Raw genomic sequence first — 113,129 nt, 5'->3', positions numbered from 1 at the left:
CCTTTGTGTATGATGAAAAATAGTTGAAGAACCCAAAAATCAAGCTTTAAGCAAAAGAGAGAATAATGCAGAAAAAAAAAACTCTTTATCATTAGACATAAGACCACAACAAAGGGTTTTCTGATACCGACTCAAAATTGTAATAGAAAACCATTTAAAGAGAAAAAACATTGATGATAGGCAAGTGAAAATCATATACTTCATTGAGAGCGTTTGAAATGACTTTAAAAAAAATGTTTATAAACAATTTTTTTTTTCACTTATAAACACTTGAGTTAATCCAAACCTCTTGCAAACATAGACTCACCTACATTGACTCGTACCTCGCATGACAAAGATTAGTAAAATAAAGGGGAATCAAAGGTAAACAAAAATTCAACCACATATTGGACCCGAACTAAAATCGTTTCTAAACTAGATCACAATGATCTCAAATTCACTAAAATTCTTCGATGTGTCTTGCAAAATTATTTGAATTGATCATAATCATGTAACTTGAATCAAGATTATTGTCTACCTAAGTATATGTATTTTTAAACATATTAATTTATTAAGTCATATGTAACTAAAAAAACAAAAATGACCTTTTTTAAATGAAAAAGTAGAAGATATATTTGTGAGGAAAAGCAAAGGCTTCAATGTCAAATAAAGTATTAATTTACGTTTCAAACGGCAAAATATACTTTTGATCCTTGAAACTTAGAGTTAGTGTCTATTTAAGTTTCATATTTTTAAAACTACATTTTAGTCTCCGAAATCTGGAAAATAGTTGGGAAATTGCCAAAAATAACTTAAAAAATGAGGGTTAAATGACTTTTGGGATAGTTTTTGAAAATAAAGAGTTTTAGGACAATTTAGGTGTGAATGTACAAAAATGTCCTTCATTAAATTTCTCTTTCCCTTTCCCTTCTCTTCCACGTAAAAACTTTCAGCTTTGGCTTTCCCTTCTCTTTCGCGTACAGTTGTTTCTCTTTCCTTTCTCTTTCGCGTAGAACACCTCAAGTAAAAAAAAATCACCTTTTGTTGGCTTTTGAAATTTCCCGCTCTATTCCTACACTCTGCTCTTCGAAGATACTTCGATCGTTCATCACTTGCCGTTCATTGGTCCTCCATTGCATTTCGTTGCTTCTCCTTTTCGAACCATTAAATCAACTTTGAGTCTTTTCTCTTATTTCAGTGAGTTTTATCTCTAACCTATTTTTAATTTATTTGCTGTAAATGTTTGGTTTAGGTATTTGTTGTGAGTTTCATCCATCTGGTTTAGGCTTTTTTGGAATCGACTTATTTGCTGGAAATTAGTTTAGTCAAAGTTTGGTTTAGGTTCTTAGAAAGTTAAATGGGTAGTGAAATGAATTGAAGTTAAATATAGTTGGCATTTTGCTTCTTTTTCTTGGGATCCCTTCTTTAAATCTGAATTGGCTACCTCTTAGAAGTGCAATTGAAGCTCTTTTATTTAGCAGTGAGTTTTTTTTATCTACATTGCTTTCTATCTATTGTGTATTATTGTCTTATATTGTGAGCAATTTCATGCCGCTATGGATCCTTCTCAAACCATTCTGGCTTTCACTTTGATCACTTTCACTTTAATCCATTTGGAGTGATTCTATGCATGTTTATATGCATTAGTTTGTATTGTTCTATGCATGTTTAGTTTGTATTAGCCCCTCATGGTTTATCTCGCACATATCTCGCACCTTCCAAACTTTCACTATTTATTTTAAAATCAAATTAGTACACCTCATAATCCATTTAGAGTGATTCTATGCACGTTTAGTAAGTCTCTTAGGCCTTCATGGTTTATCTCGCACACACCTTGCACACATCTCGCACACGTCTCACACATTCCAAACTTTCACTATTTATTTCGAAATGAAATTGGTACCCCTGCTAATCCATTTGGAGTGATTCTATTGATGTTTAGTAAGTCTCTTAGGCCCTCATGGTTTATCTCGCATGTATCTCGCACACATCTCGCACATTCCAAACTTTCACTATTTATTTCGAAATGAAACTGGTACCCCTGCTAATCCATTTGGAGTGATTCTATTGATGTTTAGTAAGTCTCTTAGGCCCTCATGGTTTATCTCGCATGTATCTCGCACGTATCTCGCACACATCTCGCACACATCTCGCACATTCCAAACTTTCACTATTTATTTCGAAATGAAATTGGTACCCCTGTTAATCCATTTGGAGTGATTCTATTGATGTTTGTTAAGTCTCTTAGGCCCTCGTGGTTTATCTCGCATGTATCTCGCACCTTCCAAACTTTCACTATTTATTTTAACTTTCACCATGCTGTTATGACATGTTTAGTCAGTCTCTTATGCAATTATTATTTCATTTGTTCTTTTTTGTTCAGGCTTCAATTATGACATCGACATCGACTGATGGACCCGCGTACAAGATTAATCCTTCCCATCCTTGGCCAGTTGTCATTGTCGACTCCATTCCACTACAACGAAATAATAGTGATTGTGGCGTATTCACCATTAAGTATTTTGAGTACACAGCTGCTGGTTTTGATTTAGATACATTATGTCAAGAAAACATGTCCTACTTTAGAAAACAATTGACATTTCAATTATGGACCAACACTCCTATGTATTGAACTTTGTTGCGAGATTTGTAGGAGTTGTATATCATGTATGTTGCAAAATATGTATCGATTCTTCTCTATAATGCACAAGTATAGATGCTATATAAATTAGAATAAACGTAGTTTATGAATGGTCAATTGATGACATTCAAATATCATATTTGTTTGCAAAACTACTTGTAGGTAAACAATCGCTTAATATTTTTTATGTTTATTAAGAAAATCGTTTAGACTTTACTAAACGATCGCTTAAAGATATATGCACGATCTTTTACATTAGTGTGATTACATATAAACGATCGCTTAATATATAAATTAAAGCAGTTGAGTAGCAAAGAATTAAAAAATATATAAATTAAAAAATTACAAACTAAACGAATAGTCGTGTGAAATATATAAACGATCATTTAATACAATTAAACGATCGTTTAGTTATTTTAAACGATCGTTTAGTTACGTTAAACGATCTTTTAGTTACATTAAACGATCGTTTAGTTACTTTAAACGATCGTTTAACGTAACTAAACGATCGTTTAGTTATATTTAAACGATCGTGAAACCAGTTTGTATATTAAACAAATTAAAATCTGTGTCAATACGTTTGTGTTCCTAAATGAATAAGCCAGTTGTTATTTTCGTCTTCTTCATCTATCTAGAAGCACATAAAGTAAGAATGTTTGGAGACATCATTAAGAAAACACATCCAGATAGATAAATAACAAACTAAAAGAAAAGTAACATTCATTAATTAGTGTAATAATTAGTACATTGGTAGAGAAATTTTTAAATTTGTATGCTGAACTTCTCGGTATATGAAATTGTATTGGTACACGTTAATCTGTTGTGACCTATTTCTTTACATCGACCACACTTATGCAATTTCGGAGCTTCACCAACACTTGAAATCCTTTTTTTCTTCGGTCGACCAACTCTTTTGACTACTTTCGGAGGTAAAACAATCATATGTAGATAGTCTTCGCTTGTCTTCCAAGCTGACTGATTTACAATTAGGTAGACGGCCTCCGCATATGCTGCCAACAAACATTCATTGGTGTAATAATTAGCACATAATCTATAAACATTTATATTGCGATCTCGTGCTGCAGCAATGGCACGTGAGCATGGTAGTTGCTCAGCTTGAAACTCCTTGCAAGTGCACTCTTGCAAACTAAATCTTTTACTTCAATTCATTTTTCACTACCCATTGAACTTTCTAAGAACCTAAACCAAACTTTGACTAAACTAATTTACAACAAATAATTCCATTCCAAAATAGCCTAAACCAGACATTTACGGATGAAACTCGCAACAAATACCTAAACCAAATATTTACAGCAAATAAATTAAAAATGGGTTAGAGATGAAACTCACCGAAATAAGAGAAAACGCTCAAAGTTGATTGAATGGTTTGAAAAGAAGGAGCGACGAAATGCACTAGAGGATCGACGAACGGCAAGAGACGAATGGTCGGAGTATCTTCGAACGACACTAGAGCAGAGCAAAGTATCGGAGCAGAGCGATTTTTTTTTTTTTACTTCAGGTGTTCTACACAAAAGAGAAGGGAAAAGGAAACAACTCTACGCGAAAGAGAAGGGAAAGCGAAAGCTGAAAGCTTTTACGTGGAAGAGAAGGGAAAGGGAAAGGGAAGGAGAAGGAGAAATTTAATGAAGGACATTTTTGTCCATTCACACATAAATTGTCCTAAAACTCTTTATTTTCAAAAACTATCCCAAAAGTCATTTAACCCTCCTTTTTTAAGCTATTTTTGGCAATTTCCCAAAATAGTTCTAAGTGACCCTTAAGCTAATTTGACCATTGGTGAACTAATGGAACTTCGAACTGGCAAATTTTAAACGGGTAGACAACTTTTCTAATTTTATATTATTTTCTAGATTACAATTTTCTCAATTTTTAATTTTTAGGGTTTTTTTTTGTTTGTTCTTTTTCTTTCACAACATCATCTTCAACGTTTTCTGTCTTCTCATGTTTTCAAATGCAAACCCCAGATCCCAAATTCCCTTCCCAACTTCTCAATCAAAATCCTTCAATCTCCCAAAAATCTCCACCTTCACTAATGGCATCTCTTCAAGACCCTCACGATTCCAATTCTGAGTTGATTTTGTTGAAATTTTTTTAGTTCATTTTGGTTTTTTTCTATCCATACGTAACATTCCTTATTAAAGCTTCATTCAAATTGAATGTCTCTCTCAAGAGCCCTTTTCAACAATAATATATGCGAGTATTTGTTTGAAAAAAACTACTTGCTCCAAAACGAAACTTGCGGACCTTCCAGATGGTAATCGGTTGAAATTTGTTATCTCGACTAGGGGTGAGCATGATAGACCAAAAAACTGAGCCGAATGACCAAACCGAAGTTGGTCGGTCGGGATCGGTTTTAGAAAGTATCGAATCGAGAATTTCCAAAAATATCTTTTTAAGTGTTAAACCGACCCGACTGACCGTTATTTATTGATGTCGAGGTCGGTTTGACACTTTACTAAACCAACTCCATTCGATCGATAATCATCCCTAATCTAACATGCCACGCTAAATTTTTATTAGTTTACCGACGGTTAAGTTTAATCTAGAGGCTATTTAGAATTATTTTCCGAACCTCGGAAACTAAAGTAAAATGGTAGCTTTAGAAACTTTGAAGACCGAAAAAACACTAACAACAAATATGAAATGGTCACACTTCTCTAATTCAAACTCTAGTTGGTAGGATTGAATATGACACTTTCATACAAATTAATAAAAGAGATAATCGTAAAATAATAAAATCAACTCATTAATACACACCAATTTACATGTTCAAGGCTATAGATTGAACAATCTAGTTTCATGTTTTTATATGTGTGTATATATATTTTAGGAAATTAATTTAGTGTCCATAATCTCAATTTTGGTCTTTCCTTTTTATTATTAAAATTTAGCATATTTTGTTTATAAATCATTCATAGGTAGCTGTTTAAAGTTCAATAATCGTAAAGATGAAGAATCAAACTATCCATCTTTGAAATGATTTTTGGTACTTTATTTAACAAAGTTTATACTTAAACTGATAGGAGATCAAAGTTTATATTTTTATGGTTGTTAAATCATAGGTTTCAAGAAAATTTATAGATGTTACGAGATCAATGACCAATCATGATATAGCATACCATACCCTCTACCAATAATGCCACAAATATCACAGTGGAGTGGTATTTTGTTGTTCACCTTCTTAGTAATAATTAATATGTTAACTTCTGTAAATCATCCCTTTTACATCGTGGAGATCAAGTCCTTAGCGACTTACTCTCCCGAACTTATTACCTTATGCAAGAAGGGCATTAGAAGAGCAATATACTTTTTCTTTTCTACTTTTTTCCTTTTTCTTTGAATGGTTTGTTTTGCTACAGTTTCTTGATATAAGGTTTTAGGTTGTTAGGGTGTGTTGTTTCACACATACATACAAGCACATAAAATAACGAATCAAATACATGAATGAATATATAATACGTTTGTTTGAATAAGTATAATCAAAACACATCAAATAAACCCAAACTGGTGGAAGTCTTAACTAAAATGAAAGAGAAACATATATAAAAAAAAATCTAAATATCCTTTATGGGATAGGAAAGAGTCACACACTCGTCAAAAAAAGTTCAAGTCAACTGACGCTTATAGGTACTTGAAGACGAAAAGAGAGTCATCTTATAAGCATAGAAAAATAATACAGCAATAAGAACATCGTTCAAAATAACATAAAGTACGAATTACACTCTGATCAAACAAAAAGGAGGAAGGAAAAAACAAGAAGTTTTGGGGGGAGAAAAAAAAAGGTCCCATTAATGGTCAATTCCAACCCAACTAATATTACCAAATAAAACTTCTAATGTTCACACCTTCCAAATAATATCTCATCTGTGTGATGCCCAACAAACAAATTAAATACCCACCTAAACATTTGAATTTCTTCTTCTTATTGATATATGAAGATGAAGAAACCTTGTTTTCATATCAACAAACTCCTAATTTCATTATTCCTCATCTTCTCATTACTTCTTGAAGCAGCAGTAGCTGCAGCAACCTGCTCCAATGGACCTTGCAAGGTTTTTGCTTTCTTTTCTCTCTCTTTATTTGGATTAATATTGATGACTTTTTTTCTCTATTAATTTATTTTACTTTTGTATTCTGTAATTAAGGTGGGAGATGAATGTTCTTCAAGTGAAGATTGTGGAGATGGATTGTACTGTTTTTCATGTATACCAACATTCTTTGGTGGCTCCAAATGTGTTAGATCTACTTATACCAATCAATTCAAACTTTTGGTATATATTATTTATCCAATTTTCTTTTCATCATTTTCTGTTTCTACTTTTGGATTTTCTTTATCGTTGCTCTTGGTATCTAGATAGCTATGTTCTAGGGATGTTCGTAGGGTGAGTCGAGAAGGAGTCGAGAGAGAGAGAAGGGATTGACAACTCTTCTTCCTGATCTCCCTCATCCTAGCTAGCTATTAGTATAGAGAATTACTTCTAGTTTATAAAATGAAAAATTCTTTTCTTCGGTATGAAAAGTATATTCATTTATTAAAGATAGAAATTCTCTAATTAATTTACTTAATTATAGAAAATAACTTTCTCGTCACCTTCATTATCGTTTAACTCTTTTTTTTTTCAACAACTCCTCTTGGTCTTAGGCAAAGAAAATGAAAACATACATCCTAATATTTATGAGGGACTTGCTAAAAAATTTCGAACGTTGTGTTTAGAGGTTTAGAATAGAAGATTTTTTTATAGAAAAGATTAATCATCGAAATAAATGGTCTTGGTAGTTCTCCAAAGCCCCCAACTTTGATAATCCAACATAAATTAGAACGGGCGCTCATAAAGATAATAACGAACTCTCTATCCATCTCCACCATATATAGTAGGATAGCAATCACTTTAGACAAATCTTTCCAATGACATTTTGATAATTGTAGATTTATTTCTTTTTTCACATTTTGATAACTTTTATTTATTTGTTTATATGCAGAATAATTCATTGCCATTTAATAAGTATGCATATCTATCAACCCACAATTCATTTGCTATTGAAGGAGAGCCCTCTCAAACAGGAGTTCCACGAGTAACTCTTAACAATCAAGAGGACACAATTTCTCAACAACTCAATGTAACGTTATAATTATTTCATTTTATTTTATATCCCAAAAAATCAAATCAATTTTTTTTTTTTTTTTATCACTCTATGTTTTCATGTTAATTCATATTTAATTTCCTAAATCGATATTGCAGAATGGGGTTAGAGCTTTCATGTTGGATACCTATGATTTTCTTGGAGATGTTTGGCTATGTCATTCCTTTGGAGGAAAATGCTACAATTACACTGCATTTGTACGTTCGTAAAAGTTAATTATTTATACCCTTCATTTAGTCGTTTGAAAACTTGTACTTAAAAATGAGTTCTAAATTTACTCGAATTTCTGTTCATAGGAACCAGCACTGAACACACTGAAGGAAATAGAGGCTTTTTTAGAAGCAAACACTGAAGAGATTGTCACGTTGATCTTAGAAGATTATGTTCAATCTCCCAATGGATTGACCAAGGTATTCACCAATGCGGGGCTAAAGAAATTCTGGTTTCCGATCACGAACATGCCAAAGAATGGTGAGGATTGGCCTCGAGTCTCTGACATGGTTGCTAACAACCAAAGGTTGCTTGTTTTCACATCAAATAACACAAAGGAAGCAGCAGAGGGAATAGCATATCAATGGAATTACATGGTTGAAAATCAGTGTAAGCTGAGCTAGTCCTTTTCATTCCTTCTTTAAATCGAAAAATTATTCAACGAGACTGATAATACCATTTTTGGACGCAAGAGAACAACAACAAAGTAATAACAAAGTTAAAGAGTGGTTTTCTTTTTTGCTTTTCGACAGATGGGAATGATGGAATGAAAGAAGGGAGTTGTTCAAACAGGGGAGAATCATCAAGACTTGATGACAAGGGAAAATCACTAATTTTAATGAACTATTTTCCAACAGTTCCATTGAAGATAGAAGCATGTGTGGATAATTCTAAGAATTTATTAGGCATGCTTCAAACCTGTCATGGAGCAGCTGGTAACAGATGGCCCAATTTTGTGGCTGTTGATTTCTACAAGGTTTGTATTTTTGCTACATATAACTCCAAAATAACTCACAAAATTCTTAGCTTCCCACGCTAAAACAAAACTCCCATAATATTAAAACTTAGGTAGATAGCAATTTATCAAGGCCCTACACTCATATTTACCACTAGGTCAATATTTTTATGATGGTTACAATATAGTTCATCTACGTATAGACTTCGATCGAAAATGTTAGATTATTATATTTGAAAATGCTTCCTTTTGTTTATTTACGTTGGCAGAGAAGTGATGGAGGAGGGGCATTTCAAGCTTTGGATACTTTGAATGGGAAGCTCTTGTGTGCTTCACAGGACATTCATTCCTGTGTGGGGTAAAGGATCTATCAACAATAATTATTATATGTTTGTAGCTTTTTGGAGTATATTTAAAAAAAATATATTTATTAAAAAATTTAATTCTCACTTAGGTCATGTTTACCCTAATGAAAACGTAATAGATCAACGAGCATAAAGAAAATGAGTTCTCGTTTGATTACTTTTGAAGTTATTTACGTGTGTTATGCGATTGTGTACTGATACATAGGTCCACATCCAAATATGTAACAAAATAACACAATTTGATTGATGAGTTGAAGATGCTCAATTTGATTACGCTTGAGAATTACATTATATCGTTATTGTTGCTGATATAATTATCGTTTCAACTATCATTATTAGTATCGTTATAAGTGAAAAATTTTCAATTTTAACATCTTTACTGTTACCATTATGGATACCGATATTGCTTGGCCCAGAGAGATAGAGGTAACAGTAATAATAATAATAGTAAATTTTAGAAATGTGATAATTTTAAGTATATGTGATAAAAAAAATAAACCAATCCAATTAGGTTTATGATTCAAGCTCCTTACTATTGATCCATAATGAAATTTCATAATGGTTACATCCATTTTTATTATGGTTTTGTAAAGATGACTTAATTTGTCAATAAAACTTCAAGTACAAATATCTTGGGCTAATATTCAAATTTTAATAGGTAATTACTAACAAATATATGAATGAATTTTGAATTTAGGCTCTTTTATCTTTTGATATTTTTAATTATTGCAATTGATGATGAATGTATTTGGAAATAATTAAGCTCACTCTTAATTCCAATGTTCAAAGCAAAAGTGAAATAAAAATTAGAAAAAATAAATAACAATCTCTTAATATATGTGAATAAAAACTAATGGGCTTGGACATGTGGGCCAAAGCCCACTATCACTTTGGTACTTATCAAACTAATATGGTTATCATTGGGCCTTTTGACTTCATACACCAACATAAGAAAAAGGGGGACTAAAAATATAAAACTAAACAGAATCAATCTTCATTTCATCTCAATTTATTTTTTCCAATGGACTTTTCATGAATATTTTTTACTTGTCTCTTTTCATCCAAATGAAGTATCTTTTCGAGAAAAGCTATAAAACGAAAGAGTTAAATGTCAAACATGCATTGTAAAAACTTTTAAATAACAACAGTGAAATAAACCAAGTTTAGTCGAAAGTACAAAAATGAACCAAGATCACATATGAATCAGAGAGATCTTGACATCGACATAAAAACATGGTTAAGAAAGATCGAAAAGAATAATAACTACTAATTACATCAACAAGCACACCAAAGTCAAGCATGCTAAATGAGTAAAGATAAAACAATAGATAATATTACTAGGTCACAAAGAAATATCAAGATGATTAGGTGCCGAATGAGAATTTTAAACTTGTTTATCGAAAGAATCTCATTCTTTTCTTGATCTTCATAATTTTACACTATACTTTCCAACAATAATTAGTAAGATGATAGATTATTGATGTGAATGTGACTGAAATAACACTAAAATAATAACTTTGTATAATTAACTTATAATATTTGACTTGGACACAAATCTTACTTTAGAAAAAACAAAACAAACAATAAAAGAAAAGAAAAGAAAAGAAGAGGCAATAGTTATAATATGGTTTGGTTTGTGTGTCAAAAGTAGGCTACACTTACGAATGAAAAATCATTATTTAAAAACAAAAATGAAAAAGTAAAAAATAAAAAAATAAAAATAAATAAAAAAAATGTTCCCTTCAAAATGAAAAGAAATAATTAAATTTTGCGGTGGCAATGGCCACCAAATTGTCTGATCTCCAACCCCACGAATCAAACATTAATACGATTTCTATTATGTATTATATGTTTATTCAAATCTTAAGATGGTTGTAAACGTTGTTTGATTCGATCTAATTTTTAATCGAACATGATGTTACGATCGAATGATTTAGGAGAGCTAATCAAAAGTAACTGTTACTGGCCAAAAAGATCGATTGTTATATGTAAATTGACTAATTTTAATTTCGTATATTCAATATAATTGGATCGACTAACAAGTATTTAAATATGTAAGTTAGCAAGAATTGCACACTGATATGGAGTTAAAAAGTGTAGAGATTTACTGTAGAACAGGATTGCTAGTTGAGAGTTCACTTAATTTCTTTGTCTGTTAAATATTTACAAGGTTAGGTTAATCAAATATTTCTTTTTTCGGGATTCTTTCTTAGATCTTTGAATGTTTTATATTTCTTTCCAAGACAACATTTTGCAAAATACATAGGTTTGATTCAATCAACTTCGCCCTTCGAGGTCAATTGGGAGATGATTTCCAATTCAACATTATTATTTGTTATTAATAGTTCATCTATGTGAGCTTTATGAGTTGGTTATGTATACTAAAATATATAGATTCAAAACTTTGGAATAATACATTTTTTTATTTCCATATTGAAGATCATCATCTTTGATTGGTCAAGATTAATTTAAGATCAATCATTGCTAATGACAAGATCAAACAGATAGATTATTTAAAAGAAAAAAAAAATAAAAAGAAGAAGAAAGAAAAACTAACAGTTGATATATTAATCTTCTTTTGCAATATAGTATTTTATCAATATATAAAAAAAAAATCACATAATCTACTTAATTTTAGGAGTTTAGAGATCTAATGAAATTCTTGAAACCCTAAAAAATAAAATGGAAGAAGTAATTAATTTTGGATCAATTCTCATTTATATTAAATTTGTACACATAAAACCGTAATTAGGGTCATGGTGATGTCACACCCAAGTGGATAATTAATCATTAAACAAATAATTTAATACCCAATTCCAAGATGATTAGAAACTCAAGAAGATATAAAAACAAACATTCAGTCAAAATATGCATTGGGTTTTCAACCCATAGATTTGTGAAATTAATTCTTTAGTATATCAATATATACCCTATATTCTTTTTTCTTTTTTTTCAAATACATTTTCCTCTCTCTAAAATGCATTTGAATTAAAAACTATATATTAAAATTAATATAAACATTGGCACATCCAAAGTGATTTGATTAGTGAGAGGCACATGTGAGAGTAGGTAGGTTTAGAGGTATCTAACACATGCTACCAATCTTAAGAACAATAATATTAAAACTAGAAAGAAATAATGATACACATTAAAGATATAATATTATATATAAGAGTATATATAGAGAGGTTAAAGTCCTGCATTAGTCCATATATTTTAAAGTATGTTTAATTTTATTTCACGTACTTACAATTTTCTAATTCATTCTCTCCACAAAATGTTAGTTTATTGTTTATTTAAAAAGTCTATCTATAACATTAACATATTCAATTTTTTTCTTGCATGAAAATTATTGTTTTCTTTTTTTATATCTATAAGTTGTTCGTGCACCTTAACTGATCTTACGGGACAATCGAATGTTGTTATTACTTAATCAATCTGGATAAAGAATAACGTTAAGAAATTCAAATTTTAAAATTTATTAAAAGTACGAAGATTAAAGTGACTAAATTGGTGTTTAATCTTTATTTTATAATTGTTAAGATCTTCGATATATCACTAAGAACCTACCAATATACTTTTTTTTTTTTTTTTTTGACAATTAGTAACATGCTTTCAAAGATACGTTGAGGGTGAAGAAGGTTTAATGGGCTCCATGTTATTGGGTGCACCACACATTCTATGTGCTTAATTAGATAATCTTAATATATACTTTAAAAGATTATATTAAAAAGAAAAAAACAACGGTTATTATTTTATGGTTGACTTAAATTGGGTGTGACTTTGTCTTCTTTGAAGTTAACAAAGATAACAAAGATTGCTTAATTAAAGAATCATATATATGTGTATTAACCAATGAGCTAACCACAAAAAGCATCTATATATTATTATTATTATTATTATTTTTGCAATGATTTTGTTTTCTTATTTATTCACAAAATTTTCACTTTTTTTTTTTAGAAAAATATTCTTTTACATTGTGTACTTTTTCTTAATTGAAATTATTAGTATAATTATTTTATTGATTTTGAGAAGAGAAAATATAATTTATTTTAAACTAACAATAAGAAATAATTTTAAGTAGAGTAGAAGGATGCAGATTATATGAACCCTACCTAATGTTTTAAACTTAAATTTTATGATTTAAATGACCTTTTATCTTGTAATTCAGACGTTCTTTTTTTATAATTATTTGTTTTTTTGTTCGAGTTTCTTTTTCTAAAATTAAGTAATTAAACAAAATCGAATATGTTTTCTAAATCAACATCAAGATTCGTTAACTACAAAAAGAAAATAGTTTTAGAAACTTTTATATATATATATATATATAAATTGGTACCAAATTCAAATAATTATTTGAGAAAGATGAAAATTACGGTAAATCTTGGCTGAACCCATCAAGAGAAGAATCCCCTGAGGAGAATCCCAACATAGTTATTCATTAAGAAAAACCCTAAAAATGTTAGGTATGGTTATTGTTAGGCTGGTCAATCTTGGCCAAGGGAGAGTCTGTGAAAAAGTTGGTTCAGTCACAAACCCTAATCAAATAAGGTATATTTGGTAGAGGGTCGACGAGTATAAATTAAACGTTAAGTAAGTTCTTCAACCATACTATCAAATACTTTTTTTTCTCTTTCAAACCTTTTGACTTAAGCATTGAAATGGTAGTAACTTACACAACACCAGTGTCGAGGTTTCTCTTTTGCTTGCAAGCAGAATCTCTACCCAAAATTACATATTTACATATCCAAGTACATTTTGCTTAGTCAAAATTTGGCATATTCGACAAAAAACTTGCTAATTAAGTCACTTTCATCTATTAACATAAGTATAGTTTAACTGACATAAAATATATAAAAAGATTAGAGGTTCAAATTCTCGTTTGATGATCCCTTGCATATTTGCAAGTTAAACTAGAAAATATTACTTTTTTCATTTTCCATAAAAAGATTTAAAAGCCTCAAATGGTTAAAACTAAGAAAAAGAAATTTCTTATAACTTAATTACATTTGTAAATTTTTTTTTTCAAGATGAAGATATGTTACTTAACAAAACTTTTTTTTTACTTACTTATTTTTTTTAAATACACTATTAATTATAAAATCAACCCAACTCTAAAAAAATAGATGCAAACAAATATACGTTATCATGCACAAGATCTAAATATATATAATTTTCTTAAAACTTTTTTTTTACAGTTTTACAAAATTGAGTTAAGATTTCAAAAACATATAAAAAAATAAAATAAAAGAGAAATCGTTAAAAATAGAACATTTGACAAACTATTTACACATTATAGAAAATTAAGTATAATGAATTTTATCTTTTACTAGTTTTGTTCCGGTATAAATAGTTTGTTAATTTTTTTTTAAATTAAACAAAAAGTAAAAATAAAAAATGTATCAATATATAACAACCTTAATCATTAAAGAACACAACACCACACTAACATTAATATTTTTTGTTTAGAATAATGTTTGTCAATTTGAAACCTACAAATTTTTGTAAATCAAAGGGCGCCCACTTTATATATATTATTTGTTTATAGGAGAAGGACCTCCCTCTCTCTTAGTTTGTTAAATATATTTGAGATATTCCCATGCATGCATGATTGTAATATACATATATATATATATATATATATATATATATATATATATGGATAATTTAGGACCATAAAGCAAAATTCCAGCATACATGCATTTACAACCCCATGTAAAAAAGATAAATTATATATGTATATATATACACATATCAAAGACCATAATTTGGTTTATTTTTATTTTTATATATAAAAAAAAGTCAACCCCTTCTTCATTTTGATTCACAAAAGCATACATATAAAAAAGGAAGATATTCAAGTATAAACTAAAGGTTGATTGGAGGAACCAAGATTCTCTAATATCCATATTAATTTCTTCAAATTTTTTTATAAAAATAAAATAAAATACTTTTTTTTTCTCCAAACAATAATTTTCAAACGATTTCGACCCTAACAATCATGTTTGGCATTACTCTTTTTCATACGTTATCCCATCTAACTTTCAAAAACGACATATTCGACAACATCAATGAAAGAAAAAACTATATATTAAAAAAAATTATTGCTACCCTGCATTATATAAACCCCGGATTCTTAGATGTGAAAAGTATTATTGAATTTCACACAAAAAGTTAAAAAAAGAAACTTTAATTATTCAACGTAACTGTAAATCATCATGAGTACTTAGTCCAATGATAAATACGTTACAGAGCATGACGACCTTAATAAAAGAGTTAATATTTTATACCAAGTTTTCATGACACTTGATTGTTGTAAGATAAGACGAGTTGTCTTATGAAGAAGAGAATAGCGAATAAAACTATATAACTAGATGTCTAATAAACTTGTATTGAACGTATGAAACATGCAAGAAAATTGTAGCAGACTTGTTGAATAATTTGTTAACGGTTTTTTTTTTTTTTTTTTTTTTTGGGATTAATGAGATTGAAGAAAGTGTGCATGGGTTGATCATAAAGAGGATATATAGAAAAGAGAAAAAGGGGATATATATTGGGGTGCTATCAAAATCGTAAGGAGTCGGAGTTAGGGTACACCCACGAGGGAAGTAACATGCAGATGGGGAAAGAAAGCATGATTTTGCATTTGTTGTTTGTATGAGAAAAAGAATAAGGGAAGAAAGAGCCCCACAAAAATAAATTTGATTTTGTTTTTTCTTCTTCCTTTTAATTAAAAAAGGCAAAATTTTGATCCTCATTGAGGGCAAGCAAACACCAGATCATCACATGGGTTTTGGTACTCTCTTTACAACAATATATATTTATATTTATATATATATATATATGAGGGTTATACCTAATGTTGGTTTTTTTAGAAAAAGAAAAGAAAAATAAAATCCAAAGAAAACTATGGGAATATAGAGAGAAAGCAAACAACAGCAAAGACAACCACTTGGGTTGGAGGCATCAACACAAATATGAAAATGGGGGACCTTTCACACATGGGGGTGGGAGGCTGCTGCTTCACTTCTTTGTGGAGCCAAAAACCCTCCTTTCAAAACTTTTTTCTCCCTTGAGAGAATCTTTTTTCCTTTCTTTCTTTTAATTTGTCAAAAAAGAAGGAAAAAAAAAGCTAGTTAATGGAATGTATTGTCGAGAGAAACGATCAATGATCTAAGTAACTTTGCTCATTGTACGATTACATATATCACAAGTGACACGAACAATGATCAAAACCGCAGAGAATACAGTAGTGGAAAGAATGGAGAACTATTGGGCTCCTTTATCTCCAAAACCTGAGGTTGCAAGAAAGCATGTATTTTCTTTTCTTTTTTTTTTTTTTTTTGAATAGAAACAATGTCCTTTAGGGGAAGACTACCCCAGGTAGCTTAACCCTGAACAGAGCGTCGATATTATTGATATAATAAAGAGGAACGGAGGATAGAGAGAAGCCTCAAGTTCTAAGTATAGAGAGCATTGAGATTCAATGCTATTGATACAGGAGAGTGTATAGACATTTAATTTTGATAGGATTTAAAGAACATGAGCGAATGAGACAACGACCAGATCACTATAAAAACTTTGGCTTCTTCGATGAATTTATAAAGACCTTAGAAATATCCACATAAATATTGTTTAGTAGACCACTTACTAGTTGTATGATTCAACCTCGAGATTCGCAAGTTAAGAATTGAGGAAATGTTCTCCAATCCAAGAGAGCTCTTCATTGGTTTAAGAATTTTGGTTCGATTCAACGACATGTTGTTTAGTTCCCTTAGTTTACCTAACTATAAGTCGACAATTGTCACATCGTTCATGAAGTTGTATATATGTCTCAACTTTTTAAAGTTATATATTTATGTACACATGTATATGCATACAAAGTTCATGAGGCGTAGAAGTCAGTTGTGTATAAATGAACGAAAAAGTGGTACATATCCATTGGATTTAGATCTCAGAATTGCGAAAGTATTACATTATTTATAATACTACATATTTTGTGTATATGAGATTTCGATTTTATAGAACATGTAATATATGTACATGCGTTGGGACACAATGAAGTCCCACTTCCTTATCTTCACTTTGATATGATATTTATTCTCATCATTACCTAAATCTACATAAATTTATTTTTGTGCCTGGATCTAATAATACTCATACTAACAAAGACGACCTTGTCTTTACTCGATATTTTATCGTACTTTACGATATGTAACATTCTCCCACCCAAAAGAATATTTCAAATCTTGTCTTCCCCATCTCTCTCTCTCTCTTTTTTCTATGCCATAATCTCTATGTCTATCTTCGTACAATTTTAACATTTTGTTTCAAACTAAAATGTTCTCTAAGCTTTTCTCTATATTTCTTTTCTCGTACTTTGTTTTAATTACATTGGTGGTTGCAATCTAATAAACCACCATATAATAACCTTCCAAAGATGGAAATTTATGACGTGGAATTTAACGAACCAATCTCGAGTGGACACATCAGCATCTTTAGTCCCATATTTGTGGTGACTATTTTTCATTTGATTTTTGTTGTTATTTTGCTAGAAGGATATAATTAGCTCTTTGAAATTATTGGTACTAAAGAGGGAGATGTTGAAGAATAAAAAACAAATTATTTGAAACATTAATATATATATATATATATATATATATATATATATATATATATATATATTATATTTGTATTAGGTGACTACTAAATAAATCAAGTAATCATTTTCATGTTGAAAATTAAGCCCTAATAATGAACCTATCCCACTTCAATTATGCATGGGAAGTATATATTTTTGTTACAAAAAAATATCAAATTTGAAAATATTTAATTCACTAAATACATGTATTTCTAATAAAAGTATATACCAACCTATAACGATATTATTTTGATGGAAAAAAAAATGAGATAATGGAGTTTTTAAAGAGAAAACTTATAAGATGTTGAATATTAGTAACAAACTCACAATTTCAATTAAATCGATAAATTATTAAACATTCCATTAGATGAAATATTATTGTTACGTGCAATTTATAAGTCTATATATACGAAATAGTAAGAAATCCACTTAAATTGAATATTATAATAGAAAAAAAAATTAAATGTAGGAAAATAAATAAAAAAATTATTTACAAAATATCATCATCTATCTATATGATGAACTGTGATAGATAACTGTCACAAATATATTGTGATATCTTTTACCATATTAGAAAAAAATTTCATGTAAAATAATTTTTCTATAAAATATCTATTTTATTCTAATTTTAGAAGCTTCATGGTTAGTCTTTTATTTTTAAGTTGTTTATTTTTATTTTATAGTTTTAACTAATTGATGACCAAAATGTTTATACCTCTAAAATAAAACAAACTTAAAAATATAGAAATTAAAATAACTAAAGAAGAAGTTCCTTGGATAAAAGCATGGTAGTATTTCGTTGTTAGATACTCTAATTTCAATTATGAAAATTGAGTTCTCAAACTTCATATCAACGTTAAAATTAGATGCTCAATCTTACATAATTATAAAAAATTTACATTCAATGATTCAATTTTTATCATTTAGAGGTCTAATTTCTACATTTTTTTTTAATTTAAGAGTCTAAAATTTTAATACTCATATAAGTTGAACGGTTTAAATCGTTACAACTTAATGTTTGAAATAATATAATAATAATTACTATCATATTCATGGATGAATTTTATAATTTGGTTGTTATTACAAGATATACTTTTAAAAATATCAAAATAAGCTAAACTTATTTATAAATATAATAAAATTTTACTTCGTGTCAATAATATATCATTTAAATGGACATGCATCCATCACGAATTTATTAAAATCTATCATATATATAAATTAAATTTTATATCTATAAATATTTTGAATAATTTTTCTATTTAAAACAATTTCTCCTTTTCGCCATTTATCTTACATTACAATTTTATGATGATTATATATCTATAATGTATGTGTATATATATATATATATATATATATATATATACATATGTGTGTGTATATATATAAAGAAAAGAAAAGAAAAGGGAAATTGAAGAAGAGAGGATGGAAGGACAAACACACGTGACCTTCATCTGCCACACTGCCACTGACAAACAGAAACTATTTCCCTCAAAAACCATTTATATAATATATATATATATATATATATATACATACATTTTGAAAGTTTCGAAAATTATCTTCTTTTTTTTTAAAGAGAAAATTACTTTTTCGATCTTTAAATTTAATTTCTTCGATCCATAAATACATTTGTCAAAATTAAATATGTCCAATCAATTTTAGTTGAGGTATATACACATTGTAGAAAGTGTATTTAATACTTATAGAAAATTTTAATCTAAAGATAGAATTTTGAAACTATTGAAAAAAAAAAGAAAAAAAGTATTCAAATACTCAAAAGGGTTTGTTTGAAAAGCTTGAATGTGATGAGTTCATAATAGGTTGTAATCTCAAACTCATTTGGATTGATGTTCTTAAAAGATATCACTTCTCTTTCTACCATTTTTGAACTCAAAGGCAATCTTTATCATCATTTTCATGTTCTTTATAATCGTAGTTATAGTATTCTCTATTACATTTCAGTCTTCCAAATTAAAGACTAAAATATTTTCTTTACACTTGACAAACAAGTCATTTTCCTAGATATAGCATTTAGAAAGTAATACCTAGATATATGCAATAAATATATATATATATATATATATATATATATATATATTATTTAAATTTCTAATATAATCCTTTTTATAAAATATTATTTCAAATGACAAAATTATTGAAAATGTTTACAAATATAACAAAATTTCAAAATCTATAAATGATAGATACATATCTATACTTTGATCTATTATGCTCTATTTGAAAACAACATTTCTTAATAAAAAAAATATAAGATAAGAAAATATAAAGTTGAGAAGGAATGAATTGTTTTGTAAAATTAAATTAAAACAAATAATAGAATTTGTTATAAATTATTTAAGTCGGACCAATTGAGGTAAGGATTTCAAATCACATACTTCATAGTTACTAGTACACTCGAATGCCAATTGAATCAAGCTCTTATTGACAGGTTAGAAAAATTTAAATGTAATATATTCCAGCATTTAAGACATATATACTCGATCAAAATATTAGAGATTGATATTAAATTACGAGTTTGATATGAATTTTAAAAATTGTGTCTATTGGATGATGAACTTTAAAACATTTAATTGGTCTTTCAACTTTCAACTTTTGTGTATTAATAGATCTTTGAACATTAAAAATATTTAAATAGATATCTGAATTTTCAATTTTTAAACATGATATATCATCGTTATTCAATTACAAAGAAATTAGCATATCAATTATATATAATTTTTATTTCAATTTATGTTTAATAATATATCGAATTTGTTTTAATTTCATGCATAGTGACCCATATATCATATATATACATATATATGAATTATCAAATTTTTAACTTTGAAATGGATATGGAAAGTAGCAAGTTAGGTTGACTTAAACAAACTCCATAAATAATCCTAAAGTCTTATTAAAGTTGAATTTAATAAAAATACCTTATTTCACCACACATTTGTTGCTTTGCTATACATTCTTAATCCTAAAGAAGTCTTATCTCATAAATGCTTTGCCTTTGTGCATGGGTTGCCTAAATGAGGATGTTTTTATGTCACACCCTCTTCAATTTAATAACACTTGTCCCCATTTTTATGTTTCATTATTAAATTTTATAACATGTCAAAGAGGTTCATAGAGTTTGGTTTAGGTCATTTTTCCCCCTTTCATTTACTAATATTCAATTTCATTCACATCTTTTTATCTAAAGTTTATTATTATCATTGGTTAATTATATTCGTGGGATCTTCATGTACCGCAATAAATAGTTTCTTATTTTGCAAACATTAAAGTTCATACGTATTATTCGGTGTTAGTTAGTTCACCGACTTTATTACTAGGTGTTAAATAACTCGACTCTACAATTTCATTCGTGTTTAATTACTTAAAGAAAAACTTCATCTTTTTCATTACATTTTTTTATACGTTTATCGAAAAATCATATTTATAACTATTCATGCATTCCTATATAAATTTACTAATTTCTAAGGGTAGAATTCATGATGTAATCAAGAAGAGGTTGGTTAGTTTTATCGTATTAAATTAAAGGGGTTGCATGTAGTTGAATTATTATCATAAATAAATGTCTAAGTTGGAATCTATCTGGCATTAGATGTTCATTATTAGTAATTACATTATAAGCCAACTAGAATGTCTATGTTTATCATATAATTAATCAATTTCATAATTTTAGGGAAAATTTTGGAAATTTGATTTTAGGTTTGGCTTTATTTGGTACCTTAGGTTCGTAAAAGGTTATACTTTTAGGCTTTGTGGGAAACAATTTTTGTTTTTCTATATTTAGTTATTAAATTTTTATAATTCATTTTAAAATTTAGTCTTCAATTTTCTTAAACAATTATTACACTTTTTATTTTTTGTCTTTTAAAATATATTTTGTTTCCATCTGGTCTCTAAGTTTGGAGATTTAAATTATTTTTAACTTGATACTTACTTTCAGTATTTAGTATTAAAATCTATTAATTAATTTAAAATAATAAAAGAAATGTAATTAAATAATACTCATACTTATTTTGAATTAATCTCTATTGTAATGCTCCAAATCCAAGATATGAATCTAAATTCGGTAACTAATGACTCGTTATTTTCTGCAACTCAACTACGTTATTTTTACTTGTCTTAAATGGGGATGGACAATGATAGACGAAAAATCAAGTCAAACGACCAAGACCGATTGAAAATCAAACGTTAGAAGGCAATTTTAAAAAGAAAAAAAAAACAATCGAGGTCGATTTTCTGAAAACTCAATTTAAAACCGACCAACATTTAAATTGAATCCAACTAATACACTCAAATAATGTATTTTACTTAAAATATAATATATATGATATATTTTTACTATAAAATATCAAAATATTTAAACCAAACCACGGGAATATTAAAGAAATAGAAAAATAATGAAAAAGGAAGAAAAAAATAGAATCAGGCCTAAACTCGACGGACTTGTTTAATTTTGGTTTTTAAATTTTATATCTCGAAAAGATTTAGTTTAATATCAATTTTCATTAAAATTAAAAACCGAACCGAAACAACTAATGCTCACCCTTAAATCCTATTAAGAATGAAATAAAGTTTAATGATAAAAAAAAAAAAAACAAAAATCCAAAAGATGAAAGATGAAAGAAAAATGGTTAAAAAGAAAGGGTAAGAAAGTAAATTTAAAGAAAAAGTGAAAAAAAAAAATAGGAGAGAGAGAGAGAGAAAGAAAGAAAAAGACAGGCGCACGTGGAGAGAGGAGGCACACGTGCACAATGATCAGTCATTCATACAATTGTGTGATAAGATGATAAGGACCTCTCTTTCTATTTCCCAATAAAACAACAATCCCTCTTTTCTTTTCTAACACCTTTTCTCTTTTTACCCTTCTCTTCTCTTCTCTTCTCTTCTCCCTTTTCTTTTTCCCTTTTTAATTCTTTTATTTTCATTTTATATATATATATATATATTATTTATCTATTTTATTATGTTCCCCCTATACCACAAGAAATAAATAAATCACGAAATTGATGTATTTTAATTACAAAAGTTGAGAGGATATATAGAGAAGTGTATTGGATTGAAAATATATGTATACTATATACTTGAAAGATTGGTTGATAAAGCAAAAATAATAAAAAAGAAAGATGAGGTATTATAAGTTTAGTATTTGAACTAATTTAAATATTTCAATTCTATTTAGAATAAATTCGTGAAGTTTTAAATAAATTTTATGAAAGGTAAATAATTTATTAGATGAAAATCGAAAATCTTAGGATTCATCAAATACTTTTAAATTTAATAAACTTATTAGAAGAAAATAGTTGAGAGGACCTCTATTTCTATTTCCCAATTAACTACAAACCCTCTTTTTCTAATGCCTTTTTCTTTTTACCCTTTATCTTCTTTTATTTATTTAATTGGAAAAAAAAAAACAATCAATTAATTATGGGTCCCCATAATACCACAATCATATTTCTATCTCCCCCATTTTTGTTTACTTTTCAAATATTTTAAATTTAGGGTTAGGACAAAAAAAAAATAGAATAGAGAACTGTAAAATTAATATATCTGAGATGTAGACCGATTTAATTTAGTTTGAGAAAAAAAATAGTAAATACTGTGATAAAGAATAAAAATGTTGATGGAATAATAAAAAGTGTAGCAAATGGTAATAACTATATATATATATATATATATTGTATATTTGAAATATTTTTAAAAATTATTGTATACATTGATGATTCATAAACATAAAATTGAAAGTTGAATAATTTATTAAACGTAAGTTTTTTAGAATTATAAAATACTTTTACATTTCATGAACTTATAAGAAGCAAACTTATAAGGTTGTTGCATATTAATAACCTATACAACGACTCATTGACACAAACATGACAAAAGATTTTGAAACCAATAGTAATAATTAGAAGAAAAAAATGTATGGATGTTGGTATGCTTTAATCAATTAAATTATGTTTAAAATGACAAACGACTACTCAAAAATTCAATTCCTATTAAAATAAAGAATTAATACATTTTGAAATGGTTTATTTCTTAACCTAAACTATAGATTTTAGGGTTAAACATATAATTATATATATAGTTATAGTAAAATATGATTAGGATTGCAAAAGTTATTAAAAGTGGTGTATTATTATTATTGCTCTAATGGATCTAAGTTTAGGTATCCTATCATGATTGAATTAATATTTGAAATTCACGGATATCAAGGAATAATAAATATAATGCTAATTAGTCTTCATTTTTTTTTTCTTTCTAAATCTTGACTTTACTTTTGTCCTTTTTCATTATAATTTTATTAGTGACTTTAAGCCTTAGATTTTATATTCTATAAACAAATTTAAAACCATTCACTATCCTTACTCTTAAACTTGTCAAGGGGTTGTTTTATAGGTTGATTCCATAAATTAAGGATAAGTAAAATTATTTTTAAAAAAAATTAAGATGTTTGGTAACTTTTCAAAATATATTTTTAAAAAATGAGGTTGGAAAATAATCTATTTTAAAGAAAATATTAGCCCTAACTAAACATGTGTATATTTAAACTTTAACGAGAAATTGTATCAAATGACAAAAAAAAAAAAAAAAAAAAAAAAAAACTCACAGCACCTCTTTTTTGCATATTGTAAATATAACAAATATAACAAGTAATTAGATATATGAGACGGCTATCGCATGACTATCCACTTTTAAATTTGCTATTTTTGTAATTTAGAAAATGTAGTGACATCATATTATAGTAATTTTATTTATTATTTTTGCAAACACCCAATTTTTAATCTCATTTTAAAGGAAATGTTAATTCTTGAAAAACATTTTTTTTTATAGATAATCCAAACAAACTTTAATATTTTAAAATTATACTCTACGACTCAATCTTACTATTTTTGCACAAAAATGGCAAGAAAATAAATACCGGGAAATGTCAAAAGAGCATGGGTAGATTTTATTTCACAGACGATATACTTGGTATAGTGTTGTGATAACACTAAAGATAGATGTGCTAATCTAGCTCTTGCAGCTTAACTCAGAATTACTCTTGATTTTATGTTTCTATTTGGCTATTTTGTAGGCTATGAATAAATCAAAAATAAGTTCGACTATTGATCACAAATTGGAGCTAAAATAGGTAAAAATTAAATAAAATCAAAATGCATCAATCGAAATAAAGAGAGAAAGAAGAGGTCTATTTTGACCTTCTACCTTAAACGACATTTGTAAAGCAGTAACCTTACAATATAGATACACACTTGATACACTAAAAAGTATCATATCAACAAAATAAAATAGATGAGTGACAATATCTTATTCTTAATTTGTAAGAAACAATCTTCCTTTCTTTTTTATATTTTAAATGTATCTTTTTGGACTTTTTTAAGTTCTTGATAGCTATTGTAATAGTTATCAACAATTTAATTTCTACTAATTCACTAGCATTAGTTCTATAAATAATAATATAGATTTCACTAATCTAATGAAAGTTATATTTTAAACAAAATTAATATTTGACTAAATCCACAAAATCGAACATTAAGTAATTCCATCAAAGCTACAAATTAAGAAGAATTTTCTTTTCAATCATTTGATTTCTCAAACGAAAACTTATTAAGTACAAGGTTATAAATTGTAAAAACTAAAACATGTATTCATGTTTAAGATAATTTGATAGAATTTAAGGTGAAATTTGACCAAAACAAAAGCCTCAAAATTGAACTCTTGACACTGTGAAAACCCAAACAAAACACACATCAAATCAAATGTTTTTATGATTTAATTGTAATCTAGATATTGAAAAACTAGAAAAATACTTTCGGTAAAACTGTTAAAAATATTTACAAATATTATAAAGTATTGAAATGTATCAATTCATCGTTGATAGAATCTGAAATTTTGATATATTTTATAATTATTTTTGTCCGTTTTGCTGTATTAAAAAAGAAAAACTACTTATTCAAGCAACACTAAACTTAGTCCATTTGGCCAAATGCATTTTATCATTAAAAAAAATCCTTCTTTTTTTGTCTAATTTTTATTTGGTCTCTAAATTTTAATATATTACATTATTAGTCTTTAAATTTTACAAAATATTGACTTATTTCAAAATTGAAAGTATATGAACTAAATCTTTACCAACTAATTAAATTTATCTAGTTCTTTAGAGAATAAAATAAAAAATGTTGTTTAACCACCGCAACAATTTTAGCTTCACATATATCAATTGACATTTTACAAAGAGAAATTGTCAAAAATAGAATATTTGACAAAATATCTACACTTTATAGAAGATAAAGTGTAATAAATTTAAGTTTTTAGCAGTTTTGTTCTATGGAGTGTAAATTGTTTGTCAGTTTTTTCTGTTTTTTAAAAAAATTTACAACAGATAATAGATTCACCTTATGATGTCAATTTCGAAAAAGAAAAATAAAAGGCCTCATTCTTCCAATAATTTTGTGAATTAACATAAAATTCACAAAAGATGTCGATTGCAAACCGCTATCAAAACCCTCTTAGACAACTATAAGTTAAATTAGTTTGAAAGAGAAAAAGAAACATTTATAAATTTTTTAAAAAAGTTGTTGTAATATTAGAGGAAATTAAATTAAACTTGGAGAAGTTTATAGTAAATGATAATAGAAACAAAAAGAATAAGACAAGAAATAGTAGAATTACTATTGAGAAGTACTGTTATGGATAGAAGGGAGCTATTGCAAAAATAGAAACATTTGAAATTTAACCACTTGTTTTTGTGCAATAAAATGTTGGATAATACCAAATAATTATTGCATAAATTAATGAAATTTTGCAATCAATCTATTTTATTGTTAGATGAAGCCAACTAGAATGCTCTCCATGCCCTCCTACAAAATATTAATATGCCAAATCTTCGTTGAAGCAAAATCAAACAATTTTTACTCTAATAAGAATTCATTATTATAAGTCTTTTGTACACCTATAAAATAGAAGATCGAACCTACTAAATTTTAGAGAGAAAGATTGTATCAATTATTATTGAGCTATATAGCTAAGTTCACTTTAATCGCTGAATCATCATAAGTTTGATAATCATTATCGTTTTAGAAGTTTCCTTTTCTTTTTTTTAGAAATATTATTAGTGACAAAATCGCTGAAGATATTTATAAATATAACAATATTTTAGAATCTATCGATAATAAATATGGATAAACTTCTTAGATTATGTATTTTTGCTATATAGCTAAGTTCACTTTTTTTTTTTCTTTTTAAGAGCTTAATTTGATTATTATGAGTTAGTTAATAGATAAGAAGGGTTGATGAAAAGGTTTTATTTATAAATTTGTTGATGTTGCATAAAATACAAGTAAGAATTTTGAGACAAATTTGTAAAGTTTGATTTATGAGGTTGAAATTAAAATATAAACTTTAAAATTTTCGTCTATTTATAACTCTCAATTGATTATTACAACTAATAAATTATAATAATTCGTACTCGAAAAAGATTCATACTATTATTTTAATTTTGATTATAATATTTTAAAACTTTAGACTCAAATATCAGATATCAATAGTATAAAATAACTTATTCCATTGATTGAGAAAGATTGGTAGCATAAAAAGGGGTTGGAAGCAAAAAGTACTAATAAAAGTAAGAATGAAATGAAGGAAAGAAAAGAATATGATTGGAATAATAGAAAAGATTAATCTTTACCCAAAATCAAGAAGAAAAAAAATCAAACTCTTAGAAAAGAATCTTTTAAACTTGAATACGAAATTGACCAAACATAGCTTGGGATTTCGAAAAACAATGGGAAATTTTTCTTTATTTGCATATATGAGAGTGGGAATATATACATATTTATTAAGTTTGGTTTAGATAACTATTTCATTTTTCTATCTATGGTTTCAAAAGCCGATTTGTATATTTCTTTAGATAGCAAATTGAATTAAATAATTTTTTTGTTTAGTTTAAAGTAAAGGGGTATCTTATACAAAACAAAAGATCAGATGATAGTTACAAATATAGTAATTAAATTTTGAAATAATTAAGAATACAACAATATTTTAAAAAAAATTGATATAGTAAGATCTGTCAAAGTCTGTCACTGATATACTATGTTGTAAATAAACTCTAAACTTCATAAGAGCATATTGATAAACCATAAGAATCAGAGTATCTTTGGATTGACTTAAGAAAAAAAAATGTTTTTTAAGAAACTCATTTCTGTTTAAATTGTTTTTTGTAAAAATTGTTTAAAAGACACTTAAAAACAATTTTGAGTGGCTTTCAAATATTCTGATTTTTTTCTTCAAAATAACTTATTTTTTGAATTAAATACTTGAAAATGTAATCCAACTACATCATTAATCTATTAATGATATATTTTTCTATATTTGCAATTCTTAAAAATGTTGTTATATATTTAATTATTATTCATAAAATTGCTATAATTACCTTTTTTTGGAAGAGATGAAATATAATATTTAGGGAAAGTTATCCTTTTAATATTCATGTTTTGAAGAATACGTGTGTTGGTCTCTAAAATTTAAAAAATTTATACCTTCTTAGTTCTTAGGTTAATAAAAATAGACTCATTTGGTCTTAGTTTAAAATGTACAATTTTAAAAAAATAAGTTTAGAAAGTCCCTCAAACAACTTTATACTTTTATTTTAAATAATTACATGACATTTTAAATAAGATGAATAATTTCTACAAATTAGAATTATTAAAAGCTAAAAAAAATATATATTTTTAAAATTCAAGAAGTAGTTTTAGCACTTTTGGTCCTTAGACACCAAACTGAAGTCGGCCGGCCAGAAAACGAGAGAAGCCGATCGGGGTCTGTTTCGAAAAGTTTCACATCGAGAATTTCCAAGAAAATATTTTGAAGAGCATGTTAAAAAACTAGTCGACCCTTACTCGTTAACGTCGATATGGATTTGACACTTTACTAAACTAACTATGATCCGTTTGAAATCAATTTTGTTAAGAAAATCGACTGTAATCGACCAAAACTAAACTTGGATGGGGACAAGGAATGCAAATTGGGGAAATTAATAATAATAATGGGTAAAGGTAAAACAATAAAAGAGGTGGGGTTGGAAAAAAGAGTTATTCTGTGTACACACGTGTGCATGTGCATGTGACAGAGAGAGAGAGAGAGAATGAAAGAGATGGGTTTGGTTTCAATTATTAAGAGAGAAAACAATAAAAGAAAAAGCAGAAAAGAACAAAAAAGAGGCCCTCGTGCAAGTCTGCTTCTTTCAATTTACATCACTTCTTTTCTTTTTTCTTTTCTATTGTGTTATATATCGAATTAATTAATGAAAGGCAGAGCCCCGCCACTGTCCAACCCGCATGTGTGCTTCTGCCTACACATTCATTCATTCATTCCTCTCCCCCTTCCCCTCTTCTTCTTCCTTTTGCCCCCTTTTCCTTTTCCCCATCAACTCCTCAACCTCTCTGATTTCCTTCTTCCAATATTCTGTAAGACCCCCTATCATAAATACGTATAGACGTAGAGGAAGGAAATCCAATATCCATATCGACAGCCCGGCCCAAGACAAGAATGAATAACGAATAGGCTGAGAGAAGGGGTGGGACCCACTAACAACAAAGAGGGGAATATTTAAGGAATGTTTAGGGATTGCTGAAGGCAGGTTTTATTTTGAGAGACGGCTGCTGTGGAGGCTGAAGGGAGACACCAGCATCTCTAATTGCTGGAATTCTGCTACTGTTTATTTTGTTGTTATTTTCTTTCCGTTAGCTCGCTCTTTGTTTGAGTTGTCTAAGCTTTCTTGTGAACTCATTCTCCCTTTATATAAATAAAGAATCCACAGAGTGCTGCCTCTGTTTCTTGTAGTTTGTTGGGTTTTTCTGAGTGCAGGTGAAGGTTCCTAACAAAGTGGTATCAGAGCCACAAACATCCTGGGAAAGACACGAGCAATGGCTCAAAAGGAGTGGGAAGATAGATTGAACATGAACGAAAAGGAAATAAGAGAGATGAAGGAAATGATGCTGAATCTACTTAAAAGCATGGAGAGTCTGACGGAGGAAGTTAAGGAAGGCAGTCGGGCGAAACTCAGGGAGGAATCAGGTGCCTCCGAGGGGTCCGTACTGAAAGGTAAAGAAAAAATAGGAGAGACAGAAACGACACCGGGCTTCGCCGTGGGGTCATCGGACCGAAGTAAGTATAAGAAACTAGAAATACCAATGTTCAATGGAGAAAACCCAGAAACGTGGATTTATCGAGCCGAACACTATTTCGATATCAATGAGTTGATGGATGAGGAGAAAGTGAAGGTAGCTGTAGTAAGTTTTGGGCCGGACGAGGTAAACTGGTTTCGTTGGAGTAACAATCGGAAAAAGGTGAAGACGTGGGAGAACCTCAAAAGAAGAATGTTTGAACATTTTAAGTCACCGGGAGAAGGAAGTCTAGGAGCGCGTCTCATACGAATTAAACAGGACGGCAGTTACAGCGATTATCTGAAGAAGTTTCTGGAGTACTCAGCCCCATTGCCGGAGATGGCAGAGAGCGTCCTCATCGACGCATTCGTCACCGGTCTGGAAACCAACCTGCAGGCGGAAGTGAAAAGCCGTCACCCAGTGACGTTAGAAGAGTGTATGCGGGAAGCCCAAATGGTAAGTGATCGGGATCTAGCCATTAATATAGCCCTAAATGATTGGAGAGGTAATGGGCCAAAGGTGGTGGGGGCCCAAGCCCACAAAGGAAAACAGATCCTAACAAACCTAGAAAATAAAGAAGGAAAAAAGGCCGATTTCGCGATGAAGCAGCTGACCTTGCCGATTAAGGGGAATTTTGTAAAAAAAGAACCACAGGCGCCGGTGAAGAGATTATCCGATAGCGAGTTCCGAGCAAGGCTAGACAAGGGGTTGTGCTTCCGTTGTAACGACAAATATTCGCCGGGTCATCGGTGTAAGGCTAAAACGAACCGGGAGTTGATGTTTTTTATCACGAATGAAGATGAAGAGCTTGGAACTGAAGAAGAGATGGAAGATGAGGTGACTGAAGAAGCAGAGCTGGGATCCTTGGTAATCAAAGGTGGGTCCGAAATATCACTTCGAACCATTCTGGGGTTCACGTCGAAGGGAACGATGAAAATACGAGGGACGATCTGTGATCGAGAGGTAATCATTCTTATCGACAGTGGGGCAACCCACAATTTCATCCATAGAGGGGTAGTGGAGGAATTAGCCTTACCGCTGGAAAGAAGAAATAAATTTGGAGTGACCATTGGCGATGGAACAGCCTTGGAAGGAAATGGGATTTGCAAAACCGTGGAGATCAAACTACCGGAATTAATAATAGTGGCAGACTTTTTGGTGATTGAATTAGGAGGAGTTGACGTGGTATTGGGAATGCAATGGCTGAGTACTACAGGATTTATGGAAATCCATTGGCCGTCAATGACAATGGTATTCATGGTAGGATCGTCGCAAGTAATATTAAAAGGTGATCCTTCACTAACCAAAGCAGAGTGTTCTTTGAAAACGATTTCCAAAACATGGGAAGAAGAGGATCAGGGATTTTTGATAGAGTTTCAGAAGATCGAGATTGAAGCCGGCTCGGAAGTGGAGAGTGAAAAAGAAGAGGAAGGAGAGGAATCCAATCTGCCTATGATCAGAAACCTGTTGGCAAAAAACAGAATTATATTTGAGCTGCCCAAGGGATTACCACCGAAGAGAGCAGTGGACCATCGAATACTAATTCAGGAAGGACAAAACCCAATCAATGTTCGGCCCTACAAATATGGATACATACAAAAAGGGGAGATAGAAAGATTGGTATCAGAAATGCTTCAAGCGGAAATTATCAGACCCAGCCGAAGCCCATACTCCAGCCCAGTTTTATTGGTTAAAAAAAAAGACGGAGGGTGGCGATTCTGTGTTGATTATCGCAAGCTGAATCAGGTTACTATCGCCGATAAATTTCCCATCCCCGTCATAGAAGAACTGTTAGATGAGCTCCACGGAGCGGAAGTCTTTTCAAAATTGGATCTACGCTCCGGTTATCATCAAATTCGGATGAAGGAGGAAGACATCGAAAAAACGGCTTTTCGCACCCATGAGGGACATTACGAGTTTTTGGTAATGCCATTCGGGTTGACCAATGCGCCAGCCACTTTTCAATCATTAATGAATCAGATTTTTCGGCCATTCTTGCGGAGATTCGTTCTGGTATTTTTTGACGACATACTAATTTACAGTAAGAATATTACAGATCATGAGAAACACCTGGGAGTAGTTTTTAATGTGATGAAGGACAATCAGTTATTTGCAAATGAGAAGAAGTGTGTGATCGGGCATTCAAGAATTAACTATCTGGGTCACTGGATATCAAAAAAAGGGGTAGAAGCCGATGGCGAGAAGGTGAAATCCATGGTTAATTGGCCTCAGCCCACTAGTGTATCGGAACTAAGAGGGTTCCTTGGGTTGACGGGATACTACCGGAGGTTCGTCAAAAATTATGGAAACATTGCTGCGCCGCTGACCAAATTACTACAGAAGAATGGGTTCCATTGGGGTGAAGACGCTACAGCAGCCTTTGATTCGTTAAAACAAGCGATGATATCAGTACCGGTTCTGGCCCTTCCAGATTTCTCGTTACCATTCATCATTGAAACTGATGCTTCAGGGACAGGTTTGGGGGCTGTTCTTTCTCAAAACCACAGACCGATAGCCTATTTTAGTCAGAAATTATCTCCTCGAGCCCAAGCAAAATCCATTTATGAAAGGGAGTTAATGGCGGTAGTGATGGCTGTACAGAAATGGCGCCATTACGTGCTTGGCAGAAAATTCACGATTATTTCAGATCAGAAGGCATTGAAATTTTTATTGGAGCAGAGGGAGGTGCAACCACAATTCCAAAAATGGTTAACAAAATTGTTGGGATATGATTTTGAAATTCTGTATCAACCCGGTTTACAAAATAAAGCGGCTGATGCCCTATCCCGAGTGAAGCTACCGGCCGAATTCCACTCTTTAATGGCTCACGGGCTGTTAGACATTGACATCGTAACAAGGGAAGTGGAAAAAGATGAGGAGTTGCAAGGTATCATTGAAATCTTGAAGGAAGACCCGGATGGCAAAGCCAACTACCAGTGGAAAGCGGGAAATTTATTTTACAAAGGAAGGTTAGTTTTATCCAGAAAATCCACCCTTATTCCATCACTACTACACACCTTCCATGACTCGGTATTAGGAGGTCATTCGGGATTTCTCCGAACATACAAGAGGATGAATGGAGAGATACACTGGATGGGCATGAAAAACGACGTTAAGAAGTACGTAGAGCAATGTGAAATCTGTCAAAGGAATAAAACCGAAGCGCTAACTCCAGCGGGATTGTTGCAGCCACTGCCGATACCCAATCTGATTCTTGAAGACTGGACGATGGATTTCATCGAGGGTTTACCTAAGGCTGGAGGTTATGACAGTATCATGGTTGTAGTGGACCGGTTGAGTAAGATGGCCCATTTCATTATCTTGAAACACCCTTTTTCAGCTAAACAAGTGGCAGAAAAATTTGTTGAGGAGATCATTAGTAAACACGGTATACCGAATTCAATAGTAACTGATCGGGATAAGGTTTTTTTAAGTCATTTTTGGAAAGAACTGTTTACTGCCATGGGGACATCTTTGAAAAGAAGTACGGCTTTCCACCCGCAGACCGACGGACAAACGGAAAGGGTAAACCGCTGTTTGGAGACCTACTTACGGTGCTTTTGTAACGAGCAACCCACGAAATGGCATAGATGTATCCCGTGGGCAGAGTTGTGGTATAATACCACTTTTCACGCATCGGCCAAAACAACACCATTCCAGATAGTATATGGCCGACCACCACCACCGCTGGTACGTTATGGAGACATAAAATCTAACAACAACAGTGTGGAACAGCTGCTGAAGGAGAGGGATCTGGTTATCAGCGCTTTGAAGGAAAATCTGATGATGGCACAAAATAGAATGAAAAAACAAGCGGATTTACACCGTAGAGAACTGAAATTCAAGGTAGGAGATGAGGTTTATCTGAAGTTGCGACCTTATAGGCAGCGATCATTGGCAAGAAAACGTTGTGAAAAATTAGCCCCAAAGTTCTATGGACCTTACCGGATTGTTGAGGAGATTGGGGAAGTAGCTTATCGTCTAAACCTCCCACCCGAGGCCATCATACACAATGTATTTCACGTATCGCAACTTAAATTGAAAATGGGAAATTCACACCAAGTGCAGCATATGCCACCCGCGTTGACCGAAGAATTTGAGTTACAAGTTGAACCTGAAGCAGTTTTGGGAATCCGTTGGAATACAGATATTGGAGCTAACGAATGGTTAATTAAGTGGAAGGGGTTATCGGACAGTGAAGCGACTTGGGAACCCGTTGGGGCAATGAACCAACAATACCCTTCTTTTCACCTTGAGGACAAGGTGAACTTTGAACCCACCGGTATTGTAAGACCCCCTATCATAAATACGTATAGACGTAGAGGAAGGAAATCCAATATCCATATCGACAGCCCGGCCCAAGACAAGAATGAATAACGAATAGGCTGAGAGAAGGGGTGGGACCCACTAACAACAAAGAGGGGAATATTTAAGGAATGTTTAGGGATTGCTGAAGGCAGGTTTTATTTTGAGAGACGGCTGCTGTGGAGGCTGAAGGGAGACACCAGCATCTCTAATTGCTGGAATTCTGCTACTGTTTATTTTGTTGTTATTTTCTTTCCGTTAGCTCGCTCTTTGTTTGAGTTGTCTAAGCTTTCTTGTGAACTCATTCTCCCTTTATATAAATAAAGAATCCACAGAGTGCTGCCTCTGTTTCTTGTAGTTTGTTGGGTTTTTCTGAGTGCAGGTGAAGGTTCCTAACATATTCATACATTTATTTATTTATTCTAAAATGCGCGTTCGAGGGATTCGCCCGTTATAATAGCCCTTATTCCACTCGACTTCGATCCAAGGTTGTTGCATAACCTAAGACCTTACATTGACAAAAGAAAAACTTTCACCCTACTTTTTATAAGATAAATGTCACATTTGTTTCTTGTCATAATTTTGAGATGTGAGATGAAACATCGTAAGCTTTAATAATATTATTTAACATGGTATCAAAACATGTGATTTGGGAGGGCGGTCAAGTCTTTTACATTTCAAGTTCACAAATGATCACAAAGAAAGTATTAGATGAAAAAAATGTATATATTAAATTTACCTTCACTCAACTTAGGAAATTCAATCAAATAAAACTAAGAGTATTGAACACAATGAGATAGTTTTTCTTTTCTTTTTGATTACTGTAAGCGTAATTAAATTAAGGTTACAAACTCCAAATTATCTCTTAGTCGTTAACATAAATTTTATGTCAGTTGAATAGAGTTCAGTTTTGCCAAAAAAAAAAAAAAAAGAAAAAGAAAAAACAACATCAATCTCGAGGAAACATGTTGAAAAGTAGAGTAAACAAAGAAATTATCTCACAACTCTTTATAAGGTATTTTATCTTAAAACAAAACATTAAATTTATCGATTATATCAATTATATGATATAACAAATTATTCAGACTTTCAAAACGAAAAACCATAGCATTTTTTTCGTATATTTAAACTATAAAGTATTTCAAGAAGAGTATCGATAAGATTATACGAGTCACATCGGGAACAACATCTATGAACCCCATCCCCATCTCTCTGTCTCTCTAACCCTAATTTTCATTTTTCTCTCTCTCTCCAAATAAGAGGTGTGATATATCTATTGGTAAGTGAACTTTATATGCAAGTTCCGTGCATTTCCTCTTTCATACTCTTCTATCATTCATCTATCTCCATCACTCTTTCTTTTTTATTTTTCATTTACATTATATATATATATATATATATACACACACTTCCTTTTATTTATTATTATTTTCTAAATTATTAACCTTTTATTTCTAATCAATCCATACATCATATCATGTCGGCAATGCCCCCTCTCAATTATATTATATATATCCCAAATTAAATCTACGTCCCGTATACGACTATATTTCAAAATATAGGAAAACATCATTGTTTATCTTGATCTGTCATAGATAGATTGTAATATGTAATTTCTATGTATATTACGAATAGATGTGATATTTTGCTGAACGTAATATATATTTTTAGAGTTTTTTGTTGTTTAAAATAATTTTGTTTTTTTTATATATTTTATTTTTTTTTCATAAGAAAATAAATACCTCTACCTATGAATTATATATCTATTTGTCACGCCTATTTCTTCTAATGTTATGTTATCTTTTGTTATGTTTTGTCCCCTCTATATTTACTCTCTTTTGCCTATTTCATGTCTACATCAATCTTTGCTATTTTAAACATTTTTCTAGAAAATATAAAAGTGTGTAATATTTATGAAATTTTGGAATTTTTATTCTCAATTTTATAAAATTTGCTTCCAAAAATTAACATTCAAAATTTTCGTTAAAATAAGAAGAAAACTGACGTGATATCTTTTACTATATCAAATTTGTAGGGTTTTATCAGTTTTAATTTAATGATAAAAACGATACTTAATTTTAATGTTTAGTGACATAATTGAAACTCCTAACTATAGAGTTTAAGGGAATTTTGTATAATTTAACATTCTTTTCCACATGTCTATATTAAAATAAAACTTAAATATTTCAATGATACATGTTTTATATCATTTATATATTATGAATACATTTTTATATATCACACACACGTCGTTGTCGTCTTCTTTTTTTCCTCATCTATATTGTGTCTACATTTGTTTTAGAATTGAATTTTGCTCTATTTAATAATAAGAGTTTTGTATTGATTGTGATGAGTTAATTTGTTAGGATATGATTTGGCAATATGTTAAACGACATTGATTTTTCTAAATTTAATACGATGTATAATTAGTTTGGTTAAACTTAAAACTCTTTTGAAGTCTTTGTTTGTTGGTCACCTCCTAATTAAAATAGTCGTCTCATGTGTTTTGGAGGCTACTTAATTAGCATCTATCGATCTTGTTAGGTTTGATAAAAGAAAATGTACTTTATTGTACGACAACTGAAATAACATAATCTTGTTCACCTTTTGAAAACGTTATGTGTTTAGTTTGTTCCAATATACCTTTCAATACTTTGTGATTCTTATAAAGCTAAATTAGCATTATTTATTTAAACAATTAATTTTGAATTAATTTATAATTACACTAAATTTATAAGTAAAAAAAAAATACTTTGTTAATGTATATTTGAGTTCTTAATTACATATATAGTATAGAAGGCCAAGAAAAGGAGCCAAATGCTTCCTATAAATTAAAAATTCTTGATGACTTAAAATTTTGTGTTATGGTTAAGTTTTTTTTTCTTTTGAGAAATTTTCTTGGATAGAAAAAATGTCAATTTATTTACGAAAGTATAAGCAAAAACAAAAATATTGATAGACATATATCAATTTCTAGCATTGATAATGATAACAGTCATTTCTATTATAGATAGACTGTGATAGATTTTGATAGACTTCTATCAATTGATATGTTGAGTTGTAGAAAATTTTACAATAATTTGTAGGTTGTTTGACTTTTTTTTTTTTAATTGAAAAGCCTACTTATTTATTTTATTTTTTACATTGTATAGATAATAACTTAACAAGCTACATTGTTGTCTATCATATCTTTGACAAATTAAATAATAATGAATACATAAATAAAAGAAACAAACACACAGTTATCATTATTTTGCTACAACAATTTCTATGATTAGGAACTATCTCTTTAGCCTTAATTAATGTCTCTCCATCCCTTTCAATATTCAAAATTCCAAAGTCTAAAAAGAATTGAATAATCATCATTTTTTTAAATATAAAATCCAAGATTTGTTTTCTTTTTAATTCCTAATTCCTTTTTAACATGTTCTTCATCAAATCCAAATTACTAATTAATAAAGAAAATCAATTAAAAAAAATCTAGTTGTGTTTAATTATGAGATTCAAATCTTTCATAAAATTATTTAAATTAAAAAAAACACACACACTTTTAAAATGTTTAAATTTCAATCTTTGAACGTAGTAATAGATATATGTATGTATACCCTCCCACATTTACAAAATTCAACATATGAATAGTCATTCTTGACTTCTTCGAAAACAACTTTAATTTGTTTTCCATCTTCATGTTGAATAGTTTTTCTTTCTTTTTTGGAAAGAAAAAAGTTAGAAAACTTACTTCTTAAAGAGAAAAGATGAAAAAGAGAGAGAGAAAAATATACAATAAAACAATAAAGTTGAGATATTGATAATCATGTCAAATCCTTTTCCAAGGGATCTCAATGGATCCACCCTTTTCTTCAAGTCACCATCAATTCCAAATTTTAGTGCCAGCTCAAGACAAGATAGTCGGCTTCTTCTTCGTAGGAGAAAAAAAAAAAGTTACGAATATATATTTATATATACGTCGAAACAAATTGGAACATGGCATGATTGCACCTATCTTTATACAACTAATTAATCAGTTGCTTGATGAAAACTTATCGTATCACAACCTTTCTTAAAAGAATTAGTTTTCCTTTTCTTATTTTTTACTATCCACGAGAAGGGATGGATGGATTTGATGCAACCCATAACGAAACATATATGGTTTTGTTTCTTTTCAAACCTAAACTCACATGGTCGATCTAATAAATTGTATAGTTGTGCACGACTTACCTTATGTATTATTGGTCGTCCCTACTTGTAGTTGATATGAGTTTGTCATATATTTCTAATAAATTAATAAAAAGATTGCATGATATATTCGTGTTCAAAGTTGATATGCATTGATTTTGACACAAATTTGAGAATAACCACGTTTTATTATTGTTTTTTTTATAATAATCATGAAAATTTTATAATTAGGCCTAACCAACAAAATCCTCTACACCCATGTCGGACAACGTTCCAACTCAATAAAAACACTCTATCCTCATAATGGAAAGAGTCAACCATACAAAAAAGAAGTTCTCCACAAACTATTGTAGGATGTACAGTAAGATTATAATAAGTTGAATTGTTCGTTCTAGAATTAATATATTTAATCAAGAAAGCCAAAGCCACTAGTCGAGATGTTAGAGTTTTAATTTTCATCGACATTTATAATCTCGAACGTGGAATTTCTTGTGAAAGTTAAAAACTAAAAATAAGTTTTAAAATAGAAATGAAAGGGATTGAAGATAAAAGAAAAATACAAAGGACAATATAAATGTGTCATTTTTTAAGGGCTACAAGGTATTGATTAGATTGATGAACATCATGTACACCAACTGTACGGAAATTGCCCCCACACACTTTCAATATACTACTTTCAATGGCCCTCCTTCCTCTTTCATTCATTTCACTGTTTCTTTCTTTCTCTCTTTTTCTTAACTATTTGATTTGTTTCGTTTCTAACGTTCATCGTCTTTGTCTAAGGAAAGTGTCGAGTGTTTTTCAAAATTTCGTCTTCCATGAAAGATCGTAAGAACAACTAACAAGACAATTATTTCAACTCTTTTTCGTAAGCTTCATTATTCATCATGACATGCATGCAACAAGATTTTCAAATACACGGTTTTATTATTAAAGCAAATCACATTGAATTATATGATTATCATTTCTAGTGTATGATCATCTAAATAGAGAATAGAATTCGAATTTACAAAGAAGAATAAAAGAATATATTACTTGGTAAAGAAAAAAAATTAGCTGAAAGGTTTGGTTGTTGGAACCACATATGATTTAGTGTAGATTCAAAGAGGATTCGAGCCCCCTCAACTTGTACCAGTATAGACTTAGGTTCAAACCTTCATCTTTATATTGTTTTTTAAAGATTATTTTTACTAAATTATAAAGCCACGTAGATAAAATTAATGGATCCATCACTAGTTGGAGGTATGTTTTGTTTTATAGAAGTGCACGAGAAACCTTATAATATTATATATTCGTTTTTAGGCTAGATTAAAATTTAGAAAGGAGAAATATATCATAAAATTATTTCTCAAATACATATTATTATGTGATTATAAAAATGAATATGAACACTCTATTCCGAATCTTATTATGATTTTTTGTTATCATACTCAACTCTTATATTAAGATTTATCCTATGAAGTTTGAGATTAGATTTTCAATTCATTATCTTATATATTAGGAAATGATCAAGTGAAAATAATTAATATCAAGACCATATTTTCTAAGCAATTGAAGGAAAAAAATCTCTTGTGCAGATATAAATTGCAAGACATATCTAATTCAGAATTACATTAATCTCCAATTCTGGATTCTATATCTATTAGATACCTTTCCTAAAAAGAAAAAAAAAAAGATTAATGGACTACAATAATTATATTTTTCTTTTTTAAATAGAAAAAATAAACAAATCTCTATCATTGGTTGATATGATTTTAGCTTAATTAATACCGAGTTTATATTATCAATCTTGAGGATAGAAGTTCGATATCTCATTTATCTATTTAATTTGTTAACTTTGCAAGAAAAAGAAAAACTCCGTGTCGTAATTTTTTTTAAAAAAAAAAAACAGAACATCTATATTAATTAAATATAGGATGCACTTTTATATATATAAAAAAAATAACCCTAGGATGTTTTCTTTTTAAGAATATAGGATGTATCATTTGTATTAAAAAATTTAAAATATCACTATGGTCTCTACAATACTTCAAAATTTATATTTTAATTTTCCAGTTATAATCCTTCGATTATCAATAAATCTTAAAGTTAGTTTCTACTTACTATAGTTATTATTGATGATTAAAAAACCTTTTTATTATCTATTAGTGTTTTTACTATAAATTCTGATAACATATTTTCATATATCATATTGAAATTGAACGAAAATTTAAAAAAATATATAAAAATCAAAATAGTATTTAATTTTTTTTAAAAAAAATAAGATGCATTTTTAATTCCATAAGCAAGTGAGTAAGTTGAAAGGGAGATCCACTTTTGGCCAACCTTTTTGACCATCATTGTGGCATCAAGATCAAGGTTTTGCCCTATGATTAAGTACTAAAGTGTTTTTTAGTAACCCAATGTGTAATTTGAATGTTTTTTAATCCATATTATAATAATACACCTCTCATTTTTTTCCCTAAAATAATTATCAATTTAACCCTCACAAAATTCGACACATCATCATCTCAACGTTATATTATTTTTCGATACAAATTCCTAACATGTTATTGGTGTACATTAATCAACTCTATACCTAGACCTACGTGAAAATTTTATTTTAATTAAAGTGTAGCAGACCTAATATATTTTAATTTGTAAATAGACGATTTAAGTAATCATCGTTTTATAGGTCGACGGTTTAATCCCACCTCTATACTTATTTAAGATTTTTAAAAATATTTGTTTCAAACGTAATAGAATTAATCGATTGATTAGTTTTAAAAGAGAAGTACATAAGTAAAATAGTATATACAGTAAGTTTGATATATGACACGTTAGAAAATAATGTTAGTGAAAATTAAACATATTCATACAACGTTGTCATAGATATATATTATTTTACCAAAACCCACTTATAATCTACCTTTTCAAATTTAAAATTGACATTTACCAAACACTCATCTCACCTTCCATTACAACTTATTTCTCTGAAAGCATGATTGTCATCAATTATTCTAAAAGCTATCGTAATTTCAAACTAAGTTTTTAGTTCCACATGCAGATGTACGTAATTATGAATTACTGTTGTTTGTTAAAAAGTATTTTCACTAAAAAAAATTATTATAAAACAAACTAAACTTCAACCATCATGGATTGGTCTAGTGGTAAAAAGAAAAGGAGACAAAGTCTCAATAAATTGCTGAGAGATCATAGTCGGTTCAATCTATTTTGACCACCTCTACTTGGAAATTAATTACATACAAATCCTCATGACATGATCCAAACATTGTAGAGTCAAGCGAGTTGTTTTGTAAGATTAGTTGAAGTGTACGTAAGTTGATCTGAATACTCACGTACAGATATAAAAATAAATAAATAAATAAACAAACGACTTTATAATATATAAAATGACATATATGTTCAAATTAAAGAGGAAGGAAAGGGGGAGTTATGTCTTAGTTACAAAGTTATAGTTAGAATGGAACCATAAAGTTAAAAACTCTTTTTGAAAAATATTCACTCACATGGGGGTTTAGGGTAAAAAAATAGAGATTGTCTTTTAGTGGGTGATGTAAATTCCATAAGCAGAGGTTTTATGTGTGTGTTTGTTTTGTGTTCATAGTCATGTGAAGGACTGGAAATTTCAATGCCTTTTTTTTTTTTTTTCTTTCTTTCTTTCTTCTTTTCTTTTTTTTTAATCTTGAAATTGAATATTGTTTAAATTCAAATTCTTTTTGTAAAGAAAAATGGTCAAATAAGGTGCTTTGCATGTGCTCTTTCTTCCACACATCCTTTCTTAACTGTCATTCTTTTACCAATACAAATACAATATACCCCTACTCTCCTCATCCCTATTCCCTTTTTACCTTTTATGCTATATCCAAATCTAACTCTCTTTTTTCTCTTTCATAAATTATAATACTTTTTCGATTGAGGTTCGAGATTCAAATCTTCGTGTTTTAATGTGTTGTATGACCAAAAATATTTACTTCAATTCTCATTACCTTTAAAATATGTTAGAACGTACCGATTTTACTTTAAAAAGATAGTTCGGTACATGCATCTTGAGATACATTTTACTTTATGTATCCTATCAAATTGTCTAATCGTAGTTTCTAATGTATCTGGTGAATTCTTCTTACTTTTTTTTTTTTTTTAATTATACGTTTTAGATTTTTTTGTGTGTATCAGATAGAAAGTGTCAAGTATGTCTCTTTTATTTTTGGATATTCCACTCAAATAATAATAAGGAGAATGATACATGTAGAAAATTTTACTTACTGAAATATCATAGATTTTCTCTTGTTGTATACTTTTGAATTGTGTTGATATGTTCTTTTCAAGATATATGAGTTTTTTTTTTTCTTTTCTTTTTACTTGTGAAGTGAGATCGGCTATTGACTTTTGAGAGGTAATTAGAGCATCATCTACTAGCAAATTGGGTAGATTAAGAATTTGCTAAATTTAATATAAGTTGTGAAAACTCCAAACGTAACAAAAAATTTCAACCCTACCTTTTTCTTTCAATTCAATAATAATCTTCTATCGTCAAATTTCCATATCATACATATATACATATATATTCCAATTCTAATTACACCAGAATGTGTCAAGACAAGTTCATTTTTGGTCTCAACCTACATATTCTACTTTTTTTTTCAGTCAAATAATAATAACAACAATAATTGTAAGCATACCAGTAGAAATTTATCTGTATGATCTGAAATATTGGTTTGCTCCTTTCAAGCTATATGACATTTTTTTTCAACTATGGAGTGAGTTCAAACTATTGATCTTCGACAGGAGAGTGCCTCGTCTACTATATATAGATGGTATAGGCTTTGAATTTGTTAATCTTATTAGCTACACAAACCAAATACAAGTTTGTAAAACTAATTTTAAAAACTTAACCAACATGAACTTTTCAAACCTAATTTTTTTTTTCATTCAACAATTATGAGGTGAAAGATTAAACTTTTATTGAACTGTACCTACGTTAACCTTAAAGTTAGTAAACTGTAATGAAAATTACAAACCGAACCAACGAGATTACCTTTTTCGAAATATAACACTGAATAAAGAATAAATAAATGAAGGGTCCCTTGGAATTAAAATCTTGGAGCTTGGTAGGGTGGTGGAAAGACTCTTGTCTCTATCTAATTTTTATTATTTATTATTTTAATTTTAATTTCCTTAGGTGGAGAATTAAAAAATGGTGTGGTGGATTAGAATTATCATGCATAAAAAAAATGAAATTATTTTCATATATGGTAAAAAGACTTAAATGGACGGTAGAGAATTTAATAAATTTTACTATATTGGTAAATAGCTTCAATTTTGGATAATTATAATGGCGGGCAATTTTATGAATAATTAATTAATTAAGTATATAACAACATTTTAAAAAAAATTGCAGATATAGTCAAGTCAATTAATGTTAAACTTTTATTGCTAATAAACTCTTATGATTTATTAGCGAAAGATCAATATTTGCGACATAGTCCATCAGTAATAGACTCATATCGTTGATAGATTTTGATATATTTTGTTATATTTGTAAATTTTTAAAATATTGTTATAATATTTAATTATTTTGAATCTAGCTAGCTTCTATATTTTGAACTGTTCCTTCAAAAAAAATTTTTTGTTGTATTTGAAAATATCATATAGGTTAAAGGGAAATTTGCATGAATAACACAAAAATTGGGCACAAAATACCCATTGAACCGATTTATGAAAACAAATTAAATGCCAAATAGCATTATGTTGACATCACTAGGAAGGGAAGTTACAAATTTGTGCTTTCTTTTTTCTCTAGTGTGATTTCCTTTTCTTATCAGATTCCAACGTGATTTCCTTCTTTTTCTCCGACGAATTTCCACCCAACGAGCAAGGTTCTATTCCATGGTTTCGATGATTGTCATTTGTTCTACTCCTTAGCATGATCTAGCCCAAATTGGTGACCTTCCTCTATTCCATACCCAAATATGGTCGAAATCAGCGACCTCCTTTATTCCATACTTAGATCTAGCAAAAATTGACGGCCCTCCTCCATTCCATTCTCCGGGAGACGGAGACCAAGACAGACTTTATTGTGTTTAATGGTATTTCCAAATAGATCATCATGAAGAAAGAGATTGAGAGACGAGACAATAGTATTTGATAAAAAAAAATGAGAGAAAGATGAGTTTCTTCCACGTTCACAAGTTTATTTTGGTAATTTCATCCAAACTTAACGTCAGGAAACAGTCATATGATATTTTCCTAAAATTCAAATCACATTGTCCAAAAAATGAGTCATCTATACAAATCTCCCAAAACCAAACCTATTTTAGTTCCAAAAGGTTTATTTTTTTCTTTAACTTTAACAAAGTTCCAAAAGGTTAAAACAACTAAACAAGTAACAAAAACAACTTTCCCTTTTTTTCTCCATAGCCATTGAATTTTACAGCCCACATAGATTAAAGTGCCAATTCAAGCACCAAACTCCTTTTAGTTCCAAAAGGTTAAAACAAGTAAACAACAACAAATACTTCCATTTTTTCTCCATAGCCATTGAATTTTACAGCCTACTCTTTCCTTCTAAGCATTTGTAGGGTCCCCTTCCCTCGTAGGGATCTTTATTTTCAAACAAAATAAAAAATGAAAAAAACTTCCTCTGTTCTCTCTCTCTCCCTCTCCCTCTCCCTCTCACTCTCTCTCCTCCCACACGCGGTGGTTCAGAGGTCTATATATATGACACTCACTTGCTTTTGGGTACCCATAAATCCAACCAAAACCTCCATACATTAAAGAGAAAGCTCCATTTCTTTCTCTTTCTTCAGACCTTCATTCCAGCTTCAATGGCGTTAGCCATGGTGATTCTTGCTCTGTTTTTACTCCTCCTTTTTTGCTCTGCTTTACTCCGATGGAATGAAGTTCGATACAGCAAAAAAGGGTTGCCTCCCGGTACAATGGGATGGCCTATTTTTGGTGAAACCACTGAGTTTCTTAAACAAGGTCCAAATTTTATGAAATCTCAAAGAGCAAGGTACTAATTAATTTCACTCTGTTTTTCTTTTCTTTTTCTTTTTTCTGGTTTTTTGAGTTTTTGGATTTGTTTTAATCATTGCTTTGGTTCTTTTTTTTTTTTCACAAAAGGTATGGGAGCATTTTCAAGTCGCATATTTTGGGGTGTCCTACGATTGTTTCTATGGATCCAGAAGTGAATCGATATGTTTTAATGAATGAATCAAAAGGGCTTGTTCCTGGTTACCCTCAATCCATGCTTGATATACTCGGAAAATGCAATATCGCCGCCGTACACGGCAGCGCTCATAAGCTTATGAGAGGTGCTCTGCTTGCTATTGTTAGTCCCACCATGATTAAAGATCGTCTTCTTCCTAAACTTGATGAGTTTATGCGATCCCATTTGAGTAATTGGGATAATCAAATCATTGATATACAAGAAAAAACCAAAGAGGTGAACTTTTATTTTTGTAAAAAATTTGCTAATTTCACTCTCTTTACACTCAATTCTTACCCTTCTCTGTTTTTTTTTTTTTTCTTCTTTCTTTCTCTTCAGATGGCTCTCCGGTCATCTATGAAGCAGATTGCCGGATTCGAATCCGGTCCGTTATCGGAATCTTTCACCCCCGAGTTCTTTAAGTTAGTCCTCGGCACTCTCTCGCTCCCTATCGATCTTCCCGGCACGAATTACCGCCGAGGAATTCAGGTAAAACTCTAGTTCTAACATGGCATCAGAGCATGTTATCTCTGGTTTAGTTGAATTTCAACAGTAAACAAGTGGTTTTCTTTGTGATTTTTCAGGCGAGGAAGAACATTATAAAACTATTGGAACAGCTGATTAAAGAGAGAAGAGATTCAAAGATTCAAAAAAATGACATGCTTGGTTATTTTATGAGTGAAGAAAACAAATATAAACTAAATGATGAAGAGATTATTGATCAAATCATTACTGTTTTGTATTCTGGCTATGAAACTGTTTCAACAACTTCAATGATGGCTGTAAAGTTCCTCCATGATCATCCCAAAGTTCTTCAGCAACTAAGAGTGAGTATTAAAACAAGAAATAAAGAAAGATTTACAACTTTTTTGCGTTGGAAATTTGAAAAAGCTATTGGGGTTTTTTATTTATTTATTTTTATTGATTTCTAAGTTGGAGATTCGAAATTTTCAGGAAGAACATTTAGCAATAAGAGAGAAGAAGAAAAATCCTGAGGACCCCATTGATTGGGATGATCTTAAAGCAATGAAATTCACTCGTGCGGTATGATTTTTATGTTTTTACTGTTGTTTTTTTTAATAGTTCTTTGATGGGTTTTTCTTAAAAAATCATAAAGATTCTAACTTTACACTGTTTTTTCCTTTAGGTGATATTTGAAACATCAAGGTTGGCTACTATTGTTAATGGGGTTTTGAGGAAAACTACAAAAGATATGGAATTAAATGGTGAGTTTATGACTACTTTATTGTATAAAAATTAAGAATAAAATTTGGGGTTTTCTTATCAACTTGTATTAGATTAGAAAAAACATCACTTTTAAGACATCATTATGTCCAAAATTGTGTGTTTTTTTTAACAAATACCCTTACACATCCTTCCTTATTTAAAAAATGTCTATATTTTCAAAAGTTGCAATATTGATCTAATCAGATTATTAAAATTTTGACGGGTGTTAGAATGAGTGAAAAATCAAGAAGGAAACGAAAATGGAATCTTGTAACGAAAAGCCGGTAGAAAAGAGAGTTTTAATTGAAAACTGTTATAATACAATGAGTTTAATATTACAAATCTAACTTAAAATGTTGGATCTAAAACTTATTTCATTATGTTTAACCAAACAACATAAAAGTTTAGTTTAGGTATAAGATTGCAAAGTTTTGAAAGTACCAAACAAGTTTTTGTTTTTGAGTTATTTAGGGGCTCAAGATCTTGTTTTTGCAGTTACCAAAATTCATCTCCCTTTTCTTCACTTTGGTCCACTTTTTCTTTCTCTCTCTGTTCTGTTTTTTTCTTTTTCTTTTGTGGGTCAGACTTAGATAAGGCTCATAAAGAATGACAGATCTTCTTCACTTCTTTCATTACAACAATGTGCTGAGATCAAACCAAAAAGTTGGCAAAAAAATAAAAAAAGTTTCAATCTTTAACCTTTTTTCTCTTCTTCTTCTTTGCTTTTTTATAGGCTTTCTAATTCCAAAAGGATGGAGGATTTATGTGTATACAAGAGAGATAAACTATGACCCTTTTCTTTATTCTGAACCATTCACCTTCAACCCTTGGAGATGGCTGGTGGGTCTCTCTCTCTCTCTCTCTCTCTCTCTCTCTAACCCTTTTTTCTCTCTCTTACCCTTTATTGTAAAGTGACCATTTTGCCCTTGTTTAAATTTTTCAGGACAACAACTTAGAGTCCAATAATTACTTCTTCATCTTTGGTGGTGGAACTAGACTTTGTCCTGGCAAAGAATTGGGAATTACTGAGATTTCTACTTTTTTACATTACTTTGTAACTAAATACAGGTAACTCTCTCTTTCTATTTATTTAATGTGCTTAAGGGCAATACTTAATTGCATCTTGACATCATGAGATGTATAAAGATAGATAGATCTTACCCAAGATGGACTTAAGTAGTGTCTTTTGGAATAGAAACTGAGATCAAAGATTGAAACTTTTTCTGTTTTTGTTTTGTTTTGCAGATGGGAAGAAGTTGGAGGAGATAAGCTCTTGAAATTTCCAAGAGTGGAAGCACCGAGTGGGTTCCACATTAGGGTTTCATCTTACTGACTGAATTAAACTAATAATATTTATTAAAAGAAAAAAAAAGAAAAAAAAAATGTAAGAGTAGTGTGAAGAATTTGATGTACAGTTGGAGATATGATGGTATTATAGGTACTGTCAATGTTAGAGAAATATATGGGAGAGAATGTACAATAACATTCTAACACATTGACCTTTAGGGACAAAAGGAATGAAATTGAATTTTCAACTCTTTTTCTTCCCTTTAAAGAACTTTACCTTTCCAACCTTTCAATTTGGGCTTTTAGCTCAACAAATCCAACCTACACCCACTCAAAAGCCTACTGCTATTGCTCTTTATTGTATCGAATTTCTACCAAACTTGAGCTATAGATGGATCAACTTAAGCATTAGAAGGTCTGTGGTATATAATATATGAATAACAACCCTATTGATGTGTACATGATCATTGTACTTGCTTGCTCAATAATAAGATAACGCACATTACAACTATTATTGGAGACCTTTAGAAAGTGATGGAGAAAGGAATGATTAAATGATAAGAAAACATTCTCAAGGTTTAAACATGTTTGACAATGATCATACGGTATACGGTGCTCTTCCCTAGCATTGCTATGCACTCAATTCAAAGACCAAGAGGATATTAACATCAAGTGCTTATCTTGTTGCATCAATGTTTTTCTTACAAAGTTCAAATTATTTTTAGAAATCAAACTTGCCTCTTAAAAGGTCTAAAAATAAGTGATACCAACAAACATTTGTCCGTTTTCTTGTCGATATAATCAGCATAAATATTTCAAGGATCTATTTAAATTGATTTTTTTGGTTTTTTATTTCTCATGCATGTGTTTACATTTCTTTCGATTCCAATTCAATTAATCCTAAAAAAAATACATGCATGCATGCATAATATTAAGAATTTACAAATTTACAAATCATTCTCTATAGTTGGCATTTGAAAAACATTGTGTTAAGACTTCCCTACAATTGAACGAAGCTAGCAAATAATAAAGTTGAAACACAATCGATAGATAAACAGAATTTGAGCAGTGAAAACCTCTTTCAGTACAATCGGATGACTAGTAAGAGATGATAATCGTTGTCGAGCTAAATTCACATTAACCACCATTTTTCCAAACTTCTCTTAAATCATGAAATAGCAATCGACATTGAAAAAGCTAATCAAAACACAGTAGATTTGTACATGTGATTAAAAAATTGATCTTATAGTTAATATATTCTTAAACTAGGCATTTGTTAATTCCACCAACTACAGATTATACCAAACACAAAAATATAAGAAAGAACTAATTTGTATAACTCATTTCTCTGCATAAACCAGATATAAATTACACCACTCTGAAGTTGTCAATCCAAAGCTTAGGAAACTAAGACTTAAAAAATTTGCAAGCAATGTTTTGCCTTAATATGTCTAACGAACTCGACTTTTATGGAGAAGATGGCTCAATTTAAAAAAATAAGCTCTCCATTGAAGAGGAAATAAGGATAACCAACCAGAAACATCTAATTGTAGGGATGGAGAGGGAAAGACTTCTTGTACTGTTGTACATTCACTGGAAATCTTGATCTTTCTCTTGACAAAAATCTGAACATCCTAAAGACGAACAAAAATGATATATATTTTGAAAGAAAGCCTTCCTCAATATTAAACAAAAATTTGCTACTTCTGTAGAAGTGTTCCCAAACAAGAATATTTTAAGTGGAGGATCAAAAAGTAATACTGCATAACTTAGAAGCATAAAAGAAAATATAAGATAAAAGAAATTTTTTTACTGGTTGGGAGCTGGTTCTTCTTCTACCTTGGGACGTTTCGCGTTAGGCTCTTCGGAATCCGTATGGCTGAGAGCTCCATTTACTGCCTCTGCACCAAGTAGAGAGATGTGTTTACTAGTGATTTGACGACCTGCTCTGAGCTTGGGGCCCCAATGTCTTTCAGGATTTGGAAGGAAGCGTGCAATTTTCTTTGCTTGTGCCTTGCTAAGAGATGCTACAGCTCTAGCAAAATTAGCCTGCCAAGAAGAATATTAGAATCGGCAAAAGTACATCAGCCACAGGCTGTTCAGTTTTTGGTACATTTCTTAAGGGTAACTCAAAATTTAGCTCATGGAAATAATGATATGTTTGACAGAGGAAAACAAAGGACAAAAACATTGCAACTGAACCAACAGTTGGAACTACAAAATGGAACTTACTTCAAGAACTGGTTCCTTGGCAAGAATGATACTTCCTGGCTGATCTTCTGGTTGAGCTTTAACTGGGTGGTTTTTTACCTACATAAAAAAGGATCTATGAAATCACGATATACAAGCAAGACTAAGGACTGAGGACTAACAAAGCTCTACAGTTCCACGTGGGGTAACAAGGCTATAATATACAAAGTATAAATAAAGAGGTTATTTGACCCACTAACTTCTTAAATTGACGTAAACAATTCAATTTCAATTATACTATTGAAATTTGCATATTTATTGAGTAGTTCTATCTTTCCGTACTTTTCTACTTTTCACATTTATCGAGGAACTCAATCTTACAACTCTAAACCCCAAACACAAACTTATTAACACTAACATATTAACTCCACTCAATGGCCTATTTGGCCCCCATAAAGTCATTCAATCAAGTAAATAATGAAATTTTTTATTCAGACTGCCTTACCCAGCAACGCATTATATCCCAAATAACATCCATGGGAGCATCTGATTTCAGACCTAATGGATTCACATGGGTGCCCGATATGCGATATCCTGCATTAATCACTGCCGAACGGAAATTTACAGCTGAAGGAGATGTGCACTTCAATGTTGCACAGAGGTTGTGTAGACTCAAAAATAAAGGAACGTCATTCAGCTCCTGCACAGGATAAATTCATCTAAGTCAATAAATGCAACGTGCAAAGAAAAAGACTCTCAGCATTCAGCACATAACAGACAGATGAATAAGAGTGTACTTGACATGACTCTTCACCATGGGATGCCAGTGAACTATTCACATGTTGTACTTAATTCTTCACAAGTTAGAAAATAAACCAATCTGGGAATTATTCCCATGTACTACCTAATTTATAAAGTGGAAAGAAATATATATATCTATATTCACTTTTCTTTTGAAAGCACAAAATTATTGAACCTTTTTCTTAAAGGCTACATCACAATATTATGTATTTGGTTTTTTTTGTACAACTATGAGGACGGGGATTGAACCTTCGACCTCCAAGGAGGAAAGTTATGTCAATTAGAACTACTTTTGAGTTACAATCACATTAGCTATTGAACCCTTTTTTACACTATGGTTGAGATGAAAAGATCTCAGAATAAATCCCTTGGGAAGGCTGGCCAATGGAGTACCAGGGAATTGGAGATGACTCCAGAATGAAATATGCCGAGTTATCTTGAATATTGCAACATACATACTTTATCTTTATAACTTTCACAATTCTTATGGAGAAAAGAATTTTCCGATTGGCCAGAAAGATAACTATCCTCGAAACTACACTTAATCTTCTAAAGATATCTATGAGTTCATCTTCTGGTTCGTAATTTGATTTTCAACAATTGGAAGGTCCTTATTTATTAGTCTTTCTTGGGGAGAGCCAAAAAAATCTTCTGGTTTCTAATTTATCATAATGAATTTTCTGATTAGCCAAACTGACTACAATTTCAAACTTTTTGTTTCATTTTTTCTATTAGGGAAATTAGGTAATGGCCAAAATTACAAAGTAGTCCTGACAAGAATAACCAACAGCATGATTCCAATGGCCTAATATCATACTAACAGTTCAATATGGAGCTGTAATGCCAGACACAAATAAAACGCACCTCTGAAATTGTTGTCAATACAGCAGATATACGATCATATGCAGGATAAGAGTCCTTCATAGACTTCACATCTGCTAGCATGGAAGTAACCCATTCTTGATCATGGATAGGAGCAGACCAGATAGGCCCACCCATGTTGAATTTCTTCCCGCAATCACTGCACTCTTGAGCAACAGAAGGACCAAAACCAGGTAAATACCTGACGCTGTTGTTCTGAAAGAAAAAGAATAGGGGGCACATCAAGAAAGAAACCATACAAATTCACATTATAGAGAAATAAATTACTACTTCAAACTAGAATTAACTTCCAACCAGAAGTAAACATATCATATAAAGAGCATAGAAGCATCAGTAGATATTGTGGTACAGGATCAATAGGCAACATTGGCAACATATTTTTTTCTTTCCTTCAAGGAGAAACTAAGTGTTACATATCGAGGAAGAAAAGGGATAATAAGAAATCCATCCTAGTACACGGAAAAGAAGCAAGCCTTCAGTCTGCTTAGATAAAGGCGAGGAAGACGTGGGCAAGTTGGTGCATTTTAATAAGTCCCTTTGTGCTCATAGTTCAGAACTTTGGAATAATTTCTTATCACCAAAAGTTAAGGCCTATTATAGTAATTTACTTTCTGTGTTCTCCACTTTTGGCTGTCTGTTCCCTTTTCGTGGGATGTTTGTTTTAATCTCGTTCAAATCAATAAAAACTAGTTGTTTAAACAGGAGGGGGGGAAGAGAATGTATAAATAAGCAGGAAAAACTGACACCAGTTGGAGAAATTACATGGGACAGTAAAAATAAACTCAATTATGCAATTAACCAGCTATAATGTATACCTTGGAGACACTTCTGCCAATCTGCTGGAGATGGAAAGAATCACAACCAGTGCACTGATAAACATATGAGAGCTTAAGGGGAGTATTTTTCATTGCACTTGCAGAACTGCAATAAATTATTTTACAATCTTTATACAAATATTTATAACACAAAAAAAGTAGTATAATATAGCTAAGCTAACCATTAAATTCAAAGGCCAAGGCAACTCACGTATAAACACGAACAAAAACCCGGACATAGAAGTCCATCTGAACAGATAGCACTGGAACAATATACCTCTTGTATCTATTAGCATGGCTCTACAAAGAATTTAGAACAAAAGTAATGCATAAGAGGCCACTTCTGCTCGTTAGTGAGACCAAAAATTTGAAGTATGTTATCTTTCAGTTAAAGAGGCACTATATGACCCTGCGTGTGTGTTAAGATAAGAATGATCTTGTACAGCAAGTTTAAACCAATAAGGAAAAAACAGAAAGGCGGTAAAATAACTCATCAAGAAAACCTTTGGAACACAAAGGAGATAGGTATACCTCAATGCAGGCAAGGAGGATTCTTAAAGCCATTTCGTGGCAATATTTCCCTCTCAAAGGATAGGAGCCATATCTGAATCAATCAGAGCAATTTTTAGGGCACATAATCTATGGGAACATTAAAAAAATGATAGCTGGGGATTGCAAAAAACTTTACTTTGAGTAGCAAACTTCTCCATTTCCCCCACAAAGCACTGCCATATCAGTTGCTGTACACATCAGCATGCCACCATCTACGACTGATTGAACAGCAGAGTCCAAGAAAATAGAAGGTGAACCATAAGGATCCAAATCAACCTGAAACAATTCAGTTGCAAAAAACTTTCAATTGTGTATTAACATCAGTACTCATACCATATGGTATACATCATCATCATCATCATCATCATCATCATCATCTCATCATTATTATTGTTATTGTTGTTGTTGTTGTTATATGGTTATTGTTACTATTGAAGAGAAACATTCAATTAGAATTTCAATGGTGAAATTACAAAAGGCCAACAAGCGGCTATTCATGATTATTCACGTGGTTACAAATCTAAACTATAACAAGGAAAAAGAAAATGCATCTCAATGGTTAATTCCCTATATGTAATTTCAGAAGAGCCAACTAACCTACATATCTGAATTAGTGTGTGCATACCATATCAAATTCTTTTGGGTGAGTGAGCATATAAACACGAGCATCAGTAAGATGTGATTCCACTTTTGTACATGCTACTGAACCATTAAACTTGATGTTTCTCTGACAAGCTTCGACAGATGCTGTTTAAAGGGAAAAAAAACTTATCATTAACAGATTCAGTTAGTTATTGATAACTGAAAAGGAACAATTAAATAGCAAATCAATGTAGATAAGACCTTATTGTAAGATTAGTAAAATGTATAACTTCTCTTTCAAAGGTTCCATTAGCAGTCCATTAATACATGTCTCCAGAAGATGAATACATAAGTATATATAGATAAAAGGGGAAAGAATTATCAACACAAACTTCCTCTGCTTGTACAAGGCAAAGCTGCCTTTAATATTACAGTGTCAACCAAAGGTGGTGTTCCTGGTTCCACTTATTAAATACCTTCTAAAAGTGGAGCATGTAATGATCAGTGACCACTTTGAGCTCTTTGTGGTCATACGAAGTGAGTGCATAGATTTTATCCATTGACAATTCTTATAAACTTCAAACTTGTTGCAAGATTCTTTTTTCCTTCTTTATTTTCTTTTAGACAATAAAAGTTTTATTCCACAAAAAGAAAAAAGAAGATAAGATATCCCTCACCCATAAGTTGACCATTATTTAAGATAGTTATTTACATTACTAACCAAATTGTCACCCCTCCCCCTCTTGAAGAATGGCCAAGTTAACATATTAGCGAAAGAGATTTTTCTTCTTCTTCTTTCTTTCTTTTTTTTTTTTTTTTTTTTTTTTTTTTTTTTTTTTTTTTTTTTTTTTTTTGTTATGAGGCAGAAGAGAACTTTTTGGTAGAACCAATAATTAAAAAGTTACCTTTATCATTGTCTAGCGCCACAACTTGACCAACTCCCTCTACTTCACGAGCATATCTTAAGGCTCTTAGCCCAGAAGCTGACAAGGCCTTCAAATTCAAACAGGAATTAGTCAGTTAGTGAATGGATAAACATATCACCATAACTCATACCAAACATCCCAAAAGAGAAGAAAACACCAACAAAATTTTAGAAGCACAGTATAACATCGGAGTCATGAAACCCCATGACAATATGTTGAACTAAATTCTAATATGTTAGAACAAGGACACATTCAATAATGAACATGGGATGTACACTCTATTAAGAACAACTTCATCTAATATAATTGTATATTTGACAAATCTACATAAATTTCACATAGACTTCAAGCCTCTTGGTCTATCCACTGTTAATAAATTGTTACAGAACTTCATGTGGACCATCCCTAGAAGGTTGTAAGAATACTGACTCACAAGGGCGTACTTATATTATCATAAGAGAATTAAACAAGCAAACCACCACTTCAAGAATGTGGACACTCTCCACTCTGTGATACACTCACCACAGTATATTACACAAAAACATAACATAAACCCAAACAAACAAGAAAACATAAAATATAAACAGCAACCAACACACACCCCAAAGGTGGTTGCCATCAAAACAAACTTATTTACAATTGGGGGTGTCACAAAGGTCCTTCCCAGTAGCAGTATCAGTTCAGAATTCTGGTTGCCTTTGTAGGGGGAAAGACAGATTATAGAATATAAGACTCTACAACTCAAGGTGGTTAATAAACCAGGCATGGACGTATTCCTAATTTGAAATGTATAAACTTTAGACTTTATTGGAAGATAAACTAAGAATTAACTTTGTACATCACATAATAAAACGCCAATGAGATTAAAACAACCTCAAGAACTCTAATTGGCTTGGGACCTCTTTGTTCTTTTCCCTCCACGATCTCTTTTTGTTCTTCTGACAACATTGGACTTCCGCATTCAGTTGATGGTTTTTCATGAGCATCACAATCTGTATGGCACTTTTCTTCATTTGTTGCAGATCCATTAAATGCTTCTTCCGTAGCAGTTTCAGAACCATTATTTTCAGAAAGCTTCTGCCCTGATTTTGATCTTTTTGATAGTTTTGCTTCATGCTCCTGTTTGCGTTTTGCTATAAATGACCTAAGGACAGCAATGGATATATCTCTGTTGTTAACCTGAGCATTACAGAGGCAAGATTCGACCATGAGGAAAACTTGAAGCCAGTATGGACCCAAAAAACCCCAAAAAAATGAAAATCCAACAACCAATAATTCTATGATTATATTAGAAATTAAAAAAAAAGTAGGTAATAATTCCCAGATACTCTTAATAACCAACGGGACTCTACTTGGACTTCAAACAAATTATGTAGTAAAAGAAGTGCAGTGAGAAGAAGATGATAGATTGCCATCATGATGTGTATAATACATGGAAAAATATCTTTAATTTAGCATACGGCATTATACTTTGCTGACCTGAATAAATTACGTATCTTATTTCCTCCATCAAATATCAATCATTTAAATATGCTAGCATGCCCTGATTTTGATCTTCTTCCCCATGAAGCTTAAGTTGGGTTTTAAATATTTCCCCTATCAACAACTTACGCGTAGCTTCATATGCTGGAAACAATCATATGCAAATCCATCGTAACTTTTGACTGACCAATTAATTTTTAACTAAGAACAATGCCTAAACTCCAAAACCCCCAGAAAATCCATTATTCAAATAAACAAGGCACCTGGGTCTTATTGAAAAAGACTTCATTTTTCGCGTGCATAAGAATCTCAGCCTCTCCCTCCTTGATGATGGTGAATTCGCTAAGATCTGTCGTCATTACTGCAATCCTCACATGCAAAAAAAGAAGAAAATTTTGAAAGAAAAAAAAAAAGCAGATTCTGGGATTCTTCCTTCTTCTGCTCCTTGGCTTGTTTCAAGGGTCAAAGCAGAATCCACAACCCTAAAAAATCTCAATGCCTCCGAATCTTCAGCTCCCAATACTTCGTAAAGCTTGAACAAACAGAGCAAACAGTTGAATAAAACCAACCACTAAGTAGTAACCAACCCTTAATGAATTGTAATACAGCGGAACCCTATTGCCACTCAATAGCTGCAGCAGCAGCAGCTTCACAATCGAAAGCTCCCTTAAATTCTGTGCACGATTCAAGACAAAAGTAAAATAAAATAAAATAAAATAAAAATTCGATCTTTTTTGGCTTAAACCCTAATCTCCAATCCACGGCTTGAGGCTGAGGTTTTTGCGCCAACTTATAATTTTTAAGTTTTCTATAAAAATACTTCATAGCTCCTCAATTTTTTTATTAAATTATAGGTTTTACATTTAAAATTTATTTAAGGATGTTTAAACCTTGAATCTTGATAATAGATATTCAATCACATTGCATGACTATACGTTATTTGATGAAAAAATAGTTCAAGTTTTATATTCAATATACACGATAATTTGAAGGTTAAAAGTCTTACAATAAGACAAAATATATTCGTTTTGACCTTTGGACATGATATCATATATTCATTCCAATGTTATTTTCATTCAATTATGTCTATTTTTTGTAGGATCATTCGGTATTTCTTTACTTTTTATCAATGGATTACGTAATTAGTTTATTATGACATTATTATCAACGTTATAGTATACTTCCATTAAACTACTCATTTTTTTTCTTGCAATCTATATGTATCGATACAAAATTTTTTGATGAAAATGAAACTTTCCTTGAAAACTTGTTGAGTTAAAAGAAGTAAAAAATGATGTAATAAACTTATTTTACTTCATAAGAATCAGAAGAATTGTACAAAAAAAAACTACTTTAATGGCCCAAAACCACAAATAATCCAATCTTTTAAAAAATGTCAAATTACTCCTTCTAATGTCATGACTTCGCAATGTCATTCCTTTCTTTCTCTCCCTCTCTTTTTTCTTCCATTGTGCATCACCTTCTTCTCCTTTGTGTGTCTTCTTTTTCTTATTTGACACAAAAAGTTCACACGAGCAACTCCAACTTCAGCGAGGATGAGCAAGAGAAAGAAGAGTGGTTTTTTTAGTGAAGGAAGAAAGAGAAAGAGGGAGAACGAGAGAGAGAGAGTGAGAAATATATAGATCGGAGTATACTTGTATATGAGTGAGAAAAAAGAAGAGAAAGAGTGAGAGAGAAAGCGATAACAAGACCGAGAGCAAGGACGAGATGCTTTTTCACTTACGCGCTTACCCGAATTTGACACCAACAAAGGGCCCTTTGACATTTTTTATCCAATTTTTAGGTTATTTATGTACAAATTTTCCATAAAAATTCAATATCAGTATCCTTACGTAATCTCAAATTCATTCATTTAAGAAAGATTTTACATCTATCACAATTATTCCATCGTATAATTCATATCTTTATGATAACAAATCTTTGTCCAATTAAAGGTTTAGCAACTATACCTAAAACCACATATTCTATAACCATATTTTATCTAGCACACTTTATATTAACATTTTTTAACGCTATTAAATCGTAAAAAAAGATGTCATCATTATTAGTTGAAACTATGAAATTATGTATGCATCTTCAAATATTGGTTTTACTTTTTAGTTCCTTTTTACTTTTTTACCAAATTAGTACCATTATATGTTGAACCTAACCAACTAAGTTTATATTGTTTTGAATCTAAATGGGAAAGTTACTCAAATAAAACAAAGATCTAAAAGGGATATTTTTGTTTGGTATTCCCTTAAAATTCCTAACATAAAGTACTTGATTGCTTATTAATGGGACGGTCACATTGGAATGATAAGCATTTTGAATACTTTTCGATTCAAACTATATCATTTACTTGTCTGTTTTTATTGTTCCATTCATTTCCTAAAGTATATTATTCATTTCTATGCATCAACTTTATACCAACCCTATTATATATATATAAATAATAACAATTTTGAAAATTTATGAGGGAAAATTGTTAAAATATGAATTATCCAACAAATTAGGAAGAGCAGTAATCAATATTTCGAAGGAAGTCCATCTATATGTTTGATCATCTTCAAACTAAATTGATGTTAGTCAATGTTAGTCGATGTATGTATGCATGTATAACAAGCTTGAGACACACAAAATTTGTAGTTGTGTGATTAACAAAGGAGAAATCTTAGATTGCTTTTTTACGATGTAGATTCCGCAAAGAGTGTGTAAAATATTGAATTTCATTACCATAACATGAAGATCTATTCAAAAGGGTGTAGAGAATGAGGGAATCGGTCTATGCTGAAAGGGAATGAATGTCAACCTCAAGGACTATAGAGATGGCTTCATCGAAGATCATATAGACTCAAGAACTTCAATATAATCCATGAAAGATTGGATCTTCTTCAAAAACATCAAAGTTTCGCCATTGAAATCACACACCACAACTCATAAAACCACACATCACTATTTTTTTTCAAATGATGCTTGAATTTACTTTGAAGGAACCCCCAAGAAAGGGAGATACCCATATAACAGAAGAAAAAGAAGGATTCTAGTTTATCTACCCACAAACAAAAGGTTGATTTGTTACAGAAAGATTCTACCATGGAAATGGTTTTCCAATCGATTGGATCTTATTAAGTTAAAAGTGGTTACAAAATGGCTAAATCAGTTATTCTAGCTAGCTCATTCATCCTCCCTCTAACATGTGGAACATTGTAGTCTTTAGCCATTCTACAAAATTAATATATATATATACATACATATATATAAGCAAAGACTACCAACTTGCTAAATCTCGCAAGTGGGAAGCGTATTAAAATATGCTCTCCATATATATATATATGTCATCAAGATTGTGAAACCAATATTTATGTTATGTGATATTGTAATGGAAGCAAATCCTCAATTGATCTTTTTGGACTTCAGTCGACTCCTTTTTTTATCAGCATTATACTGCTTACTTCTCTTACTTTATACAATAAACACGATACTTACACTTATTAAATTTTCAATTTACCACCCCAAAATTGTTTGGTGTTTGATTCAATTATATTCTCTATATCAAATGGTTATTTCTCTGGTTTTCTTTGTATGAAAAACACACCCTATATTATGACCTACACACATCTTTTCAAAAGAACCTTACCAAAAACAAATAACAAAGGGTCACTCACTACCACTCATATTATTTCAAATGATCCCCAAAAATTCTCTCACTTTACCTATATATATAAATGAATATATCTTACTACAAACAAAAAGAAAAGGTTGTTTCTCTATTCAACACACAATTGAAAGGCCAGGTGTTAGGTAGGCTAAGTAATGGACTTTTGGCCTTTTTGTTAAGAATATTTAATGTGCACCAATTGACATAATTAGTACCCTAAGAACTAGAACTTTCTTTTGTGCATATAAAATAAGGTTCTTTAATTTCTTGAAAAAGAAAGAATCTTGAGGGAATGTGTATCAAAACCAAATAACATATGTATATATATATACATATATAACATTTGGTGAAATTCTATTGGATTGAAAGCTGTTTTCATTGAAACATCAACAACCCACTTTGCCTATTTTGTGGTTGAATTCAAACTAATTAAAGATGGATTTGTGCTGTCATTTACCTTTCCTTTTTCCTTTTTTAATGACACCCATAAAGTACAATCATTTAAATTTAGTGACTTTATTAGCAAAATTAAGCTCACATTAATTTCAAGAGAGAATGTAATGTCTCTCCCCTTTTCAATTATGTGGGAATGTGTGAATGAATTTGCATTTATATTTGTTTGTGGCTTCCCTTGAAAATTTGGGTATAAGATTCTATATGATTTTGCAATCCAATTGATAGTACATACCTTAACCCTTTTTTTTCCTTCCTAAGCATAGAAGGAGACGGATGTTATTGTGACGAGACAAATTTACATTAAAACTATTATTATGACAAAATTTCTCTCGTATGATATTGAATTTATCTAAAAATATTACTTAATATAGGAATTTATTTTCAACATCATTCATATACTAACACAAAATATAAGAAAAATAGCAAAGTCATACACATTTATGATATATTTTTTAACGTGTTAAATTGCACAATAGACTTGAAAAATTAAACTTAGATCAAACATATATAAGTTATAGTACCTCTCTTGATATATATTTAAGTGATCTTCCATGTGTGGATAATATAAGGATTTTCCTTAGGATGATGTGTCTTTACTTACACCATCATAATCATTTTCTTTATACTAATTTAAAATTAACTGAAGTGTGATATATATATAGATAGATTTAGAAAACACACAAGGAACCTACACACATGTTAGATTCTAATTGGAGGATAAAAAAGGATAGATAGATAATATAATACATATTGTATAGACTAGCTAGGGAAAGGAGAAGAATGACAAATTTGTATTATATTAAAACTGCTCTTAATTAAAACTATATATGAAATGGCATCACACCAATAATAAAAGAAGTGAGTGGTGATGAGATCATAATTATTAAACAGATATGGAAAGGCATAATCAATGGAAGGGATTGGATATTATGAATTGGATATATATAAATAGAAGTTGAATGCAAGAAGAAGACACATATGAATAAAAATGGATGGAAAAGAAGAGCAAGAATGGAGGAAGGGACCTTGGACTGTTGAGGAAGACAAGTTGTTGTGTGAATATGTGAAGGTTCATGGGGAAGGAAGATGGAGTTCTGTTGCCAAAGGTTCAGGTAAAACTTTATTTTTCTTTTTTCGTTTCATCCGACCTTTCAACTTTTAGGAAAGAAGAAGATCGTGTCAATTAGTAATGTGTTGAATTTAAGTTGTTCACGTTTTTGGTGTTTTCCGATTATGATTTGAACCAAATGCATTTTTTTATTTTCCTTTTGTTTGGTTTGGTTTGGAATTTTATCTTATAACGTTTTGGTTGTTTGTGTTAAATTAGGAGATTTTTGTTTTATATCGTTACAATTTGTCTTAATTAGTTGAACTATATGCAATTATAATGGAGTACTAGATTGAGAAGTATAATAAAGTTGTCTTATATGCATACCGTAATCTATATGCTTAGATTAGGTGAAATTTACATATAATATTGTAAAGTAATTTGTCTTTTGTCGTTATTTTTACAGGATTGAATAGGACGGGAAAAAGTTGTAGATTGAGATGGGTGAATTATCTTAGACCAGGTCTTAAGAGAGGTCATCTCACTCCTCAAGAGGAAGGCATTATCATCGAACTTCATGCTCTCTGGGGTAACAAGTAAAGTATCTCTCTCCGTACCTATCTCAAATTTCTTAAATAATCATTTAGTTTTCTTTTAAAAAATTAGGTAATTTATAAACATTACTTCCAATTACAAGTTTCACAACTTAGCTTATGTAAGAACTAGTTTTTGTATTTGAATTTCACGTTTCTCAAAAAAAATATAAAATCTATACATCAGTAAAGAAAACTAGAAACAAAAAACAAAATCGTTCAAAAACAAGATCTATACGTTGACAATATTTGGTCGATTGATTTTTAAATATCCTTTGCAGATGGTCAACCATAGCAAAATATTTACCAGGAAGAACCGACAACGAAATAAAAAACTATTGGAGAACTCATTTTAAGAAGATGAAGCCAAGAAGGAAGTCTCAAATTATTGTCCCAAAAACAGACAACAAAACATTGCCACCAATTAGTAGATGTGAAGAACATGTGATGGAGCTCATGAAACCATATGACAGTGATGACTTAGGCATGGTTTTTACAGATCCAACAGCCATGGAAGATCATGAGCAAACCTACTACTTGTCAAAGGTGTATCAAGATTTAACAAATTGGACGGTGGAGTCGGTCGCCGTCGCAGCTGTGGTGGCGGAGCAGGAGGAGGAGAGTTTATGGGATGGCCTTTGGGAGGTTCCAGAGAATGATATCATGTGAGAAAGTATTGTTGGGAGAATAATAAAATTGTTTGAAATGTGTTTTTTGCAAAAAAAGAAGAATGGCCCATGCAGGTCTCGAACCTGCGACCTTCGCGTTATTAGCACGACGCTCTAACCAACTGAGCTAATAGGCCATTTGGTAACAAAAAATCTATTTGTTATAAATATTCCTTTCAAGTTTTTACAAAATTCTCTCCAGTTGGTTGGAAAATATTACCTATTCTACGTTAAAAATAGCAATGAGAGAAAAAAATTTAACTTCCTTTGCTAAATTTTTCGATGTATACGTTCCTTTCATGTCTTTTCTTTTTTCTTTTTTAATTAGTCATATTCTCATTTTACGATAAAATCTTTTGACAATTCTCATTTTTTTTTCTCACAACCTCTCCTACTTTTTTGTACCTCAAATAAAGAAATAGTAAATCGAAATTCAAAATAGTTTGTACACCATTTTTAACAAATACATATTTTCTCATACAGTAACTAACATTTTCAAGTTATAGATACTTATACTTCGTGCATTTTCTTTTTATTAGAGTGTCAGAAAAGTCTTTCAAATGAAAATAAAAATCATTAGAGAAATGGTCTATTATGGATATAAACATAAACACAACATAGTGTACATGTTTGCTATTAAGAATATGGCTGGGTTATTATTAACCCTGACCTGAGAAATGGTCAATGTGACCACATAAGTGTTTGATGATACAGATCAAGTACACGATGGCCAAATGCTCATCAGATCCTAAAAGAGTAAAATAAACAAGTTCATCATCACATACAATTATATATACCACCTACATTTAATCCTTTCAATGTTTCTACCCTGATGCAGAAGAACGAAAGATTAATACAGACTTGACAGAATATATATGAAGACTGCTATACACTTTGTTGTCTTCTTCCTCTTTTTTTTTTTCGTTTTTTCTCTTTCTCATTTCTTTCAATCGCTGGTTTCACCTTCTTCAAATTCACAATGGCCATCAAGTCGAGACTCCCTGCATGCAAAAAGTGAGGATGAAGACATACATTCTTGATTGCAAATATAAACTAGGATATACATGGAAGTGCAAAACCTCAAACGTCCACAAAGACGTGCTAAAGCATCTGATCCCGTCCTGGATGCGACATCTTCTATTTCAGAAGCATTCTGCAAGTTAACGGTGTCAGCAAGCCTGAACTCACAAAGCTCCTTCAAGGAACAAGCATCTGTTAGGACAGCTGAATGTCCACCACCAGCTGCTAGTTTTCGCACTTCCCCTACACACCTGAAACTTATCAAATTTTGTAAATATATGTATACACCATTATGAACCCGAAAATACAATATGCCGAACAACCGAATACGCACCAGTCAACAGGAGATGGATACCAAGCATATGTAGACTTCTCGTTAGCTGCCTGACCATAGCTATTGTAACCCCATCCATGGATTCTTCCGTCCTTTGTTGAAACAAGAGTGTGCGAATGTCCACAAGCAACGTGTTGCACACCATCTGAGACAACCACTACAGGTAGATTTCGAAGAAACGTCTCGGAGTCACCCACAATACATGAAAAAAACCCTGTCTGGGGCCCAACACCTAATTGTCCTACTTGACCGCCACCCCATGCGTATAAAGACCCACCTTGAGTAATGGCACAAGTGTGTACTCCGCCACAAGCAATATCCTTCACACATATTCCCTCAAGAGCAACAACTCTCCTCGGTATCAACTCTTTGTCTGCAGACTGAAGCGAACAATGACCAAGTTGACCCATACTACCTAGTCCCCATGTATAGCTGTAAGGTACAAAGAAAAAGTTTCAAACCGAGCTTTTGTGGAGGCAAAACTATAATTAATCATGCATGTCTTATCTAATAAGAACTCGATGACGCCCATCCCGACCTACAAGTAGTTAAATAGGCGTTGTAGTTCCTCGACAAAGAGTGTTTGGTAGCTTAATTCCTTTCCTTATCTCTTAACTCTCAATCAGAATTTTCTTTTGTAAACTAACTCGCACAACAGAATTGCATGCATGAAACTCCAGGCCTGCAAACTTTCGTACTCCCAAGTAAAAAATCCAATGACGCCATAAATTGAGATTACAAGTCTATGATGTACGAAAGAAAACAAAAGAGTTCAGAGAAAGTATATGTAAATGGCAGACACTCATGTAAGCATTAACACAAAATTTGAAACACAGTAAAATTTTATATAAGAGCAAGAACTTCACATGATGGTCAAGCAATGGAAGGGGTGTCGGCTACATAAAGTGGAGATCATCCAAGTTAATCTCCCTTATATAGAAATCCTATTAAAAGATCCCAAACCTTGAGATCGATGTGTTCTGTGGATAACCACAGACCACAAACTTAAATATAAAAACTTATTTTCCAGTTATATTTAGTCCTTTGGATCACTTACACCTCGCCGTTTTCAGATATAGCTGCAGAATGGTACTCCCCACATGACATCTTAGTAATCTTTACAAGCTCAGGGGCCTCATCAAGGAACTTTGCATAAGCATTTATAATGCGAGCTCCTTGTAGACCTTCGGAAGTAACACCCCTGCCTAGCTGACCATACTCATTGTAGCCTGGTCAACCAGAATAGGGATCATATTATTATTGAGGTGGCAGGAAACTAGATAAAAACTTAAGGTTCTCTCCAACTTCCAACTCAGTAAGGATAGATTCCCAACATACTAGCGAAATGTATATGAAATCAATTTCACTAAAAAAATTCTTCAACTCAGAAAGCAATTTCAATAAAACTTTCAACTACTAATATGAATGGATTAAATAAATCTAGATGAACTCACCCCAAGCTTGCAATTGGCCATCATCAGACAATGCCACCACATGAACTGCCCCACAGGACACTTGACGAATAATCTACACCAAATAGACGATCCTTAGGTACTTGCTTTAAGGACTAATAATTGCAGTTCTTATTCTATTGCCTCATAAATTTATATCACGTTAACATAATCACCTAATAGATTTTAACATGTCAATATATAAGTTAATTCAAAATTAAATTCTATATCAGCCAGATACCGCTCTATTTTCTCACAATACTCTCTTGAATGAACTAATTGAAGCGAAGGATCTAAGGATAGTGTAAAAATTTATGGAAAAAATAAGGTAGTCTTTGCAAGAGTCAGACCTCTAAGTGAAGTCCCCCTTGACATGAAGGGGGGTTAAAATGATGGATTCCCAAGTCACCTCTCACATAGAGGGAGATGCAAAAATGTATCGGGATAGTAACGACCAACGTGGGATCTTGTGACAGACTAAATACATTGTATTTTTAATTCTATGCACATCATGGCAGCATCAGAAAGGGAGTAGAAAAAGGAGAAGCGGAAAAGAATAAAAAAAAAAGTTATATGAAGCAATAACAATTTCATTGATAGGATGAAATTAGGAAAGGATGTGTCAATAAGATTACAAAAAGATCTTCCATAGAGCAACAAGAGAAATTAAATTTTAAACCATAATAACAGACGGAGACCAATTTACACTAAGGGTGAGCCATATTGGTAACGAAAAAAGTAAAGAAAAAATATAGTATTTTTAAAAACTTTTAATAGATAAAAGATAGAATTATAACATGCACCAACTACATGATTGAAATATACCGTTTGTGGTGTGAAGGCTCCCCAAAATAAGCGTGGAGAATTGGATCCCTGTGATAAGAGAGGAGCAGCTGAAAATGAAGAGAAGTTTGAAAAAGAACATCAACATTTAAAATAAATATATTAAAACCTGATTTTGTCCCCAAATCCAGAGTCGACTAGTTGAAAGGGTGCCATCGTTCTCACGAGGTGCAGCAATAGCAGCAGTACAACGTGCTCCACAGGAAACAGACTTCACAAACTCGCCCTGCAATTGATTCACTTTCTTTGGAAGTTTGCTCTTTTCCTCTGTTCCATCACCCAGTTGGCCAAAATCGTTTGCACCTGATCATTTCATTAGATAAAGACTGAATGTCAAAATTGATGCTTTCATCGAGATCAAATTTAAATTGCAATGTAATTTTCTTCAGCACGTGGACATGCACTGCAGGGGAAAAGGAAAACACAAAGATTCTTCAAATAGAAGGTTCATTCATACAAAGAAGTGTGGGACAGTCTCCCATGGCCCCAATACACAAGTCCTACACCATTCTCATCTAATATTACAACAATTTATTGATCTGAAACTTTAACAGCAGATGAATCACAGTCAAAGGTAACGCAATTAATCAAACTCGAGAAGCAACAAACACTAACTGATACCATCTAAATTATGATCCATATGCCATTGTTTCAATTTTATGAATGGTCCGAGCCTGAGGATTACTAAGATTTCCAGAAAACTGATTGAGAGGGGGTATTCAAACATAGATCTCATTTCATTTTTTTTCTGAGACCATGATACACATCTGAATTACAAAAATCAATTAGATTAATTCTCTTTATAAACAAAAAAATAATAATAATAATAACTTTTTTCTAAGCAATTATGGGAATGGAAACTATACTGTGAAGGTTATCCTCTAAAACAATTTCTACGTTTTCGAACCCATTTCAACAGGAATCCAAAAAACATGGAAAAGAAGCCAAATTTTGAGCTTTAAATGAAGAACAAACTCGTTTCAAAACATCTCAAAATAACAAAAAATCAGGCTATCAGAAACATAGAGCAAGAATAAGGCCAAACCCCAAGTAAAAAGTGACCCATCAGAAGCCACAGCTGCCGTATGTTCACGACCACAAGCAATATCCAACCAGCGAGAATTAATTTCGCCTGGGCATCCAAAAAGATCAGGATGGAGTTGCCTGGGAACCCTTAATTGATGATCCTTCCCCTTTCGACCCGTTTGACCCGATTGGTTATAACCCCAAACATAAATCGCACTCTTTCTTGGCAAGCTTACGTTCTGGGTCATCCCAAAAATATCGTCAATGTCCATTTCTTGCCCCTAAAAATTTCCACCAAATAAAAGCTTCCCTTGTAATTTCTAGAACTCAAATTCAATCGATCGAGCAAAAAATGAAAAAAAGAAGAAAAAAAAGATTCAGAAATACTTAATTGCAATGGAAAAGGGAGAATCAATACCGTAAGGTTGATGGATTCAGATAGTGAAAAGACGATGGGAAAATTGAAAGAAAAAGGGAGTACCCGAGGAAAAGAATCAGCGAAGAAAGTTTTTGAAATGGAAAGAAAGATGCAAGAAAAGGAAACAAATGGCTGCAAGAAGACACAGCCATCGCCGTTTTCTGTTGTTCCGCGAAAGTTGGAGATGGGCCGAGCTGCTAATGGGCCTGGCCCATATCTTTACCCTCTCTTTCAGGCCTCTTGAAGATGAATCTTAGGAGGATTTTTTTGGAATTATTTATTAAAACATAGGAAAAATTTAAATTTCATCCCAAATAAATATTAACAAAATCCCTGGTAGATATTAACAAAACATTATCTATATCTATACATACTCATTAAATTATATATATATATATATATTAAAATCGATTGTTTTACGATATAATATAAATGTTAATGTACACTCATGTCGGTATGAGATTCTAATGATGTACGAAAATATCAATCGTGATAGATTAATACCAAGAGTACAATACAACAATGTGGAAGATGCATCTACTAAAAACCCAAATTTCCTACGACTTGGCAAGCAGAGATATGCTCAATTAATTGTGACATCCAGTCATTGGATTTTTAACTAAAAACTGGATATATGAATGAGATTTAGGTTTCCATGAAATCTATCTGTAATCTCTATTACGTAGGGATATATCCGAGCTTCATTTTGACTTAAAGGATTTGATCACGTATTTGGTTTAAATGCCCTTAATTCCATATCTTGATGTAATAGAAGTAATATTCATATATTGCAAATCTTGTTTTATTTTCTTTTTTTAAAAAACTAAAATATTAGTATTTTTTAGAAAGAAAGAAAAGGAAAGAAAAGGTCTTTTTGGTCATTTAGCTTAGTTGTATTGTGAGAGTAAGGAGGGTAGTTTTGTAATTCTAAGTAGAATATTTTTCAATTACTTTCCATCCACCGCGAAAGGAAGAAGCTTTTGTATCTCTGAAGCTTCCAGGCAGGGCTCTCGAATCAAGCCTTCCTTAATTCTCATCTCTATCCGTTGCATGAAAGGTAAGACGAATTAGGTTACAGAAACATCTTTAATTTGATAATTTCTTGTTAAACTTCATCTTTGGTCTTTCTAATCTGTCTGGAATTCACCATTTTCTGCTTGATTCCTCCCCCATTTCAAGCAAAAGCGAGTATTTCTCCTTTTCTGTTATGACTTCTGCAGCGAACGCGCAAAAAAACGCTTCAAAATCTCATTTTTCTGGTTCCATTTCCTTCAATGGAAAATGGGGTTTTTCTTCTTTTGAACATTTATGGAACCGGTTCTGTTTGAGAGCTATTAGTTTTCGTGTTTATGGGTTTTTAGATCTGTGTTTGCTTATAGAATTTGACTTTGAAGGAATCCGAAAATAGAAATTTGGGATCGCGCCTTTGTGATAAATTTTCGTTCACTGCTATTTGGCGAAGCTTGATTGAGAAGTTTGTCAGTAAAATATAGCCTTTCTGATTGATGAACACATCACCTTTTGGAGTTTGATTGTACTTTATATATCGAAGTTTCATTGTTAAACTGTCATACTTATTGATTCATCATCCATTTCCTCATACGTCTGTGACCTGAAATTTTAGAATGGTTTTTGACTTGGGTTGGTTGCTTCTTGCTTGTAGGTTTTCTATAACCATGAATTGGATACAAAGGAAGATCTACCTTTATAATGTCACATTTGGGTTGTACATGTTGGATTGGTGGGAGCGTATCCTCTTCAGTATGCTCTCTATCCTAAGGGATATTTGATCTGTTTTATCATTTGCAAGCATACGTAGTACCGTGTTTCAGATTTAAAGTTATGCTGACAATATCTTGTCGAGCCAAATAATTACTGATATTTACTGTTTCTTTTGTTGACATTAAGATTTAATATTGATTTTTCATTATTCGAGTTATGTCCTGCAGTCCTGCTGTGAGGATGATGGATATATGGCTAATGTCGTCTAATTTTTAATCAGGCTTGTTAGGTGTGTCTGTGTCTTATGTTAACTGGATTTAGGCTTTGTCTAGTTAGATGTTGAATTTCATTGGTTCAATAATTGCTGCGAGAATGGATTTAGTTTGTGAAATTCTTCCTTTTCTTTTTCTTACTATTGACCTCTTGAATTATTCGCATATTATTGTAGATACAATGGTGGTTGTGCTGATGTGGTTCATGTTTTACAATGGGTCACGATATGTGAATGATATGTGCAAGAGGTATTGTATTTATTTTTACTCTACCATTTCCTTTTCACAATCGGAAAATAAAACATTTATTACAATTTTGATTGCTCATGTTATAGTAGACATTTGATAATCCTACCACCAAAGAAATTATGGTACCTCTATTTTCATGTGACCTTAGTCCACAAAAGAAAAACAGCGGTTACATATTTGTTCTTCTTTCTGATTTAATAATGACTTTTTAGACCATTAATTTATAAGAATGGAACATACAAGGGGAGAATCTAACTCCAAGGGAATCAAAATAACACAACAGCTCGAAGTAAAGTAATTGAGAGATGAGGAGAGGATAGTTAGAGAGCTCTCTGGAGGGGAAGCTCCAAGAGTGGAATAGCAAAACAATGTCACCCCAAATCTTATAGGGTTCATTTCCTTCATTTATCCTATAATGATCTCCTGTTTATTTGTAACCAACCTTCTGAATAAATAGCCTTATAGTTTCTGAATATTTATGTTTGGCCAATCCAACACAAGTAAAAGAACTTCATGTTGGAGCAAAATAATACTATAACTGTTGTTCGTTTTTTAGTTGGGAACGTCCTCAAAGAAAAGAAGGGAAAAAATGATTTTTTAGTTATCTCAATCTCCTCTCTTATTGAAAAGGATATTTAGTCTTAGGATGTATTTAGGATTGTTTATCAAGTAATGACTTTTGGAATGGATGGAAAATTATTTGGATGCTTGGATCTATACTCTGCAATGGTTTCTTTCATGGCACTTTAAGGTGCTTTTATATATTTATATATATTTGGATACGAGATGGGTATATTCAGAAGAACAAAGTAGAACAGCCTAAGGGCAAGGGACGAGAGGGCCCTTCTCTAGAAAGACTAATAAATTAGGGCCTTCCAATTGTTAAAATTTGTAGGAAAGGCTATAATTGCAGAAGTGTTTGGAGTAGTTGGTACTCCACAAAGAAACTGTGTGTTGAACCACAGTCCAAAAAGAATCAAAAGAATTATATTTATCTTAAAAGATTCTACTACTTCTCTCATTCCAAATGCACTGCAAGAGGGATTGAGTAGCACATCTCCACAGAATGTTGCCCTTCGGACGAAAAACTTTGCTATTGAGCCCTTCAAGCATCCAACTATCAATCTTGCTAGGAAGACAAAAATCGAGAGTGAAAATTCTGAACAACATAGACCAGCCTTTCAGAACAAAGTCACAAAGGAATAAGTGGTTCAAGGTCTCCTTGTTTCTAAAACTAAGGCAGCACATACGAGGGCTCAGAGCAGTGTACTAAAACTTTCTTTGGAGCTTTTCATCGAAAAATTATAGAAAGGCTATTACGAAAGTGTTTGGTTAGGTGCTTAAATTTTTTTTAAAACGAGAAAATTTTTAAATGACCATTGCCAAAGGCACTCTCAAGGATGGCCTTCATCACATATTGCTCCAATTATCGTTTGTCATTCTTACAAAATGCTCTTGAGGCTATCATTTATTATGCTTTTACTTGTGCAAATCTTTGTCTCCTCTAAGTCTCAAACAGTGACTGAGTGACAGTATGGTCAATGGCAACACGAAACCTATTTTATGTTTTAAATCATAGGTTAATCAAGAACGTGATTTTCATACAATCAAAATTCATTTCTATGTTTCGGAATGATCTTAAACATGACAAAAATAATTTTAGCCATTTCAAAAATCATTCCCAAACTTTCAACACACTGTAGATATGAATTATTTCTCAGTTTTTCTTTATCGTTTTCATATGCAGCTGTTGTAATTGATTACTGTTTTGTTTTTGTTATCTAATGCCATACCAACCAGATTGCACTGTTAACCTTTTCTTTCTTATATATCTTCCTTCCATCACATGCTTCTTAGGTATCTGTGGCAAGCCAAGGTGTAGGAGAAGTCCAAGGCTGTCATTAATTTGGATGCAATTTTGCATGCTTATCAATCTTGTAAAGAGATGTCATGTGCTTTGTGTACGGTGTAGTTTTCCCTTTTTGCTTTTAGATAAGCTTCTCTGTTTCTTGAATTTATAGAACAAACTTTGTATTACACACTTGAGATCTGTTTTGAAACTGATTTTCGTATTCGAATGAAATGCTCTGATGAGTTATTAGAGTGTAATCGTTGTTATACTTGGTGAATCTAATGTGGTCAGATTTGAGTAAATACGATGTTTTTCTTGTATTTGCTGTATTTGTTAGATTTGTCACTATGACTTATCTAAATCAGAATTAGACGGTGAAGCCAAAACAAAATGATTTGCTCTCTTGTATTTGAATAAAAGGCAGATGCAAATACTAAATCAAGGCAGATGGATAGATGCCAAGTGATTACTTTGTGAAATAGAAACTTTTCAAGTGGAAACCAACTTAAGCATCTAAAACTATTATAGTATTAGATTCTGAATTTTAACGACAATTCTTTGGATGATGTTCTGATCAATGAAATAAGAAAGTGAGCTCCAAAAGCCAACATTATTAGTTTTACAAGCTATTTCACACACCCACTCATTCAAATTTACGAACAATTGATTGGTTGAAGTTACAAAAATTGTCCACGAATGTGGAAGAAATACACGAGTTTTGAAGTTAAAGTTCTAGCATGCGTTAAGGAACAACTTCAAAGATTCATTTAATGGTTTATGTTTTAGCATACATTGAGGAGTAATTTCAATCTGGTTAGATATTCCTAGGACAGTTAATTGAAAAACAACTTCAAGTTCTTTAATCACATTAAGCAATTACTTATTGTTCATGTTCCCAAACAACTTCGAATTCCTTGATTAGAGATTTATTGGACGGATAAATTTCTAGCATGCGTTGAACATAAATCAGAGATTCATTAGAAAGTTAACTTATAGTTCTAATATACTTTTGAGAAACAACTTCAAGTTTCTTATTCAGAGATTTAAAAGTTATTTAAACCTTGGGGGAATTTTAAAAGGGTTGAAATTGATTCTTTGTTTATAAATTATCTTCAAACAACTAAAATAGTGTATATATTAGTACCAAAAAATACCAATCAGAAATGTAAGATAGTAATGTATTAACCATCAATGGTTCATGGTTTGAAACTCATGAGTACAACCAAGAAAATATGGTATCTAATGTGGCACATATGGTTTCTCATATTAAAATAAAGTCCCGTTTAATCATCACCCCAGATAATAATAATAAATAAATAAACTACATCCATCTATGTAGTTTAAAACCAAACACTTGGAAATGAATGACCCCGACTCACTCATAATCTCAAGAAAGACCTAGGAAACCATCACTTGCTTAATCTCAATGCTACATAAAAGCAGAAAGCAAATTCAGGTTTTTTGGTTTTTTTACCATCGTTAATGTCACAGATATGCCTTCTAAGTTCAAAGATATTGAGAATGAAAATACCAAAAACTCAACCTGGCAGGCAAAAGAGTGGTCCATATATTACATCGAAAGCAAAAACAAAAACAAATCAAGAGAACATGAAAATTAATTAAGTTAAAGCAAGACAGAAGACAACATAGCTCAACTAACATGCAAATGTGTTAGCAACCAAGAGGTCTAACATTTGAACTCACTACCCATTGAACTAACAAAAATCAAATAAATAAATAAACCAAACACACAACATTTACAAATAAACCCTTGGACTTCATGCGGATGACAAAACATGGTTTTCTTTTTATGTACTCTCAAACACAACCGATTCACTTTACTAAGGACTGTTGGTGAAGGATTAGCTTCCCAGAATTGGATTAGAGAAAAATCAATTTATAATTATAGCGAAAATAAATTCTTAGCCATCTATTTCTTTCAGAAGAAGAAGAGATGATTAAAGGTGAGCATATTTCACTTCCAGAAAGAGAAAAGAAAGAAAACAGGTAGATACACCAAACATGGAATGGAAAGGTTTTTCAATCATTCACAACACCTATTTTTCTTCCCCTATAAGATGATATTTTGGTGAAACATCAGTTTTGACTGTATAACTTAGAAATAATCTTTGAAAATGAGGAAAATAGAGAAAGAGAGAGAGAGAGAGAGAGGAAACAGATGGATCCAACCTTGGTTATACTTTCATTCATAATATTTACTATGGTTGAAAAATCTTATCCTGCAATATTCACAAATGACCCTGTTTCTGTTGGTGGTTATGCCCAAGGTGCTGCAGCTGGCTTCGTCCGCGACACGCACATCAAGTCGTTTCATCGAATGCCATTGCCTAAGACATTAAAACAGTGGTATGAAGTAAAAATAAATGAAACCCATCCAAACATGTTAGTATGAAATAAAAGTAAATGAAACCCATCCAAACATGTTAGGCTGTTTCCTTTCCAGTTTACAAATCACATAATCAAATATTGTGAATCAAGCTCATCAGTAGAATCAGTACTCAGACTCAGAAAACAAATGCTACATCGGCAGAATTTGACCATATTTAACTCCTTAGGGGATTTTAGGATCTGAACTTTTTGTTTAACAAACAAATCAAATTAACAATTATTTTGGCTACAGGTTAGCCAATAAGGCCTTAAACACCAATTTTTTGAAGAATGATTAAGCTCTAATCTTTATCTTTAAGTGCTAGGGGCCAACATAAGCCTGCCTAGGCTGGAGAGGTTCAGAATTCCTCAGTGTTAAGGGGACGAAGATTTTCATCCTCTAAACCCGCGGGTGATCATTATATCAATGGCTATTGGAACTCAAAGAGACGACTATGGTTTTCCTAACCACTGGTTGTTATGACAAGTAAAAAGAAGTTTCTCCATAAACTAATCATTTACTTCAACTTTTAATTTGGTTCCCATTGTAGAAAAAAGAATTGAGACGTAAACAATGACAAAACTCATGCCAAAACAATTGAATAAACCCAAATTTATCCTCAACAAACAGCTGAATATTATTCAATACATCTTAGTAATTGTGAAAAAGAATACCAAACGAATAACTAATATGTAGATAAAAAAATCTATATCAGAAAAGAAAAATACATCTCCGCATGCCAAAAAAAAAAGATTGAAAGAATATGACAGACCCGTTTGAGGACAAAGAACCCCAATAAACAACTGATGAGGGTTTTTTAGACAATGGTTTTTCATCCGAATTAAAAACTTTCCACATTTTACAAATCAGTTCAGATTCAGTTGAAAATCATATTCACGGTAAGAACTATCTCTACACTGTAAAACATTTTTAAAAAAGACAAATTGTATAAACCTGTTCATGGTATTCAACATTCCAGTAGTTTTCTAACTGTCATATATCATAGCCAAGTGACCGACATAAATTTCATACTGCATGGATCATAAGTAAATAAACGGTTGCATAACAATTTACAGAAGATTATTCTCTCTGCACCAAATTTAATCACAGGCAAAGCCCTTCTCCTTGTTGAGTAAAACTACCAGTTGTACATGCAATCAAGACTAATGCTGGTACTACTTTAGTTAACCGACAAACTTAAAAGCTAATTCCACCTGTAATTTGATTTGGAATCACTAGAATACCATCAAGAAGGAATGATTTTATACCATGCAAGATAAGCGTAGAAGAGCCTCTAAGGGTCATGTTTCATCTAAAGGTCGTTTCCCAAAGATTCCCCGGTGAAGGAGATGGGGAAGGAACATTAGTATATTATACCAAAAATTACCAATGCACTACCCTACCAACTGAATATCCAAAATGGTGCAGTGCATCATTTATTCGTTTAATTATATAAAACTTCAAATATTGTCACATGAACTGTGTCATCTTATTTTAAAATGCATAAATATTGATATCAAAATGTGATCAACCATTCCCCAAAGGACACCGTTGGCAAAGGCAAGCAGTCTCTTGACAACACCTACACCCAGAGGTCACACGTTTGAACCTTCAGACAGATAAGTCCTTCCCCAGGGGCGAGCCACTCAATATCAGGTTTTCAATCAAAACAAAAAATGAGATCAGACTTACCCCATTCAAAGGAGGGATGATATGTACTCTTAAAATTATTATATTTTAGAAATTTTAGGATACAAGGTATTCTATTTCTAACATAATAACTTAATCTAACAGCTCTAGACATGTAAATGGATCGTACTAAACCATCCATGTTATTCCAAAAGTGATTTTAGACTCTTTTAGAGGTGCTCTTCATGGGTAGTTAGGCTAGAACACAACGTATAGGGTCGCTCTGATATAGTGATTGAATAAAGCTTACATGACACAATTGAGGAAAGGAACCATACCTTGCCACAAACTGGACAGTTATCACTTCTCTCCATCCACTCATAGATACATCCAAGGTGAAAATGATGAGAGCATTTTGTCACTATCTTGGGATTCTCCGAAGTATATTCTGCAAGGGAAAAGAACATTAAATGAGCAAAATGAAAATTTGGCATGTCAAAAAATGTTGCCGAGCAGTGACTTTTTGGTCACCCAGAAGCTCAACAAACAAGAATATCAAGGGCCAAACCAGAACCAAATATGAAGCTAAAATAAATAAATCAACCTTCAAGACACGTTGGACAGACATCCTCGTCTTCAGAGGATGTATATGCATATCCAAGTCCAGAGGTAGATTTAGTTGAAGGGAACTTTAGAGATGATTTGCCAAGATTTTCTTTAGATTCCTCAAGACAAGCAGACCCGTTCCATTTGCCTGCTGAGCCCAAAGAATCTGAATCTGTATCAACTTCACTTCTTAAAGGTTCTGACTCTTCATGTAAATGGCTTGACCCCTTCTCTCGCCTAGAAATTAACCCATCCCGCTGCAAGCGGATGTATCTGGGGTCAGCATCATAAGGCAATGGCCTTGGAGGTGAGCGGTACATTTCAGATAAAGAGTTATCTGTCGATGCTGTCGAATTCATAGATGTTGCCCCTTGAATTGATGAGGAGACAGAATGTACTTCTCCTCTTCGAAAAATCAATGTGTACTAGAGGAAGTAAGTGGAAAAATAGATTAATATAGATATCTTGAAAATAAAGTCACAAACTACAGCTAAACACTTCTAATGCTTGAAACAAATTACACATGTTTTTCCATAAATGTATTACGATCAATAGCGGGTTATGGGTTATATATATTTACCCATGCTAATGTGCACTATAAAAGCAAAAAAAAAAAATATCGGTAGAAAATATGGAAAGACAAATTAAAACAAACAACAGAATAATATGACATATACAAGTAGCATTAAGATTCAAGAAATTTCCTTCTTAATATTTGTAATTCCAAATTTTAATCATCAATTTTTCATGAAAAATAAATTTTCTTAACTGTAAACTTTAATACTAGGTAAATGTCAAATCCACGTAAAGTAAAACCAATAACAGAAATTTTTTTCTTCAACTTTTGGGACAAAGTATGGGAGTATAGTACTCAAAATCTTTGGTTTCTATCTTTCAATTTTTTCTTTGAATTTTCACCAATATTATCATCAAAAAAATCATTCTCAGTGTATGTACTCATAACTACTTCTATGTTCCTCCTTGATAGTGACATATGGCAAAATAACATAATTGCAACGAAAAGAGGGCTTACAGCATTTAAGAAGCTTTGAATGAAGCAACTAAGACAGGTGCAATTCCTATAGACTGAACTATTAGGATTAACATAGTCTTCAAAATCCTCCACGCTCAAACAACAGCAGACAGCACCCATTGTGCCAAACTTCTACCAATCTTTTTATTGTTCTCAATTACCAACCCAGCAGATTCCCAAGTCAACAGATACACCAATTTAGGTGTTCAATTGCATTCAAATGGAGAGATATTGGCCAGTGATTATGCAGGAAAACGGAGATGAGAGTACATAAGCTCGCAGAAGTGCTATTGCCTCCACGAACCAGTACCCTCTCTCTTCAAGTTGAATAAACTGGATTTTTTAAACAGTGCTTTTCACCTGTAAAATTAGCAGCCTCTATTCAGTAAGGTTAATGAAATGAGGATCCGAAGGAATTATCCTCAAATTAACTGTGATGAATGCTAATGTCATCACCTAGAACACAAGTCAAATGACAGTTCTTACTAAATCATATATTAAGCCAACAACCACCATTATTTAAAGGTACAAAAATCTGTCGGCAGCAATCGAGCAATCCAAAACCACAACAATCACAACAATAAAAGAAAAAATTATTGAAACAGCAAAAAATTAATCAAATGCTATAGTATTTGGTCAAAATAACCCACCCATCTCACCAAATTGACCTTTTCTTTTTCTGGGTCACCTCTGAAAACAAGGATTCTTTCCTTATATGATGAGGGAACAAGATACCATCAAAACATCAATACCAAACCAAGCTGATCATCATCGTCGAGAACATACACGACTCATCCAATGTACCCATTGAAGAATAAGGAATACAACCATACAGAACAATAAAAAGGAAACAAACTATTCAAATTATACGACAACCCCATGAGAAAAAAACTCAACAAAAAGACGATCGGACAAGAAATACGCATAAATCATGAAAAGAATCAGAAACCCAATAAAGAACAAAAAATGGGGCGATCATCAAAAGGGGTCCACGGGAACATAGAGAATAGTTGGAAAGAGGGAAGTACCTTGAGAGAAGAGTAAAGTGGAGGGAGAAGAGACGAGAAGACCGAAAGAGAATATGATCTTCGGTGGTGGGTGAAGGACAGAGAAACCTGGAAGTCGGGAATTGGGAGAAATAAGAATATGTGGAAATTATATACATGCGCCTTTTTGGTAAAAATCACGTATATAGATAATTGGGATTTCAAGCTAAATCGAGATTGCGCATTTTAAGGAGGGGAATTTTGGATTGGAAAATTGAAGGCGATGATGAATTGAAAGCTGTGAATTCAACAAGAATAAAGCTTCCCTCTCTCTCTCTCTCTCAATATCGAGATTTCTTCTTCGACTCTCTCGCTCGCTGCTAGCTGCCGGTGACCCCTTTGCTCGTTAGGTGGATAAAATGCTCTAATTTAATCTCCACTCTCCCCCAAGTACTGTTGCAAATTTGTACTCATCTCGATGAGATAATTGATTAAAGGACTTGATCTCAATTCTCCAAAGTCCAAATGGTTTTTTCATACTTTTTCAAATGAAATAATCTATTTTAGTAATTTCACTTCAAAAAAAAAATTATTTACAAAATAGTTTTAATATTTTGTAAAAATACTTCAAAAGCAAATTTCATTTTCTTCCAATTTTCAGTCATTCATTTTGTGGATTTTAATTTAAATTATTCAAGCAAATCCAAATACTAATTGAACCAAACTTTTGTTACTAACAAATTTAAACATATACGAGAAGTATTGGAGGAAGATTGAATTTTAGAATGAGGAATTTGACAATTTGACAATCTATATAATTTTACCGTAAAGCCAATACTTTTGTGCATAGAAATCTTACTATGTTTGAAAATAAGCTATTGTTATTTTTTTCCTTTATAAATATAATTAAAATCAATCTCATGATTCATGAATTTTTTTTCCTTTTATACTTTATGCATATAAATTGGGCATTAAAAGTGAAGGAAATGGAAAAACAAAATTGCACAAATAGTAATTTAAAAAATACAAATACAAACAAAATTTACATTTTTAAAATTAGACATTTTTTTGATTGTTTTTCTATGCGACTTTTAGCTCCAATTTTGTCTTCATACTTTGTCTATATGATTGTTTGTTTTCATTTTCTCACTTCTTATATTTTATAAAAATCGGTGGATTTAGCATGGCTAGAAGTTATTCAACCCTATACTCTAAATTCATATCAATTTTAGATGTTAGTCTAGTGGTAAAATTATCTCATGATCTTCTCTAGACTCAGGTTCAAGCCTCACTCTTCGTCTATTTGTATAAAATTGGATAGATATTTTTAGTTTTAAAAATATTTACACCCAACAAAATCATCAAAAACAAAATTTATTATACTTAATTTTTCTCCAAATTTTATATTTAATAAAAAACTAAATATTAGTGAAAAATCTCTATGTATGTATTCACAATAAAAGAATAGGGAAAACGATTTTTTTTATTAAAATAAATCATATTTTATCTCTAGAATCTCAAATCAAATTTATTAAATTAAAAAGATTCTATCAAATATTTTATAAATACTTCTAGTTTTTTCTATCAAATATTACGAATTAAATAAAATAAAAAAATCACCCCAATCTTTTTTCATTTAAAAAAGAATTTTTTTTTTCTTTCAAAGAACATATATATTTATTTGAGAATCTCAAAATCATTTGTTTGAAGATAAATGAGTTGATATTAGAAAATCTATTCAAATTTTTTTATCATTTGATGCAATTCTTATTTAAAAAAAAAAAAAAGTAAGATTTACTATATGATTCACCAAACAAACAAATCACATTCTATTACTTTTTCAGAATCAAGCATAAAAGAACAAAAAAAAAAAAGAAGAATTATCCTGTTGTACAAAATGATTTTAAATCTAAATTAATTTATAGATAGTTGTGGAAACTTTTGAGTTCATTAGGTATCTTCTCTCTCTTTTTTGTTATATGTTTCCACTTTTTGGCTTTAATTTTGTGAACCATTTTATTAATTTCTTTTAAGAATTGTTAATATTATGTTTTTGTCTTATTATTTAAGATCCTAATTCTTTTTGCCTCTTTCTTCTTTTTTTTTTTTAATTGGAAGACTAAAAGTAGCCAATTATCTGCCTTGATTTTTTTTATTTCTTTTAAATATAAAAAAACAATGGTTATTAAGTATAAAACTTTTATTTCCACGTATGACATATTTCATTTTAAAGGATATAAAAGTATACTAAAATGCTCACTTATGCAAACAAAAACTTAGCTCAATTGATATTCGAGTGTAATAGTAATCACAATCGAACTTTGTGATTCGAATCCCCTTATCCCCATTTGCTGTATTAAAAAAGGTTCGTTGTTTACAAATATAGTAAAAATAGCACAAGAGAAACTTTCATTTTGTCATTTTACTTTATTTTTAAAATATATCTAATATTTTTTATTTTAAAATAATTTATCTATATATCTTTTTTGAATAAATGTATTATAGTACAATGTAGAATTAAAGACATTTCTGTCAATCTTTATCCATGCACGGATAGATATTTATCGATATCTATCTTGGGTCTAATATAATCTATCTTGTGTATATCTTAGAGTATGAAATTTTTTTCACTTTTTGCTATATTTAAAAAATTATCCCAACAACAGTATGAATAATTAGAAAATAATTCGTTCAATTATTCAACATTAAACAACAAAAACTAAACTCATCGTATCCATATCCCAACAACATCGATAATAATCATCAAACCATCCAAATCACAATACCAACCCTTTTATGCCAATCTCAAAGAATACAAGAAAAAAAACGTGCAATTGCAATTTGTAGGATCTACCCTAAGCATGTTTAAAGAATTGCAAATTCCACAAAATCTATAGTAGACTCTTATTAATGATATAGTCTATTACGGATAGATGAATTCGCAGACTTGGATTTAAATTTTTGTATATTTGCAAATTCTTTAATATTGTGATATATTTTGCGATTGCTGACTTATTCTAAAGGTTAATTTTGGGTTTAAACTTAAAATATTTCAAGGAGAAGTTTTCTTCTGAGGTGAGGAGATATTAGAAAGGTTAGGTATTGGCTCGCCGCCGATCACCGCCACATGAGGTGGCGGCTGAGGGTGGTGGTGCAGCCTCTGTGGAGGCAGAACAAAATAATGTGGCCTCCTCAAAGGCTTTATGGGCGGTATTGGAAACTTGTCTAGTTTTTCACTTGTGTTTGGAGTTTCATTTGGTGCATATTTTTCATCATTCGCTTTTGGTGGGAATATTGGGAACTTAGGGAGAGGTGGAAGAGGAGGGAGTGGTGGCAATGGAGGCAGTGGAGGTAATGGAGGCAATGGAAGAAGTCCAGGAAGCAGTGGGAGAGGAGGAAGGTTATCGTAAATCCGAGGAGCGTTCGGAACGGTCGGGTTTTGGATAGGTGAAGGCAAATTCGGAGAGTCGAAGGGTGGGGGTGGGGGGAGTTGGATTATTTCTTTCATGTCATCAAATGTGTTGGGATTTTGTGGCTTTTGGTTACAAAGGTTTGGTTGTTTTAGAGGCTTGAAAGTGAAGAAGCCAGCTGAGAATGTGTGTGTGTTTTGTTTTTTTGACTTCAGTTGAAGAGAAGATGATTTTGCTGTTGCAGCTACATCACAATATGGTTCACTACTCTTAATTGATTCCACATAACATTCCTCAATCTTCTCCACATGTTTGCTCACTAAAACTGGCAGATTCACCTTGAATTCCCCTCTTTTGTCCGTCTTTACTTCTTCTCTAAAACTCGGTTTTCGTCCTCTGTTTCCACATTCGACAGCAACCGTTGCACCTAGATAGTATAAACCCAACTGTTACGAAATCGACAAACAGAAGTAAACAATAAATAAAATTTGATACGTTGAGGGTAAAAGACTATCGGGTATATATATATATGTATGTAGATTCCTTCCAAACTCGTCACCTCAAACCTTAACTCATTGGTCGGGCAACGTGTTTAAGACAACCTTCACCTCATACCTTAAAGATAACAAATTTAAGACATTACAACAATGTAAAAGTACCTGAAATGAAGTGACTGGTCTTGGAAAACTTCTCCTGAAAGCACGTGTCGCAGAAGACGGTACCGATGATGACAGCCGACGGCAGCTTCCTGTGGTGCCTGGCCTCCGAAAGATCAAAGAAACTAAAGTTGAGAAGAAGTAATATGAGAAGCCAAATCATTTTTTTTATTCCAGATCCAACTGTTTTTTCCTTTATTTTTTCAGCTTTGAGGTAAAGAAAATGAGAAAGGAATGGAAATTTATAGCATAAAGAAAAACCCCCCACAAAGCCTCATAATGTGTTTCATGAAAAAACTAGTGAACTGCTAACCAAAACAGCAGTCAATGTATTCTCATTTTCTCACCAACCAAAAAAGAAAATTATTCCAATTAAGTTAGAGAGAATTAAGGTTGGAATATGATATTTGAGAGAGAATTTGTAATTTGGGTATTAATTTTTTTATTTATTGTGTTTTTCATGGTTGCATTTAATTTTAAGTTTGGTTATTTATTGGTGTGGAAATAGGCAAATTGAGGGCAGTTGGGTCAGTGTTAGTTCACGAGATGGAGCACAAAAGAGCACTTCAACTTTGAACAAAACAGCAAAAAAAAAAAAAAAAAAAAAAAAGTCCACTTTTTTTTTTCTTCCATTCATCCTTGTTATAGTATTAATTCCCATCGATATATCTATATTTTTCATATCTTCGTGGACTCAACGTCAATATAAGAGATGAATAGATGATATTTACATTATATTGTAAAAAAATCACGAAACACGTTAAATAAGCAACAAAATATCGTCAAATGTCTGTAAAATATAAATGAGACACTAGTGGCAACTTCATTTTCCATCGTTTCACGTCGCAATAAACCCGTAGCAACACCGGTAAGTATGAAGATCAAAGATTCTATTCGAACGAGGGATTGAGTAGGTTTCTTTTCTTTTTATCTTCTCTTTTGTATTTTTTAAAAAAGTTAACACACAGTCTAACATGTTAGGACGTACAAACTCTTCTAACAAAATATTAGTTCGGTTTAAATTCTATTTGGTTTCATTGAAATTTCATCTCAAATGTTATGAAATTAGTGTATGTTTAAATATCTATTTGGTTTACTCCATTTCTTATATATTATGAAGTTAGCGTATTTGAATATATAAGTAGTGACGATTTGATCTTTTACTTGTATTATTGGAGTTCTTCTTCTTTTTGAATGGATAGAAGAATGCCAAAGAGGGAAGACAACCATATATATCTTTAATTAACTCGATAACAATATTTTATCTCATGACTTGTGAAACAAATAATTATAAAGAGGCGAGTATGATATCAAAGTTGAACACAAATTTGTCAAATAACTTTCTTTTTTCAACTGTAATGTGCATAATTTATCAAATATATTGTTAAGAAAAACTCCAAGGATTGAAAAAAAAACATTACAAAACTATATATAGTACTTTTTAAAAACTTTTGATTTATTGATTAATGATACACAAAATTGTGGAGATTAATATTGGTTAAAATCTCATATAATTTAATGTTTTAAAAGCATAACAAAAACGAAAAGAATGAATTGTTGTAAAAGAGGAAGAAACAATAGTGTAAGATTGAGAAAGCCATCTCACTCTCAAAATAAAAATAGTGCATTAGTCTCAAAGCCAACTTTGTTTGTTTTCATACTTTTCTTCTTCAAAATTATGCATAAAAATACAACTTAAATGGGTTTAGTAAAAAAAAATAAAAAATAATAATAATAATTTAAGAATGTTAAATCTTGAAGTTATTAATTCAAACACACACAACCAACGAGAACTTAGTTACCCTGACATCTATATACAAGAGAGCCAACAATCAAGAGGTTTCAAGTTCAAATTCTACCACCTTCGATTTATACTAAAAAATAGATACAAGAGGTTTCAAGTACAATACAACTCATTGTAATATAATAACTTATCTCTCATAACAAGCACCATTCGTTCAAAAGATAGACTCTAAATTGTAAATTTTGGATGGATGTTTGTGAATAATTTTAAAATCGTAAATTTATTTTTTGTTAAGTTGTATAAAGTTATTTTTAAACACAACTTAAATTACTTGATCTTGTTATTATTTTTTTTTATAGAAGCTCCAAATTAATCTAATATTAAAACCAACACTTTTAAATACACTTTTTTATGAAGGATTAAAACGAATTAAGAGTGCTGACAAACAAATAATTGGTTAAAATTAATATTATTTTTTTTAAATATAACAAAATTAACCAAAATTTAATTTAATATTAAAATCAACGCTTTTAATTACAATTTTTATGTTATCAAATTTGGTTTGGACTTTTCAAAGACTAAAACGTATTAAAAGTGCCGTAGAAAACAATTGATTAGAATCAATGTTATTTTTAAATATAACAAAATCAACTAAAATTTAATCTAATATTAAAATCAACACTTTTAATTACACTCTTTCTTTACGTTATTAATTTTGGCTTTAACTTGGTTTCGATTAAAATGTGTTCTGAGTGTTATGAAAATAGTTGGTTAGAATTAGTTATTTTTAGATATAACAAAATGAACTAAAATATTTATACACATGACAACAAAAAAAATATATATTAACAGACTATTATCATCTAACAATAATAGATATGGATTAACATTATGCAATGATTTATTACTACCTAACTATTAATTTTTGTTATATTTGTAAATTTTGTTAAAATTAGTTTCGTCATTTATAATAATTTTGCTTAAAGATTACTTTCAAATATGTATTTAATTAAAAAAATTATTTTAAATGGTAAATTTTTAAAATTAATTACAAGATATAGCAAAATATCACGCGGGTGTCTATTGGTATATTATGATTAATATTTGATTAAATTATAATTAACTTATCATGTAGGTTTGTGTTGATTGAGCTTTAAAATTTGAATTAAGTAAAACAAAAAGAAAAAGAAAAGAAAGCATAAGTAAGTGCAAAAACACGTCGATAGAATATTTTGATTTTACCTTTTTTCAATCCACCGCCTCAGCACACCTTTTTCTCACACTTCTTTCATTTGTTTTGGACATTTTTTGTTAATTGTAAACCCCCCTCCACTCTTTTATTCACTCACAAAACCCCTCTCTTTTATTACTATTTATAATTAAACCACACCCCTCCTTTCTTTTTCTTTCCTTCTTCTTTCCTTCTTCTACTTCTTCTTCTTCTTTCTTCTTCTTCTTCTCCAAGTTTTTTCACTTCTGATCGTTCTGGCCTCCGGCGCCACCGCTCATGGCGGAAGAAAGTTTCGTCAAGCTCTTAGACACAATCTTCCTTGACGATTCCAGCACCACCGTCAATACCAAGAAACCTTTCTCCTCCTCCGATCTTCTTCAGCTTCTTCGTTCCGATGATTCTTCTGTCAAACTCGGCCTTCGTCAATTCTATTCGATTCTCGAAGTCGGACTTCGGGACCTTGGTGACGGTAACTTTGCTTTTCAATCATGGACCGATCCTCAGATCCAAGCTGTGTGTTCAATTGCTTATGCAATTGCTTCTGCTTCTCGATCCCTGACTGGTATGTTAATGCTTTGCTTTACTTCAGAGTTTTCAACACTGAGAAATGTGTTTTTTCTATCCTTTTGATTTCTTTTGGACGCGTTTTATTTCTCATTTCTGAACTTTTTTTTACGTGCTTCATGTTATTAAACGTAATGTCTTGAATGTTTTGATCCGTTGAGGACTGGCAACTCTCAGTTGGAATGGAATTTAAGTGTTTCTAACTCTAAACAATTTTTTTTTAAGAAATGAATTTACGAATGTGTAAATTGTGCAAGTGTTTTGCTTCTTTATGAGCTTCAAATTTACTAAAATTGAATTTCGGCTTTGCTTCTTGATTCTTGGACTTTCTTCTTCTTCTTCTTCTTCAACATTTCATTATTTTCTCGGGAAATGGATTTCGGTTGGTGATATGGTGGTATTCAATTGATGCATGTTGTCTTTGGTGCATTTGCCTCGACAGTGGATCAAGCTGAAGCTATAGTTGTTGCGGTTATTAAAAAATCACTCGAGTTCGTTTTCTGTTACTTGGAGAAATCAGAGTTTAAGTGCGATGACTTTAGTATTCAGGTTTGTTGCTTCTTGGTAGTTTCTAAATTATGTGGGAGGATCATTGGTTTCTTTTACGTCACCTCATAAAAGTGTTATGTGGGAGACCTAATTCTTTCTCTGTGGAAGTAAATCTTGAGCCATGTTTGTTTGTGCTTAGATGTATTGTCAAATCGTATCTGCTTCGTATTTGTAGCCTTCACTATTCTATAGAAGTTATTTACTTTATCTCATTTCACTTCATTTTCCTTTACTACATTTCTTGTGTGCCATATTTTCATTTCATATCCTATTGACAGAAATTTGTTACGTATTCTCGCGTTGAACCGAGTCAGGATATTAGAATGTTCTTCTCAATGTCATATTTCTTAGTCTTGATGAAGCTTGTTATTTATTTATTATTATTGTTATTATTAGGTCAAATCATAGGCTTTGTTTTGGTTTCTGTGCCTATTTAGTCTTGAACTTCTTAAAGTAGGTAGTGAGATTTAAATTAGGCTTATTTTTAGTCCCTACCAGTAAATACTAGTTGTCGAAATGTTTGTGTTACTCCATTAGATAAAATATGGAGAAGGTGTTCTTATACGGCGTCCGGTTGGATGCATTACAAACGAATGGTTAGGTACAAGCTAAGAAGCATAGAAACTGACACCCAACACGAATACAACACAACACTGACGTAGGGACACGTCAATTTACAAAAAAGTAGGACACGTTCTTGAGGGTGAAGTGTGTTAGTATGGAGAAATTTTGTGAAAGTTGGGCAGAATAGTTACTTTTAATCGGCTCAAAATGCCCTTCTAAATGGGCTGCCGATAGTGGGTCTTGTTGCATTAATTTGTTTAAAACAATTTGTGCATATTGAGTGTCCTTGGTGTGTCTTGGCATGTTGGAAAGCAGGAAAATAATAATAAAACAATAGACATGCCAAGTGCCGTGTCAGAGACTTGTTGGTGTCCAACACCAACACTTCGCCAGTTTTGAAGTTTTGGTGCTTTATAGGATACAAGAATTAGTTGTGGGGTTAGACAACTCGGTTGGACGGGTTAGAATTAAGTCTCAGTGTAATCGCATCAAACTCACTGCCAGTTTACTATCTCATGAAAAGTTTTATCTGATTGGATTAACCTTAGACAGTTGACAACAAGAACTAAAAAGGAATATACTTCAAAGTTTCGAGATATAATTTAAACTTTTTAATTTTCAGGTAATTTTCTTTTATATGAGTTTGCTTTAATTAGGCACCAGCACACAATGTTCGAAGTACAATAACGAAATTTACTATTTGTCATCATCACCATCATTATATTTTTTTTAACATACAAGCTCTCTACTCATATGGACGAGAAACTTAAAAAGAAAGATATTGGTCCTGCAATTATCTAAAGATTTCTTTTTTATTGAAAGGTCGAAAGTAATGTCTTTACCATACAGTCCGTATTTGTCTTAATATTTGTATTATGGGTAGAATGTGTTTTATTTTATCTTATTCAGCTGACCTTTCTGGGGTATGGGAGGAAAAAACCATCTGTATTTGGAGGATTTAAGTTCTATCGATCATAGGATTTCTAAGCAATGTTGATAGAGATCTCAATGGATATGTGGGTGTTGGTGTTTATTTTGAGTAAAAGCATTTGAACGGTGGAAGTTGGCACAAATGATTTGATTTAATTAATGGAACAAAAGCACTCACTTTAATAACCAAGTGCCCAAACACCCCCTAAATGCATCCATGATCCATTAATATGAAATTATATCAACGCAAAATTACAAAAATCAGAAAATGAATTTTACAGAAGAATTAAAGAAAGAGGGGACAATGAAAATAAAAAGAGAGAGAGAGTGAGAGAGAGAGTGAGAGAGAGAGAATATAGATATAAAGAGAAAGGGAACAAATGAGAGGGGAAAATTTATATTAGAAAAATATACTTTGATAGCTATGTTTGAGGTATAAATAGGAGCTAGTCTTACCTTCAAAAAGTTGGTTGATGTACGTCGGCAATGAGCCTGTGACTTGAGAACTCAAAACAGGAAAATGGTATCAAGTTTGAGATGACATAGTAATAACTGAACTTTATTTTTATTTTTTCTAATATCAATTTCTTGCCCATCACAATCAACATTTTGTTGATATTTTCATGGCATTGTTCACATATATTATTAACCATGTTGATTTATGGAGGTTTACTTCATATTCATTATGAGCATTAATTTTATGATTAATGTTACCAATCAGCAAATTTCTCCTTTTCAGTGTTGTTTTTTGATGTTCTCATTATTTCTTGATATTTCAACTTACATGTGTGTGTGTATATATATTTGTACTATATCAAGTACCCTTTGGCATCTTCTGCAGAATACTATGTTAATGATTCTGGAGACGATTTTGGTTGATGGGATGGATAAAGTATCAGATTGTGCACAGCATTGCACCAAGAAAGATCTTATAGACTTGTTAAAATCTTTTGGTGGAGACTTTGATGCTACCATTGAGTTCAATAATACCGCTGAATGTGGTTTTACAGGTGCCTGTTAAAAATTTAATGACTTAATTTGAAATACCTTTTGTATTAGTATTATTTTTTCCTCTATAAAGTTGCATTTTTTTTTATTGTATTGTTTTAGGAGTTTGTTGCTCCAGAGAAGAAAAACAGGTAGGTAGGCTTTTAATGACAATAGCTGCTGAATGCGAGCAAGCTGATCATCTGACCTCTGAACCTGGATTTAGTGAACCGACATTCTTCGAAAATATGAACAAGTTGATTTTCCTTTGCCAACATTGGGCAGTGACCCATTTGGCATGCATTCAACATTTGATTTTGATCTGCAAAGAATTGGTAGTACTCCCAGATGCACTTGATGAGAAGACAGGAAGTACAAGTTTTCGGAAGAGACTGTCATGTAGTTTGAGGATATTAAAGCTTCTTACTGACCTCTCGAAGAAATTTCCATATATTGAATATGATGATAAACTGATGCAGGCATTTGCGTTGCTTGCCAACTCATTGCCTTGTTTGTTTGGTCTATGTTTTGAGTTTGCAAATAGTCATGCTACAGGCGAGAGTAGTTTCGAGAACACCATTTTGTTACTCTTGGAAGAATTTTTGGAGCTAGTTCAGGTTGTATTTCGCAACAGCTACATCTGTGTGAACATCCAAACATGTATAGTGGCTTCTATATTGGATAATTTGAGTTCTTCAGTTTGGCGCTATGATGCATCTACTGCAAACCTGAAGCCTCCCCTGGTTTACTTTCCTCGAGGTGTAATGGTTATAATTAAACTCATTCAAGATCTTAAGGGGCATAAATATCATGCTTTCAGTTTTAAAGATCTTGAAATGCATCAGATGAGCACTCTAGCTGAATTATCAGTGGACTTACCTAAATGCCATGCTCCTTTGGAGACTGTTCCTTTGCATAAGAATTATACAGTAGAAGAAATTTTGAGAATGATATTTCCTCCGTCAAGACAGTGGATGGATGATTTGATGCATCTCCTCTTCTTTCTTTATTCTGAAGGAATGAGATTAAGACCAAAAATAGAGCGATCATTATCCAGTATGAAGAGCAGTAGTACGGTTGAACAAGAAGCTGCTGTATGTCATGAAGATGAAGCACTATTTGGGGACCTCTTCTCTGAGAGTGGCCGCTCTGTTGGATCTGTAGATGGATATGATTTGCAACATCTTGCCGTCAACTCTACCTCTAGCTTTTGCAATCTGCTTCTCCAAGCTGCTAAAGAACTATTGAGCTTTATCAAGCTATGTATCTTCTCTCCTGAATGGAATGCATCCGTTTTTGATGATGGTTGCAACAAACTTAATCAGAACCATATTGATATATTACTTTCCTTACTAAACTGTGAGGGATGCTGTTCTGATGACAAGTCTTCTGCTAGTTGTCTACCTGCACACGATGAGAGGAAATCTGGCCACATCCATGAAATTTGTTACAGGTTATTGCATGGTCTTCTCACAAGACATGCATTGCCAGATTCGCTTGAAGAGTACCTTGTGAAGAAAATTTTGAATGCTGAAAATGGAAACTCTGTTTACAATGATCAGACCCTAAGCTTACTGGCTCACACCCTCTTCCGTAGAACTGGTGTTGCAGGGACGCAGTTGAGGACCCAAATATACAGGCAATTTGTGGAATTTATCATTGAGAAGTCCAAAACTATTTCCTTAAAATATTCCAGCCTCCAGGAATTTATGGGGACTCTTCCCTCAGTCTTTCACATTGAAATTCTTCTGGTGGCATTTCACTTATTTTCTGAAGGAGAAAAGAGAGAAATTTCGAGCTTAATTTTTTCTTCTATTAGGGCGATTGATGCTCCATCAACGTTTTCTAACTGTACGGAATTGTCAATGTGGGGTTTATTGGTTTCGAGGTTGATTGTAGTACTTCGACACATTATTTTTCACCCTCATACATGTTCCTCTTCATTGCTTTTTGATTTTCGGTCCAAGTTGAGGGATGCTCCTGCATTTTCTTCTCATTTGCCTTACACAGTGAATGATCATTTATCATCTTGGGGAGCAAGTGTTGCTAAGAGTATAATTGGTTCATCCATGGAATCCAAGCCCTTCCTAAATAGCTTGATCAACCAGTTGATTGATATTTCTTCATTTCCTGCTTCACTACGCCAGCATGATTTAACAATAGAATGTCCATGGTTCAATCCCAGTGATATCTTTTCGACATTCTCATGGATTTTGGGGTTCTGGAATGGTAAACAAGCTGTTACGGTTGAAGACCTCATCATTGAAAGATACATTTTTGTTCTCTGCTGGGATTTTCCTTCCACGAATGCTTTATCACATGGAGGCCCATTATGGAGTGACCTAGACGCACTCGACATTTCGAAGACCGCATGCTTCTTTTACTTCAGTTATTTACTTCTAGATCATGGTGGTGTTATTGACGAACACATGAAATTTCCTCAAGTTGTGATTGGTTTGCTTCGGCGTTTGCATGGTGGGAGTGTCCTGGAGGACTTCAAAGCGTTGGGCTGGAATTTTTTAAGAAATGGAACATGGCTATCGCTGATTCTTTCCTTCCTCGGTGTTGGGATATCGAGATACTGCAGTAAGAATAAGATTCCTACAGTGGGTTCCTTCTTGACAGATACCACAGTTACTGATAGTGAGCAGGCCAATTTTGCTGAAAGCTTAATTTCCTCGGTGATTATTGATAGCCAAGTTCCAATTTTGATCAGGGAGTTGTCATCTGTATTGAGCATGTATTTACGAGTTTATCAGAAAGCTTATGTTGCCACTCTTAGTAGTAGTAATGATCATGCTACTGAGTTTTCCCCTCTCTTGCTCTTTAAACATTCGAAATTTGATAGATGTGTCCAGAACAAGACCCTTGAGAACTATGGGACAACATCTTGCTTATTGGAATCTGTTTTTAACCTCATGTCTAGGTTGGACGAAATAGTAGACAAAAGAACTCTTGGGTTCTCATCAAGGGTTTGTTGGGAATCAATGTTTCATGGTTTTCCCTCTCATTTAGAAACTTCCAGTGGAATTCTACTTTCTTGTGTCCTTAGCACAGGAAGGATTATTTCTGTTTTAGCTGGGCTGCTGAGAATAGTAGATGTTAAACGTAGTGTCATTTTGGAGACTGAGGTAACTCGTGGGATTCTTGATGCAGTAATGACTGTAAAATTTGACAAGACCTTTGAAAGTGTTCATGGCCTATGTGAAGGTATATATCAAAGTTTAAATGCAGAATTGGATGGATGTTCTTATGGGGTTCTGTTTTTGTTGAAACAGCTTGAGGAGTATTTAAGACACATTAATATGAGGGGGGTGAGTGATAGCACTATTCATGAATTGGTAATTGTTAAGGCTATAGATATAATGGACAGCCTCCGGAAAGATGTTTCAAAGTCTTCTGTTTTCCAATTCTATCTTGGTGCTGAAGATGTGCCGGAGCAGGTAAGAGAGCTTTATGCATTTCAACATGGTAATTTGTTGGTTCTTCTAGACTCCTTAGACAATTGTTGCTCCGAACTAGTTAACTTGAAGGTTCTTGGTTTCTTTGTGGACCTCTTGTCTGGAGAGCCATGCCCTAAACTTAAACAGGAAGTACAGAATAAATTCCTTTACATGGATTTGCTTAGCCTATCAAAATGGTTGGAGAAGAGGATTTTTGGTTTAGTGGCCGAAGATTCAAGCGGAGTAAATGTGAAAGGATCTTCTATTTCTCTTAGAGAATCATCCATGAATTTTGTATTTTGTCTCATTTCGTCTCCCTCAGAACCTCTGGCACATCAATTGCAGAGTCACATTTTTGAGGCTGCACTAGTATCACTTGACATGGCTTTTTTGCGATTTGATATCAGTGTTTCCAAGTCCTATTTCCATTTTGTTGTTCAGCTATTGAAAGGGGACAAATCAATGAAATTACTTTTGGAGAGGATTCTCGTATTGATGGAGAAATTGGCTAACGATGAGCGTCTGCTTCCAGGGCTGAAGTACCTCTTCAATTTTCTGGAAATGATTTTGATTGAGAGTGGATCTGGTAAAAATGTTTTTGAGAGAACCTCTGGGAAGCCCCTGTCGAGGTATGCGCCTGAAGTTGGACCTCTTTCTTCTAAGTCGGTGGGGCCTAGGAAAAATTCGGAGACATTGGTTCTTTCTTCTAATCAAGAAGAGGGTCCTGCATCTTTTGACTGTGATGCAACTTCTGCTGAGGAAGATGAGGATGATGGAACTTCCGACGGTGAGGTAGCTAGTCTAGACAAGGATGAGGAGGAGGACTCAAACAGTGAAAGGGCACTTGCTTCAAAAGTCTGCACATTTACATCCAGCGGTAGCAATTTCATGGAACAGCACTGGTACTTTTGTTATACATGTGACCTGACTGTCTCGAAGGGATGTTGTTCTGTGTGTGCAAAAGTCTGTCATCGTGGTCATCGTGTTGTTTATTCCCGGTCTAGTCGCTTCTTTTGTGACTGTGGTGCTGGGGGTGTTAGGGGCAGCAGTTGCCAGTGTTTGAAGCCTCGCAAGTTTACTGGACATGGCAGTGCCCCTGTACGTGGTGCCAGTAACTTCCAGTGCTTTTTACCTTTCTCTGAGGAAGGTGATCAACTCCCTGAAAGTGAATCCGATCTGGAAGACGATGTATCAGTTACAGACACAGATAAGTGTCTCAGACCCTCTGTTCCTATGGAGCTTCTAGATGGTGTTTCTGTTTTACTTGAGGAACTGAATGTTGAAGGAAGGATGCTCGAGCTTTGCTCGTGTTTATTGCCTACAATAACTAACCAAAGGGACCCGGACCTATCGAAAGACAAGAAAATTATTTTGGGTAAAGACAAAGTGCTATCGTATGGGCTTGATCTCTTGCAATTGAAAAAGGCATATAAAGGTGGGTCTTTGGACCTTAAGATTAAGGCAGAATATGCAAATGCCAAGGAGCTCAAATCACATCTAGCCAGTGGATCCCTTATGAAATCTTTGCTTAGTGTCAGCATCAGAGGTCGTCTTGCTGTTGGTGAAGGTGATAAAGTGTCTATTTTTGATGTCAGGCAGTTAATAGAACAGGCCACAGTTGCACCCATGACGGCTGACAAGACTAACGTTAAGCCTCTCTCCAAAAACGTTGTTCGTTTTGAAATTGTGCATCTTGCTTTTAATCCCACAGTGGAGAACTATCTTGCTGTGGCAGGCTATGAAGATTGCCAAGTCCTGACTTTGAACCACCGTGGTGAAGTTGTTGACCGTCTTGCTATTGAACTAGCTCTGCAAGGTGCTCATATTAAACGAATGGAATGGGTTCCAGGATCTCAAGTACAATTAATGGTGGTTACAAACAGGTTTGTCAAAATATATGATCTATCGCTGGATAATATCAGTCCAATGCACTACTTCACGTTGCCAGATGATATGGTAGTAGATGCTACACTGTTCATAGCTTCGCAGGGCAAGATGTTTCTCATTGTTCTTTCAGAAAATGGAAGGATATTCAGACTTGAGTTGTCAGTGCTGGGAAATATTGGAGCTACACCCTTGAAGGAGATCATTCACATTCAGGGCAGGGAAATGAGTGCAAAGGGATTATCATTGTACTTCTCTTCATGTTACAAATTATTATTTCTTGCATATGCAGATGGCACCACATTGGTTGGTCAGTTAAGCCCTGATGCAACAAAATTGACTGAGATATCGTTTATATATGAAGAGGAACAGGATAAGAAGCTCCGGCCTGCTGGATTACACCGTTGGAAGGAGCTGTTTGCTGGCAGTGGCTTATTTGTTTGCTTTTCAAGTGTCAAATCGAATTCGGCTTTGGCTGTATCTATGGGGGCTCATGAGATTTATGCTCAAAACTTGAGACATGCGGGGGGTTCATCTTTGCCATTAGTTGGCATAACTGCATATAAGCCTTTATCCAAAAATAAAATACATTGTCTTGTACTTCACGATGATGGTAGCCTTCAAATATACACACACACTGCTGTTGGAGTGGATGCCAGTGCAAACGCAACTGCAGAAAAAATCAAGAAGTTGGGTTCTGGCATTCTCAATAACAAGGTTTATGCCAGTACAAATCCAGAATTCGCACTTGATTTTTTTGAGAAGACTGTTTGTATCACCGCAGATGTGAGATTAGGTGGCGACACCATTCGAAATGGTGATTCCGAAGGAGCCAAACAGAGTTTAGCATCCGAGGATGGTTTTCTTGAGAGTCCCAGTTCTTCAGGTTTCAAGGTATTATTGTTTCATGTTCACCTTGCACATAATTATGCATTCCAATGCTTACTTGGTTATTTTAAACTTTGATTGATATAACATTGAGTATCATGATGTGTCTTTTTCTGTTGCTGTGGTATCTTATTATTTGAAGTGGCTAAATAGTTCTCTAAAAAAAAAAAAGAAGTGGCTAAATAGTCAAATGACTTTTAACCTAAATACCCATGGTTGATTTAAGAAACCCCTTCAATTCAACCTAGCCAACCCAAAGCTGCATAATGACACAACTGTCTCAGCAACGAAAAGGGAAGCACTTTTGATAGATTGTTTCGAACATATTATCTTTCTTGCTATGACTTCGTGCAATTGTACATCTTTCTATAGCTCATAGTTTATCCTCTCTTCTGACCAATTGGAGAAGTCTTTTGTAACTCCCTTGGTTTCAGGGTAATTGCCCTTTTGTAAATTTATCACATCAATACAATTTGTTTCTTATTAGAAAACAAAAGTAATTTGGTAATTTTTGTATCTGATTGAAGCCTGGTCTAACTACAGACTGTTCTTTCCCTGCTCAGATCACTGTCTCTAATTCCAACCCCGATATTGTTATGGTTGGATTCCGCATCCATGTTGGTAATACGTCTGCAAACCATATACCTTCAGAGATAACTATTTTCCAGAGAGTCATAAAATTAGACGAGGGCATGCGATCATGGTATGATATACCATTTACTGTAGCTGAGTCTCTTCTTGCTGATGAAGAATTCTCTGTAACTGTTGGGCCAGCATTCAATGGTACTGCACTTCCTAGGATAGACTCTCTTGAAGTGTATGGTCGAGCAAAAGATGAATTTGGTTGGAAAGAAAAATTGGATGCTGTTCTTGACATGGAGGCACGTGCAATTGGTTCCAACTCCTTACTTGCCAGATCTGGAAAAAAGAGGCGATCCATTCAATGTGCTCCTATTCAGCAGCAGGTCTTAGCAGATGGTCTGAAGGTCATGTCCAGCTATTATTTGCTTTGTAGACCACAAGGATGCCCAAAACTTGATGATGTGAATCAGGAGCTGACTAAATTGAAGTGCAAGCAATTATTGGAAACAATATACGAAAGTGATCGTGAGCCCTTGTTGCAGTCTGCTGCTTGTCGTGTCCTGCAAGCCATCTTCCCGAAAAAAGAGATATACTACCAAGTAATCATTTAATTTGTGTGGTTTTAATCTGTATTGTGATAAATTCTTTTGAACTTACTCTTGAAATTTCTCCCCTCGTAATTAGGTGAAGGACACCATGCGTCTGACTGGTGTGGTGAAATCAACATCAGTGCTTTCCACTAGGCTTGGAGTTGGAGGTGTTGCAGGAGGGTGGATTATTGAAGAATTTACTTCACAAATGCGTGCAGTTTCTAAGATTGCCCTGCATCGTAGATCTAATTTGGCTTGTTTTCTGGAAAGAAATGGTATTTGTACTTTTTTTTAACCTGGTTCAAGTTTTTTGATAATTGTTAAAATTTTAGGTATCAGAATTTTTTTAAACATTTCATGTGAATAGTCAGCCAAAATGGATTGTGAAGTGTGATGGATTACATTAGAGATTGTTGTTATCTGATTAAAATCAAAGGAAAGTAGATGGGTATAATATTTATGTGCATTGTTAAATTGTTCTTTAGGCCGTTAATTAGATAATCGAGTAGATGATTGTCATGTATATTTTTTCTGGTCGCCTGATGGTTAGAATCACTAATGTAGGTTCTCAAGTGGTGGATGGACTCATGCAAATTCTGTGGGGAATTTTGGACTTGGAGCAGCCAAACACTCAGACATTGAACAACATTGTTATTTCTTCTGTTGAACTTATATATTGCTATGCTGAGTGTCTGGCATTGCATGGCCCAGACACCGGCAGGCACTCTGTTGCACCTGCTGTTGTGTTATTTAAGAAACTTCTGTTTTCCTCCAGCGAGGCTGTTCAGGCGTCAAGCAGGTTTTATCTTGTCAATTTTATTTTTATTCTGAAATTTTATTCTAATGTATTTACCTAAGATTCTATTCTTCCCTTTTCTTTTCAGCTTGGCTATATCTTCAAGGTTGCTTCAGGTTCCATTTCCAAAGCAAACAATGTTGGCTACTGATGATGGTGCTGATATTCCATTATCTGCACCTGTATCCACTGAAACACCTGGCACCAATCCCCAGGTTGTGATTGAAGAAGATGCTATCGCTTCTTCTGTTCAATATTGTTGTGATGGTTGCTCCAAGGTTCCTATACTGAGGCGACGATGGCATTGCACAATTTGCCCTGATTTTGATTTATGTGAGTCATGTTATGAGGTACTTGATGCCGACAGGCTTCCTTCCCCTCATTCTAGAGATCATCCTATGACTGCCATCCCAATTGAAGTGGAATCGCTAGGAGATGGAAATGAATATCACTTTGCGACAGAAGATATCAACGATTCAAGCTTAACATCAGTAAGATCAGATATTAGTGTGAAGAATCCAGCATCATCAATTCATGTCTTGGAGCCAGCTGATTCTGGGGATTTTTCTGCCTCAGTGACTGATCCAGTTTCAATATCAGCTTCTAAACAAACCGTTAATTCCTTGCTTCTCTCTGAGCTCCTTGAACAGTTAAAAGGATGGATGGAGACAACTTCTGGTGTTCAGGCTGTTCCTGTTATGCAGCTTTTCTACAGATTATCATCCACTATGGGCGGACCTTTTATGAACAGTTTGAAATCTGAAAACTTGAACTTGGAAAGACTAATTAAATGGTTTTTGGATGAGATTAATCTCAACAAACCCTTTGAAGCAAAGACCCGTACCTCTTTTGGGGAAGTTGCAATCCTTGTTTTCATGTTCTTCACTTTGATGCTAAGAAACTGGCACCAACCTGGTAGCGATGGTCCAGGTGCCAAATCTAGTACTGCCGCAGATACGCATGACAAGAATTCAACCCAGGTTGCACCATCTACTTCATTGACTGCACAATCTTCCATGGATGATCAAGGAAAAAATGATTTTACCTCACAACTACTTCGTGCTTGTAGCTCTATTAGGCAGCAATCTTTTGTAAATTATCTTATGGATGTGCTGCAGCAGCTAGTGCATGTCTTCAAGTCATCCACAATTGATTATGACAGTGGACATGGTTTTAATAATGGGTCTGGATGTGGAGCTCTGCTAACAGTTCGTAAGGATCTCCCTGCTGGAAATTTCTCTCCATTTTTTTCAGATTCTTATGCAAAAGCACACCGGACAGATCTTTTTATTGACTATCACAGGCTCTTGTTAGAAAATGCTTTTCGTCTTGTTTATACATTGGTTCGACCAGAAAAATATGACAAGACATTGGAGAAGGAGAAGGTTTATAAGATTTATAGCAGCAAGGATTTGAAGTTGGATGCCTATCAAGATGTTCTTTGCAGCTATATCAACAATCCTAATACTAGCTTTGTAAGAAGATATGCGAGAAGGCTTTTCCTCCACATTTGTGGTAGCAAAAGTCACTACTACAGTATTCGGGACTCTTGGCAGTTTTCGACTGAAGTAAAGAAACTTTTCAAATATGTAAACAAGGTTGGTGGTTTTCAAAATCCTATGTCTTACGAGAGAAGCGTAAAGATAGTGAAATGCTTAACAACTATGGCTGAAGTAGCTGCTGCAAGGCCTCGAAATTGGCAGAAATATTGTTTACGACATGGGGATGTACTGCCATTTTTGCTGAATGGAATTTTCTATTTTGGAGAAGAGTCTGTTATTCAGACTCTCAAACTGTTGAATCTCGCCTTCTATACTGGCAAGGACATTGGGCATTCTGTACAGAAATCTGAAGCAGGAGATACTGGGACAAGTACAAATAAATCTGGTACACAAACTGTGGATATAAGAAAGAAAAAAAAGGGTGAAGATGGAAGTGATTCTGCGTTGGAGAAGTCCTATTTGGATATGGAGACCATGGTGAATATCTTTATTGATAAGGGTAGCAATGTCTTGAGCCATTTCATTGATTGTTTTCTTCTTGAGTGGAATTCAAGCTCTGTTCGAGCAGAGGCCAAAGGTGTTGTTTGTGGTATTTGGCATCACGGAAAGCAGACATTTAAAGAAACTCTATTGATGGCTCTCTTGCAAAAGGTTAAAAATCTGCCTATGTATGGTCTGAACATCGCTGAATATACAGAACTGGTCACATGGTTGCTGGGAAAAGTTCCTGATGTTGGTTCTAAGCAGCAGAGTTCTGAACTTCTGGACCGATGCTTGACCTCTGATGTAATTCGATCAATTTATCAAACACTTCACTCACAGAATGAGCTGTTAGCTAATCATCCAAATTCACGCATATATAATACTTTAAGTGGTTTAGTTGAGTTTGATGGTTACTATCTAGAGAGTGAACCTTGCGCAGCTTGCAGTTCTCCTGAGGTGCCTTACAGCAGAATGAAACTCGAGTCTCTTAAATCTGAAACAAAATTCACTGACAACCGCATCATTGTCAAATGTACAGGGAGTTACACAATTCAAACTGTTATAATGAATGTTCATGATGCTCGGAAGTCCAAATCTGTGAAAGTTTTGAACCTATACTACAATAATCGGCCTGTAGCAGACTTATCGGAGTTGAAAAATAATTGGTCTTTGTGGAAGCGTGCGAAAAGTTGTCATCTTGCATTCAATCAGACAGAACTGAAAGTAGAGTTTCCCATTCCAATCACTGCATGTAATTTCATGATCGAGCTGGATTCTTTCTACGAAAATCTTCAAGCTTTGTCCCTTGAACCTTTGCAATGCCCTCGATGCAGTCGTCCAGTCACTGATAAGCATGGAATATGCAGTAATTGCCATGAAAATGCATATCAATGTAGGCAATGTCGGAACATAAATTATGAGAACCTGGATTCATTTCTATGCAACGAGTGTGGATACAGCAAGTACGGAAGATTTGAATTTAATTTTATGGCAAAGCCAAGTTTTACATTTGATAATATGGAGAACGATGAAGATATGAAGAGAGGTCTTACTGCAATAGAGTCTGAATCAGAAAATGCTCACAGGAGATATCAGCAACTCTTGGGCTACAAGAAACCCCTGCTAAAAATTGTTTCAAGCATTGGTGAGAATGAAATGGACTCACAACAGAAGGATTCTGTTCAGCAAATGATGGTCTCACTTCCAGGACCATCTTGCAAGATTAATCGTAAAATTGCTCTCCTTGGGGTTTTATATGGTGAAAAATGCAAAGCAGCCTTTGATTCTGTCAGTAAAAGCGTCCAGACGCTTCAAGGTCTTCGTCGGGTTTTAATGACGTATTTGCACCAGAAACATACTGATGATGGATTTCCGGCTTCAAGATTCGTGATTTCTAGATCTCCTAATAACTGCTATGGTTGTGCGACTACATTTGTCACTCAATGTCTTGAGATATTGCAAGTATTATCAAAGCATCAGAGTTCGAAGAAGCAACTTGTTAGCCTGGGTATATTATCTGAGCTGTTTGAGAATAATATTCATCAAGGGCCCAAAACTGCAAGAATACAAGCTAGGGCAGTTCTTTGTTCTTTCTCAGAGGGTGATGTAAATGCTGTGAGTGGGCTAAATAATCTAATCCAAAAGAAAGTCATGTACTGCCTTGAACATCATCGTTCTATGGACATTGCACTGGCTACTCGAGAAGAGTTATCCCTGCTCTCGGAAGTTTGTTCTTTAGCCGATGAGTTCTGGGAAGCTAGATTGCGAGTTGTTTTCCAGCTGTTATTTTCATCCATTAAGTCGGGCGCCAAACATCCAGCGATTGCTGAGCACATCATTCATCCATGTCTGAGAATCATATCTCAAGCCTGTACTCCTCCTAAATCTGAAACTGTAGACAAGGAGCAGAGGACGGGAAAATTGACATCTGTTTCACAAAATAAGGATGAAAACACTACAAATATATCTGGATCTTTCAGTGGACCTGTTAGTGGGAATAAGTCCGCACCTGAATCACTTGAACATAATTGGGATTCTTCTCATAGGACTCAGGATATTCAATTGCTGAGTTATGCAGAGTGGGAAAAAGGAGCGTCATATCTTGACTTTGTTAGAAGGCAGTACAAGGTGTCTCAGGTGTTCAAAGGTACAGTGCAAAGATCCCGAACACAAAAAGGCGATTATTTGTCCCTGAAGTATGCACTTAAGTGGAAGCGGTTTGTATGTAGAAATGCTAAAAGTGATTTGTCAGCTTTTGAGCTGGGTTCATGGGTTACAGAACTTGTGCTATGTGCCTGTTCTCAGTCTATAAGATCGGAGATGTGTATGCTGATAAGTTTGCTTTGTTCTCAAAGTTCATCAAGACGATTTCGACTATTGGATTTACTGGTGTCTCTGTTGCCAGCGACGCTTTCTGCTGGTGAGAGTGCTGCTGAGTATTTTGAATTACTTTTCAAGATGGTAGATTCAGAGGACGCACGCTTGTTTTTGACTGTTCGAGGATGCTTACGTACAATTTGCCAATTAATTTCCCAAGAAGTGAGCAATGTTGAGTCTCTAGAGAGAAGCCTCCATATTGATATTTCACAGGGATTTATTCTTCACAAGCTTATAGAGCTCCTTGGGAAATTCTTAGAGATCCCTAACATCAGATCAAGGTATAGCTTTTTCCTTAGGCAGCTGTTTTTTAGACTATTATTGTTTAAGCTCATATAATTTGATCTTATTGTTAGATTCATGCGGGATAATCTACTCTCTGAAGTTCTTGAGGCTCTCATTGTGATCCGTGGTTTGGTAGTACAGAAAACAAAATTGATTAGCGATTGTAATCGGCTTTTGAAAGATCTCTTGGACAGCCTTCTGCTGGAAAGCAATGAGAACAAGAGGCAATTTATTCGAGCCTGCATTTGTGGCTTGCAAAACCATGGAGAGGAAAGGAAAGGGCGGACTTGTTTGGTATGATTAATCTTGAAAACTGGTGGATCAATTATGGGCAACTCCCTCCTAGTTTGTTCTGGTCTAGAAATAAAATGAAAACATTAGCATCTTCTCTAATTTATGCCGTATATACTCTAATAAAATATTCAGATATCACTTTCTAAACATATGCCCTTGCTCTTTTTCGTTCATCTATTTTTCTTTAGACATTGAAGATTGGCAGCTTACTTTGAAATATTATGTGCAGTTTATTCTGGAGCAGCTCTGCAATCTGATCTCTCCCTCAAAACCAGAGCCAGTGTACCTCTTGGTTCTAAACAAGGCACACACACAAGAAGAATTTATTAGAGGATCCATGACAAAGAATCCTTACTCCAGTGCTGAGATTGGTCCATTAATGCGCGATGTCAAAAATAAAATTTGTCACCAATTGGATTTACTTAGTTTTCTTGAAGATGATTACGGCATGGAGTTGCTAGTTGCAGGAAATATAATTTCTCTTGATCTGAGCATAGCACTAGTCTATGAGCAAGTGTGGAAGAAGTCTAACCAGTCTTCAAATGCCATATCTAATACTGCAATAATATCTACCACTGCTGCAAGAGACTCTCCTCCTATGACAGTGACTTATCGGCTTCAGGTGTGTTTAAATAATTCATGTCCAGTCTTTTTGGATAATGCTCAGGTGTCTTATTTTCTTGCTATGGAATCCCTACATTTGAGTTTTATGTTGAAGAGTTCATGAAATATGAGATAGAGAAATTTGTAGGTGAGATTTTTAGTAATACCACTAATTTTCTTGGGGATTCGATATTATATCCAGGGGCTAGATGGTGAAGCAACGGAGCCTATGATTAAGGAATTGGAAGAGGACAGAGAGGAATCGCAAGATCCAGAATTGGAATTTGCTATAGCAGGTGCAGTTCGTGAGTATGGAGGACTGGAAATTTTATTGGGCATGATCCAGGTTTGTAGAGGAGACCTTTAATCATCGCTTTATTTTGTTTTCATACCTTGTTCATTGAGTCTTCTAGTTTTAGAACAAGTGGTGGGGCGTCTTTTGTTTTAAAAAATATATTTACTGTAGTTCAGTACTTTTGCAATCTAACTCTGTCAGTAAATCACATATAATATAATATTTCAGCTGTGTTAGTTTTTCATAAATCATCTAATAGAAACCTAGTCCAACCCTTCTTCTTTCTTTGTTCTAAAGACAACAATTTACTAAATGCCCAAGTGAACAACTTTTTGAAGGTATATATTTGTGGGTTGCGGATGCAACTACTTTCAAGGTTGATCAAGATTTTGGTCAAACATTTACCTTAAAATTAACAAGGGGTCAAATTAATTTCTTCACTTGGAATATTAAAATAAAACGTTGGAATCCAATGGAATTGGATGTTCCATGTCAATTTCTTTTGTCAACTGTATGCCCACTTCTATATCATCTAATTGGAGTTATGGACAGTTTTTGGATTTAAAGTCTATCGAACCATTTTTCTTGGTCTTAATGTAACTTCTTTATTTGAACCAGCGCATATGGGATAATTTCAAGTCCAACCAAGAGCAGTTGGTTGCAGTTCTTAATCTTCTTATGCATTGTTGCAAAATAAGAGAGAACAGGCGTGCTTTATTAAGGCTAGGAGCTCTCGGATTACTTCTAGAAACAGCAAGGCGTGCCTTCTCTGTGGATGCCATGGAGTCAGCTGAAGGCATTCTCTTGATTGTGGAGAGCCTAACAATTGAAGCGAATGAAAGCGAAAGTATTAGCATTGGACAAAGTGCTCTTACCGTCACCAGTGAACAAACTGGTACTGGTGAACAGGCCAAAAAAATTGTCCTCATGTTTCTGGAGAGATTATCTCATCCTTTTGGTTTTAAGAAATCAAACAAACAGCAGAGGAACACTGAAATGGTTGCTAGAATCTTGCCTTACTTGACCTATGGTGAACCTGCTGCCATGGATGCACTCATCCAACATTTCACTCCATATCTCAATGATTGGGATGAGTTTGACCGATTACAGAAACAGCATGAAGACAATCCCGAGGATAAGAGCTTATCTGAGCAAGCTGCCAAGCAGAGATTTACAGTGGAAAATTTCGTTAGAGTCTCAGAGTCACTGAAGACAAGTTCATGTGGGGAGAGACTGAAGGACATTATTTTGGAAAAGGGCATTACTGGCCTTGCAATTAAGCATCTGAGGGATACTTTTGCTGTTGCAGGACAGACCGGTTTCAGATCTAGTGTAGAATGGGGATTTGCCTTGAAACGTCCTTCTATACCCCTTATATTGTCTATGCTAAGGGGTCTATCAATGGGGCATTTGGCTACACAGAGATGCATTGATGAAGGAAGGATCTTACCTGTGCTTCATGCTCTGGAAAGAGTCCCGGGAGAAAATGAGATTGGGGCAAGGGCTGAAAACTTGTTAGATACCCTCTCCAATAAGGAGGGAAATGGAGATGGATTCTTGGAGGATAAAGTGCGAATGTTAAGGCATGCCACAAGGGATGAAATGAGGCGACTTGCATTGAAGAACAGAGAAGATATGTTACAGGTGCTGTCTCATTTAACAATTGTTGGCCTAGTATTTTCTAATGCTTGTATTTTCGTACAGTATTTGGTTAGCTTTAGGATTCTTTCTGCTAGAAATCACCTACAAATCAATTTCAAAATGAATTTCCTTTTTGCAATAGAATTTGAATCAGGACTCCATTTATTTTCGCAATAGAAATATCACTGGAATGCCACAGCAAGCAATTTTTTTTTCAACACTTATCATAAAAATATCACGAACATTAAAAATATGAATTGGTAGCATGTTTTGGAGTGGGAAGTCCATGCAACACGAAATTTGCTATAGCTTGTCATTATTTGGAAGTGTGGTTGGGTAGGATTGATGTATAATAAGAACTTTTAAGGTGATTATTTCTGCTTTTTTGTGATATAAATTTATTAATTCCGTTGATTCTGATTTTAGAACTCAGTGGAGTAATTCATTTTTGGGGATAATGCAGAGACTAGGAATGCGACAGGTGGCTTCAGATGGTGGTGAACGGATCATCGTCTCTAGACCAGCTCTTGAAGGATTGGAAGATGTAGAGGAAGAGGAAGATGGGTTGGCATGCATGGTGTGCAGAGAGGGGTATAGTTTGAGGCCTACTGACTTGCTGGGTGTATATTCATACAGCAAGAGGGTTAACCTTGGTGTTGGGACTTCAGGAAGTAGTCGTGGTGAGTGTGTTTATACAACCGTGAGTTATTTCAATATCATTCATTATCAGTGCCATCAAGAGGCCAAAAGAACAGATGCTGGTTTGAAAATCCCGAAGAAAGAATGGGAAGGAGCAACACTCAGGAACAACGAATCCCTTTGCAATTCCCTGTTCCCTGTCAGAGGTCCATCCGTCCCATTAGCACAGTATATTCGATATGTTGACCAGCATTGGGACAACCTAAATGCCCTTGGTCGTGCTGATGGAAACAGACTTCGGCTTTTGACATATGATATTGTTCTGGTATGGTTCTTGCCTGTTGTCTCAGTTTTGTGAATTGTTTTTTTTTTCTTTTTAATTCGCTTGGAAAGTTTTTCCTTTCCTTTATTACCTTCTATCTGCCTTCTAATGGTTTGCTGTATCTGTTTTTCCTTTGTTTTTTATCATGTAGATGTTGGCTCGATTTGCTACCGGAGCATCATTCAGCGCTGAAAGCAGGGGTGGTGGTAGAGAAAGTAATTCCCGATTCCTTCCTTTCATGATTCAAATGGCTCGTCACCTCCTGGATCAAGGAAGCCCATCTCAACGTTCTACAATGGCTAAATCTGTTTCGACCTACTTGTCCTCGTCCACTGCAGATTCACGATCATTCTCTCCAGGGTTGCAACCTCCAGCCGCAACTGAGGAGACTGTCCAGTTCATGATGGTAAACTCGCTTCTTTCCGAGTCATATGAATCCTGGTTGCTGCATCGCCGTTCATTCCTACAGCGTGGGATATTCCATGCATACATGCAACACACTCATAGCAGGTCGACCAGCCGTTCATCGTCGAGTTCAACTTCTAAAGTGGAATCAGGAAGTAGTAGCTCAAACACAGAAGTAGAAGACGCTAATGATTTACTGAATACCATTAGGCCAATGCTCGTCTACACTGGCCTGATTCAGCAACTGCAACATTTCTTCAAGGTAAAGAAACCGGCAGCATCTTCCTCAAAGGAAGGAACATCGACATCTGCCACCGCAACAACAGGGACTGGAGAGGAAAGCGAGAGCCAAAGTCTAGAGAGTTGGGAAGTAGTAATGAAAGAGCGACTTAATAACGTAAGGGAAATGGTGGGATTCTCGAAGGAGTTGCTAACATGGCTGGAGGAAATGAACTCTGCCACTGATCTGCAGGAAGCATTTGACGTAATCGGAGTTTTAGCTGATGTACTATCTGGCGGAATTAGCCGCTGTGAAGACTTTGTAAATGCTGCAATCAACACCGGAAAAGGCTAACGATACCAAACCAACTAGGGGGGGTGTTCTGGAGCTGAGGTTGAGCTTTTTCGCTACATGACAATGGGGAATATGGTATTTTTTATCTTTATAGCATTTATGGACTTCTCCTTTGGAATATGAATCTTCATATACATTCAGCTCCCTTATAATCAAATATATGCCTATATTTTTTACCCCCAAATATTTCTGGTGTGTTGTTGTGCCCAAATTTTGATACTAAAATCTTTAGGTTCCTCCACATTTTGCTAAATTGGAAGGGTCAATGTGTCAATTAAGGGGTGTGTTTTTCATCATTTACTATTGTAGAGAGCAATTGAGTAGTAACTTCTCTTAAAATATCATTTTCGTCACTATATTTTTTTCTTCCATAAGAGTTATAATATTATTATTTAGGCTTGGTCACTATATTTTTTTTTTTTTCCATAATAGTGTTAATATTATTAATTAGGCTTTACACATATAATTTTTGTTAATTTTTGGTTTCTATACAAAGGAGGCTAAAATGAAATAAACAAGTAGTATTTAATACATTTCGATAAAATCTGAAGTTTAAAATTGAAAAACTTAAAATGACATTTTAGAGTCTTGAGATTTGAGTCTGGATCATTAAGGAGAGTGGTTTATTATTTTCAAATGTTTTGGTTGTCAAGGTAAATCTGAGATGATTTATCATTGAGAATAGAAATAGAACTAAATTATCCAAAATCTTTTCGTATCTAATTTACTTGAGCACTCATCCAAAATAGCCCGACAGAGCACATGCTAGCATGGAGTCGATTCAAGTTATAAGATATTTATATAACAAAAACACTGTATCACTCACCGAGTAACTAAGTTACCAGGGGAGTTACTAGGGAAAAATGGACAACAGCGCTTGGATATAACATTGTTTTTTCTTTTCCTTCCAGATTGGCGAAGGCCAAAAGGAAAGCATTTAAAAAAATTTCGATGGGGAAGCATTTAAAACCATTTGATTCACACTGCGGTAGCAATTCTACTCAATTGCACTTGTTGTTCCTCAATTCTACTCACTGCACTTGAAAGATCCATGCTAGCAAGAGACATGTTAGTAGCTTTCCCAAGTCGTCTTTGCTTTATCCTCAATATCGCCTGTGAAACTTCGCTAATTAGAGGACGTTTTCTCGGTACGTTATGCAAGCATCTATGACCGATCTCGGCTAGCTTCCTTGCTTCTTCAAGACTATATTCTCCAGCTAGTTGTTTGTCAATTATTTCATCAATCCCATCGGCGCTCATTCCAGCCTGAGAATGTACTTCGAAAATCATGAAACTGTATACACTTCAAGGTTAACATTTGTGTATATGGAGGAAAAAAACTCACAAGATTAATATAGTCCACTAAATTTTGGTGTGGATGAATGGCAGTGATTAGTTCAAAAATGATTATGCCAAAACTATAGATGTCGCTCTTCATTGTAAACTTATTTGTGGCCATGTATACCGGGTCTATGTAGCCGTATGTACCTTTCAGACCTGAATTCCGGCCATCAAAAACTTCTTCCTTTGATAGACCAAAATCAGCAACCTATAACATGTGCATATAAATTATGAGTAACAAATGGCGACCGATATTCAAGAATGATGACCAAAGTCACATATAATATAATTATGCATTATGTCACGAGAGACCAAAGTTATTCTTTAGTTTAGATGCTGTATTGGTCTCTAAGATTTCATTCTTTTACATGGTATCTTCTGTTTTTAACCTCCCATGTAACGTTCCTATGGAGGTATATCAAAGGACCTAACATATTATAAGATAGACTAACTATTTCCTTTATTGTTAATTAGGTTTGAGATGGAACCGTATGTTATCTAATATAGTATCGGGTTCATAAAGCTCAAATGAACATTCGGTCCAATAAAAAAAAGTTGAGATCTGATGAACTTTAAAAGAGGTAGTAAGATACTATGGACATGTTGAGAATTCCCTTGATTTCACATTCTCTATGAGATAGACTACTCCTCTCCACTGATTGTCAATTCAATTAATTTTGAGATTGATTGACATATTATCTAAATGAAGTAATTCTTATTGGGCAGAGTTGTTAGGATGGTATGGTATCTAATCGCTCCTTTTGTCTAATGCTCATAAATTTTTCTCCAATTTTTGCTGATGTAGGGAGAGGCATTTAGTCTTACAAATGGTCTCTAGTTTTCTTTAAATTATTCGCATTACTTGAATGGGATATCAAACCACAGGAAACGCTATCTAGAACCTTACCTTAGCTCTCAACGTATGATCTAACAATATATTGGCAGACTTCAAATCACGATGTATGACGGGAGGAACAGCCTGTTCCAAAAATATAAATGAATCATCTTACAAAGCACTTGTACCAATAAAGGAGGAAAAAAAGAGAGTTAGAATACCCCTTCATGAAGGTACTCGACTCCATGAGAGATATCAAGAGCAATCTGAATCCTCTCATCCCAACTCAAGACACGATTTTCTGAATCTGAATGCACGTATAAATGAAAACAAGTCAATAAGATTTTCCATCATTCTATAAATGCTAACATGTACTCCACATTCACCGGAAGAGATTGAACTTTCCAGAAAATCTGCAAAATGATAAGAAGACATTTCTTTCATTTATCAATAGGCTTTGAACTTACTGTAAAGCAGGTTGTCCAAACTTCCATTACTCATGAACTCATAAATTAGCATGTGGCTTCCTTTATCAATGCAGTACCCCAACAAATTCACTAGATTACGATGATGCAATCTTCCTAGTAGACTTACCTGCAGCAAACCAAAAAATGGATATTAGTTTAAAGTGTTCCCTGACATAAATGGTGTTCGGAAACAAATTACAAATGAAGGTGGCAAATGGTTAATAACTTTACTTCATTCTGAATTTCTCCTCCATTTGCTGAGAATTAATTCTAAAAGATTTCCTTGACACAACTATATTACAGGAATATTCTAGATACCTATGTCTTTCATATCCATAGTGGCCAAACAATTTATGAGCCACTCGACTAATTTCACAAGATAATCAGCTTTAACTCTAAAGTATTTCGGTTTAGGAACTCATTCTCCTAAGTTCAATCATTTTTACAAAAAAGTGATTCTTGTATGCCTTATTAGAGAAGCTCCTCTAGCCCGTCCTTTGAGGAGAAAAAAGTTATAAAAAAGACATATTAGCAGAAATAATCCATCCTACATTGAAACGTTAGATTGGTAGGAAAGACAATGGAATAACTACCAGTAGAAGACTGAAAATGAAATGTGGCTAATATCCTCACCTCTGTCTGAAATTCTTTTTCACCCTGTTTGGAATCTGAAGCGAGCACCTTAACAGCTAGAACTGCTCCATTGGGCATCTCTGCTTTATATACTGGACCATAAGATCCTTGTCCCAAAAGAGTAGTGAAGTTCTCTGTAGCCTTCTGAATATCCCTGAAAAGTAAGGGTAAACAAATAATTTCAGCATAAAACAACCTCCATATTGTGGAAACTTATTTTTGAGAGATTCCATATTGTGCATACTTGTAAGGGTACTTGAGAACACCGGATGCAGAAGCAACTATATCTTTGTGGTGATGATTCCTCCAAAGGGACCAAGAATCTTTATGGAGCTTTTCAGATCCCCGAAAAGCAATGGAACCAGAAAGAGATGCACTAAGTTCAGTACTTGCATCCAATCCATTTGTTCGAATCTGAATAGTTCCTAGACTACGCTCATTTGTACTTCGTCGAAGATATGCATTCTTTCTATACCATCTTATGACATAAAATACCAGGATAGCAATCAAAATACCAAGTGCCAAACCAACAGAGATGCCAATGATAACTAGATCAGCTCGTTGACTCATCCTTTAACCTCTTAATAAATTCAATCAGAGAAAACATCTTGCACAATGATAACAAGGCAAACTGATCAGCAACCTGCAAAATATGTATGTAAAAGGAAAATGAGAATGAAACATCCAAGTTCAATATTAAAGAAGGATGATGAAATCCGTGAACAGTAAAACATCAGCAAGCTTTTCATGATTTCATTACACACATTGTCCCAAGTTCTATCCCCATTCTATGCTTCATGAAATCCGTATAAAATCAACCATTTCATTTCATAAAATCTCTATATCTTTCATCAAATGTCAACGAATTGCACTGGAAGAAGTCGATACTCGCTAATTTAGTACACCACAAAGAAATTTCATGGAAGAATATGAACATTTGGGGGTGAATTCCGAGAGTATCACAAAAGATCAGTTAACGTTTACTTATCCATTCATTCGCACAATTGGGTAGTCCTAAAAACTCCAAATGAATTATACAAACAAAGAAAAACAACCGTTTGATTGAACACAGGAAGCATCTAAACCATGAACCGTGAATCAAATAGCACTACACCATAGTTCCAGCAAAATTGATCGGTCACCGATCATAATAACAAAGCAAAAGTCTAGAAATCAAGTTAAAACCAAATTCCCATCGACCAAAACTTACAAAACTTGAGAAAAGGGGCGAAAATGAACGAAGTAGATGAAATTAAGCAAAACCCAGGAAAAATATGAACTCCTCTGGCCAGCACTGATGAAAGAACAACGATCGACGACAGATTTTCTTGCTTGTAATGGTTGATTTCCAACTGGGTCAAGGCTAAATAGGACCAAAGAAGACCCAGTCTATAGAGAATGTAACTGCAAGCGAAGCAAGTTGCAAAAAGAAAACGGAGGCGAAATGGGATGTTAGAGAATTCGTATTTGGTGGGAAGATAACCCAAATCCAATTGGTTCAATATTATTTTTTGACACAATGTTTTTTGATCAGCCGTCATCACTCTCGTCTTTTTCTCACATTGTTCATTCCTATTTGCTTCCCCTTCAATAAATCAAATCACTTGGGACTTTTTCTTAAGCCAAATGCTTGGATTTGGAACCTACAGTGAAAGTTCGTGTATTAATATGTATTGTAGGCCATGTTTACCAACCAATCAATGATAATTTAAAAATATGTCTTAAGTTCACAGAAGCCTTTGATTTAATTCGGTTTTAAAAATTAATCTTATGGGTTAGGGCCACCATTATTCTTACCCTTAAAAGAAAATTTGGTTATAACACTCAATGGACAAATTCAATTACATTTGCGATCACAATCCATTACAATTGATCTATCAATGAAATTTCATTACAATTACATAAATTTTCTTTACGAATTGAACTCTAGTTCCTTTAATTCTCCATTTATGGTTTAAAAACCATTTTTTTTTAATAAACTAAACATATTTTAAATAGTTAAGAAGTACCAACAAGAGCTTGAAAACCAAGATGTCTGTAGTTTGAATTTCTTATCCCAATTTATACTAAAAGAAAAGTAATTAAGAAGTTGATGTTAAGATCTTTAAACCTTATATATTATCAAGTTAGAGAGGAAATGAATATTGCATTCAATGTCATACTTTCATATTACAATTGAGGTTACCTTATAGTAAAAAAAATACAAGATCTAACATAAAATAAATAATGTATTTGACATTCTAATACATTATGAAATATTCGAATACTTCTAATATCCTATTGAGAAAGTTGAAACTATTCTACTACAAGCTTAAGGCTCCGTCAGCATTTAGCATATTAAGCCATTTGGGCAAGGGAATCATTATAGATGCAACCATCCCCAATTATTGTGATCAAAGACATAATTTTTGTATATGATTTTGTGAAGGCTTGGTAAGGGAAAGAATCAGTAGGTTATGAAATTAATGTTCTTTTAGTCATAAGAGATAGAAACTCCTTGAGCCAAAACAATCCCTATTCATTACATTTGCTTCAAAATCATCTATTGAAACCTCAAAAATCTTAGTTTACTACTTTTTGTGATTATTAGGATGTAATTTTTCTTAAATATACAACATTTTACGGTATTCTATGTTTAATCTCTATTCTATTTTTTTCCTTTTCATTTGATGTTGTTGTTGGACCAGGTCTACGACAAGGTATTGGAGTCATCAAGTCATCGCTGTCATGTGTCTTTTTACCATATATAATTATATTTTTTCCATAAATAATAATGTAAAATGTGGGTTTTTCCTAATTTACTCTAACAAATTATTTTCGTAACTTTTCTTTTACCAAACTTAAATCTTGAATACTAATCCTGTCAAATAAGAAGCTGAATCAATTATTTCAATTATTTTTATTTTTTATATATTTTTAAATATACACTCGACTAATTTAAAATTACATTCTCCAAAGAAAATATTTTCATCCAATTTAAAATTTAAATTGCGAATTAAACTGTA

General features: G+C 32.7%; 10 protein-coding genes and 1 non-coding gene across 14 annotated transcripts; 5 read left to right on the top strand and 6 right to left on the bottom strand.

Annotated features, from left to right (window-relative positions):
- Positions 1-6,507: 6,507 nt before the first annotated feature.
- On the top strand, positions 6,508-9,367 carry LOC103498544 (PI-PLC X domain-containing protein At5g67130). Its single transcript, XM_008461174.3, has 7 exons — positions 6,508-6,693; positions 6,787-6,912; positions 7,622-7,759; positions 7,882-7,980; positions 8,080-8,383; positions 8,527-8,750; positions 8,999-9,367. Exons 1-7 carry the CDS (start codon positions 6,574-6,576, stop codon positions 9,089-9,091), a joined length of 1,104 nt encoding a protein of 367 aa, XP_008459396.1. The 5' UTR covers positions 6,508-6,573; the 3' UTR covers positions 9,092-9,367.
- A 35,658-nt stretch (positions 9,368-45,025) lies between these two features.
- LOC103498545 (cytochrome P450 85A-like) lies at positions 45,026-48,373 on the top strand. Its single transcript, XM_008461175.3, has 9 exons — positions 45,026-45,416; positions 45,527-45,848; positions 45,951-46,100; positions 46,196-46,438; positions 46,566-46,655; positions 46,759-46,837; positions 47,572-47,678; positions 47,782-47,906; positions 48,084-48,373. The coding sequence occupies exons 1-9, from the start codon at positions 45,229-45,231 to the stop codon at positions 48,169-48,171; spliced, it is 1,392 nt and encodes a 463-aa protein (XP_008459397.1). The 5' UTR covers positions 45,026-45,228; the 3' UTR covers positions 48,172-48,373.
- A 1,387-nt stretch (positions 48,374-49,760) lies between these two features.
- On the bottom strand, positions 49,761-57,129 carry LOC103498546 (probable tRNA (guanine(26)-N(2))-dimethyltransferase 2). Of its 2 annotated transcripts, none has more exons than XM_008461176.3 (12): positions 56,619-57,129; positions 55,747-56,052; positions 54,853-54,940; positions 53,991-54,112; positions 53,502-53,641; positions 53,345-53,417; positions 53,025-53,113; positions 52,814-52,919; positions 51,981-52,193; positions 50,821-51,015; positions 50,358-50,435; positions 49,761-50,174 (listed from the first exon to the last, which is right to left on the bottom strand). In XM_008461176.3, the coding sequence occupies exons 1-12, from the start codon at positions 56,712-56,714 to the stop codon at positions 49,935-49,937; spliced, it is 1,746 nt and encodes a 581-aa protein (XP_008459398.2). In that variant the 5' UTR covers positions 56,715-57,129; the 3' UTR covers positions 49,761-49,934. The 2 variants fall into 2 exon arrangements, with proteins under 2 accessions (XP_008459398.2, XP_050946155.1); XM_051090198.1 differs by having other exon boundaries at positions 55,747-56,017.
- A 4,325-nt stretch (positions 57,130-61,454) lies between these two features.
- On the top strand, positions 61,455-62,910 carry LOC103498747 (transcription factor MYB114-like; the record flags this gene model as incomplete). The annotated part of the gene is made up of 3 exons (XM_008461483.3): positions 61,455-61,584; positions 61,987-62,116; positions 62,395-62,910. Coding segments are annotated over 3 exons (648 nt in total), but the record flags the coding sequence as incomplete, so codon positions are not given.
- TRNAI-AAU (transfer RNA isoleucine (anticodon AAU)) lies at positions 62,845-62,918 on the bottom strand. The gene has a single exon. It is a non-coding gene; the product is annotated as a tRNA-Ile (tRNA).
- Positions 62,919-63,382: 464 nt separating this feature from the next.
- On the bottom strand, positions 63,383-68,030 carry LOC103498547 (ultraviolet-B receptor UVR8). Of its 2 annotated transcripts, none has more exons than XM_008461178.3 (9): positions 67,874-68,029; positions 67,475-67,736; positions 66,539-66,732; positions 66,412-66,459; positions 65,590-65,662; positions 65,193-65,364; positions 64,136-64,567; positions 63,861-64,052; positions 63,383-63,782 (listed from the first exon to the last, which is right to left on the bottom strand). In XM_008461178.3, exons 2-9 carry the CDS (start codon positions 67,725-67,727, stop codon positions 63,728-63,730), a joined length of 1,419 nt encoding a protein of 472 aa, XP_008459400.1. In that variant the 5' UTR covers positions 67,728-67,736; positions 67,874-68,029; the 3' UTR covers positions 63,383-63,727. The 2 variants fall into 2 exon arrangements, 1 of the variants encoding a protein (XP_008459400.1); XR_007823660.1 differs by having other exon boundaries at positions 63,542-63,782; positions 63,861-64,044; positions 67,874-68,030.
- A 764-nt stretch (positions 68,031-68,794) lies between these two features.
- Positions 68,795-72,225, top strand: LOC103498548 (uncharacterized). The gene is made up of 4 exons (XM_008461180.3): positions 68,795-68,930; positions 69,537-69,634; positions 70,044-70,116; positions 71,974-72,225. The coding sequence occupies exons 2-4, from the start codon at positions 69,550-69,552 to the stop codon at positions 71,996-71,998; spliced, it is 183 nt and encodes a 60-aa protein (XP_008459402.1). The 5' UTR covers positions 68,795-68,930; positions 69,537-69,549; the 3' UTR covers positions 71,999-72,225.
- Positions 72,226-73,923: 1,698 nt separating this feature from the next.
- LOC103498549 (E3 ubiquitin-protein ligase At3g02290) lies at positions 73,924-79,103 on the bottom strand. 2 transcript variants are annotated; one of them, XM_008461182.3, is made up of 5 exons: positions 78,654-79,103; positions 77,626-77,985; positions 76,591-77,017; positions 76,325-76,434; positions 73,924-74,316 (listed from the first exon to the last, which is right to left on the bottom strand). In XM_008461182.3, exons 2-5 carry the CDS (start codon positions 77,743-77,745, stop codon positions 74,290-74,292), a joined length of 684 nt encoding a protein of 227 aa, XP_008459404.1. In that variant the 5' UTR covers positions 77,746-77,985; positions 78,654-79,103; the 3' UTR covers positions 73,924-74,289. The 2 variants fall into 2 exon arrangements, with proteins under 2 accessions (XP_008459404.1, XP_050946152.1); XM_051090195.1 differs by lacking the exon at positions 78,654-79,103 and adding an exon at positions 78,276-78,422.
- Positions 79,104-81,342: 2,239 nt separating this feature from the next.
- On the bottom strand, positions 81,343-82,943 carry LOC103498550 (uncharacterized). Its single transcript, XM_008461183.2, has 2 exons — positions 82,681-82,943; positions 81,343-82,448 (listed from the first exon to the last, which is right to left on the bottom strand). The coding sequence occupies exons 1-2, from the start codon at positions 82,838-82,840 to the stop codon at positions 81,664-81,666; spliced, it is 945 nt and encodes a 314-aa protein (XP_008459405.2). The 5' UTR covers positions 82,841-82,943; the 3' UTR covers positions 81,343-81,663.
- Positions 82,944-85,794: 2,851 nt separating this feature from the next.
- LOC103498551 (auxin transport protein BIG) lies at positions 85,795-107,032 on the top strand. The gene is made up of 14 exons (XM_008461184.3): positions 85,795-86,214; positions 86,659-86,765; positions 89,101-89,269; positions 89,370-95,467; positions 96,025-96,642; positions 96,728-96,908; positions 97,198-97,432; positions 97,518-102,071; positions 102,147-102,369; positions 102,599-102,991; positions 103,175-103,318; positions 103,886-104,911; positions 105,372-105,872; positions 106,021-107,032. The coding sequence occupies exons 1-14, from the start codon at positions 85,929-85,931 to the stop codon at positions 106,846-106,848; spliced, it is 15,363 nt and encodes a 5,120-aa protein (XP_008459406.1). The 5' UTR covers positions 85,795-85,928; the 3' UTR covers positions 106,849-107,032.
- A 592-nt stretch (positions 107,033-107,624) lies between these two features.
- On the bottom strand, positions 107,625-111,752 carry LOC103498553 (calcium/calmodulin-regulated receptor-like kinase 2). Its single transcript, XM_008461185.3, has 8 exons — positions 111,335-111,752; positions 110,369-110,767; positions 110,125-110,278; positions 109,492-109,618; positions 109,246-109,331; positions 109,097-109,168; positions 108,194-108,397; positions 107,625-108,114 (listed from the first exon to the last, which is right to left on the bottom strand). The coding sequence occupies exons 2-8, from the start codon at positions 110,692-110,694 to the stop codon at positions 107,827-107,829; spliced, it is 1,257 nt and encodes a 418-aa protein (XP_008459407.1). The 5' UTR covers positions 110,695-110,767; positions 111,335-111,752; the 3' UTR covers positions 107,625-107,826.
- Between the last annotated feature and the right edge of the window lie 1,377 nt (positions 111,753-113,129).

Source organism: Cucumis melo, chromosome 9, assembly GCF_025177605.1.
Source record: "Cucumis melo cultivar AY chromosome 9, USDA_Cmelo_AY_1.0, whole genome shotgun sequence".
Classification (NCBI taxonomy): domain Eukaryota; kingdom Viridiplantae; phylum Streptophyta; class Magnoliopsida; order Cucurbitales; family Cucurbitaceae; genus Cucumis; species Cucumis melo.
Note: the sequence above shows the minus strand (reverse complement) of the source record. Positions and strands in the feature narration are given on the sequence as shown.

What these genes read in the sequence shown, in the direction of transcription:
- LOC103498544 (XM_008461174.3), top strand. Translation starts at nt 6,574, where the DNA reads ATGAAGATGAAGAAACCTTGTTTTCATATCAACAAACTCCTAATTTCA. An exon ending in CCAATCAATTCAAACTTTTG is followed by an intron (nt 6,913 to 7,621) that starts GTATATATTATT and finishes GTTTATATGCAG; the next exon opens with AATAATTCATTGCCATTTAA. An exon ending in TTACATGGTTGAAAATCAGT is followed by an intron (nt 8,384 to 8,526) that starts GTAAGCTGAGCT and finishes GCTTTTCGACAG; the next exon opens with ATGGGAATGATGGAATGAAA.
- LOC103498545 (XM_008461175.3), top strand. Translation starts at nt 45,229, where the DNA reads ATGGCGTTAGCCATGGTGATTCTTGCTCTGTTTTTACTCCTCCTTTTT. An exon ending in AAAAGATATGGAATTAAATG is followed by an intron (nt 46,838 to 47,571) that starts GTGAGTTTATGA and finishes GCTTTTTTATAG; the next exon opens with GCTTTCTAATTCCAAAAGGA. An exon ending in TACTTTGTAACTAAATACAG is followed by an intron (nt 47,907 to 48,083) that starts GTAACTCTCTCT and finishes TTTGTTTTGCAG; the next exon opens with ATGGGAAGAAGTTGGAGGAG.
- LOC103498546 (XM_008461176.3), bottom strand. Translation starts at nt 56,714, where the DNA reads ATGACGACAGATCTTAGCGAATTCACCATCATCAAGGAGGGAGAGGCT. An exon ending in ACCCAAAAGAATTTGATATG is followed by an intron (nt 53,642 to 53,990) that starts GTATGCACACAC and finishes GAATTGTTTCAG; the next exon opens with GTTGATTTGGATCCTTATGG. An exon ending in GTTTTTGTTCGTGTTTATAC is followed by an intron (nt 52,920 to 53,024) that starts GTGAGTTGCCTT and finishes AATTTATTGCAG; the next exon opens with TTCTGCAAGTGCAATGAAAA.
- LOC103498547 (XM_008461178.3), bottom strand. Translation starts at nt 67,727, where the DNA reads ATGGACATTGACGATATTTTTGGGATGACCCAGAACGTAAGCTTGCCA. An exon ending in TATCCATCTCCTGTTGACTG is followed by an intron (nt 64,053 to 64,135) that starts GTGCGTATTCGG and finishes GATAAGTTTCAG; the next exon opens with GTGTGTAGGGGAAGTGCGAA. An exon ending in CGTCTTTGTGGACGTTTGAG is followed by an intron (nt 63,783 to 63,860) that starts GTTTTGCACTTC and finishes TTTTGCATGCAG; the next exon opens with GGAGTCTCGACTTGATGGCC.
- LOC103498548 (XM_008461180.3), top strand. Translation starts at nt 69,550, where the DNA reads ATGAATTGGATACAAAGGAAGATCTACCTTTATAATGTCACATTTGGG. An exon ending in GTGGGAGCGTATCCTCTTCA is followed by an intron (nt 69,635 to 70,043) that starts GTATGCTCTCTA and finishes ATATTATTGTAG; the next exon opens with ATACAATGGTGGTTGTGCTG. An exon ending in GTGAATGATATGTGCAAGAG is followed by an intron (nt 70,117 to 71,973) that starts GTATTGTATTTA and finishes CATGCTTCTTAG; the next exon opens with GTATCTGTGGCAAGCCAAGG.
- LOC103498549 (XM_008461182.3), bottom strand. Translation starts at nt 77,745, where the DNA reads ATGGGTGCTGTCTGCTGTTGTTTGAGCGTGGAGGATTTTGAAGACTAT. An exon ending in TTCAAAGCTTCTTAAATGCT is followed by an intron (nt 77,018 to 77,625) that starts GTAAGCCCTCTT and finishes TACTTCCTCTAG; the next exon opens with TACACATTGATTTTTCGAAG. An exon ending in ACTGTCCAGTTTGTGGCAAG is followed by an intron (nt 74,317 to 76,324) that starts GTATGGTTCCTT and finishes TTAATGTCTTAG; the next exon opens with GCAATGGCATTCGATGAAAC.
- LOC103498550 (XM_008461183.2), bottom strand. Translation starts at nt 82,840, where the DNA reads ATGATTTGGCTTCTCATATTACTTCTTCTCAACTTTAGTTTCTTTGAT. An exon ending in GACCAGTCACTTCATTTCAG is followed by an intron (nt 82,449 to 82,680) that starts GTACTTTTACAT and finishes TATACTATCTAG; the next exon opens with GTGCAACGGTTGCTGTCGAA.
- LOC103498551 (XM_008461184.3), top strand. Translation starts at nt 85,929, where the DNA reads ATGGCGGAAGAAAGTTTCGTCAAGCTCTTAGACACAATCTTCCTTGAC. An exon ending in GCGATGACTTTAGTATTCAG is followed by an intron (nt 86,766 to 89,100) that starts GTTTGTTGCTTC and finishes CATCTTCTGCAG; the next exon opens with AATACTATGTTAATGATTCT. An exon ending in CGCTGAATGTGGTTTTACAG is followed by an intron (nt 89,270 to 89,369) that starts GTGCCTGTTAAA and finishes GTATTGTTTTAG; the next exon opens with GAGTTTGTTGCTCCAGAGAA.
- LOC103498553 (XM_008461185.3), bottom strand. Translation starts at nt 110,694, where the DNA reads ATGAGTCAACGAGCTGATCTAGTTATCATTGGCATCTCTGTTGGTTTG. An exon ending in TTTGGACAACCTGCTTTACA is followed by an intron (nt 109,332 to 109,491) that starts GTAAGTTCAAAG and finishes ACGTGCATTCAG; the next exon opens with ATTCAGAAAATCGTGTCTTG. An exon ending in ATCATACGTTGAGAGCTAAG is followed by an intron (nt 108,398 to 109,096) that starts GTAAGGTTCTAG and finishes CACATGTTATAG; the next exon opens with GTTGCTGATTTTGGTCTATC.